Source organism: Garra rufa, chromosome 22 (assembly GCF_049309525.1).
Source record: "Garra rufa chromosome 22, GarRuf1.0, whole genome shotgun sequence".
Classification (NCBI taxonomy): domain Eukaryota; kingdom Metazoa; phylum Chordata; class Actinopteri; order Cypriniformes; family Cyprinidae; genus Garra; species Garra rufa.
In genome coordinates, this window is record NC_133382.1 from 16706598 (window position 1) to 16848771 (window position 142174).

The following is a 142174-nucleotide window of genomic DNA, read 5'->3' on the forward strand; positions in this document are numbered from 1 at the left end:
ATCCTTCATCTCTTGAATTAAAATTACAATAATTTCAATTTAAAGCACAACCACCACAAAAATAGACTTTAGCACCTCTTTTTTACTTTGAGATCTTTTGAGGTTAATTGCAGATTTAAAATCATAACAAGATTTAGTTTAATAGCCTGATACTGTTTTTGAAATCAAATCCTTGCAGAACTATGACAAGAAACACTGGCATCTGGCAATGCCTTGGAAAAAATAGTTAATCTTAAAAAATAAAGCATTACACTAACAGTCAAAAGTTTTTGAACAGTATGATTTTTATGTTTTTTAAAGAAGTCTGCTCACCAAGCCTGCATTTATTTGATCCAAAGTACAGAAAAAACAGTACAATTCTGAAATATTTGTACTATTTAAAACAGTTTTCTATTTGAATATATTTTAAAATGTAATTTAAAAGTAGAATTTTTAGCATCATTACTCCAGTCTTCAATGTCATATGGTCCTTCAGAAATCATTCTAATATGCTTTTGGGAAATTATAGAAATTAACACTTTTATTAAGCAAGGGTGCTTTAAATGGACCAAAAGTGATGATAAAGACATTTATAATGTTACAAAAGATGTCTGTTTCAAATGCTGTTCTTCTGAACTTTCTAATTATCAAAGAAACCTGAAAAACTTTTTCAACATAATAATAAAAAATGTTTTTTGAGCAGCAAATCAGAATATTACAATATCTGAAGGATCATGTTACCAGAGAAATTATGCTAAAAATTCAGCTTCACAGGAATAAATTGCATTTTAAAATATATTCAAATAAAAAACTGTTATTTTAAATAGTAAAAATATTTCAAAATTTTACTGTTTTTGCTGAAAGAAGAAACTTCTTTAAAAAACATAAACAATCTTACTGTTCAAAAACTTTTGACTGGTAGTGTACATAAACCCAAACAGGAAATAAAATTCAATAAGAATGCAGTTATTAAATAAGCATGTGTCCTATTCTGACTCTCCTGAAACATTGTTGTCTCATATTTTAAAGCAGTCAGTGCAATTTGGGTTTGAAATTAATCAAATCTGTTTATGGTTATATGTATAAAATATTCAGATATAACCTGCTCTGTAATCGTTAACATTTTCATAAGTAACTGTAATTTAATTACAGATTACAGTTACATTTATTTTGTAATTAAATTACATTATTCCATTACATGTAACAAGTTACTCCCCAACACTGTATACTAATATTTTTGAATAACTGCAATAGCATACAATACAGTTCAAAGGTTTGTGTTTTGGGCCTTTTTTTAAAAGATGTTATATAGTCCACAAGAGAAAATAATAGTTGAATTTAAAAAAAATGACCCCATTCAAAAGTTTACATCCCTTTGATTCTTAATACTGTGTTGTTACCAGAATGACCCACAGCTGTGTTTTTGTTTAGTGATAGATGTTCATAAGTACCTTGTTTGTACTTAACAGTTAAATTGTCCGCTGTTCTTCCTTCAGGTCCAAAAATTCTTTGGTTTTCCAGCATTTTTTTTTGTAGTTGAACCCTTTCCAACAATGACTGTATGATTTTGAGATCTTTTCACACTGAGGACAACTGAGGGACTCATATGCAACTATTACAGAAGGTTCAAACACTCACTGATGCCCCAGAAGAAAAAACATACAATAAGAGCCAGGGGTTGAAAACTTTTTAATTTAAAGATCTGGGTAAATTTAACTTATTTTGTCTTCTGGAAAACATCTTCTGTAGCCTCTGAAGGGCAGTACTAAATGAAACAAATGTGATATTTAGGCAAAACTTTCACCCCACGGCTCTTAAAACCTGATTTCCCTTCTGGGGCATAAATGAGCATTTGAACCTTCTGTAATAGTTGCATATGAATGAATCCCTCAGTTGTCCTCAGTGTGAAAAGATGGATCTCAAAATCATACAGTCATTGTTGGAAAGGGTTAAAATACACAAAAATGCTGAAAAGCCAAAAAATGTGTGGAACCTGAAGGATTTTTTTTTTTTTTTTTGAAGAACAGCAGGCAGTTTAACTGTTCTGGACAAACAAGGGAGTCACAAACAACTATCACTAAACAAAAACACACAGCTGTGGATCATTCAGGTAAGAAAACAGTATTAAGAATAAAGGAGAAACTTTTGAACAGGGTGATTTTTATAAATTTAACTATTATTTTCTCTTGTGGACTATATGTAACATCTTTTATGTGAAATATTTTATTCAGGTCAGTACTAAATAAACAATAACATGCATTTTGTATGATTCCTCTTATTTTGGTCAAATAATTGACATTTTACAGATTCTGAAAGGGGGGTGTAAACTTTTGACCTCAACTGCATGTTATAGTCATGTGGAATCATCCAAAACTAAATCGCTTGTTAGACCATGTAAACTGTCCCATTTGCCAAACAGCTTGACAGTGCCCAAAGAGAAGCAGACAAATGGATTAACACTAGAATTCTGTCTAGTGCCGTCTTAAGTTATTGACCCAGTTGGCATTAAGGCATAGGCTGGACTGGAAAAGGAATTTCACTATTAACTGTGCCAGGATACATCAGAGGGATAGAAGATTATCAGTTTACATGGCAGTACCAGATGGAGACACATCTATCAGTGTTCTTATTAGGTCATGCCAGTTTATACTGAAAGCCACACTGGGTAATTCTATACCAAACACAGAGAAATGAAAGCATGTTTGTGTCTACTGCAAATATGTGCATCACAGTGTGACATAAATATTAAGAACAGCAAAAATGTACTAAATTCTATTCATATATTCAGCAAAGCCTACATTAAACTGATGCCCTCTGGTGGCCTTCAATCTGTTCTGCATGGCTAAATACAGTAGCTGAAACATCTGGGTCAGAGTGGCCCTGAGATGGAGGTTAAAAATTAATGAGCGCTGTACTGTAGGTGGCAGATGGAGTTGTCATGGATACCTGATGTTTGAGATGAGCTGTTGCTGCTCTTCAGTTGCCAAGATGTCAGGAAGAACGGAAGCAAGCCAGTCCACCTTCCTCTCGGCAGCAAACTGTTTGAGGACAGCAAACAGTTTCTCTTTCACCTCTGGTTCATTCCTCAAAATCTCCTCAACCTGAAACAGGCACAATTTTGATTTTGCATTTATTTCATTTACAAAATCAATTCAAAATCTGTCAGATGAACTCACCCTCCTATTAAATTCCAGAGCCTTGTGTTTGCGGTCCTGACGCATGCCATCTGTATCTTTCTGAAAGCCCTCTAGACTCCCGCTGCTGCGTTTCTGACGACTGCCCATGCACAGCACCCCAAGACGCAGCGTGCGGCCCTGTGAGGCCTTTATTAAAGCGGCTGCCATCTCATGGTGCTTTACTGGGATCCCATTCACTTCCATGACATAATCTCCAGCTCTGAGACCACTACGTCCTGCTGGAGAGCAGGGGGAGCAATCCTCTACCAGAAGGGGGCAGTCTCCCACGATAGTGAAACCGAAGCGACCATCAGGGCCTGGAGTGATATCCATCTGCAGACAAGCCATAAAATGCAACAGATTGTAAGTATTGTTATAGAGAGAACTGAATTAATAGTTGCATATGTACTTGTGTTCATGTTGGTTTCTGATGGTTTTGAAAAGCTTTTACAAATATATTGAATATATCTTTCAAGGGAAGTGTTGGTACATTTTCAAAAAAGTATATTAATATAATATAATCACAAAACATGACATTTTACAACCTGAACTAACCCTGCCTTTTCAAATAAATAAATAAATAATAAATAAATACATATAAAAATACTATACATGTATATATTTTAAAGATTATGCCTTTCTACTTACATATACTGTATATATTGCTTTTTTTTCAAGATTTGTATTAATTTAATGAGGTATTTTTCTTCATTGATATCATTATATCAATAAAGAAGCCCTCAAAAAGTATTTTTTCATAGAATAGGTACACACATATAATCATACATATTTTTTTACATATAAGTAATTATTAAAGATTATGCCAGTCTACCTAGTATCGTTTTTTTTTTCAAGAATTGTATTATTTTATAATAAAATTTTTATCATATCACCTAATGCCCTCAAAAAGTATTTTTTTAAATACAATATGTGTATTTAAATCAATGTATGAATTGTTATATTATAGTTTTTACTGATATTTAGATTATTTTAATTCGCTTTTATTTTAATTGTACATTTGTAGTAATTTTGTTTTGTGATTTGGTCAGTTTTTTATTTTTTTCATTTTTATTAGTTGTTTTAATATTAATATTTAGGCTTAATTAATTTTTTTTTTTTTTTAGTTCAGTTTTTCTTTTTATTTGTGACACTGGACTACAAAACCAGTCATGAGGGTACATTTCTTAAATTGAAACTTATACATCATCTAAAAGCTGAATAAATAAGCTTTCCATTTATGTTTGGTCCGTTAGAATAGGACAATATTTGGACAAGATACAACTATTTGAAAATCTGGAATCTGAGGGTGCCAAAAAAATCGAAATATTGAGAAAATTGCCTTTAAAGTTCTTAGAAATGCATATTACTCAAAAATTAAGTTTTGATATATTTACTAAATGTAATGAAAAATTTATCATTTTGACCAATATCATGTATTTTACTACATTGGCTATTGCTACAAATATACCAATGCTACTTCAGACTGGTTTTGTGGTCCAGGGTCACATTTATTTCCAGTTCATGATCTTAGTACTTCAACTTAGACTTATTTCAGTTGGTTTCCAAAGCAGTTTTCTCATTTCTGATTAGTTTTTTATCTAATATTCAAATTTAATTTTGTTTTCATTTAGTTTAATATTAATGAACCGAAACATTTTAGATAACGATTATAACCCTGATGTTACTATGAAAAAAATAATGCAATAAGTGTCAGTGACCCACCTGCTGGATGCGTGAAACTACTCCAATACTGGGTGGGATGTTTCGTTGTGATTGGGCAAGGGCAATGACCTCTTGAGCACTAAGACTGGAAACGTTCTGCCCCTCAATCTCCAACACCTGGTCTCCAGGCTGCAGTCCAGACAAATGAGCACTGCTTCCCTCCTCCACAGTCAGGATGTAGCTGGGCCCGTTCCCACCTATCTGAAAGCCAAACTCCTCTGGCCAGCACTGGTTGGACGCTGGCATGGTGAGCACTATGAAAAAGATGTTAAATATGAAAATATGTGGTCTGAAACGGTCAACTAGGCTCCAAATGTTTGATCAGCCACTTGTAAACAAACCTTACTTACACAGAGCAAAATGATCAAGTCTCCAGAGAAAAAAAAAGGAAAATTTGCTGGGCATCAGACACTAAAATATGTCAATCGCCTAAAATATTTACACCTACATGCTAAATTTGTCAATTTCTGCTCATCCTGACAAGACAAAGTAATGCAGTCTCACATAAAGAGAGCCATACAACCTTTACTAAATACAGAGTCTCAGCTGACACGTTAGACCTCCCAGTATCATTGACCTCATTGAAAAGGAACAGAGGCTCTCAAACCATCTGATTTTAGAGTACAGATGTGCCTGAACATCAGCGACACGAGACTCACGTTTGTAGCATAGAAATTACTTACTAGTGAAACCAGAACACAAAAAACATTCACACAGCAACATTCCCAACTAAATAGCCACGGAAAGCCTACGCCTGTAGACTGACATACAGTAAGGTCATTCATCAAAACATTAAAAACACAAATACACCGAAACTGACTTCTGATAGTCATGATAATATTAATACATCATCATCATTATCATCATCCTACAAAAACTAAATTATTATAAAACACTTACAAATATCTTTGGGTGGATAGCGAGGAGTCGGCTTGTTCTGCTTTAAGGAGTATCTCCCCTTCTTATTCTGGAGGAATTTCTTCATTTTGTCGTAATTCAACAGGTATCAAAAATTCAGAGAGCAAAATACCCGGTCCACGTCTTCCACGCTGTACGAGATCCTCTTACTGCACCGCACCACGCTTCAGGGGAAACGCCTTTCGAATGCCCCCCATCGTCATGTGGCACGCAGAGCACTGCCACTTAAAAAAAGGGTGACACTGCATCGAGTGCCAGAGTGATGTTGTCGATGAGTTGACTCTGCATCTCTGGCGAGCCTTGCTAGTCCTGCCTGCAGAGCTCAAATCAAGAAACTGGGACACCTAGCACAGATCCTTAATGATTCTCTCTCCAAAAAGGGTAAAGTGAGGCCCCATTTCTCTATAAATACCTCCTTCCCATACTCTCTCTTCAAGCTGTCTCTCCAAGGGACAAAAAGTAGCCCAGTATCAGCTTGGGGATCCGTCAGGACGATGGTGGATAATTAGAACGTCTGAATGCACTGAAGAGCGCAGTCACACATCTTTGAACAGGAGCAGTGCTATTAAAGCTCTTGCTCTGGATTAGACAGATTAAACGCTGCATCTCGAGATCTCTCGTGCCACATGGCAGGACACATGCTGTCATGCATCCGAGGGGAATTCAGAAGGAAGGATTGATTTACTGAGTGAGCTGACATGCAGCTCAGGTGCGAGCAGGGGCTTCCAGACCATACTGGCCCTGGCAGATGATAAAAATGAACACCGCACAGTATAAACACATGACAAAGTGTAGTGCGGTTTCACTTTCAAGGTTACAAACTGAATGGGGAAACAGTATAACTACCAGTAAAACGTAATAGACGTATTATGTAAAGGACTGAAGCAAAGACAAGCTATACAGGGCTAACTGAATTATTTAGTGCAAATGCTTGTATCTCCAAACACACTGTTCCTCAATCAACATCTCAACTTACCAATACAACAGTAAAGTGGTTGTGTATGCAGAACAATAATATTGTATTGCAATAAAACAGCATTTTTGACAGTAATTTTGACTCCTTTTTTATAATTCCAGAAATAAATAAGACAGAATTTAACATATCACAAACCAGAATTAAATTAGTTGTTACAGTAGAATCCATAGACGTACTTAAAAAAAGAAATTTGGTGACTGAAATTGCAGCATCCAGCTTTCAATCATTTATATTAGCTCCATTTATGTTAAATGATGTTGGTCTGGCAACCAAAGGTGCAATAACAAACAAACTCTAAAAACACATGGACAACTTTCTTCATATTTATAAAACTCGTTAACACATGATTTACAAATGCACACTTAATTTAAAAGAGAATACCTGTGTCTTTTGCTCGTTTGAGTATTCTCGAAGGGCTTTTGTGGTATCCCTTTCCTTTGAGGCATCACCACTGTAGTGAATGTGCAGGTCTGTAACATGATAACTGTAAGAGGCAACAGTTAGAAGGCTATGGCAACCCTGAACTGAAAACAAGTGCACTTAACATTATCAACCATCTGCTTCTGAAAGGAATGACGAAAAATGTAAATAAGCCTTTTGTTTAAATACGTTTTTGATGGTCAAATAAACTTGTGGAAAAAGAAGAAGATATGCGACCCTGGACCACAAAACCAGTCATAAGGGTTCATTTTGAGATTTATAAATCTGAAAGATGAATAAATAAGCTTTCTATTGATGTATGCTTTGTTTGGGTAGGACGATATTTGGCAGAGATACTATTTGAAAATGTCGAATCTGAGGGTGCAAAAAAATAAAAAATATTGAGAAAATGGCCTTTAAAGTTATCTAAATGAAGTTCTTAGCAATGCATATTAGTAATAAAAAATAAGTTTTGATATATTTACGGTAGGAAATTTACAAAATACAATACAAATACAAAATTGATCCATACAATGTATTGTTGACTATTGCTACAAATATACCCGTGCTACTTATGACTGGTTTTGTGGTCCAGGGTCACATATAAAGGCTGTTTTGTAATAACAATAAAGAATTCGTATGTTAGCGGACCAATATTGCATGCACTGCATTTTAACAAACGATATTGTTCGATTGTTATCCAAATATTAATATACAATACACTTTCCCCCTCAAAAATATCCTAAATTTATAAAAGACGATTTTATTTCGAAATAGAAATAGATCATTGGCAGACTGTGTAAAAAGATGAACCCATTGACTTCAAAATAGCGAGCCAGAAAAAAAGAAAAAGTGAACAATTAAAAAGAAGTCTGGGACGACTTTTACTTTGACAGCACAGTCGTAGTGAGTAAGTTCCGTATTAGTGTTGCCATGTCCTCTTTGAGATTGAGGGTGTTTTTACCCAAAAAGTCGCAGGTAGTTTATTTCCAGAATGAAGTACAATGTAAAACGTTTCAATAAATGTATGTAAATTATAAAAACAAATACCTCCTTATACTTTATTGCTAAGGCAAATCTGTATGTTTTGACAGAACAGGTTTCTTGTTTTGTGCGGAGATCTGGCAACAGTGTTCCGTATTCACGTCTACTTCACCACTACGGTCTGCACGGGAAAAAAAGGTGTGAGAATGGTACTCAGGTGAATAAAGGTAAAACTTTCCTTCGCTTGCTTCTTTCTGTGTACGTTTGTACACCTGTATGTCCAGTGTTGTTAAAAATAAACTATTAAACACAGTTTAATGTGGTTTATTAAATTGTTATCTTACATGCTCGGCCATTCTACATTTGGCTTTGTTTTAAGCGCTCTTTCTTCTCGTCATATACACATTTCTGTAATATATAAGTGAAGAAATTACTTACTCACAGTATTGTGCTACTCAGGTTGTGGCAAATGGACTTCCTCGCTCTGTTTGGTATATATGTGGCAGTGGTGCTCACCTGCATTGCTCTGGTTTGTAAATATTCAGGACATCAGCAGACTCCTCTCGGTCTAATTTTGGACAAGTTCACAGGGGTAAGTAAAGTCCTGCAAAGCTGATGATTTCTGTAGTTGTTTAAAATATAATTTATATCACGTTTTTTTCTTTAGTTTGTCTCGCCATGGATCCCACGAAGTCTCCAAAGCATTTGCTACAGATCTATGCACAGGCTGTTCCATCAAAGGTAAGAATTTCAACAGGTCACATCACCACAACATGTTTTTCTCCTTGTTTATTCGTTATAGACTGACAGAGGATTTTATCTGTAATGTAGTCAAAATCATCTGCTTTTGTTTCTAAGTACACTATCATTCAAATGTTTGAAGTTGGCAAGATTTGTAAATTTAAAGAAGTTCCTTACGCTCATTAAGGCTGCATTTATTTGATCAAAAATATAGTAAAACAGTAATATTGTGAAATATTGTTATTATTGTTTAAAAATAACTTATCTATTTGAATATATTTTAAAATGTAATTAATTCCTGTGATGGCAAAGTAATCTAGTTTTTAGTGTCATGTAATTCTTCAGGTATCAATCTGATTTATATACTTATTTATGTACTGTTTTAGTGTTCAAGAAATATTTCTTGTTGTTGAAACAGCTGTTGTGCTTGATATTTTTGTGGAAACTGTGATGCTTTTTCTTCAGGTTACTTTTATAAATAGGAAGTTCATAAAAATAGCATTTATTTAATTTTGTAGCAGTGTAAAAGTCTTAAATATCACTTTTAATCAATTTAATGCATCTTTCTTGAATAAAAAAATAATATATATATTTATTTAAAAGAAAAAATATAAATATACAGTGGTGTGAAAAGTGTCGGCCCCCTTAATGATTTTTTTTTTTTTTTGCATGTTTGTCACACTTTAATGTTTCAGATCATCAAACAAATTTAAATATTAATCAAAGATAACACAAGTAAACATGACATTCAGTTTTTAAATGAAGGGTTTTTTTATGAAGGGAAAAAAAAATCCAAACCCACATGGCCCTGTGTGAAAAAATTACCCCAAGAGCACAGCGATGACTCATCCAAGAGGTCACAAAAGACCCCACAACAACATCTAACGAACTGCAGGCCTCTCTTGCCTCAATTAAAGTCAGTGTTCATGACTCCACCATAGAAAAGAGACTGGGCAAAAATGGCTTGCATGGAAGAGTTCCAAGAGATCCAAAGAAATTCAGGAATAAATGAGAAAGAAAGTAATTGAGATAAGGTTATAAAAGCCATTTCTAAAGCTTTGGGACTACAGTGAACCACAGTGAGAGCCATTATCCACAAATGGCGAAAACATGGAACAGTGGTGAACCTTCCCAGGAGTGACCGGACGACCAAAATTACCCCAAGAGCACAGTGTCACAAAAGACACCACAACAAGATCTAAAGAACTGCAGGCCTCTCTTGCCTCAGTTAGGGTCAGTGTTCATGACTCCACTATAAGAAAGAGACTGGGCAAAAATGGCCTGCATGGCAGAGTTCCAAGACGAAAACCGCTACTGAGCAAAAAGAACATAAAGGCTCGTCTCAGTTTTGCCAGAACACATCTTGATGATCCCCAAGACTTTTGGGAAAATACTCTGTGGACTGACGAGACAAAAGTTGAACTTTTTAGAAGGTGTGTGTCATTACGCCATTACATCTGGCGTGTGTCATTACGCCATTACATCTGGCGTAAAAGTAACACAGCATTTCAGAAAAAGAAGATCATACCAACAGTAAAATATGGTGGTGGTAGTGTGATGGTCTGGGGCTGTTTTGCTGCTTCTGGACCTGAAAGACTTGATGTGATAAATGGAAGCTGGAATTCTGCTGTCGACCAAAAAATCCGGCCATCTGTTAGTGACCTCAAGCTTGATGCGAACTCGGTTTCTGCCGCCCAAACTACTTCTTAAGTTTACGGGGCAAACACTTTTTCACACAGGGCCATGTGGGTTTGGATTTTGTTTTCCCTTCATAATTAAAAAAAAACTTCATTTAAAAACTGCATGTTGTGTTTACTTGTGTTATCTTTGATTAATTTTTAAATTTGTTTGATGATCTGAAACATTACAGTGTGACAAACATGCAAAAAAATAAAAAATCAGGAAGGGGGCCAACACTTTTTCACACCACTTTGTATAAACATATAATAATAATAATTTAAAAATAACTGATAGATATTAACTTTTAAGGACTTTTTTTTTACATGCATGCATTTGGGAGAAACTTTGATCCGAAGTTACTTACAATGTATTCAGACTATGCAGTGTATTCCAGATATACGAGAACATCAAACTGTCAAGTATTCTACTTTTATCTACTTGTTTTCTGTTTATTTATAGAAAGAAGCTTGACCCTCTAACACTAGAATTCTTTATTCTTGTTTTCTTTTCATTTAATATAACAATAATAATAATAATAATAATCACAGCACGTGTTGTTGCTCTTTTGTTAGTTTGATTGCTTCTATTGTCCTCATTTGTAAGTCACTTTGGATAAAAGCATCTGCTAAATGATTAAATGTAAATGTAAATGTCCATTTATTTTTCACATTAGGAACAACTTCTTTCTTTACTTGCACCTGTTACTTGAAGTGGTTGTGTATGGAGAATTTTCCTACGAGGTCTTTGGCTTCTGTTTGGACATGGGCACAAGTTCAGTCAGTTTGTGCATTCCTTACGTCCTCCTTGCAGTGAAGTCTTATCTGTTCTACCTGTGTTGTAGCAGAGACCCAGGTAAGCAAATGAACAGTTGTCTCATTTCTATTCAAATTAAATCAAACATCGATGCATTTAATTTGATTTTCTTTTTTAAGGCACATTGACAAAGGCGAACCATACTGCACAGCTGAAGGTCTACCAGTATGATGAAAAACTGTTTCAGCAGGGAGTCAAGTGTTCAACTTGTCAGCTGGTCAAACCTGCCCGCTCCAAACACTGTAGTAAGTATATGTAAAAAAAAAAAAAAAAAAAAAAAAGAACAAGTCATTGTATAATTTACAGTGAAAATCCATACATTGACTTATTATACACTACCAGCCAAAAGTTTTTGAACAGTAAGACTTCTAATGGTTTTTTTTTTTTTTTAAGAAGTCTCTTCTGCTCACCAAGCTTGCATTTATTTGATCCAGAGTACAGCAAAAACAATAAAAAATGTGAAATATGTATTTTCTTTTTGAATATATTTTAAAATGTAATTTTATTCCTGCGATTGCTACCATATTTTACCATCCTTCAGAAATCATTCTTATATTCTGATTTGCTGCTCAAAAAAAACATTTATTATTATAATTATGTTGAAAACAGCTGAGTAGATTTTTTTTTTTTTTTTTTTTAGTTTCTTTGATGAATAGAAAGGTCAGAAGAACAGCGTTTATCTGCAGTAGAAATCTTTTGTAACATTAAATGTCTTTACTTTTGAACAATGTAAAGCATCCTTTTTAAATAAAAGTATTAATTTCTGTAATTTATTTCCAAAAAAAAAATTAATCAAATAAGCTTGAATGAATTACTCAACTGTTTATAGTATAATAATAAAAATGTTTCTTGAACAGCAAATCAGCATATTAAAATAATTTCTGATAGATCATGTGACACTGAAGACTGGAATAATGATGCTGAAAATGTAGCTTTAATCACAAGAATAAATTACATTTTAAAATATATTCATATAGACAACAGTTATTTTAAATAGTAAACATATTTCACAATATTACTGCTTTTGCAGTATTTTGGATCAAATAAATACAGGCTTGGTGAGCAGAAGAGAATTCTTTAAAAAACATTAAAAAACTGTTACAAACCCCATTTTATATCACAAACTCTATAATTTTCCACATTCAATTCAAGTTATGTGGCATTAGGAATATTATCACAATATTATATCAAATAATTTCCCTTGTCCCTTAGTTTAAAAACAAACAAGAAACTATATTATAATATATATTTCTTTTTTCAACATTATGCATCAAATTCTGTATCTCATTTGTACAGGGGTTTGCAATCGATGTGTCCAGAGATTCGACCATCATTGTGTGTGGGTGAATAACTGCATTGGTGCCCAGAACACCAGATACTTCATGCTGTACCTCCTGAGTGTGTGTGCCATGGCTGGTGATATTGCAGTTCTTACAGCAGACATGTTGCTCCAAACTGTTTTACGAACTGGACTCCTGCACGCTCACTACATTGATGAGCAGGGTGTGCAACAGCCTGCTGGACCGCTCTTTATCATCCAGGTAATAATCAAATACCACTGAAATGCTCTGTAGTAATTGTGCTGTGGTACATGAATTGTCTCTCTAATAAATCTTTTTGCATTGCATTCCTTTACAGCATCTATTTCTGACATTTCCAAGGATAGTCTTCATGCTGGGCTTCTTGGTATTTGTCTTTTTCCTCTTGGCGGGTTATTCCATGTTTCACATGTATTTGGCTTTGATAAATCAAACCTCCAATGAGTGGTTTAAAGGAAAAGGTCACAACTGCCAGCATTGCCATCCATACTCTGGACAAAACTGCCGGACCTCGTACAATCCATTTAGAGGTTTCTATCACAGGGGAATCCTCAAAAACCTTGGGGAAATCTTTTGGCCCTTATGTCCTGTTAAGAAAAAAGAAAATTAGAGAAAGTTCATTACTGTTCTTGTTTTTAACTATTTGTATTTTACTCTGTATTTTATTTTGTTTTTTTAATAAATATTTTCTCAGCCTTATGTATTATTGATACCATTTTTCTTTTTTTTCTTTTTTTTTCTTTTTGTATATAAGAATGTCCAAATGTACTTTTAAATTGTTTTACAGTTAAGGTCAAAAGTTTACATACACCATGCAGAATCTACAAAATGTTAATTATTTTACCAAAATAAGAGGGATCATACAAAATACATACATTTACATGTTTCCACAAGAAAATAATAGTTGATTTTATAAAAATGACCCTGTTTGAAAGTTTACATGCACTTGATTCTTAATGCTGTGTTGTTACCTGAATGATTTACAGCTGTTTTTTGTTTAGTCCCTTGTTTGTCCTAAAAAGAACAATCCTTCAGGTCCCACAACTTTTGTTTTTCCTTCTGAAGCATCAGTGAAGCAATTAAACCTTCTGTAATAGTTGCATGTGTCTCTCAGTTGTCCTCAGCTTGAAAAGATGGATCTCATTGTTTAAAGGGTTCAAATACACAGAAATGCTGAAAAAGTAAAGAATTTGTGGGATCTGAAGACATTGAAGGTTATAGAGAATGAGTAGACATGGAAATGAAAAAAGCTTCTTTTTTATTGACAAAAACGTCATCTCAGTGTGGACGGAAGGCCGCAACGGAGAGAAAAAGATGCGTTTTCAAACGAAAATGTTTTAGTGTGGACATGGCAGACCCTGAGGGGTTAAATTGAGGACGACTTTGTAAACAAACAGAATTTGGGGAAAAATAAATAATTTGTCAGTCAAAAGAATAACACTGAAAAAGCTTTACTGAAGCTGTAAATAATAAGAGCTTTTGCGTGCATACAGTGTCAAACCTAACTAAATTTCTCTCGTTGGAGTGAACTTTGAGATTTGTAACTTTATAGATGTTTTATGCCCAAACATACACACCACACACTGGCTAAAATTCAAAAAGTGAAAAAGCATAAAAGGACCCCTTTAAAAAAGAACAATTTTTTTTTCTTAGTTTGAACTTTGTACGTTATAAACAATCTTTTGTCCAATGGAAATGTTCCATGGATGTTAAAGGTTCTTCATAGAACCTAAGATTTCAAGACTGGACAAAAATCCTCGGAAAAAGCACCTCCATCTATCAATGATCTTTTAAATGTTTTTTTTTTTTTTTTTCTAGCCTGGTCATCTCAAACCTCTTTTAATAAAGGTCACCCTATTACTCCTCGGCCCTGAAGTTCCACAGATCATTCAGCTGCTGGACTGGCAGGGCCAGCCTGAATGCTACATCATGATCTTGGAATGCCCCTCACCCTGCAAAGACCTATGTGATTTTTTAGAGGTCTATGAAGGCACCCTCGAAGAGGACATAGCAGCGGCCGCTGACATCTGCTGTTGCCATGGAGTGTCCCACCGTGACATTAAGCTGGAGAACCTGCTTATCAACAGAGAAACCCTCAAAGGCAAACTGATTGACTTCGGGTGTGGGGATCTCCTACAAGAATCTGGCTCTAATAGATTCTGTGATAAGCATTATACATTAAACCTGTAGTTAAAACCGTTTTCGATAAACCATATCTCAGATAATACCAAAATATGTTTTTTTGCATGTTGTAGTGACAACATGCTGTTGTATTTTCCGTCAGAAAATCTTTCTGTCTTTTTTTTTTCAGGAACACTAGACTACTGCCCCCCTACTGTAAGTACTACAGTCGTGGCCAAAAGTTTTGAGAATTACATAAATATTGGAAATTGGAAAAGTTGCTGCTTAAGTTTTTATAATAGCAATTTGCATATACTCCAGAATGTTATAAAGAGTGATCTGATGAGTTGCATAGTCCTTCTTTGCCATGAAAATTAACTTAATCCTGAAAAAAACTTTCCACTGCATTGTTAAGAAGGCTTCAGGGTGTCCAAGAAAGTCCAGCAAGCGCCAGGATCGTCTCCTAAAGAGGATTCAGCTGCGGGATCGGAGTGCCACCAGTGCAGAGCTTGCTCAGGAATGGCAGCAGGCAGGTGTGAGCGCATCTGAATGCACAATGAGGCGAAGTCTTTTGGAAGATGGCCTGGTGTCAAGAAGGGCAGCAAAGAAGCCACTTCTCTCCAAAAAAAAAACATCAGGGACAGATTGATCTTCTGCAAAAAGTATGGTGAATGGACTGCTGAGGACTGGGGCAAAGTCATATTCTCCGATGAAGCCTCTTTCCGATTGTTTGGGGCATCTGGAAAAAGGCTTGTCCGGAGAAGAAAAGGTGAGCGCTACCATCAGTCCTGTGTCATGCCAACAGTAAAGCATCCTGAGACCATTCATGTGTGGGGTTGCTTCTCATCCAAGGGAGTGGGCTCACTCACAATTTTGCCCAAAAACACAGCCATGAAAAAAGAATGGTACCAAAACACCCTCCAACAGCAACTTCTTCCAACAATCCAACAACAGTTTGGTGAAGAACAATGCATTTTCCAGCACGATGGAGCACCGTGCCATAAGGCAAAAGTGATAACTAAGTGGCTCGGGGACCAAAACGTTGAAATTTTGGGTCCATGGCCTGGAAACTCCCCAGATCTTAATCCCATTGAGAACTTGTGGTCAATCCTCAAGAGGTGGGTGGAAAAACAAAAACCCACTAATTCTGACAAACTTCAAGAAGTGATTATGAAAGAATGGGTTGCTATCAGTCAGGATTTGGCCCAGAAGTTGATTGAGAGCATGCCCAGTCGAATTGCAGAGGTCCTGAAAAAGAAGGGCCAACACTGCAAATACTGACTCTTTGCATAAATGTCATTTAATTGTCGATAAAAGCCTTTGAAACGTATGAAGTGCTCGTAATTATATTTCAGTACATCACAGAAACAACTGAAACAAAGATCTAAAAGCAGTTGAGCAGCAAACTTTGTGAATACTAACATTTGTGCCATTCTCAAAACTTTTGGCTACGACTGTAGATAGAGGGCAAGTACCACGGAAGACCAGCTAAGGTATGGTCACTGGGAGTGCTCTTATTCAGACTAGTGTGTGACAACTTTGGGACTCAAATGCAACTATTATAGAAGGTTCAAACCTATCACTGATGCTCCGGAAGAAAAACAATGATTCGAGCCAGGGGGTGAAAACTTATGAATTGGAAGATTAGGGTAAATCTTTTGGGAAACATGTAACTATCTTCTGTAGCCTCTAAAGGGCAGTATTTCTACATTGTATCATTGTATTACATTCACTTTGTTTGGTACAGCATCCTCCCGAGGTGCATTTTTTTTTTTATTTGAAGATCAGGGTAAATTTAACTTATTTTGTCTTCTGGGAAACAAGTATCTTCTGTAGCTTCTGAAGGGGAGTACTAAATGAAAAAAAGTTATCTTCATTCTGTTCAAAAATTTACGCCCCTGGTCCAGGACAAACAAGGACAACTAAAAAAAAAGAACAGCTGTGGATCATTCAGGTAACAACACAGTATTAAGAATCAAATATGTAAACTTTTCAACAGGGTTATTTTCTCTTGTGCACTATATGTAAACATCTTTTATCTGAAATATATTATTCAGGTCAGTACTGAATAAAAATAACATGCATTTTGCATTTTCTAGCAGGATTTTTCCATTGGCATTTGGATTATTGTAGGAAAATTAAAAAGCTCTGTGTTTTGTTTATCATGATAATGTTCACAAATGAAGCTTTTTAAGCCTAAATACAATCACCAGAAGTAAAAAGATGAACATACAATATAAACTATGCCTCATTGACTTTACCGTCACCATCACTAAATGTATGGCAACTCTTTAAGTCTTTAATAAAAAAAAAAAAAAAACATTTTCCCTCAAAGTCTGAGTTAGAATAGTTTGCAAGACTGTAAATGAAGTAAGGCAGTCCCATTTAGCCACTTGTTAGCAACTATCTTTTTCAAGACATATAAAAGCTTTAAAAATTACAAATAATACTGTATTTTATGTTAAAACCTGAAAATATCTTAGATTTGTGTAAACCAAAGACCTTATTTCAGGCATTTATCAAAAAACCCATTGAATGGAACCAAAATGCTATATAAATTTTAGTTGCAAAGAAATTAGGTTTTTTGAGAAAAAAAACATTCAAGGATTTTTCTCCATATTTGCCACATACACACTGGAAGTTTCAGGAGTGACAACCGCATTTAAATGCAGGAGTGAGTCCCGTAAATCATCTCATGTGTGTACGGAACAGCAGTCACTCCCATTTTGCCTAAAGACTATTTTTGTCCGGCGATTTTAACTAAACTACCACTGATAGACGTGCTGTGTTTTGTTTATGTCCAGGAAGCTGCTTTAGAGAGCGCTGTCTTGCAGTGTTACCATGTCCTCGTATTTACAATCACTTTTAGGCATGTTGTTTGGTCTTAGCTCATAAAGCTAGCAACTTTAAAGAGTTAAAGTGATAGTTCACCCAAAAATGAAAATTTGTGTATACTACGCCAGAGCGCGTACACATGTAACGAGCCGGATGCTAAACTCGTGCTCATGACAGATGGACGTGGCTGTGTATCAAAGGTAAAAAATGATATAAATACTGTTCAGTTTCTCGCAAAAAACGATCGTTTCGTGTCTTAGGACATCAATCTATCGTCACGAGCCGCAGGGTGTAATTTGGATTTGTCTGTGCATGTTTTTGTTTACTTTTTGTAAAGGTCTGGTGCCCATCCACTGGCAATATTTGGCTGACAGACTGCACCGGTTTTCGTTAAAAATCTTTGTTTGTGTTCTGCTGAAGAAACAAAGTCACCTACATCTTGGATGCCCTGGGGGTAAGCAGATAAACATCAAATTTTCATTTTTGGGTGAACTATCCCTTTAATAAAGTGGTCTATGGCAGACATGAGATATATGATTTCTGTTTTTTTGGGGGAGTTAATGCGGTTGTCACTGCCGTACTTTAGTGAATTATGTGTGTACAGAACATGATTAAGGAATTTAGCTGCAGTGTGTCCGTGGCAATAGTGGACTTCTATGGTTTCCAACAGTTTAAACGTCTAACTTACAGTTTCAATGCAGCTTCAAAGAGCTCTACACAATCTCAGCCAAGGAATTAGGGTCTTAAACACTAGGTCTGTATTTCCGCCCCTGCTGAAAAAACCAGCATATGCTGGTTAGGTATGTTTTGGTGCTGGGATGCTAAAACAACTAAAACCAGCATCCCAGCACCAAAACATACCTAACCAGCATATGCTGTTTTTTTCAGCAGGGGCCTACATTAAATAACACGTTGGGCTGGTGCAAGATGAGCGTTTGTGGTTAAAAAGTATATTAATTTGTAATTTAGATACGACCCTTATTCCCCAACTGGGATCATGTAGAGCCCTTTGAAGCTGTATTAAAATTGCAGTTTAAAAGTTCAAACCGTTGGGAACCATAGAAGTCCTCTATCCCTGCTGAAACCTAGGCTGGTTGGCTGGTCTTAGCTGGTTTAAGCTGGAAGTAGCTGGTTTTAGCTGGTCTCCCAGCCAGGCCAGGCTGGTCAGTCTGGCTTTAGCTGGTGGTTTCCCAGCCTGACCAGCTAAGACCAGCCTGACCAGCCTGGCCAGGCTGGAAAAGTGGCCAAAACCCCTCTAAAACCAGCCTGCCTTCCAGCTATGACCAGCTAAAACCAGCCAACCAGCCTAGGCTGGTTTTAGCTGTTTTTTTCACCAGGGATATGGAGAAAAATCCTTGAATGTTTTCCTAAAAAAGCAAGAAAGAAAGACATGAACATGATGGATGACATGGGGGTGAGTAAATTAGCAGGATTTTTTTATTCTATAAGTTAACTAATTCTTAAAAATGTTAAAATGGCGCCTACCCACAGTCTATGTCGCACAATTTTATTACGGACACTGGCCCTTTAAACCGGTGCGGAAGTGCCTTACTAGTATAAAACGTCATGTACAATGTCAAACGAATGAATCACTTGCACAAGGTAGTGTGCTGTTCGGTTGCTGCAACTAGTAATTTCCAGTTCGCTGTCATTCTCTATCATCTGACATAAGCTGATCTCCGTTTTGTCAGCGGACTAAGATAGGTGAAGATCAAATGTTATTTTAAGACGGACCGAGGACAAGAAAGAAGATCGCTGTGAGGACGAGAGTAACTTGAGGAATGGCTGCATCTAAATGTACGCGACTGACTGGTACTCTGAGCAGACAGTTACTGGACTCAGTGGACAGTGTACTGTTTGACTGCGATGGCGTAATATGGAGAGGGGATCAGGCCATCCCTGGAGCTCCAGAGGTGATCAACTCATTAAAGAAAAACGGAAAACGGGTGTTTTTTGTCACAAACAACAGCACGAAAACCCGACAAATGTACGCGGATAAATTAGGCAAGCTCGGGTTCGATGCCACCGCGGACGAGGTGTTCGGGACAGCGTACTGCTCAGCGGTGTACATAAAAAATGTGTGTAAACTCGACGGAAAAGTCTATTTAATTGGCAGCAATGCGATGAGGCAGGAGCTTGAGGACGTGGGAATCCATCCGCTCGGTGTGGGGCCTGACCCCATCTCAGGAGTTCAGAAAGACTGGGCAAATGTTCCGCTCGATAAGGAAGTCCAAGCTGTACTAGTCGGATTTGATGAGCATTTCAGTTACATGAAGCTCAACAGAGCTCTGCAGTACCTGTGTAACCCCGACTGTCAGTTCGTGGGAACTAACACGGACACGAGGCTGCCTCTGGAGGGAGGCAAAGCGGTCCCGGGTAAGCAAATATGAATGACATCGCAAATATGCATTACCTCAATGTCGTTATCATAACGCCATTCTCTTCCGCTTGTCTACAGGGACAGGGTGCCTCCTAAGGGCGGTAGAAACCGCTGCACAACGCCAAGCTCAAGTGGTTGGAAAGCCCGGCAACTTCATGTTCGAGTGTGTGGCTGGCCAGTTCGGTCTGGATCCTGAGAGGTGTCTGATGGTCGGAGATAGACTGGACACTGACATCATGCTAGGCTCAAATTGTGGCCTGAAGACCCTGCTGACCCTTACAGGAGTTTCTACTGTAGCAGAAGCCGAGGCAAACCAGAAAAGCGAATGTCCAGACCGGCAAAAAATGGTGCCTGACTACTATATAGACAGCATTGCTGATATTTTACCCGCACTACAAGCATAGTCAGTGTTTACTTGGAATTACCCACTTTAATAGAGAATATTTATCAATATATGGATATCAATATTTTAATATTACAGATTACCTTAAGTAGATTTAATAGAAATGGTTTGTCTCTACAAAAATATGCAGTATGATGTACTATGTCATTCAAGGCTTCATTTCAAACTGGCCTACCTCTCTCTCTTTTTTTTTTTTTTTTTTTTAAATATCCCACTGTTTTTCATTTTAACGTAATATAAGGGCAATACGTTTTTATTTTAGTGTTATTGTTTCATAGTGGTTTTTTTTGTCTTAACCTAATATGTAATGTGTGTTTTCTGGTCAGTAACATTTGGGTGCTACAAAGCAAGTGGTCCTCCAAATTGTGCCGTTTGTTTTTATTTTATCAGAAGTACTCGCTCAGTTCTATACTGTTAATTCACTGTACTTGTAACATAATTAGGTAAGAGAATATTATGAATATTTTCAATTATTATATTTTGCACTTGACAGCTTTGTCACTCACTAAACCCATAAACCTGGTAGTGAGATTTTACTTCTCACCACGGTTTGAACAAAGTGTTCATTTTGCTTGACTGATCAAATAAATAAGAGTTGTTAATGAAAAGTATACTACTTTTGCTGTTTCTTAATATTGTACTTAAATGGATGAAAATTCACCATTCGTGACTCACCCTTACATCAATCCAAACTTTCTTCTTCTGTAGTACATAAAAGATGATATTTTAAGAAATTATATGTGACCCTGGACCACCAAACCAGGGTCACATATAATTTAGGGTCAACTTTTTAAAATTGAGATTTATACATTATTATGAAAGCTGAATAAATAAGCTTTCCATTGATGTATGGTTAGGATAGGACAATATTTTGGACAACTATTTGAAAATCTGGAATCTGAGGGTGCAAAAAGTAAAATATTGATAAAATCGCCTTTAAACTTGTCCAAATGAAGTTCTTAGCAATGCATATTACTAATCAAAAATTAAGTTTTGATATATTTATGGTAGGAAATTTATAAAACATCTTCATCGAAAATGATCTTATTATCCTAATGATTTTTGGCATAAAAGAAAAATCAGTAATTTTGACCCATACAATATATTAACTATTGTTACAAATACACAAAACTGGTTTTGTGGTCCATGGTCACATATTTTGCTATTTTGTTATCAACATGTTCCTCAGAAGGAAGAAGGTCATACAGTTTTGGAACGACATGAGAGTAAACAATGACACAATTTTAATTTTTGTGTCTCTGTAATGATACTGCACTTCAGTTTTCTCACTCTAAGCACCTCTGAAGTTATTAAAGTCACCTTGGTCAGTCAGCAGCCTAAGGGCATGGCCAGTCGATGCCTTAAAAACTGGCTCTGCGACGAAAAGCCCTGTCCACAGTGCCGATCTACCTGTCCCCTTTGTCTATTGTCTGGTATAGGGGTAGCAGCCAGTGGGTTGGACTACCTGGTGTGAGGCAAGAGGTGGGGGGCAGAGGATGGCAGAAAGGAGTTAGACACCTATACTGCAGGCACCGCTGGTCAGTCTCAGTCATGAACATTGCCTTACACAGAAAGAAGTAAGACAGGAACTGTGAGGAGAAGCAAAACAGGGCAGAATGGTGAGGTGCTGGAAGCATTCAGAAGCCAGTCTGGAGGACCCACAAAACATGGTGAGAATTCATTGCTGTTTTCCATTAGCAGTAGACATACTTTAGATTATAGCACAAATTAGTCAGACTGTGTTTAGGCTAGCTGTGTTTTATGTGTACAAACCATAAATATTCTTTAATGTGAATTGTGTTTGGATTTCTTAGCACTGTGGTCGCATGAGCTCCTCCAGGGTTCCTCACAAAGTTCTGTGGGGGAGTATTGCTGCCATGCTGCTCATTGTTACCATCGCTCTCGGTGTGACCGCACATCTAGGGCTACAGCACAAGACACAAGTAAGAGTCCAGGCGTTTCATGTTTTCAAGCATTTTTAAGGCAAGACACCAATTTTTTGTTTGGCTTTTCCATGCAATAGCCAATTTTGTCCTTTCATACCAATGGAAAGAAAATATCCAAAATTTTCCTCATGGACTGAGCCAGAAATCTCCATTTCAGTAGCATTTATATACACCAGACTTTCCAGTTACATTCCTGTCTATGTTCCTAAGGTTTTCACAGAGGGATTTGTTCATATATAATTTGCCTGGTTTATATTTTATTTCTAAAAATTTATTTTGACAGTATCTGATTAATGGAGTCGTAAAAAGAAATATCCAAAATCCCCCTTCAATATATCTGGCTTTATCCAGTGTTCACTTTTCTTATTTGCATATTTAAATGCAACATTTTTGAACTTTTGAATAAAATGTACTGTGATATAATTAACTATGGTGATATGATATCACATGTGGTGTCTTGCTTTAAACGTTAGCACTAAAAAATATAACTTTTCTACACAGTCCTCATTGCAGGTTGTCAGAATTCCCGATTACACGGGTGTCTTGATCAATCAGTCGGCTCTGATTGACAAGCACAACAGCGTAGTGACCTACTCTGTGATTTCCAACGTCAACCACACCTCCACAGTGATTTTTGACATGAGACACGTAAGGCATTTTTCTTTCTCTACGGATTAGGCTTTTCCTCAGCTCAGTTACATTGCCCTATCGCTGTTCCTCAGGGGTTGGTATGCTATAAACCGGACAACCAGGACAGCTGCTTTCTTCGCCGGATGGAAAGTTTGGATTACGAGAACGTGCAATCTCAAATGAACAAGTCAGAGCAACAGGTAAAGGATTTCTGCTTGTTGACTCTCCTGTTTTTGTATTGGACCAGAAGATTAGAAATGTAATATTACGTTATTACACTACACTCTTAAAACTTAAGGGTTTTTCACAGGCAGCCAAACCATGGAAGATCTTGGGTTCCTCAAAGAACCTTTCAGTGAACATTTCATAAAATTTTTTTTTAAGTATCTACACTCTTAAAAATGAAAGATTCTTTATTGATAATCCATGATTATTGGTGTCATGAACATCCGTGGAACCTTTCAAATGCAGAAAGGGTTCTTCAGATTTTAAAAATGTTCTTCAAAATGGTTCTTTTAAGAAATGTTCACTGAAAGGTTCTTTGGGGAGCCAAAAATGGTTCTTCTATGGCATCACTGCAAAAGCAACTCTTTGGATCCTTTATTTTTAAGAGTGTAAAGCACCTTTTTCCATTATAAAGAACCTTTTGTCCAGTTAAAAGGTTACATGGATGTTAAAGGTTCTTCATGGAACCAGATGCCAAGAAAGGACCTTTATTTTTGAGTGTACTATTCAAAAGTTTGGGTTAGTAAGATTTTGTATTTTTTGAAGAAATGAATATTTTGAAACAAAAATGACAGTAAAGTTTTCAGTTTCAAATAAATGCTGGTTTTAGATGTTCTATTTATCAAAGAATAGGAAAAAACAGTATAATGGATTCCACAAAATATTAGGCAATGCTGTTTTTTAATATTGATTATGATAAGAAATGTTAACAAATAAGCATATTACAATGACTCCTATAGGATCGCGTGACACTGAAAAAAATGAAAATCCACCTGCCATCACTGAAATAAATTGACACATCTCCTATTTTTACTATATGTGACCTTGGACCACAAAACCAGTCATAAGGGAATAAATAAGCTTTCCATTGATGTATGGTTTGTTAGGATAGGACAATATTGGGACGAGATATGACTGTTTGAATATCTGGAATCTCAGGGTGCAAATAAATCAAAATATAGAGAAAATCGCCATTAAAATTGACCAAATTAAGTTCTTAGCAATGCATATTGCTAATTAGAAATTACGTTTTGATATATTTGTGGTAGGAAATTTACTAAATATATTCATGGAACATGATCTTTACTTAATATCCTATTTTTGGCAGAGGTAAAATCAATAATTTTGGCCCATACCATGTATTTTTGGCTATTGCTACAAATATATCTGTGGTCCAGGGTCACATTTGAACGAGAATGTCAGTGTAAATTGTTTTGGTCTATTTAACTCTATCTTGTTTTTTCTGAATCAGTTTTTTAAGACCTTATGCACCGTATGTACCTAAAGGTAAAGGTGGCTGGCAAATTGACTGACACTTGAACGCAGCACCACCCCAGTGCTCTAGGGTAGAGAGCTCTTTTGGCTGCTTTCTCCTCCGTGACTCTAGAAAGGGAGTAATGGACCGCACCAGCTCAGGAGGGCTTTAGTGTAGCCGAGTCCGAATTCCAGAGACCATCTGATCCACCTGGGCTGGATCGCCTTACAGGATGGGACCACAGGGTGCACAATGGCCACTCTGTTGGCTTTTTCCTCTTATAAGTCACTACTGGAAAGACAGAGCTCCCTTCCGCAAACAGAGCAGAGACCTGTGTTGGACACACTTCTCTCAGCACTTAACAAGGTGATTCATGTGCTGGGTTATGATCTGTGCAGAACGGGATGGGTTGATGAACCGATAAGTATCGCTGACCACTTAAAATCTTGGTCTCGGTTAAGATTTTTGCATCATTGCGTTTGATTAAAGCCATTAGAAAACTTTTCGGAAACTTAATCCGTGGTCAATAGCCTTTTGAACAAGATTTCCAATTTTTAGTGCACAATGAGCTATTGAGAAGCATAAACTGCCTGTCGCAGGCTCGCTCAAGCATTACTCCGCTTTAACAAGTGTCTATCTGATCTCTCAGAGGAGTAAGTGGTGTAATTACAAATGCCTTTTGTACTAGAGGAAACACTTAAACCCCTCCAGACACAATTATACGATCAGAGTTATACAGTGTATGCGTTCACACAGGAGCAGTATAGTAAGTCTGTATCACACCGTTGGAGGATAATTTACTTGGCAATGATATACACTGAGATATGTGATGATTCTCACAGGTTCGTCAGGACTGGGTGGTGGGAAATCAGACTGAAAAACACACTGAGTTTTTGGGAGTGCTGTCCGGCAGTCGTGTCGAAGCTTCCACCCTTCAAGAACCTCTTCAGTCTCTCTGCCAGCAGGCCTCTGTGTACTGGACTAGAAGATCTGATGGTAAGAGTATGTTAGTATTACAATATTACATTCTGTTACACTATCTGTTACACTAATTGATCAAAAGTACTATACTTGTGTTTTCACAAAAGTATTTGGCAGCGCAACTGTTTCAAATTTGTGACCCTGGACTACAAAAGCAGTCTTAAGGGGATAGTTCACCCAGAAATGTAAATTTGATGTTTATCTGCTTACCCCCAGGGCATCCAAGATGTAGGTGACTTTGTTTCTTCAGTAGAACACAAACAAAGATTTTTAACTTAAACCGTTGTAGCCTGTTAGTCATATAATAGCAGTGAATGGGCACCAAACCTTTGAAAGTAAGAAAAAACATGCACAGACAAATCCAAATAAAACCCTGCGGCTCACGACGATACATTGATGTCCTAAGACATGAAACGATCTTTTTTTTTGCGAGAAACTGAACAGTATTTATATAATTTTTTACCTTTGATACACAGCAATATCCAACTGTCCTGAGCGCAAGCTCAGCATCCGGCAGTCCCGGATGAGTTTGCGCAAGCAAACATAATCTTTTAGCATTAAATCGGTTTGAACAATCATTTTGAATAGCTGCTATACCCACAATCTCTGTGCACTGTGCAAACAATGAGTGTCGTATACACGCGACAGATCGCTTCCGGCGTTTGTGTTATACTAGAGTCCAGAGCGCATACACGGGTAACGCGCCGGATGCTGAGCTCGCACTCAGGACAGCTGGATAATGCTGTGTATCAAAAGTAAAAAAAATATATAAATACTGTTCAGTTTCTCACAAACAACGATCGCTTTGTGTCTTAGGACATCAGTGTATTATCACGAGCTGCAGGGTGCAATTTGCATTTGTCTGTGCATGTTATTTTTTACTTTCAAAGGTTTGGTGCCCATTCACTGCTATTATATGACTAACAGGCTGCAACGGTTTGAGTTAAAAATCTTCATTTGTGTTCTACTGATGAAACAAAGTCACCTACACCTTGGATGCCCTGGGGGTAAGCAGATAAACATCAAATTTTCATTTTTTGGATGAACTTTTGGGGAACTATCCCTATAAGTAGCACAGGTATATTTGTGGCAATAGCCCAAAATCCATTGTATAGGTCAAAATGATCGATTTTGCTTTTATGCCAAAAATCATTAGGTTATCATGTAAAGATCATGTTCCATTAAGATATTTTGTAAAATTCATACCTTACATATATCAAACCTTAATTTTTGATTAGTAATTTAAGATTAGAACTTAATTTGAACAACTTTAAAAGCTATTTTCTCAATATTTAGAGAACCATTTTCAAATAGTTGTATCTCGGCCAAATATTATCCTATCCTAACAAATCATACATCAATATTGATTGAGCTTTCAGATTATGTATAAATCAGATTTAAAAAAAATGTACCCTTACGACTGGTTTTGTGGTCGAGGGTTACATATTAGAATGTTTATTGAAGATCATGTGACACTGATGACTGGTATAAAATAAATCATTAAACATTAAAAAAATCTAAAAATCCCCAAACTTTTGAAGGCGTTAAGATTGATCAACAGCATTTGTGGCATAATGTCACAATAATCACAAAAGACACTTTGACCTCTTCCTTTTTTTAGGTTAAACTGACATTCACATATACGTGAATATGGCCAATTTTTGGAGGATTTAAAAGCAGAAACATCTGCCATATAATTTTATGCATATAAACACATTCCACTTACTTTCTTCTGTTATAACTTCTATATAATTTCATGGGTAAAGTACATCATTTGTAAAGTAATTTTGCATTACAATTAAGATGTAAGATTAAAGGATATTAAGGTATTAAGACTTGTATGGCTTAATATAACGTAAATGATGTCTCTTACTGAAATAAGTAGGTAGAAAATCCATGAAAGATTTACGTTATTTAAAAAAAAAAATCATTTTATATTTTGGACTATGGGGGCGCCATTTTGACATGAAATGGTTGCACTTGGTGAGCTACTGCTGCTACCTGTTACTTAGTCTCAGCCTCAGACGTCACGCCCACGGAACGTTGGCTAAACGTCTGATGCATATGGTACGCTTAACTGGAAACACTTCAGGAATGTCGAAATCGTTGTCTGATTAGTTGAATTTGACCGGATTTCCGGAAGATGCGAGTGTTGCGTTTATTTTCGGTCCGCCGGGAAACAAAGCGCAGACTGATTTACTCTGCGTTTTGCTAAAAGGTACTTATGCAGACGCCATTGTTGTTATACACATATGCGACGTTCGCGAACAAATTACTGACTTACTGCTTGTTCTCCCTCTTCTTCGTTATCTTTCAATGCTGGTTATTTCAATGACTGACTTGTTGCACGCCAGTCTGTTGTTGTGGGGGCATTTCCACGCACAGAAACGTGACGCTGAACGAAACGAACTGTGATTGGTTGTTTGACATGTCGATCAAACGGTCTTATGGGCGGGCCTTGGCCAATGAAAGCTGCCATGAGTTCCAGACCTTCAGCCGTCAGTCTGAAGGTCTGGCTACGCGAGACTACCTGTTACTTCACAAATTGAAATACTCAACTCAGAAAATTAAATACTGATACGTAGACCATAGATAGTGAAAAGGCTAGCAGGTGGCGATTGATATAGGCGTAGATTTAAAACAAATGCCGTACCATTGATTTTCCCCAGAAAGTAAAATGCCCCTGGATATCAAGTAAAATCTGCACTGAGAAACTCTTTCAGTGGCGACGGCGTCATGACAAGCGTTGACATCTAGCGTTTCTTGTCTCTGCCGTTTATAAGCTCTTTCAGTAGCTGTGGTCTACTAAAAGCCTCAAAGGCATCAGGGCTAAAGTGGAGAGAACAAAGACGCAGGTCTTTAGGAAGTTTAATTCGTCCACAGGCATCTTCCCATTCTTTTCTCCTCTTCTTGAGTAGAGACTTGCATCACTTCTCTTGTTGCCCATTACAACCAAAAGCCACGAAATGTGGCATTGTATAAGTTTTTTTATTTTTCGAGTTGGTGTTGCGGTAAGAATAGCAACGAGTAACGCCAGTAGCCCATCGAGTGCAACCATTTCACATCATCCAAATAATGCTGCCCCCATAGTCCAAAATATGTATAAAACGATGTGGATTTTTTAAATAACACAAGTCTTTCATGGGTTTTCTGCTACATATTTCTATAAGAGACATCATTTACATTAGATGGGCACCGAACAACAGCTCAGGTGGGGTAGATAGTAGTACATAGCATTGTTTTCTTGATGCAATCGACCCAATTTAGAATTAAACTTGTTCTACTCCCTTTTTACATTTTATATCGATCGGAAAGGCATTTATTTTCACTAAAAAAGGAAAGAAATAATCATGAAGTTAAAAATAAAGTGCCTCGTGGGTTTTTATCGGGTAGGGGTAGGTGCAAATAGCTGTTTCCATATTTATTAGTTTTACACTGTAATTATAGTAAATTTTAGGTATAGGTATATATATATATTTTAGTATAAATGGATATTTTAGCAATAGCCAAAAATACATTGTATGGGTCAAAATAGCACAGGTTTATTTGTAGAAATAGGCAAAAATACAATGTATGGGTCAAAATTGTCTATTTTTCTTTTATGCCAAAAGATCATGTTCCATTAAAATATTTTGTAAATTTTATACCGTTATACATATATCAAAACTTAATTTTTGATTAGTAATATGGATTGCTAAGAACTTTAAAGGCAATTTTCTCAATATTTAGATTTTTTTTGCACCCTCAGATTCCAAATTTTCAAATAGTTGTATCTTAGCCAAATATTGTCCTATCCTAACAAAACCATACATTTTCAGGAAGGAAAATAAGTTTTGTGCTTATTATAAAAAAGCTGTATTGACCTAAAAATTGTACTGAACCCAAAATATTCCTTTAAATAAATGTTAAAACATTTTATTGATTTTTGTGACAAGGGCATGTACAGGAGACATTGCGTAACAAGCCAAGAACATGCTGAGTTGCTCTTTAAAGAGCACGGTGTGACAGAAACCTAATCCAGTAGTGCAGTGAGATGGAGTTGTGACCTTTTTTAGAGTTACAACCAGCAGAGCATGAACGAGGAACAGGACATTGATTAGGATTGTCATCGGCACATCTATAGAAATAAGAACCTTGAGATTTCTTTCCTTTTTTTTTTCTTGAAGGTCCCGGGAAACAAAGACTTATTTACTTCTGCATTGACATCTGCTTTCCCAGCAACATTTGTGTTTCTGTGTGCTTCTACTACTTGCCAGAGTGACATTCCACTGACTGTGTACCAGCACACGCCAGGGAAACAAACAAATGCGTTCACATCAATGAGAGCAACTGGAGAGGCTACGCAAATGCCATATTTAATGCCAATCTGGCAACGAAGGCGGAACCATCTTGTCATGTTATCTGCTAAATCCTTATCTTCATCCTCTCTTGTATTTAGCCCCATTTTTCCAGTGGTGTTTGAACATGACTTGGCTCTAAGACTCACTCCAGCTTGTATCTCTTGTAACCTGATGCAGATGAGTAATGGAAAACACTGTTGGTCTACAATAAAGCACTATTGTGTTCAAACAATCATATATTTGAATGAGTATTTAATTCAAGGGTATAAATTCAGTGACATCTGGATAATAATCGAAATCTAAATATATTAAGTTACCAAAATGTTTATTGACATAACTTGTGGGTGCATACAAAAACTGGGTATATGTATCCTAACATACATTTAATTAGCTAGGATAAGTATACAATATTTATAGACAGTTTTTTGATCAGTCACTATCATAACCATTAGGGGTTTTCATTAATGCAACAAAAACTTAGATTTTTACACATATATGTAGTCCATTGAATACCATGAGGATGGTTATGAGATGCAGATGTCAGGTGTTGGCTGTCACTGCAGAATGAGCTTCTTCTCCATACTATCCAAGTACACTATCATTGAAGGCCAAACACACCACGGCCTTCTGATGGCCGCTGTACTCCCGTTTGATCTCTCCGGTTTCCACACACCACAGACGTGCAAGATTATCTGAGGAGGCTGAAAATCAGTTGAAAAATACAGAATTAAACACTTAAGCAGGAATTCTTCACAAGAATGAGAAGAGAAATTAGAGCAACATACCATTGTGAAAGAAGAATAAACAACCTGCAAGATACTGTAAATATACAGTGTGTGTGTGTGTGTGTATATATATATATATATATACACACACAGTTGAGGTCAAAAGTTTACATACACCTTACAGAATCTGCTAAATGTTATTTATTTTACCAAAATAAGAGGGATCAAACTAAATGCATGGTATTTTTTAGTACTGACCTAAATAAGATATATATAATCAACAAGAGAAAATAATAGTTGAATTTATAAAAATGACCACAAAGTTTACATACACTTGATTCTTAATACTGTGTTGGTACCAGAATGATCCACAACTGTTTTTTTCTGTGTGATAGTTTGTCCTGAACCGTAAACTGCCCGCTTTTCTTCAGAAAAGTCCTTCAGGTCCCACAAATTCTTTGGATTTTCAGCATTTTTGTGCATTTGAACCATTTCCAGCAATGACTGTATGATTTTGAGATCCATCTTTTCACACTGAGGAGTCAGGACAACTGAGGGACTCATATGCAGCTATTACAGAAGGTTCAAACACTCACTGATGCTCCAGAAGAAAACACAATGCATTAAGAGCCGGGGGTGAAAACTTTTGAACAAAGTACATTTTTCTTATTTTGCTTAAATATCAGATTTTTTTTCATTTAGTACTGCCCTTCAGAAGCTACAGAAAATACTTACATGTTTCCCAGAAGACAAAATTAGTTAGACTTACCCTAATCTTCAAATTCAAAAAGTTGTCACCCCCAGGCTCTTTCTGAAGCATCAGTGAGCATTTGAACCTTCTGTAATAGTTGCATATGAGTCCCTCAGTTGTCCACAGTGTGAAAAGATAGATCTCAAAATCATACAGTCATTGTTGCAAAGGGTTCAAATACACAAAATTGCTGAAAAATCAAAGAATTTGTGGGACATGAAGAATTTTTCTGAAGAAAAGCTGGCAGTTTAACTGTTCAGGACAAACAAGGGACTCATAAACAACTATCACTAAACAAAAAAAAAAAAAAAACACAGCTGTGGATCATTCTGGTAACAACCCAGTATTAAGAATGAAGTGTATGTAAACTTTTGAACAGAGTCATTTTTATAAATTCAACTATTATTTCCTCCTGTGGACTATATGGAAGCTACTTATATTTTAAAAACCTGTAATTAATATCTTTGGAAACATCTGTAATTAGACTGTTGACCCAACCCCTTTACCAGCCCTTAAACCTAACCATAGCACAAAACTGGCTGCACTTTATGGTACAGTGCACTTATCCAAGCAAGTACTGAGTAATATAAGTAACTACATGGGTAAAGATTAGGTCTAAAAGTAGGTTCAGGATTACTACATAGTTATTAAACATGCATCAGTTTCTTTCTTCTGCTGAACACAAAAGAAGATATTTTGAAGAATGTTGGCAAATAAACAGTTGACAGTAGCCACTGATTTTCATAGTATTTTTTTTAATGGCTACTGTCAGATGATTGGTTACCAACATTCTTGATTTTTTTGTTGTTGTTGTTGTTGTCAACAGAAGCAAGAAACAAACATGTTTAGAACAACTTGAGAGAGAGTAAATGATGTATTTTTGGGGTGAACTATCCTATTAAAGACTCCCTATATAAAGTGGGAACAAAGTTTAGGAAATGGTCACGTAAACTTATGATCCTCTCATATTAGTAAAACATTCGAGCTGTGTAAGTTGTGTTTGTTCACCTGTAACTATGTACTGTGAATCTCCAGAGAAGGCACAATCCCACATCCAGCCTCGTGACGTCTCTCCTGGGTTGTTACTCTTTATACTCAACTCAGTCATCAAAGAGAAGTTGGAGGTCCTCCAGATTTTACAGGTCTGGTCAGCAGAGCATGTGGCCAACAATCTAGCAAAGAGATGAAAAACTGATTGACTATTTTAATGTTTCACTAATCTCTCACTGTTCCTCAGTTTAGTATTTCTCAGGACACTTACGTGGAATCTGGGCTGAATTTGCAGCGTAATGAGTAGCGTTTGTGAGCAGGGATCTTGGTCTTGGGTATCAGTTGTGTCACCTCATCGCCGATTCCTCCAGCCAAATTCCATACATAACAGTTGCCCTACAGTCAAAAACAAATAAAGCAAACCTGGTTCTGATACATTATGAATATATGCAGTACACATTAGCACAACCTCATTAGCAGTGTAAGGTTTAAAGGTAGTTATTGATCACTGACCGAGCTGTTGACTGCAGCCATATAACTGGCATCAGGATCGATATGGACTGAATTGACGGACACATCTGGCTCTGGGATGAGCTGTTCATTGTGGTCTGTTTTCAAATCCCAGATATGGATAACACCACTTTGGTCCCCAACAATTAATTCAGCCTAAAGCAAATACATTCAGAATTTTTTTTTTTACTTTTTTGGTTGGCTTGTGAGCGGTAGTAGCAGATAATAAAATATTATCCAACTGACCTGATTGGGATGAAGACACACACAATTAATAGGTGCGTTGACTTGAAATATTCTTTGACACTGTAGATTTCTTGACCTGAATGAAAACAGTATTTAAGAAACATCTCTAAACAGTCTTTATACATATAGCAGACGGTATTTGTTACCTCAGATCCCAGATGCGAGCCATGCAGTCTTCTCCACCCGTGTACATCCACCGGCCATCTTCATGAAAGCCAACAGATGTGATGTTCTTGCTGACACCGTCGTAATTGATCACAGGGTTTGGATTATTTGAGTTTAAGTCATACATGCGTATGTGTTGATAACCTGAAACACAAGTACAATGTGGAAACTATACAGGAAAATACTGTTTGCATAATTTATAGCTTTATACATAATGAGGCACATGTTGAACTTACCAGCAGCAGCAATCATGCTCCTATCAGGTGTTACTTCAAGGGAATTTACCTGCTGGTGTTGGAGTTAAGCATCTTTAAGGTATTTTTGCACCTAAATAAACTCACTAATCCTACTGTACAGGATGTACCAGCAGTACTTGTGAAAAAAAAGTATTTTATTAAACGTACACTGCTGTTTAAAAGTTTGGGAACAGTAAGATTTTTTAATGTTGTTTAAAGAAGTCTTTTATGCTCATCAAAGTTCTATTTATTTAATAAAAAATAGAGAAATAAGTAATATTATTGCAATATCATTATATAAATCTAACTTATTTCTGTGATGCAAAGTTGAATTTTCTTCAGCCATTAGTCCAGTCTTCAGTGTCACATGATCCTTCAGAAATCATTCTAGTATGCTAATTTATTATCAATGTTGGAATCAGTTGTGCTGCTTAATATTTTTTCGGAACCTTTGATACAAAGAAAGAAAAAAATGTACTGACCCCAAACTTTGAACGGTAGTGTATATTGTTACAAAACATTTCTATTTTAAATAAATGCTGTTCTTTTTAATGTTTCTTTCATCAAAGAATCCTGAAAAAAGTATCATAGATTCCAGAAAAAATATTAAGCAGCACAACTGTTTCCAACACTGATAATAAATTAGCATTTTAGAATTATTTCTGAAGGATCATTTGACATTGAAGACAGGTGTAATGATGCTGAAGATTCAGCACTGCACTACAGGAATAAATTATATTTTAAAGTATATTAAAATAGAAAACCACTATTTTAAACTGCAATCCTATTTCACAATATTACTGTTTTTTTCCCTGTATTTTCAATCAAATAAACACAGCCTTGATGAGCAAAAAAAAGACTTCTTTAAAAAAAACAAAAATCCTACTGATCCCAAACTTGAACGTCAAATAAATGCAATTAGTTATTACATGTAATTTCATAATTATTTTCTATTATATGTGCTTTAGTATCTTAGTCATACCATCAAAATAAGTGTACTTCAAAGTACATTAAAGATAAGTTTGAGCAAAGCTTCTAATCTGGCATTATTACTAAGTGCACTTTTTGAAACTGTGTTAAGAAACATGTAAATCATTAAAGTATCATTATATTGCTTTTAATATTATCTGCAAGTACATTTTTAAAAAGATTTAAAATTCATTACAAGTGTAGATTCAGTACAATTACACTTCTTTTTTAAAAGGGGTAAAGGCTGTATGGCAAAGCTCTTGCTTGTGAAGGATACCGAGTCCTGGTGCTGGACGGTTCTTGTGCAGATGCCACTGTGAGCCTGCCAGAATCTCACGGTATGATCATATCCAGCGGTGGCGAGTATCACCGGATCACTGCCGACGGTGCCTTGATTCACATTCATGATGAACTCAGTGCAGACCTAATGACAGCTTCACAGGAGGATTTCCAGATTTGTTTTAGCTGTGGCTGTTGATAACTTCATCAATGTACCTTGATGCGGTTTTATGTACGCGTTGGACAAGCATAAGAAAATAGTTTTGCTGTAAATCAGTGTTCTTACCTGATAGCGAAGAGTGCACTAGAAATACGATAAGAAAAATGTAAAACTATGATCCCAATAGCGAAATGACCATTATTTACAGAAATGTCAAACCTAAGCGGTGCTCCGTCTAAAACCGTCCGCACGGAAACAATTCTTGAATAAAAGGTTCCGAGGCAGCACAGTGTTCAATATTTGTTTTTATTTGTTTTAAAGAACCGTAAGGAACAGTTTGAAACAGACATTCGTTGTGAAATCAAATGGGACATTCGAACAAAATGTAAAAAATATATAATCAGTCACAACATATGCTTTTGAACCAAAGTGAATTTAATACACAAGTAGGCCTACATTTTATGTTATGAACTGAGGAAACATGCTGTTTGGTTGCGGTTTTGCAAAACAGCATCAAACCACAAGGGAGGCGAGGCTTTGCTTCACTTCAACGGGGTCAGCGAGTGCACAGGACAAAATGCTTCCCCTCATTCCACTTCTGCTTCTAGCAGATGGAGAAACCTACAATTGCAAGGTGAATTCAGTCCTTAAATATTCAATTTTCAAAATAAGTTGTAAATGGCAACTGACCTATATATGGCAAATGTATGTATTTGTCGAATAACCTTCAGATAGATTTTGCATCTCTCCAGAAGAAACTTCCACTGCAGAGTTGTCCTTTGAGGCTCAGAGAAACACAAAAACTCTTCTGTCTGTCAGCATAAACATTTTAATTTTACTCTTTACAGGATGTACAGACATCCTAATTCCATGATGTATAATTAGAGATAGTCAGGTCATTTAATTATTTAAATTGTTTAATGATATAATTTAATGATGAATACCCCAAGGGTTGTGGTATTAATGTAAATGTTTTTAAATAATACTTCACCCAAAAATTAAATTCTGTTATTAATTACTCACCCTCATGTTGTTCGAAACCTGTAAGACCTTTGTTTATCTTCGGAACACAAAGAAAGATATTTTTGATGAAATCCGAGAGCTTTCCGACCCTGCATAGACAGCATGGGTCCTACCACATTCAAAGCCCAGAAAAGTACCAAGATCATTGGCAAAATAGTCCATGTGACATCAGTGGTTCAAACGTAATTTGCGTTCTTGGTACTTTTCTGGACCTTGAATGTGATTGGACCCTTGCTGTCTATGCAGGGTCAGAAAGCTCTCGGATTTCATTGAAAATATCTTCATTTGTGTTCAGAAGATGAACGAAGGTCTTACAAGTTTGGAACGACATGAGGGTGAGTAATTAATGACAGAATATTAATTTTTGGGTGAACTGTCCCTAATATAAGTGTTAGATGTGCTCACTTTACAGCCCAGGGTTTTCTCAGCCACTGTGCCTGTCAGGTTGCACGACTGCAAAGTCCCAGTGTGATCACTGATGTCCACCAGCAAATCAAAGCCTTCGGTTGCCTGGAGCTGTTGTGCTTGATTTGGACAGCCATCAGTGGAACATGTCTGACTCTCCTCATTGATTCGAAATTTGCATTTGGCACTAGTGGAGAAATTATTTATTAAAACAGGCTTGTGAACAGTAGGCCATTGCACAAAACTGTCAAAGCACTGCACACCTACCATCTCTTGCGTATGACTTTGGCGATGGAGGAAGTTAGGTCAAGATTTGTGATGAATCCATATGTTATGCAATGAATAACATCAGCATGTTCTTGACTTCTGGCTTTCAGCTGCTTCACAGTCAGAACATCACTTATGGAATCCACTGAGAAATAAATGAAAGGATACAGTTTTACTGGTAACACTTTACAATAAGGTTGCATTTGTTAAAAAATTACATCATATGCTCATTTTCCACAAGTTGGTATAATTCTTTAGGGTCTTCATGAAATGTCTGCAACATACTTGGGTTAAAATTCCTTAAAGGGACCCAAAAATGAAAATTAGCCCATTATTTACTCATCCTCCAGCCATCCTAAGTGTATATGACTTCATTCTTTCAGATGACTCCAGTTGGAGTTATATTAAAAATTGTCCTGGCACCTCCAAGTTTTAGAATGGCCACCCACCCATGGGTGTTTTTCTTCATTAGTCTTATAATTTCAGGCTTGCGCCAACTGGTCGTACACAGAAGCAGCTTCAGGCAGATGACGTAGGATGTAGGACGTTGGTGTTGCGTATGCGCCGGTGAGTCTCACACAAACCAATGTTTGTTTACAGGAGCAAAGGAAGCAAAGTTTCCTCACTTTAGCAAAGGAAAACCAATCTCTTCTTGGCTTATATTGAAATCCTCTGATGTTTTTCTTTACAAATCCTCATTTTATACATCTAATTTATAACTGGTGCTGTGTCTACCTTTCTCAATGGCACTTCTGCGTCATACGTCATGCTCCTGGAGCAACTTCCATGTACGACCAGTTGGCGCAAGCTAGATTAAAGTGATTATTACGTTTTAAATATGGATATTTTTCTTATAAAAATGAAACGATTCAGTACATGAGGCCTTTATTCACCCCCTGGATCTGTGCAAGGCACTTTTTATTATGGATGCACTTTATTGGACTTGTTTTGGAATGATGAAGAGAAACACCTCCCCATGCCATTATAAAGCTTGGAAGTGCCAGGACAAATTTTTGTTTAACTCTGATTGGATTTGTCTGAAAGAAGGAAGTCATATACACCTAGGATGCCTGGAGGGTAAGTAAATAATATGCTAATTTTCATTTTTGGGTAAACTAACCCTTTAAATAATTAGAAAAACACTTCTAAAGCATTTGTTAATCTTGGTTAATGTTAATTTCACCATTTATAAATACATTATTAAAATCAAAAGTTATTATAATTATATAACAAACCTGAACTAATATGAAATAAGCAAAGATAGCAACTTGCTCATTGCTAGTCAACATTATTTAAGAAACAGTTTAAATTAAAATCAGCTAAAAATTAACACCCTCAGGGCATCAAAAATGCATTTTTTTTTTCATCGGAACACATTGGGAAAAAATTAATTGTCACCTCTAGCCAAATCCACAATCCATAATGATTCCCACAATGAAAATTCCACCCTTGTTGTCTTCCCACATCAAAATCCATGAACACATTTGTTTAGAACTGTTTTCACATGTAAACAGTATTTGATTTTTGCATATTTCTCTTCTAATATAGATTAGAAGACTTTTTCAGTAGCGAAAGCAATGTTATGGTTGTACAGGATTCGTATCTAAGCTATAATCAATGGTTTGAAGTTAAAATTATAGATTTGTTTCTTAAAACATGAAGCTATTTGCTTCACAAGATTACTTGTGGATTACTATTACTTTTTTAGCTGTTTGAACTCTCATTCTGATGGCACATATTCACTGCAGAGGATCCACTGGCGAGCAAGTGATGTAATGCTAAATTTCTCTAAATCTCTTCTGACGAAGAAACAAATTCTAAATTTTGGACGGCCTGAGAGTGAGTAATTTTTTATAACTTTAATGCTTTAACTAATGTTAATAATGACACCTTATTGTAAAATGTTCCTGTTTAACTGTGTGTTATTGTATGGGCTACACTATACATACTGTATTGTTAATGTAGCGCTCCAGATATATGACATGACTTACATTGCACATCGTCACCTAAGAGGATCTCTTGGTCATCCAGTCCTCCAGCTTCTAGCAGCTCCCTTGTACGTGTGTACAGCTGGTTGGCTTCTGCTGTCTCTAAAATATAATTCAAAAGAATGTAAGAATTTAATGATAATTATATAAACATTATAATTATAAGTAGTCAAATATAGATTCTTTAAGGGAGAAGAATACTTCCAGAACAAATATTTACAGATAATTTACTCACCCCCTTGTCATCCAAGATGTTCATGTCTTTCTTTCTTCAGTCATAAAGAAATTATGTTTTTTGAGAAAAGCATTTCAGGATTTCTCTCCATATAATGGACTTCTATGGTTCCCCAGAGTTTGAACTTCCAAAATGCAGCTTTAAAAAAAATTGACAATTTATATACTTTTTAACCTCGAATTGTCATCTTGTCTAGCTCTGTCTGAACTCTATGTATTCGGGTTCAATACAGTTGAATACAGGTAAGTTGAAAAACTCCCATCCTATTTTCTCATCCAACTTCAAAATCATCATACATCACTGCAGAAGTACAGACCCAGTGTTTACAAAGTTTACGTGCAAAGAAGATCAAACGCCCTATACAAAAAAGGGTAAAAGTGATGTTGGACGATTTTGAAGTTGGAGAAGAGTTTTTTAACATACCATAACTGTCATGAACCGGAACGCAAGATGAGCATTTGAGGTTAAAATGTATAGAAATTGTAATTTATTTATTTTTTTCTTGAAAATAACCGATTGTTTTGCTAGATAAGACCCTTCTTCCTCGGATCATTTAGAGCCCTTTGAAGCTGCATTTAAAAGGGATTTTGAAGTTCAAACTCAGGGGCACCATAGAAGATCCACTATATAGAGAGAAATCCTGCAAGGTTTTCCTCAAAAAATAAAGAAAATTTTTGAACAACAAATAATTTCTTTACGACTGAAGAAAGAAATTAATGAACATCTTGGATGACAAGGTGGTAAGTAAATTATCAGTAAATATTTGTCTTGGAAGTGAAATAATCTAGCATATCACATCTTTACCAGGGTCCAGGGTAATGATTGTCTTTGAGGTCGCTGTTGCTATCATACAACTGCGAAAGCAGTCAAAGGTGATGCGAGCATCTGCAATGAACAGCACTGAGAGAAAATAAATACAATGAATTTCAATCATAGCATATTAGAAATTGCCACTGAAAAAAATAAACAGACAAACAACCATTATTATACCTGTTTCTCTTGGTGTCAGTGTTTGTACCAGCCTAATAGTCTCTTTATCCCAGCTGGATGAAAAAAGTAATGAAATCACATCATTTATGGGTTGATGTTTGTTTTTGTTTTGAAATCATAAAAATATTAATATATAAATTTAAATTCTCACCACACAAAAGGAAATGAGGTCCCAGTGTCATCAAAGAGCTTTACTTCTAGCCTCTGTCCGTTGCGTCCATCAGATTTTGTGAAGAATTTCTCCTCTCCAATCTAAATGATAAAATCTCAGTTATTGAAAAAGATCCAGTAACAGCAGCAGGGTGAGAGATTTTTGCCAACCCAGCCACTAATGTTAGGTTGTGTTAATTTCCCTGACATCAGTGAGGAGGGCTAGCAGGATATTGTTGGAATCTAACCGATTGCACCGCTGCTAGAATGTTAATAATGTGCCCATCCAGACTCTGTCCATTTGCAGTAATGTCTCCCAATGAATAGAAGTCCCTAGAGTCCTTAATTGGCATGTGGAACAGCGGCAGAATCCTGGCCTCTGTTTCTAAATCTGAGCAGATCCTAATGCTTGAGTGAGTCTCTGTTACCAACAGCCTGTAAGTACTGAAATAAAATATGCATATGTATCACTTACAAGCATGATGACAGAGGCATTTTTCATTTGATTCTTTTATTTATTTTTACCTGGGTGTTGAAGGGCTAAATCTTTCTTCTTTCTCATAGTCTTTGGTCACAACGAGGGGATTTTCAATTACAACTAAAACAGAAGATGATATTAGTGTTTTGTTATAAATAAGCTTTCCACTGATGTATGGTTTGTTAGGATAGGACAATAGATACAACTATTTGAAAATCTGGAATCTGAGGGTGCAAAAAAAAAAAAAAAAAAATCGAAATACTGCGAAAATCACCTTTAAAGTTGTCCAGATAAAGTTCTTAGCAATGCATATTATTAATCAAAAATTAAGTTTTGATATATTTACGGTAGGAAATTTACAAAATATCTTCATGGAACATGAATATCTCAATGATTTTTGGCATAAAAGAAAAATATTATAATTTTGACCCACACAATGTGCTAAATAAGACTGGTTTTGTGGTCCAGAGACACATATTAGAAGTATTTTAAAAAAAGAGTAATTGGAATCTAAATGAGTGATTACTAAAATTCTCACCACAATCCCCAATCTGAAAGCGACTGCTCAGACCCTGGATGTAATCCTCATTTCCCCATGCAGACACATTGATAAAATGTTCTGGTGAATCTTTGATGGTAAAGCTGAAAGTGAACCTTTCAGCACCAGCATCTAAAATAAAAAGAAAAGTTTGCATATTATCCACCTTTTTCTTAAAGGTGGAAGTAAGCCTATGGGTGAGACTTCCGGTTCATTAGCTAGCTGCTATAGGGAAATAAGGAGAAGAATAACAACATGCAGTAAATGGTAAACCTGTTTTCACTGCAAACCAGTGTTAATAATTGAGATAAAACATTAGAATAAAATGGTAAGACACACCAATTTGCAATACCAAACAGCAAAACAAGCTATTTTGTACCAGCAGCCCACACCCATAATATGTATAAATGGATGCGTCCACTCTTATGTGAAGAAAAAGGTGGATATATAAAAAAAGAAATCTAGGTAATTGTAACCAACTTTTCCGGTCTGGAAATCCTCTTGAATCTGTTTTTCCAATTATCACTCCAACCACCTTCTGGAAAATTAAAATCAATATTTTTTAATTGAAAGTAATTTATCATTACAAAACTATGCTGAATAAACAAATATTAATCACCAATATTGAACAATTCACTAATTATTCATTAAAATTAAGACCAGTATTTAAAATATTTGCCTCTAAATATTGTTCTCACCGAGTGTGTGATGTTCACGTTTAGGTCACTTATTGGCACGTAGTTTCGAGTACTGTACATCATTTTTATCCCTGAAATGACAGTGACACGACGGAAAAAAACGCTGAGGTAACGTTAAAACTTTTTTGTTGCTAACTGTTACTTTATCTGTAACCTACTATATATATATAACAACTATAAAACAACTCGTCATTATTCGTTAAGTGTAATTACCGTTAGTAATCACCTTGGGAAATCTCGTTTGCTCCCTACAAAGTCGAAGGCAGCAGGTGAAGCAGTTAGCGGGTTTCCAGATTTAAAATGTGACCGTTACTCACTAGCGGCGTCATTTTGGCGGTTCAAGCAGAGATTGCCTTAGTATTAACAGATAAGAGGGTCAGTGAAGCCTCTCCTCCATTGACATCCCGCTGATTATTGAGGATTAAAAATGTTGTTATGAGGGATTAACAATAGAATGTTTTTAACACAATTATCCCCTTCAATTAAATTGTATCATTATTATATAAAATCTATCAAAAATAGTGTCCACAGAGGTTTAAAAAGCAATAAAATGAATTAAAAAAATGAATGATGAAAAAGAGCTTGTTTTATCAAAATAATATCTCACATCAAAGCAAGGTTGTTTTTCAAGGACACAAGTGTGTTTCATAAAATTTAATTTTTTTTTGTCAACATTGTCATACATTCATTAAAATGTGTTTTTTTTTTTTTTTAAATCAGGGAATCTCAGGGGCAGCTGTCACTCTAAAAGACCTCCTTGCCACATTCCACCTTTGCAGAGTACATCAATGTCAGGCAATATAAAATATTATAAAATAATGGTAATATTTCCTATTATAACCATGATATCAAGATGGTCAAGACCATTTTTCAATTTTTGAGAAAATTATTTGAAATGTTCAGATCATTTTATTCCAAAGACTATAGAGCAGTTTCTATTAGCATCTAGCATCAACTGAGAAAACTAAATGGCTACTACATGACCTCCATTTGTTTTATGAAAGAAATGCCAAATTTGTCAACACCGTCGGATGTCACCACCATAAGATTTTCTGTCTGACGGACCAATGACGGAGTTGACATTCATCATATTTTAGTGGTTTAAGTCATTTTAATTACATGAAATATAAAATATTGTTTATGTATTATAATTATGTTTAATGACTAAATATACAGCATATATTACTTTTGTGGATTGATAGTCATCACTTCTAGCAGAGTTAGGGTTGAGGGAACGTAAGATTCAGAGAACAAAAGGGAGGGAACACATAACGTTGGATAAAATATATAGAAAGATGCAGATTAGACATACTGTTCTAAGATGAGAAAAATATATTATATATTATATAAAAATATATTATATATATATAGAATATTTTTGTTTCAATGATATATCGAAAACTTAAATGAGAATCTTGAAAAAAAACTTTACAAACAATAACATACTGTTTGTTGTGTTTGTTTTAATACTGTAATTGATTCAGTTGAAATAATTGAAATGAGTCGACTCTGTCAGGTCTGTATCATCTCTGTCAGTTAAGTATTTTGATATTTGATCATGATATTTTATATTTGTTGAGAAATTGTTGTGAAAGTGTAATCTGAATGCTAACATGAGAATGTGTTTTGAAATATTAAAAACATCTTGATTGCTTGTTGTAAAATAAGTGATGGCAAGATAAAAAGCACATTTTGATAAAAAGTTGGGAGGTTGAATCAAAGCATTGCTCAGTAGCTTAGTACATGTAAGATACAAAAATTTAGTTTCATTTGTCTGAGAACAAGGTTTTATTTTTTCAATATTTCACCACTTATACCACAGTATGTCCCACTTCTGAAGAATCAGTGATCCATTAAAAAAAAAACGTGTCTTCTATCCTGTGCCGCAGCATTAGCTGTAGTCTTTTTTCGGGGGAAAAAATAAAGGAAACAGAATTGCTTTCTTACTTTAATAGTGGAAAACAAAATAAAACTTTCCATGTAATAGAAACATGAATTTCAAAATACTATGTCCTTTTGGAAGATACACATGAAAGAAACAGGATTCATACGGGGTTCTATGACAAAAAATTGGTTTAACAAAAATATTATCAATTAATAACATGCTATTTTATTGTTACAATTATTGTACTGTTCATAATAATAATAATAATAATAATAATAATAATCATCATCATGATAGTGACACATGCTGTACATTGCTTTGGGAAATTACTTCAGGTTTACAATTAACATTTGAAATCAGCAGTATTCTATTCTTATTTTAACAGTAAATAATTTAATTCATTCATTTTGCACTTGTTCATGTCAGCTTATGAAGGCTAGTATAAAAATAGATCAGCTACGTTCTCTGTGGCGTCCAGGACGGTCATAATATATCTGTGAACAGGATCTCCAATAGGGGCTTTTCCTTGTCCACTTCATGAGCTGAACATCCTGTTACCAGTGTGCGTGCAACAGCAGCCTCATCCACATGGATAATCGTCTCGCTTATTGTTTGTCAACCTTATCTGATTGGAAACAAGTTGGAGTAGGTTATGAGTTAAAGTGGCTACTTATTAATGTAAATCAGTATAAATCCATTTTATACTGCTGGGTTATACAAAAAACAACATTGTGGTGGTGACTTACCTTTTGGGACAAATTTAAGCGAGTGACTGAATATTCAAAAACGTGATAAGCCTTCCTCTGGCCCATCATTTAGAAACTCATGGCCTAGTCCATTCCCACACTTGCCACAAAGAACCTGCATACAGTATGCATGTACACATATATTAACACATATTAACATATGTGTGTGTAAATATTAACTACTACTTTTTTAATCTAATTCTGACCTTGTAGGCTGTTAATGTCTCCATCATTTTTGTTACACTGTCCTCTCGGATGGTCTCTGTGAACGCAGGCCAGGGGGAGGAATGCTCGTATTTGGATCTGCTTGAAAAGAGTGGATGTCCACATTGGGAACAAGCATATATACCTGCAGAGAAACAATAAATCAGGTAACTGTCCTTTTCGACCAGTTTGTAAAACAAACACTTTATTTTCTTAGCTATAGAAATATTAAAGCAAAGTTAGTTAGATTATTTTGCTAAATCAGTTCGGCCAACTCATAAACAGTTACATCATAATCTTCCTTAGAGGTAAAGGGAAGGTTGAAGGTTGTGCAGAGTAAATCATAAAAAACATTACTTACCGGGTTTGAAATGATCTTTATAAAGCTCCTTCTCGAAAAATGAACAAAATGACATTGTTTGCCAGATAGCGATAGACAAAACAAACAGTGTATCAATTGAGGACAAGCTGAGAAACTAAAGGACGATAGTGTTCCGGTCACGTGATCCTTACAAAACCGCACCGTTGAACTTTTCCTGAACGACCATTAGGTGTCAGTGCAGATTAACGGCACAGTAATGTTTATGTGGAAAATGCTTGATATATTTTAATTATGCAGATGCACATTATGCTTTAATAAACTGATTCATTTAAAATATTAATTAAATCCATTCAAATAAGTTGTTTTCATAGTAGGCTAAATATTAATATGGCATGATGTGTCATATGCATGGCATGTTTATGAGCAACCTTAATGATTTAAAAACGTAGTGGGGTTCAAAAGTCGAAGACAGCAAGTGAAAATGAAAGTAATTTGCATTTACTAATTTACAAACTGCAAAGACTTTTTAAACTGGTAATTACAAACATGAAATGTCAAGACATTTAACCCTATAACGCTTACTGTATCATATTTGATACATAAAAGCCTCTAAATTATCAACATGGTGAAAATATGATGAAAAAACCCCAAAAGAATCTAATAACAAACACATCAAGCTTTGAAGAGTTTATTTTGTACATCTCTCAATCATCATTGTATCGCATTGCATTATATGCTTTCCCCTCACAAGAAAAATTGCATATTTTGTTGAGTTTGGGCCTCTGAATATAATTAAGTCGTGTTTTTTTTACCCCCCAATATAAGCCATAAAAATCCAACGTATCAAATACAAATACAATTGAAGTCAAAAGTTTACAAACACCTTGCAGAATCTGCAAAATGTTAATTATTTTATTAAAATAACAGGGATTATACAAAATGCATGTCATTTTTTTATTTAGTACTGGCCTGAATAAGATATTTCACATAAAAGATGTTTACATATACAGTGCCTTGCGAAATTATTCATACCCCTTCATTTTTTTCACATTTTGTTATGTTGCTGCCTTATGTTAAACTACTTGAAATTATTTTTTCCCCACATCAATCTACACTCCCTACTCCATAATGGCAAAGCAAAAAATAGGTTTTTAACATTTGTGCAAATTTATTAAAAATAAAAAACTGAAAAGATCCCGTTGCATAAGTATTCATACCCTTTTCTGGGACACTCGAAATTTAGCTCAGGAGCATTCATATTGCTTCTACATGTTACTACACTTCGAGTTGCAAATTCATTTGAATGAGTATGACTTAGAAAGGCACACACCTCTCAGAAAAGGTCTAACAGCTGAAAATGCATATCAGAGCAAAAACCAAGTCCTGAGGTCAAGATAACTGCCTGTAGAGCTCAGTGACTTGCGTTAAGGCAATGATCTAGGGAAGAGTTCAGAAAAAAATCTGCTGCATTGAAGGTTCACAGAAGCATTATCCATAATGGAAGACGACTGGAACAACTAGGACTCTAGAAAATGTCTGCCAGCCCCCATCCAAGAACAGTTAACAGTTAAACTGCCCACTGTTCTTCAGAAAAATCCTTCAGGTCCCACAAACTTTTCATTTTTTTCAGCATTTTTGTGTATTTGAACCCTTTCCAACAAAGACTGTTTGATCTTTTCACACTGAGGACAACTGAAGGATATGCAACTATTACAGAAAGATACAAACTGTCACTGATGCTTCAGAAGGAAAAAAAACATGCATTAAGAATTTGAAGATCAGGGTAAATGTAACTTATTTTGTCTTCTTGGGAAAATTTAAAGTGGTTGAACCTTCTGTAATAGTTGTATATGAGTCATGAGTTGTCCTCAGTGTTAAAAGATCATACAGTCATTGTTGGAAAGGGTTCAAATACACAAAAATGCTGAAAAACCAATAAATTGGTGGCCATGAAGGGCTTTTCTGAAGAACAGCAGGCAGTTCAACTGTTCAGGACAAACAAGCGACTCATGAACAAATCACTAAACAAAACAAAAAAAAAATCACAGCTGTGGATTACCAGTTAACAACACAGTATTAAGAATCAAGTGTATGTAAACTTTTGAATAGGGTAATCTTTATAAATTAAACTATTATTTTCTCTTGTGTACTATGCAAACGTCTTTTGTGTGAAGTATCTTATTCAGGTCAGTACTAAATAAAAAATAACATGCATTTTGTATGATTCCTCTTGGTAAAATGATCAACATTTTGCAGATTCTGCAAACTTTTGACTTCACCTTTTAAGAATTTGTCGAAAGGTTTAATACACTTTTCTAAGCTATAATGAACTTTTTTTCTTTACTATTAATTCATATGTCAGCCTTTACAGGGTTAGTATGCATTTATGGCTTACTGAAGGATCACAGTATCAATATAAGATTCACTGAGCAAGTATAAATGAGTTTTAGCAACATTGTAGGTGCTCATGGTGTTCTTTATATAATTTGCTTCCACAAACCTTGAAGAACATTGCTCAGATGATGCATTTTTTGGTTGAAAATGGGGGGTGATGAGAAGAATATGACCCCTTTTTGTCTTAAAAAGTCTGTAAATCAGTTTAAAGTCTTAATAGGTTTTGCTCACTCGTATTTGCAATAGTGTTTAAGTAACTCCGGAAGCTCCAACCAGTCCAAAGCCATTCTGTGAATGATGTGTTTCTGAATTGTCTTTCGACAGAGTGTCTGCAATGAGGCAACTGAAACACAGAAGCAAAAGAGAGGGATCATTACAGTCTGTTACATAATCATATCAAATCATATTAGCAAATAATGAACTGAAACTTACAGCCATATTCCACTTGGACAATCCGAACACTTTTAGTAGCTGCAAATACATCCACAACAGCATACAGCGGCTTATCAGTGGGGATCCTTTTAGCAGAGGCTCCCATGTCTTCACCATTGATGATAATGTGCATGTCGGCATACCCTTGTCCTTTAGGTACATAGACAACCCCTATCCGACTGCGACGGGCAGTAGGGGGTAAAGCGTTGGTTTTGTACAGATCATCCAGGATGTGACTGAACCTCCCGGGTCGACTGCGTCCCACCAACTTGTCTCTGGGTATGCCTATGTTTTCTATATACAGGTGAGTGTCTGTGAAAAATATTTTAGGCTTGTTTTCTACCTCACCACCAACAATTGGCTGTTCACCACCTTCTGCTTCTGCATCCTCAATGACTTTATTATGGTTTCTTGTTATTGCAAATACCCAGCTGTCTCCCTTATCCACAAGATCAGGCAGAGAGTATTCTGGCACGGTTTCCAGTGTTCGCGGGTCATGGGCGGTAAGTCCAATCCTTAAATGACCACACCAACCCAGTTCTTTCTCTTCAATCTCCACTAGGAAGATCTCTCCAGGGCTTAAAGGGTCTTTACTGAAGCAGACGCCATTTGCAAAACTTTCTACTCGGGTGGCCAGAGTCCTCGAGAGGTCCAGTCTCACATTTGTCCCATGGATTGAATGGAATTCCATAAATTGACCCAAAACAGCTGCCATTTGGGCAGATTTGTATAAGTTAAGTAAAATAAGAGCTGTGATTTTGTAATAACCCAAGCTTAAATGTTTGGTAGCCTATAAAACAAATGCACTAAGGATAAAAACCAAATACTCACTCAAGCAGAATATTTATATTATCCTCAGTGTTTACAGACCTCTTCTCTGGGGATTTTTCTTGTTAAAAGCATGATCTTTTTTAACAGATTACTCTACCATGGAACCCTTGTGGCTTGTTGAAGTTTCTAGTCCTGAAGGGCTGACTATTTTTGACCTCCTGCATGTGCCATTGGTGGTTTTAAATAGCTGACAAGATATGGGGAGTGAAGATTTATGACTGGGTGGAGTTTTAGCCTTCAGATCAGAACTGCTCATTGACAATTATCTACCCACTGTTTCTTATAGATCAGGGTGTTCATTAAAAATAAATAAATAAATACTCAATGGTCCTCAGTCATAAGGAAGTACAGAGTGAGCTATGTATATTTTTTCATAAGTAAAATTTATCTTCTCAGTACAGAGAGATCTGTGCTAAGAGAGCTTCACAAAGCTTTATCTAGGCCAAAGTAATTGTCCTCTTTTACCCCACCTCCCTACAGTCGGAGACAGTGAAATATTAGTGAGACATGCTACATTGTGGAAACACATTTTTTAAATATAATTTTGCAGTTTTATTTATAAATATTTCTTTTATTTATCCAAGAATATTCTGACATTAATCTGAAAATGGTCATATTGTGATTATGTCATGTAAATGCATTAACCTGATTCTTTATAACAAGATACCTGGAAGCACATACCCTGCTTTCTAGAAATTCAAATAAGACAGTTGTCTTATGGCTGTAATCAGAATTTAGCATATTCAGATTATGCACCATAACTTTTTTTTTGAGACCTTTTGTGACTTTATAACATTCTGTCAAGGGTCTAGATGAAAGCTTTCAGCTAATTAGTATATGTACAGTCAATTTCATTAAAGTGCATTGCCCCTGTAAAATCTGAATATTAATTTACACTACCTGTCAAAAGTTTTTGAACAGCAAGATTTTAATGAAGTCTCTTTTGCTTACCAAGCCTAAATGTATTTTCTCCAAAGTACAGCAAAAACAGTAAAAATTTTAAGTATTTTTACTATTTAAAATAACTGTTTTCTATTTGAATATATTTTAAAATGTAATTTATTCCTGTAATTTATTCAGATTTCAAAGCTGAATTTATAGCATCATTACTCCAATCACATTATCCTTGAGAAATTATTCTAAAATTCTAATTTACTGCTCAAAAAACATTATTATTATTATTATTATGTTGAAAACCGCTGAGTAGAATTTATTCAGGTTTCTTTGATGAATAGAAAGTTCAGAAGAACAGCATTTATCTGTAATAGAAATCTTTTGTAACATTATGAATGTCTTTATCATCACTTTTGACCAATTTAAAGCATCCTTGCTAAATAAAAGTATTAATTTCTATAATAGAAAAATAAATAATAATAAAAAATACTTACTCCAAGCTTTTTAATTGTATAGTGGTACATGTATATGGTATACAGTTGTCACGATGTAGGCAGGATCACACGAACAACGACGTAGTAAAAGACGAATATTTAATAAATCCAACGGAATACAAGCAGACACAGGAATAGCAGGGTAAGACATCCATATAACATCAAAGACCGACAAGAGTACAGGGGAAAACACACACCTTAAATACACAGACTGATTACACATCCAGGTGGAGACAATGAAGGAGGAACCAAACACACACTGAACTGCGGGGGAGAATGGGAGAAACCAACATGAAAGTCCGGGGATGTGACATTACCTCCCCCTCCCGGAAGGCGTGTCCTCACGCCGACAAACAGGAAACAACAAACAGTCTTAGGAGGGGGTTTCGGCGGAGGACGGACTCCCGGGAGGAGGGCACAAGATGGAGTCCAGGGTGGTGACGGAGGGAGGAGCCAAGGATGTGACAGGAATGGGCTGGAGCAGGAGGAGCCAGGTGGGACCCAGAACGCAGCCAAGATGTATTCCCACGGTGGAGCCGATGGAGGGAGGAGCCATGGTGGAGGAAGGGCTGACGACTCCAAGGGGCCGACCGACGGAGGCGGAGCAGGTGGTGGGAGAGCCCGAGGCGGAGATGGAAAGCCGATGATCTTGGGTGACACCGCGGATCCGGAGGGCCAAGGTGGAACCCAAGGCTCTGGCGACCAAGTCGGAGATGGAGATCCGGAGATCCGCGGCGGAGCCGGAGCGACAGAGGACCGAGGCTGTGCCCGCGGGAGGGAGGAGGTCCACAGAGCCGGTGGGACGGCGCGACGAGGCACAGCCGGAGGAGTAGAGTCCAGAGGCGAAGGTGGGGCGACGACTGACCAGGGCGGAGCCGGAGGGACGATGGTGCCCGGTGGAGCTGGTGGATCGACGGGCGACGGCGGAGACGAGGGAGCAGAGAGCCGGGGTGGAGCCGCAGGGTCGGAGGGCTGAGGCGGAGTCCAGGACTCTGAGGCTGGAGGCGATGGTGAGGGATCCTCCAGCCATGACACCGATGGAGACTGGCAGACCCACGGCGAACCCACCGCACAGATGGTGGACTGAGGGTGAGCAAGGGGACAGACAGTCGACAACGGGGATTCAGGAAGGCTGGGCGGAACCAGCGGAGATTCAGGACTAGGCAGAAGAGGGAGGGTGGGTGGGAAGTCCAGGCAGATAGGTATTTCCATGACACAGTCAATTACATCCCCAAAATCTTATTCCAGCTCACCCTCAGTGATGGTGCAGTGGGCGGGGCTCTCTACCGCCCCTTCTTGCTCGACGCAGCACTCCACCGTCGCAGATGTAGTGGCCGGCTCTCGCACCTGGTCGGATGATATGACCCCATCGGCGCTCCACACTGCTGTCGCTCCGGGCTCAGGCTTTCCGTCTACGATGGGCTCATAATCCGTCGGTCGGGGTGGCTGGCTGGGCTCTGGGTCTGGAGTGACACTGGCGAGATTCTCCTTGGAACAGGCGGGAAACGAGGATCGGTTTCTCGCCAGTGTCCACTCCACAAACGAGGCAAAATCGGCTCGAGGGCCGTCCTCGGACGACGGCGCTCTGCATGACACGTTTAGACTCGCGTCATAGAACGCGCAGAGCGCGTCGTCCGAGTAGCTGGTGGTGTTAGCTACTAGCTGGAACATTAACGTGTAGCCCTCGAGCGGCAATTCCCCCTGCTTCAGCCGAAGGAGGATGAATTCTGGACGTAGTAGGGGATCCATAAAAGACACACAACGGAAACAAAAAGACTGGGAAAAACGAACGGCAAACAAAACGGAGGTGAACACGTCAACAAAATATCTGTTTTGGTCGGTCTTTCTGTCACGATGTAGGCAGGAACACACGAACAACGACGTAGTAAAAGACGAATATTTAATAAATCCAACGGAATACAAGCAGACACAGGAACAGCAGGGTAAGACATCCATATAACATCAAAGACCGACAAGAGTACAGGGGAAAACACACACCTTAAATACACAGACTGATTACACATCCAGGTGGAGACAATGAAGGAGGAACCAAACACACACTGAACTGCGGGGGAGAATGGGAGAAACCAACATGAAAGTCCGGGGATGTGACAACAGTAAAAGCTTTTTTATTTCAGATAAATGCTGACCTTTGGATTCACACTGAAAAAAAATTACTTAACTGTTTTTTTAAGTGTGATAATAATAATAAAAATAATAAATGTTTCTTGAACAGCAAATCAGCATATTGTCGCAGTCTGGCTGGTTGAGGAGTGAAGATGGATGAGGAGAAGAACCGGAGTAACTGAATAAATAAAGTTTATTAAACAAAACACTTCAAAAGATAACAAATAAACAAAACTGGGAGCAAGAAATGAGCATAAGACTAAACAAACGGAAGTAACATTAACGACAGACAGCTGGGAGTGATCAGACACAGACTTAAATACACAGAACACAAGGCGTGGTCACAAACAAGATAACAGGATAACGAGGGGGAAATACAAATATGGGCATGACTGAACCAACTAAACACAAACCAAAAGGGGGAGACAAGGACTAAACCATCAGAACTGGAAACATAGGGGGAAAAAACACTAGGAGAACAGAACAGAACAAGACATAATCCTGACACATATTAGAATGATTTCTGAACGACCATGTGACACTGAAAACTGAAGTAATGATGCTGAAATTGTTGCTTTGCCCACATGAATAAATTACATTTTAAAATATATTCAAATAGAAAGCATTTATTTTAAATAGTAAAAATATTTCACAGTATGAAATATACAGATATACAATTTAGATCAAATAAATGCAGGCTTAGTGAGCAGAAGACAATTCTTTGGTATATTGATAATTGATAATGGTAATGTATATTGATATTTAAGAAATAGTTGTCACGACGTGCGGAGAATGAGGTGCCAGAGGGAGACACGTGGAGCCAGGAGTGCAAAATAACATGCATTTAATAAACACCAAAACAGAAATCCAAGGAACAAAACAAACATGTCGAAACTTCAAGACTGGACAAAGAAACTGGGGAACAAACAACTATTTAAGCAGTAGCAGAGGGGTGTGACAACTTAACAAGGACAGGTGTACACAATCAAGGAAACAAGAGGGAAGTCCAAATATGGGCATACAGGGAAAGCCAATACAGACTGAACACAAGGGGGAGACAATGAAAGAAACCAAAACATCTATGGGGGGAACATATTAGGAAACACAACAAAACAGTCAATGATCCTGACAGCAGTGAAGAGAAGACTCAATTTTAAAACATTTTAACACTGACCCAATTTTATGACTTGTGTATTAAAAACAAGAAATAAGGGCATGAATTAGAACATTTTTAAGTTACCTTTTTTTAATGAAATTGTTGTCCAAAATGACTAAAATGCGGCATAATAAACTGTAAAAGTTTTTGCAGTATTTCCAGACAATAGTAGTTTATTTGTGTTATGCATATTATATTACGTATTCCAGTAAGCATAACCAGAATATTTTAAGCTAATTCTGAAAGTGCTGTGCATGTAAACGTGGTCACTGTTACAAATTCAGGACAAATGTAAAGTGTTTAGGGTCATCGGCATGTTTTGTTGTGTCTTTATAAGCGTGTGGATGTTGAGGCAGAGTTTTTTTTTTTTTTTAAATCGGGATTAAAGTGGACTCCAGCCATGCTTCCTATAATCAGATTGAGGAGCTGCTGTTTGCAAAATCACATCTGGATGGAGCCTGTGAAGGGGAGGAGTTAGTTTCTATGGGGATACACAGCTTCACAGTAATATAACAGCGATGAACTGCATAAGTGTAGTAATATTTCAAAACTCCGGAGGATCTGCGCGCTGTACAGTCCAGATTTACCGAGCTACACATACATACCTGCACAGATATGTATGTGTTCAAGCTTCTATCATAAAGTCTGGTGTCAAGCTGTGTGCAGACTCGTGATTCATGCAAGACGGTTTAAGAAAGTGTCATCCGTCTCTCCTCTGGGGAATGATTCTCGGAACTGCGACTCACTGTTACTGACAGGACGCAAAAGCTATTTTTTTGGTGATCAGGCGATGGTGCAGAAACTGGGTGAGTTCATTATTTTCAATTTCTCTCCATACCCACAAAAATGTCGTTGTGCTTCTAAAATGTCACAAAGTTTTAATCTAGTCTATACGAGTATCCTATGTATTGTACTGTATATATACAGCATGAATTCTACAAAGCAATACACCATCTGCTATGACAAATCACCTGCTGTGTTGCCTGTTCATTGCAACAAATTAAAGTTTATCATACTGCTCAGTATTTGTATCTATCATTGGCACTTGCCTCTGAGAATTATTAATGAATATAATCCATCTGAAACATTTGCTTGAGTTTAAATCCAGTTCATCTGACATTAAGCAGCGCTGTTAATCTGTTGAGCAATTTTTATGTGTGTCAGACAGATCTGAAAGAATTTGAAGGATTTCACAGTATTTAATGTATAATATGAGGAATTATAAACATTTGCATGCGACTCACCCATGTACCCATAAACAAATTCTACATAAGTTGCATATTGTCTATCATAGGCCAGATGGTTGCCTTCCAGTAGGTTGTCCATCAACATGTTTTTTCACTACCATTCATCCAAACACAGTAACTCAGAGGAGACAGTTAAAGGCCTTGTGTATTCAAGTCTGAGTTTAAATTATTAATCAATAATTTGCGTTTTTACCCATGTTGTAAATCATAAATGAAGTATAATATAAGCAAAATTTGAGAGAAGCCTACTTATATTTCATTCTGGTTTATGCACACAGTTTTACACTTACAGTTTATACAGCATTGTTGACTGTTCAGCAGGACTAGATAACACACGAGGGAAGTCTGACATGTCCCATAGTGTAGATGTGTCCTTGAACAGTCTGTTGGTTTATTAATTCATCAGTCCATTTTGAATGAAGAAGGGATTAAAGAGAGTTTGTCAGTTGCTGGAGAATTGGTGTCACAGGGTTACATAACCACAGAAGGCAGTCTTTAACTTACTTTTAAATGCCTTACTTGACCTAGAAAGATAGTGGGAGATCTTTGCTTTTAATTCAGTCAGTTGGCTAAACTAGAAAGTCCCATTTTCTCCTGACTAAGAGATAAATAGCTTAGTCCCTCATTGTGGTTCTCTTAAAAAATGAAAATTCTGTCATTAAAGGGTTAGTTCACCCAAAAATGAAAATTAACCCATTATTTACTCACCTTCCAGGCATCCTAAGTCTATATGACTTCCTTCTTTCAGACAAATCCAATCTGAAGTTATATAAATAATTGTTCTGGCTCTCCCAAGCTTTTACATGGCAGTGGGTGGGTGTTTCTCTTTATCAGTCCAAAAGAAGTCCAATAAAGTGCATCCATTCATAATAAATAGTGTCTCACAAGGCCCCAGTGCGTGAATAAAGGTTTCCTGTAGTGAATTGATGCATTTTTGTAAGAAAAATATCCATATTTAAAACGTAATAATCACAACAGTCATACCCGGAAGCAGCTCCGGGCAGATGACTTGGACGTCAGCGTTGCGCACGCGCCTGTGAGTCTTGTTAAAAACAATGTTTGTTTACAGGAGCAAAGAAAGCAAAGTTTCCTTACTTTAGTAAAGGAAAACCAGTCTCCTCTTGGCTTATATCAAAATCCTCCAACATTTTTCTTTACAAATCCTTGTTTTGTCCACGTTCATCAGTTCTGAGCGGCGTATGCGTAGTGCTGACGTCATTTGTCATCCGCCCGGAGCTGTTTCCGTGTGCAACTGTTAGTGCAAGCTAGATTGAAGAGAATATTATGTTTTAAATATGGATATTGTTCTTACAAAAATGCATTGATTCGCTACAGGAGGCCTTTATTCACCCCCTGGAGCTGTGTGAGACTTTTTATTATTGATGTATGCACTTTATGGATTTCTTTTGGACTGATGAAGAAAAACACCCACCCACTGCCGTGATAATGCTTGACAGAGCCAGAACAATTTTTAATATAACTCAGATTGGATTTGTCTGAAAAAAGAAAGTCATATACACCTAGGATGCCTGGAGGAGTAAATAATAGGCTAATTTTCATTTTTGGGTGAACTAACCCAGCCACATGTCATTCCAAACCTGTAAGACCTTTGTGTATCTTCAGAACACAAATTAAGTTATTTTTGATGGCAGAGTTTTCATTTTTGGGTGAACTATCCCTTTAAGTATTATTTTAGAGTGCTGCAGTCTACAGGGAAACTAATTACAATTAATGAGCAAAGCAAAATAAATATTGGTTCTGTTATGGTCTATAAATGTGTTTGTGTTTGTGTATTTAAGTGTTACATAACCTCTTTTAAGTAGACCAAGAAATAATCAATGAGTAGGAAAATTATCATTATCCTAGTGCCCATTGGCTTGTTTCTTCTTTTGTATTGAGCATAGACAGAAAACAATAAATCTTATGGGCAAAGTGTATTTTAAGCACTTTAGAGACCCAAATATGTGCTGAAATGTAACATTAACAGAGAAAATCCATATGTTCAGCATAATCAGTTTTGCTCCATTACCTTTTGCACAGGCACAAAGTGCTTGAACTTTCTTAAATCTTTCTTTAATATGACCCTAAGACCAAACCAGTCTTAAGTAACATGGGTATATTTGTAGCAATAGCCAAATATACATTGTATGGGGCAAAATGATTGATTTTTCTTTTATGCCAAAAATCATTAGGATATTAAGTGAAGATCATGTTCTGTGAAGATATTTTGTAAATTTCCTATTGTAAATATATTAAAACTTAATTTTTAATACTAATATGCATTGCTAAGAACTTAATTTGGACAACTTTAAAGGCGATTTTCTCAATATTTAGATTTTTTTGCACCCTCCAGATTTTCAAATAGTTGTATCTCAGCCAAATAAGATCATATCCTCCAGGTCCAGGATCACATTTACAATCATTATATAACAACAGTTTCAGAGTAGGTAGATCTCTCAAACTCTACTTATGCATTATGTAATATTTATAGACCCTACACATTATTTAAGGGGGTCACCTTTAGAAATTTTGACTTAAAGGCCGCCTCATTGTTCAACCGGATATTTGAAGGCCCCTTTTTATAGGCTGAGCTATTTTGTGGTGTTTTCGAACTTTTTTATTAACAGATTCTGTGACTGTTTGAATAAATGAATTAAACATGATTCATTTTGTCATTCCAGAAGTTTCAAGAGCTGTACATTCTTGAATAAAAACAAAATAATTAGTTATCAAAGGGGAAAAGTAAATAAAATTTACTTTAGATCTCGATTTTGTGTGTTTTTTAAAGCATTTTAATCTTATTGCAATTAATTAAATAATTTTAAGCTATCATGGGGCCTTCTTTCAGAAAAGCTCAGGTCCTTGTTGAGAACTACTGCTGTAGAGGGAGAAGAGTTACTGATCCAGTCAATGTTTTGTCCAAAATCAGCATAGCCAATAAAAGGAACTTCCTTATAGGCATAATACTCTGTATGCTCTAAAAACTGCTGATGGAAGTTAAAGCAAAATGACTGTGTTGTCCATATATTTAGTGGCAAAATAGTTTCATTGTCTTTTTTTGTTGACTCAAAGATTTTTACTTGTGCTCTGTAGATTTAAATCATGGCAGGGAAGACAGGAAATGAAGGAACTCACAAATTGGCCAGCGGGACCCAGAGGCCAGGTTTACAGCTCCAACAAGACACTGACCAGAGAGGGATAGTGATCCAACTGACTGACACCGAGGGTGAATGGGATAATCTTGATGACAATGACCTCATATTCACCTTGGATTGTGATGGCAAAAAGTCACTCAGCTCCCTCCGAAACCAAAGACCATGTTCGGTGGACATTCAGACAGAGGGGGAATGGGGTCTCAGCTCACCTGCATTTAACGTTCCTCTCTCTCCATCTTCTCCGGGCTCCTTGGGAAACTCTTTCCCCCCGGGGTCTGGCTTCCTCTCGCCCTCTCACCGGCCACTGGCCAGCTTAGTGAAGTCATTATCCACAGAACTGGAACTGAAAGAGTCTTCTCTAAAGCCCAAACCCCTCCTCAGCCTTGTGAAGTCGATTTCCACAGAGCTTTCTCGTAGTGAGCCGGAGGTGTCTCAATCTAGGTCTGATTCCAAGCTTAATTTGCACTTGTTGTCGCAATTCACCCAGCCCAAAAGCCGCAACTGTGACTCCCGCACCGCCCCTCCGTCTCCAGTCAACTTGTCCCCCACCGAGCACAAAGCGAGCTTCTTCAAAATGGAACTGGAAGACACCCGACGCAAGTTCTCGGAGGCCATGCAAGAACCTTTGAGCATGTTCAGTAAGATCATGCGTGAAGATAGTGTTGGCAGCCCCAAGCACCAAAGGAGTACAGGATCAGTGGACTCTCCAAGCTACAAAGGCTTTGGAATTTGTAAAACGACCACTGACTTGCCTGCATCCGATTCTCCTAAAAGTGCTAGGAAAGCAGAAACTGAGTTTCTACCAGAGTGCAACTGGCCTGTGAGACATCGCAAACGGTTTGTGCAGAAATCCTCACTTTCCCATGAGCACCATAGCATGCAGGTAGACACTGGGCCTGTGATTGAGTCCAGCACTCATGGCACAGATATGAATAGAACTGCTCAAGATGGTTTGGCAGAAGATGTGACAGAACAATGCTCCTCTCCAGTGCCAGGAGTTGGTCTTGCCTGTGTAGCATTTCTGTCATACTGCTACTTTATCTTTCCTTTGTCAGCGTATTGGTCTGGCCTGTTCCTTGGTTTAGTTTTTGGTTTGATGTTGGGGCTTGTGCTGATTCGCTGGGGCACCGTGAAACACCTGTCCACCAGTCAACAACATAGACTACATGGGAACTCCTATAATAACATTGAAACCCTACAGAGCAATGTTTCTTCTCTCAAGGTGAGTTTGATACATTTTATAATATATTTTTGAAAAAAGAATGGGTGTGATACTCTGTATTTGCAAGGTACTTGTAATATACAGTTAAAGTCAAAAGTTTACATACACCCTGCAGAATCTGCAAAAATGTTAATTATTTTACCAAAATAAGAAGGATCATACAAAATGCATGTTATTTTTTATTTATTACTGACCTGAATAAGATATTTCACATAAAAGACATTAACATATAGAAACACAATGCATTCAGAGCAGGGGGTGGCCAGGGGGTGAAAACTTCTGTTCAAAAGGATCAATGCATTGTTTTTCCTTCTGAAGCATCTGTGAGCATTTGAACCTTTTGTAATAGTTGCATATGAGTCCCTCAGTTGTCCTCAGTGTGAAAAGATGGATCTCAAAACCATACAGTCAATGTTGGAAAGGGTTTAAATACACAAAAATGCTGAAAAACCAAAGAATTTGTGGGCCTGAATGATTTTTCTGAAAAAACAGGAGGCAGTTTAACTGTTCAGGACAAACAAGGGACCCATGAACAATGATCACTAAACAAAAAACAGCTGTGGATCATTCATGTAACAACACAGTATTAAGAATCGAGCGTATGTAAACTTTTGAACATGGTCATTTTTATAAATTCAACTATTCAGCTAAATTTAATTATTATTTAAATATCTTTTTCAGGTCAGTACTAAATAAAAAATAACATGCATTTTGTATGATCCCTCTTATTTTGGTAAAATAATTAACATTTTGCATATTCTGCAAGGTCTATGTGAACTTTTGACTTCAGCTGTAATTACAACTATAACTATTAAAATATTCTTGTGTATACACTACCGTTCAAAAGTTTATGGTCAGTAATATTTTTTTATAAAATAAATTAATAGTTTTAAAAAGTGACAGTACAATGTAAGATAATAATAAGGATATCATTTCACACTGGAAACAGAAGTAATGGCTGCAGAAAATTTGCCACAAAAGGAACAACTTATATTTTACAATGTATACAAAATAAATTGTAAATCATATTTCACTGCATTTTCTGATTAAAAACGTCTGGGTTACGTATGTAACCTCTGTTCCCTGAGGACAGGGAACGAGACGCTGCGTCCTGGTTCAGGACACTATGGGAACTGCCTTCAGCGTGACCGGTTCTGAAGCTCTTATAGAACAACAACAATGAACTTTGACCTTGGCCGGCGCCAGCCTATGACATCATCACCAGGCGCCTACCAGTATAAAAGGGCGCTTGTGAATACATCAACCATCTTTTTGTCTGACGGAGACGTAAGTGGGGCCCGAAGCATGGCTACGAGACGCAGCGTCTCGTTCCCTGTCCTCAGGGAACAGAGGTTACATACGTAACCCAGACGTTCCCTTCCGGAGGGAACTCTACGCTGCGTCCTGGTTCAGGACACTATGGGAACGATATCCCAACGCCGCCATGCTGAGAAGTGAAAAACTGACTGATTGAGGAGTCAAGAAGGAACATCACTCCCCACTACCAGCGAGAATCGCTTGGGCCGACGTCACAGCTAGCTCGGCTACCCAAGCACGGAACTCCTAGGAGTGGAGGCCTGATTCTTCTAAGCGAGAGTAGGCCTAACTACACTCACCGCTAGAGAAAGTACTGAAGCTTACCCTTAAGTCTTCGTACTCTGCGGGTGTTCTGAAGAGCGGAGGCTCCAGAAAGATTCTCTAAACGAGAGGAAGCCTGGCAACACTCTGTGCTTGCAGGGAACTCTGGGAGTGGAGGTCAGAGACCAAACTACACTCAACACTGGAGGTGATTCATGAGGCTCCAAGAACCTAAGCAATAAAACCACCTAAGTGGAGTTTCTCAGGAGAGTGGAGGCTTCTACAAGAAGACTCTCTAGATGAGAGGAAGCCTAGCGACACTCGATCCTATAAATAGTGCTGTTTCTGGTTTGGAAGTACTGGAAGCGGAGCTTCTGGAGAACGGAGGCTTCATAGAATACTCTCTACAGTGAGAGGAAGCCTGATAACGCTCAATCCTACGAGAAGCTCTTAAGAGTGGAGGTCTCAAACATAAACCCTTTTGTGAGGGGAGACCTGACTACACTCACGCTTGTAAGTACAGAGGCGGAGCTTCTGGAGAACGGAGGCTTTATAGAAGACTCTCTAAAGTGAGAGGAAACCTCAATGCTCAATCCACCAGCTCTTAAGAGTGGAGGTCTCAAATAACCCTTATTGAGGGAGGCCTGGCTACACTCACACTTGGAAGTACTGGAAGCGGAGCTTCTGGAGAACGGAGGCTTCATAGAAGACTCTCTACAGTGAGAGGAAGCCTGATAACGCTCAATCCTGCGAGAAGCTCTTAAGAGTGGAGGTCTCAAACATAAACCCTCTTGTGAGGGGAGACCTGACTACACTCACGCTTGTAAGTACAGAGGCGGAGCTTCTGGAGAACGGAGGCTTCATAGAAGACTCTCTAAAGTGAGAGGAAACCTCAATGCTCAATCCACCAGCTCTTAAGAGTGGAGGTCTCAAATAACCCTTAGTGAGGGGAGACCTGACTACACTCACGCTTGTAAGTACAGAAGCGGAGCTTCTGGAGAACGGAGGCTTCACAGAAGACCCTCTAAGATGAGAGGAAACCTGACAACGTTCAATCCACTAGCTCTAGGAGTGGAGGTCTCACACCAAACCTTTCGGTGAGGGGAGACCTGGCTACACTCACGCCTGGAAGTACTGGAAGCGGAGCTTCTGGAGATCGGAGGCTTCATAGAAGACTCTCTAAAGTGAGAGGAAACCTCAATGCTCAATCCACCAGCTCTTAAGAGTGGAGGTCTCAAATAACCCTTCAGTGAGGGGAGACCTGGCTACACTCACGCTTGGAAGTACTAGAAGCGGAGCTTCTGGAGAACGGAGGCTTCATAGAGGACTCTCTTAAATGAGAGGAAACCTGACAATGCTCAATCCACCAGCTCTTAGGAGTGGAGGTCTCAAATAACCCTTCAGTGAGGGGAGACCTGGCTACACTCACGCTTGAAAGTACTGGAAGCGGAGCTTCTGGAGAACGGAGGCTTCATAGAAGACTCTCTATAATGAGAGGAAGCCTGACAACGCTCAATCCTACGAGAAGCTCTTAAGAGTGGAGGTCTCAGTATATTGACCCTCGGTGAGGGGAGACCTGGCTACACTCAACGCCTTTTTGGGAATAACAAGACTCACAGCAGGGCTCGCATGCTGAAAGCAGGGCTCTGTAGAGTGGAGGCTTCAAAAATGAATCTCTAAAGAGAGAGAAAAGCCTGACGACACTCAGTCTTGGTGAGTGGTAGTATCAGCACTCCACCAAGAATAGTTAGCGAGGCCAGGAAGGGGCCTATCAGCTGTCATGACTGTGAGAATGGGCCTAGTGAGCTCTTTCAGAGTGACGGTCAAACAACTCTCGCAGAGAGGAGACCCGAAACACCATGCTACCAAAAAGGAGTGGGAAAAACCAGAGGTTTTAGAACCAACTCTAGAATGGGAACGGAGCAGTACTGCGTAACCCATACCATACAGGATTTTAAAAAAGAACCCAACCCTTAGGGGGGGATCTTTACCACTCATGTGGATTTTAGAAAGTGCCCAAAGACTTGCATGTGCACTTACCACTTTATGTGGGTTTTAGGGAGTGCTCAAAGCTTTACATGAGTACTCACCACTACTGTGGGTTTAAGGAGGTACCCAGGCTTACTAGCGGAGGAAACCTTATCATAGTGGTAGCAGTTTGCTCACAAGAGGCCTAATATACCCTAGAGAGAGAAGCTGGAGAGTGGAGGTCTCAAATAACAACCCTCACTGAGGGGAGACCTGGCTACACTCAACGCTACAAGTACATAAACTCACCCGAGAGTCTACACATAGGACTCTATAGAGTGGAGGCTTCAATGAATCTCTAGGGAGAGAAAAGCCTATACCAAAAATAGTTAGCGAGACCTAACAGGGCCTACTAGCTATATACTGTGAGAATGTACTAGAAGCGGAGCTCTAAGGAGAGCGACGGCTGCAGCTAGATGGTTCTCACAGAGAGAACACATCTAAGAGCTCTCAGTCTAAGCCATAGGGAAGACTATTAGAGCCAGATCATCATCATAACGCCACAGGCGAGAGGAGACCTAATCAGCAGCACTCAAGAGTGGAGGCCTCTGCAGAAAGACTCTCATATTGAGAGGAAGCCTACAACACCCTGACAACGCTCACCGTGGCAGGAAAATCTAGGAGTGGAGGTCTTAAACAACACAACTCACTAACAATGAGGGGAGACCTACTACACTCAACCCCAATATAGTAATGAGGCTCAGTAAGCCTTCATACTAAACTACCATCTGGACAGAGCTTTAAGCGCCTATACAGGGTTCAAAGGTGAACCCTGGAGGTCCAATACAGGGCTTTCGCCAAGGGAAGACACGCCACAATACGCTTAGTGTAAAAGCGAGGCTCAAAGGAGCCTACAAGCTACTATAACTGCCCAGTACTGATAGAACTGTGATAAATTGGCCTAAACATGAACCTCAAAAGAGGGAAAATCTCCTCAGGGCAACTCTCAGAGAGAGGAGGCCTGAATAAAAATACTCACAGGGGGGGTTTACTAAACTTTCCTCTTCCTAAGAATTTAGAAGCAGAGCCCTGGGGAGCGTGGGCTTCAATGCACTGACTCACAAAGAGAGGCAGCCTACAACACTCAACCCAAGGTTGCTTACACTATAGGATGGGTGGAGATCTCACCCAAATCTCCCGGTCTTTACACTCAAATAAAGAGCGGAGTCTCTGCCAGACTCTTACCACGGGACGGGGAGTCTGCCACACCCACTAGGTGTGTAAACATGCATATGCAGGTATAAATAATGCCTAAGCCAAGCTCAAAAACAGCGGAGGCTTCAAAGGATAACTCTCAGAATGAGAGGAAGCCTGACAACGCTTAACCCCTACCGGAGTTATTTACGAGTGGAGGTCTCGGTACACTACCTCACAAACGAGGGAAGACCTGGCTACACTCGACACTTAGGGACCTTAAAAGCTCAGATACTAAAGTCTCACCCAAGCGGAGCTGGTAGACAAAGAATACGTACATATACATATATACACAACCACATATATGTCAGTTCATGTACCGGGCCAACGGATTGAGTTTATCAATCTATCATCAGCCCAGCCCCAGAGTCTTATGGGGGGAAAAAAGGGCAGGCGGCCGCACGACGTGAGGGAGAAGGGAGAGGATCGTTTCCCTACGATCCTGTCCCCCATAACGCACATCACATCTCCTCTGAGACCTACCCCTCCCAGGAGGAGGGTCTCGAGTGGCCACACAAACCGCCTGGTCCTGCCTCCAGCCCGCAGGCCAGGAGGGGCCAGGCTCCCCCTGCGTTAGGGTGGGGATGAAGACCGGTGAGGAATAACAGACCCAAAGGAATCTATTAGCCGCTGAGCACGCCTCCGCCTCCCTGAATTAGTCGATCATCGTATCAACGGATGTACAGAATAATTCGGAAGGCGAGACTGGCGCATCGAGGAGAAAGCACTCATCTTTCTCCCCGATGTCTGCCAAATTCACCTACAAAACTGTGGTGTGAAACAGCTCAGCCATCTCCACGGGTCTTCATCCTCCAGCAGATCAGCCTGGTACGCCTGCAACACTGCCACTGCGTGCAGGCAGCACCAGCCTGACCCGCTGCCGCGTATGCCCTCAGCGTCGACGCCACCCCTGCCGAGAGGCAGCAAGCATATCCTCAGGCGATGGCATCGACGCCCCGCCATACTCACGCACTCACTCTGCATCAGCATAACCAACATGCTGATATAGATGAGTGCGGCTGAATATGGTTTATCCCATGCCCTCCCGATCCTATTATATAGATCAGGAAGGAATGGGATGTACATGGGGACTGGTCTGTTATGGCCAGGGTGAAATTGCTCATATAAACTGCTATGAGCAACCTCCCCCTGCACGTGCTTTCACCGCAGATCAAGCAGACCGCGGCACGGCACATAACAGACAACAGCTCATCATACGCGGGGCAGGCAGGCTGTGAGAGCTCAGAAAATCACTTTTCGCCCATAACAGCCACATCCTGCTCACCTGGCTAAAACCAGTAGAGCACTTGCTGCTGTATCAAAGGATGTCAAAGAATAATACATCCTTCGCCCGCAGCTCGCCCTCGTCAGCGGCTGACGAGCGTGAGAGATTACACATCTCTCAACTCGTGTACGCGCTTCATCTGTAACCACCTCGGGCTCGTTCTCCGTGCAGCCTCGGCTGCAACGGGACCCGAGCCGCGTAGGGCAGATAAATGTCCCAATTCCCTCGGGAAAGGGGACAAACGAGAGCGGAGTTTCCTTAGAGAGAAACTCTCACGATGAACGCGCTCTGCACTCTCAAGAACGGAGCGCGCGTGCTCTCACCCAAACACATAACAAACAGGCTGTGCACGTCATCTGGTGTCAGATTTCTTCTGACACGGATCCGCACGCTTTCTGAACTGTTTACTCTAGGAATCATCATTCTACTCACGCTTAGAACAAGGTAAGTCTGAAGGACAAAAAGATGGTTGATGTATTCACAAGCGTCCTTTTATACTGGTAGGCGCCTGGTGATGATGTCATAGGCTGGCGCCGGCCAAGGTCAAAGTTCATTGTTGTTGTTCTATAAGAGCTTCAGAACCGGTCACGCTGAAGGCAGTTCCCATAGTGTCCTGAACCAGGACGCAGCGTAGAGTTCCCTCCGGAAGGGAACTGCAGTGTTGGTGAACACATAGGACTTCTATAAAAAATATTAAAACTGATCCCAAACTTTTGAAGGGCAGTATATGAGTGTAAAAATAATATGTTAATTATAGATGTATAGGCTCCAGCATCCCAGCAACCTGGCATTAGACAAGCGGTTTGGAGAACAGCTAGATTGATAATCTAAATATTTTTTTAAAACGATACATAAAGCTAAATATTATTTGGTATTGTAAAGTTCTTTATATACCTCAAATACCTATATTTAATACACTTCTTTATATACATAATTATACATTTTTAACATGAGTGTCTATTTATGAAATTTGAAAATACCAATATAAAACTTATTTTTACACTACACCACTCACTTATAATTATATGACTGTGGCTGCATTCGTAATCGCATACTTCCCTACTATATACTGGGTGAAAAATAATATGTGACAAAAGAAGTAAGTCAATCTTTACTACACAATCCAGAAGGGGTTCAGGGAAAAAAATGGCAGCTGGCAGCAGGAAGTACCTGCCATTGACAGCCGGAAGCCAGTTACTGGCATTCGGAGGGTAGGAGGGACCTGCCACTTGGTGACAGCCAATCAGCATTGACCAACTTGGCAGCAACCAATCATATGCAACTACGACAGACACGAATGGCAGTGTTTGTTGGAGCGGTACATTTTGAAATGAATGATCGGAGTATTGAATAATTGTTGCCTGTATGTTTGATTTTAACTTTTATGTTTGCGAACGACAATGTAACTGTCTACTATAGTTAATCGTTAATCTTAGTATGTTAGTGGGCTACCATTAACTTAAAAAATTTCGTTTACTATTAAAAATTAACATGATCAAATAATCTGACATCATACAAAGCCCGTTACGAATTTAAAGGCTTTATTAAACAACCGCAACAATGTTGTTTCTTGAAATACTACAAATGTAAAACTGAACCTTCATAACACAGCTTAAATTATTACAAAATAAAGGTAATAAGCCCGTGTACTTTTGTAATTCTGTCTTTAATCAGGTTACTGAATTTTTGAATATATATATATATATATATATATATATATATTGTGGCGGGAGTCCCGAGGCACAATCAGCGTCGCCCTGGCAACTCACGCCAAACACCTGGACCTCATCACCACGGACCAATCGTTCACGGACGCCGCCCCTACAAAAGCCGGTTGCTCACCACAGATCACTGAGAAACTATCTCCGATGAGGTTGAAGCTTACCTGCTCTCTGCTCTCATTTCCCCCTACAGATTCGCCGTGAACGATTGGCCACCGTCACTTCTGGACACCGCCACCACCGCGAACTCACCTTCAAGCACCTACCCGTTTGCTTGCACCTTCCTGGGGAATTCTGCACGACAAGGACTTCACCTCTCACGGAGCACCGACGCACATTCACCTGCCACTTCACCGTTTCACTTAAGTCTGTTCAATAAACTCACCCTCCGGGGCTCAACTAAAAGTCTTGTCTTGTCGTGCTGTTCCCCGCCCGGCCACAAGGTGGTGGAGAATGCTGGCAAGTTTCCGGGCCTGAGAACACCGACGAGCAAGACTCACTGTTTGTTTACACCGCCATCTTGCCCCCATTCACTTCCGGTTCTGTTTTTTTCAGGGCGCGCCGCTCCCCGAGATCATGGAAGAACTGGTCAAACAACTCACCGAGGTTAGCGTCCGCCAGCAGCAATGCTTTGAACTGTTGACGGAGCAACATGGACAGATTCAAGGATATTTGGCAGAACTACGTGCCCCGGCTGCTCACACCGTCCCGCTGCCGGACCCCCGCGCCGCCGCCGCTCGACTACTACCTAAACTGACCGCAGATGATGATATTGAGGCTTACCTCAAAATGTTTGAGTCTGTCGCTCGCACAGAGGGTTGGGCGAGAGGAATTTGGGCGGAGATATTGGCACCGCTGCTTTCTGGTGAGGCCCAACGGGCGTATTTTTCATTGCCAGCAGCAGCACAAAATAACTATAGTGAATTAAAGAGAGAAATTTTAGGGCGTTTGGGGCTTTCAGCCGTTGCGGCTGCACAGCGTTTTCATGACTGGGAGTTTAAAGCACGGTTGCCAATTCGCGCTCAAATAGCCGATCTGATGCGGTTAGCAGAGCATTGGTTACTAGAGAACTCGCCATCTCCGGCCCAGGTAGTCGAGAAAGTAGTAGTCGACCGGGTGCTGAGAGCGCTACCGCGTTCAATGAAGCAGGCGGCCGGGATGAAGGGTCCAAGAACTCTAGCCGAGCTGGTTGACGCCGTGGAGCTGGCGGACGCAGCCTTCCACCGGGAGGCCGGGGAGCGAGCGCCGCCTTTCCCCCGGAGGGTGAACCAGGAGCGACGCACGCCAGAGGCGCACCCCCGCGCAGTATACAGACCGCCCAGTCCCCGCGACGAGCCAATGCCCACCGATCCACCATCACCGACCCCCAAAGCCTGGATGACCGGCTGCGTGGTGCACCGGGAAACGCCACCAGGAGCCCCCACGACCTTCGTCATGATTCGAGGACGACGGTATCGGGCCCTCCTCGACTCCGGAAGTTCAGTCTCCCTCGCCAGGCCCGGACCCCTAGAACCCCGGCCAGCCCCCAAGTCAACGATGCCTATCACGTGTGTCCACGGTGACACCCGTCAGGTACCTACAAGTCTACTTACCTTTCGTAGGGATGGAAAAGCCTGGACCCTGGAAGTCGGAGTCGTAAGCGACCTGCCGGTCCCATTGCTGTTGGGGCGCGACTGGCCGGGGTTGGAGGCTGCCCTCGCCGAAGCTGCCCGGTCCCCTCGTCCTCGGCACCACCAGCATCGGCCGCCGTCGCGGGGATCTCGAGGCCATACCAACCTGTTGACAACCGACAGTGGGAGAGATGGTGAGTCCCCCTCCCGTAATACTAACCTCTTCCATGATGTCTTCCGGCAGGTTACGGGCGGGGGAGACTTTGGCCGCGCCCAGAAGGAGGACGACCGGCTGAAGCACTGTTGGCGACAGGTCCGCATCCTGGAGGGAAAGGAAGTCCTCCCGGCACCTCACCCTCTCCCATATTTCGTCGTCCAGAACGGTCTGCTATACTGCGTCGCGGAGCGACGGGGGGAGGTCAAACACCTGCTGGTCGTCCCAAAGACCAAGACGGAGCTGGTCCTAGAGTTGGCACATTCGCACCCCATGGCTGGTCACCTGGGAGCCCAAAACACGACGCAACGGATTCGGGATCGATTCCACTGGCCCGGCCTGGAGGCCGAGGTCAGGAGGTTTTGCCAGGCCTGCCCTACGTGCCAGCGCACGTCACCCAGAAAACCTCCCCCCAGCCCGCTGATTCCATTACCCATCATCGGGGTGCCCTTTGAGCGAATCGGGATGGACATCGTGGGGCCGTTGCCGAGGTCTGGCCGGGGACACGAGCACATCCTCGTTATCGTGGACTACGCCACCCGGTACCCAGAAGCAGTCCCCCTCCGCCAAGCCACCGCCAAAGCCATCGCTCGCGAGCTGTTCCTGCTCTCCAGCCGGGTGGGTCTACCGTCGGAGATACTGACCGACCAGGGAACCCCCTTTATGTCCCGGCTAATGGCTGACCTCTGCCGGCTGCTGAAGGTAAAGCAAGTGAGGACCTCGGTCTACCACCCCCAGACCGACGGGCTCGTCGAGAGGTTCAACCAGACCTTAAAACAGATGTTGCGACGGGTGGCCGCCGAAGACAAAAAGGACTGGGATCTGCTCTTGCCTTATGTGCTGTTCGGCATCCGGGAGGTACCACAGGCCTCCACAGGGTTCACTCCCTTCGAACTCCTCTTCGGCCGGCAACCCCGTGGCCTCCTCGACGTAGCCCGAGAAGCCTGGGAGCAGCAGCCGGCAGTCTACCGGACCGTCGTCGAGCACGTCCGAGACATGCGGGAGAAGATCGACCGGGTCATGCCGTTAGTCCGGGAACACCTGGTGAAATCCCAACAGGCCCAGCAACGTCTCTACAACCGGGCGGCCCAACCGCGGGAGTTCCAACCTGGAGATAGGGTGATGGTCCTGGTCCCCAACGCAGCCTGCAAGTTCTTGGCCCAGTGGCAGGGGCCCTACACGGTTGAGGAGCGAGTGGGCCCAGTTAACTACCGGGTAAGACAACCCGGCCGAAGAAGAGTAAACCAATTATATCACGTTAACCTGTTGAAGAAGTGGATCGGGGACCGGGACCAGCTCGCCGCCCTCGCCTCCCAAGATCCCGCGGTTGTAGATGTCAATCCCAACCTGTCAGCCACACAGAAGACGGAGCTGCGGCACCTGGTCGGTCAGTTCCTGGACGTCTTCTCCGACAGCCCCGGCCAGACTAATGTCCTAAGCCACGACATCTGCACCCCTCCGGGCGTCCTCGTCCGGCAACGGCCCTACCGAGTCCCAGAGGCCCGCCGGCAGGCTATAGAGGCGGAAGTTCAAAAGATGCTCAAGCTGGGGGTAATAGAACCATCACGGAGCCCGTGGTCCAGCCCGATTGTCCTGGTCCCGAAGCCCGACGGCACCCTGAGGTTCTGTAATGACTACCGACGCCTAAACGACATCTCCGACTTTGACAGCTACCCCATGCCCCGAGTGGATGAGCTCCTGGAACGGTTGGGGAGGGCTCGGTACATCACAACACTCGACCTCACCAAAGGCTACTGGCAAGTCCCCCTCTCGGCCGACGCCAAGCCCAAAACGGCCTTCTCGACGCCCTCGGGGCACTGGCAGTACCGGGTTCTCCCCTTTGGCCTGCATGGGGCCCCCGCCACCTTTCAACGACTAATGGATGTAATCCTCCGTCCCCATCAGGCCTATGCCGCAGCGTACCTCGACGACGTGGTCATCCACTCGGAGGCGTGGGAAGACCACCTGGAGCGGCTGCGCAGGGTGCTGTTGGAGCTTCGCCGGGCTGGACTAACCGCCAACCCCCGCAAATGCCACCTAGCCATGAACGAAGGCAGGTACCTCGGCTTCAAAGTGGGAAGAGGACTCATCCGGCCTCAGGAGGACAAGGTCAAAGCCATTATGGATGCCCCTAAGCCATCCACCAAGTCGCAGGTACGTGCCTTCTTGGGGTTGGCGGGTTATTATCGGTGCTTTATCCCCGGCTTTTCCTCTATAGCCGCCCCTCTGACAGACCTGACCAGGAAGGGACAGCCAGAGCGGATCCGTTGGTCTGGGGAAACCGAGGAGGCCTTCCGGCGCATCAAGGAGGCCCTGACCACCGAGCCCGTCCTGCGTGCCCCAGACTTCAACTGTCCCTTCCTGCTCCAAACGGATGCCTCCGACACGGGATTGGGGGCCGTGCTCTCCCAGGTCCAGGAGGGAGAGGAGCATCCGATTGTGTACATCAGCCGGAAGCTGTCCAAGGCCGAGCGCAACTACGCCGCGGTAGAGAAAGAAGCTCTCGCCATCAAGTGGGCAGTCCTGGAGCTGAGGTACTATTTATTAGGTCGACATTTTACACTGTTTACAGATCATGCACCGCTACAGTGGATGGCCCGGGCCAAAGACACTAACGCCCGGGTCACGAGGTGGTTCCTCTCGCTCCAGGACTTCCACTTCGATGTGCGCCACCGGGCCGGATCCAGCAACTCCAACGCTGACGGACTCTCTCGGTCTTGGGCAGCGTATGCAGGTCTGTCAGGGGTCATTCCCCTCCCACCCCCTGTCTCCCCTTTTGTTTCTGCCACCAGGACCAGGACGTCGCTTGGGGGGGGGAGTGTGGCGGGAGTCCCGAGGCACAATCAGCGTCGCCCTGGCAACTCACGCCAAACACCTGGACCTCATCACCACGGACCAATCGTTCACGGACGCCGCCCCTACAAAAGCCGGTTGCTCACCACAGATCACTGAGAAACTATCTCCGATGAGGTTGAAGCTTACCTGCTCTCTGCTCTCATTTCCCCCTACAGATTCGCCGTGAACGATTGGCCACCGTCACTTCTGGACACCGCCACCACCGCGAACTCACCTTCAAGCACCTACCCGTTTGCTTGCACCTTCCTGGGGAATTCTGCACGACAAGGACTTCACCTCTCACGGAGCACCGACGCACATTCACCTGCCACTTCACCGTTTCACTTAAGTCTGTTCAATAAACTCACCCTCCGGGGCTCAACTAAAAGTCTTGTCTTGTCGTGCTGTTCCCCGCCCGGCCACAATATATATATTGGTCTCTCTATAAATGTTTTTACACACATATTATATATATATATATATCCATTTAATGATACTTTTATTTGATAGATTTATTCATATAGTACACAGTAATGACTTATTATATAAAAATTGGTATATATATTTTGGTATATATATATATATTTGTTGTTGTTGTTTTCTTCCCCTCCGAGCAACAGCTGACGTCTGGTTTTAGTGGCAGGTACTGTCGGCTGCCAGTGGCAGCCACTTCCTGCTGACAACTGCCAATTTTTCGCTGAACCCCCTCTCACACAATCCTCATAAAAGAGTAGGCAAAAGTACCCTGATTGACCTACTACTTCCAGCGTGATTTTGAAGTGTGCATACAATAGACACTACTATCCCATGAGGCCACAGGAGAGGATTTGTCAATAGCAGTTGCTCAGCTATTCTTTTTAATACTTAACTTTTAAGTATTTTAGAATTTTTCAGATCAGTTATCAAAGTTCTGAAAATATTTTACATGTTTACTATAAATTTCACCAAGCTGATTACTCACTAAAAATTCCCAGAGATCATGTTCACTTAAAATGTTTTTATTATTTAAAATTTATTTTGACGTAAAAAAATGGTTAAATCTACCCAATAATAATAATAATAATAATAATAATAATAATAATAATAATAATAATAATAATAATAATAATAATATATAATATATCTACCTGAAAATAACACTAAAGGCATTAAACCAGTGAGCACTTCATTTTCGTACACAGTTATGATTACAGCTCCATATATTTTGCTTTCCAAACGTGACAAGCTTGCTCGGTAACTCAAGTTGCACGGAATTTGGACTTACGAATCCCATGAAAAACATGACTCAAGATGAAAGACCAGAAAGATGAGAACTACTGAACTACTGGGTAGGTTTAGGTGTAGTGTAGGTGGTACATTATTGTAAAATGTCACAGAGCATTAAAGCGCCACTCAACAGTCAGAACTGTGGTGACATACAAAACCAACGTCACATAAAATGTACCATATGTACGTTCATCTGTTCTGGGACAAAAAAACGAACACTCTTTTATCTTCACCCAGTGGGCATTTCACATCGAATATATCACAAAACGTACATGGCGCTTCTTATTTCGCACCTAGCGAAAAAGTTTCCACAGGTACGTTTTGGTAATGAGATCAGGTTGGGTTATATCTAAGGGTGTGAGTTGTTTACTTTTTAAATTAGTCTTTCCAAAAACGCCATTATACTGTTCATTCAGACTGATTCGCAAACATGGCAGGATTTAACGCATGAACCAATCAAAGCCAATCATAACCAGTCATATCCAATCATGTCACATGACTTTCCCAATTCTTTCTCAATTACCCCCCACCAAACTCATGCCGCACGCTTTAGTGGGTCTGTTAAAACTCAATGGGCTCAGAGGAGGCGAGAGAGAAGCGGACTCCTGCTGTAACTTTACCTGCTGGTGTTGCTGTTGGAGAGTGTTTTTTTTTCAGAAGACAAGTGATCTATTCACTTTTTAATGTTATGTTTTTTAATATTGCTATTGTTTTATTTTTGTACTAACAACTGTTTTCTCATCCAGTATTTTGAGGAGGCACTGCCTCCCTTGCCTCCCCTGATTCAAACACACACATACTATAGAACATACATTCAAAACAAGAACTTACTTACGAATATGCGATTTCGGATGTAGCCAATTTCTTCTACTTCCTTAAGAGCATGAATTATCCACCAGGGAGCAGAAGACATGTCGTTGGATTTTTATTATAGGGTTAAATGCTAAGAAAAGCAATAGAACAGCACCGCAGGTAACAACAGCCTTGCAGACTGCTATTATGCCAAAAACTGCACTTCAATGTGTCAAAGCAAATGTCCTTCTGGATTTTTTTTTAACACACTGCAGTGCATGTCACAGTGTCTAAAATAAGAATTAAACTTGCTTTTCTCCAAAGACTGAGGAAAACCCTCATTACCTCTTGCTTCTGTGATTAATTCTGCTCTGTGTCTGATGCAGAATAACACACCCACTGCCTGTCACATCCAGCTACAGAGCTTATCCCAATGCCCCACTTCTTAAATTAGTCTGTCTCAGTGCTAAAACTGAAATGTTTCTGCATTCTAGGGTTGGATGAATGAGATGTATACATACGATCCGGAGACTTACCATCCATCCCTTATGCACACTGTGTATGCCACACTGGACGGACCCTGTTTGCGACTTGACTACCCACTTAACAACATTCCCCGCTGGGCTACCTTTGACGAGCCCTGTTACGAAAAGCAGTTCACCCACTCGCGGATATTTCCACTCACTGGCAGCAAGGTTCGTGTACCACTGATTTTGGCACCTTAGTAGAAAGAGGTGCGTTGCCCTTCAGTGTTAGTGCGACACAGTTCTACTTAAGGTCTCTGAACCCAAATGTCTTGAATTTTAATGTGGCAGAATGTTGCATAGATGTTACGTAATTATAATGAAGTTGTTGCCTTGGTAACAGGTATTTCTTCTGCCACTGGCTTTGGCGCACAAGAGAGTGTGGAACAGGAAGTATCCGATCTGCATAAGTTTGACTGAAGAAGGAGAAGGAGCTGTAGAGGAAGACGAGATGGCAGAGGGTCAGGGGGAGGCTCAGAAAGTAGAGAAAAACCCTGGCTCTACGGCGAATGTTTCCCAACCTGTCACACTCTACCTCTTTGGGCGAACAGGACGGGAGAAAGAGGAATGGTTCCATCGATTGTTTTCCGCATCCATTCACAATGACGAGGACCATTCTGAATCTATATCTGGTGGTAAATTTTCAATTAGTTAAACTCAATTAAAATAACACTCCAAAACCAAAAGACCTTCATTTATCTTCGGAACACAAATTAAGATAATTAATTAAAATGAATAAATTAAGTACGGCCGACCATGGAATAATTAGTATCTGTGTTGTCGGCATGACCCAAGGAATATTTTGTGACTAGTTTCATTACAATAAGGCTAATGCTATCAGAAGTTATTAACAGTGTTGTAAATGTCATTATTGAGGGTTAATGAATGGTTTATCACTCTTGATCAATTGGTGGCACTGTTACCAAAATTGATGTGGCATGGGTGAGGTGACAATGACACATACAAAATTTGGTCTCAATATTTCAAAGCTTTGCAGAGATACAGCCTCAGATGCAGTTTGGCATCTTTCCAGGAAATTCATTTATGCACTAAATCAGTGTTTCTCAACCCTGGTCCTGGGCGCCCCCCAACACTGCACATTTTGTATGTCTTCCTTATCTGACACACTCATTTCAGGTCCAGGAGATGTTTTCTAATGAGCTGATGAGTGCAATCAGGTGTGTTGATTAGGGAGACACACAAAACGTGCAGCGTTGGGGGGCGCCCAGGACCAGGGTTGAGAAACTCTGCACTAAACGAAAAGCATTTCGTACATCAATATGAAATCCAAAACTTTTTGCCAGCATGGTCGGAAGATGATCCGAGTCAAATTCGGTGAAAATCGGACTAACGGTCTAGGAGGAGTAAGGAAAATTATATTTCAACATTAATCAAAAGTTCGGCCAATTTTGGCATAACTGGTATCGATATTCTCAGCATGACCCAAGGAATACATTGATACATTGTGTAATTTTATTACAATAGGCCAATTTAATGAAATGTTATTAGCATTTTTAAAAATGTCTTTATAACTTTTGGCCACAAGGTGGCACTGCCCCCAAACTTTTTCGAGTACTGTCAGGGCAATGTGTCGAAGACACATACCAAGTTTCGTAATGATACGCCAATGTGTTCGTAGAATATAGCATTTTACGACAAATTTCAAGATGGCTGACACCCAAAATAGCTGACATGGGAAAATTGGGTATAGTTCAATGCAAATTTTTGGCCAAACCATTCACAAGGTATAAGCAAAAATATGCATTTTTTTGTATCTCCTGACCACTAGGTGGCACAGCGCCAAAACACTGCAGGTAGCCTCAGGTTATGCTTGTTACAACACACACCAAGTTTGGTCTCAATAAGCCAAACCGTTGCAGAGATATAGCCTCACATCCATTTTTGCATGCTTTTCATAGAATTTGTTCACGTATTTGTATTGCGTATTTGATAACGGTTTAACTAATCAACTGGAATTCCATAATTTTTGGCCAGCAGGGTCTGAAGATGATCTGAGCCAATCTTGGTGAAAATCAGACAAACCGTCTAGGACGAGTTTGAAAAAGTAGGTTACCCCTTCAGTCGAATCACTTCGACGTTGCATTGGGAATTCAGAGAATTCAGAGGAATTCAGAGGAAGATTTTCTTCTTTGTGCCTTACAGTTCAAAAGTTAATAGCATAAACATGACTGAAACTTTGGACAAGTGGTTGCACTAATTTGAGATAGAGAGTCCAAATTTGCTGTGGTTAATGTTAAGTCCTCTAACAGTGTGCCAAACTTTCCCGCAAGAGGTTCAATGGGCTGACATAGACTAGAGCGGAAGAAGATGAAGAAGGAGAAGAAGAAGAAGAAGAAGAACACCAACAAATACAATAGCCATTGATTTTATATTTTAATGATGTCCTTACTACCTTTCTGGGCTTTGAATGTGTCAATTCTGTTGCTGTCTATGGAGGGTCAGAAAGCTCTTGAATTTCAACAAAAATATCTTGATTTGTGTTCAAAAGATGAACGAAGGTCTTACAGGTTTGGAATGTCATGTGGGTGAGTAATTAATGACAGAATTTTCATTTTTGTGTAAACTGTCTCTTTAATTATTCAGTATGTCAATAATAACAATGACAGTATCAATACACAAGCCACGTTGTACAATATTGTAAGGAAAAGAAAGAAAAATAAAAAACTAATTTTCTTTTTCTCTCTAGACAAATCTGCATTGCATGAGGAGAACCTTTTGGGTGGTGAAAGCTCAGTCAAGGACAGCAGTGAAGATGTTTTCCATAGTGATCTGGTTGGCAGAGTAAAGGAGAACATTTTACCAGACTATACTTCGTACATGACTAGTCTCATCTTCTCAGCGCATGCCAGTCCCCTGCAAAGCCCTTGCCACAGCAGCACCCAGGGCAGTCCTACTGAAAAAGAGCAGGTGAGCGTCAAACATTGTGTCATTTTTGTCACATGACCATATAAAAAAGCCAGGGATATACAGATGAAAGTGTTTTTGCCACCAAATGCCACCAAAGCATGTCAAAATAAATCTTCTACATGGCAGGTATGTCAAAGCACATTTATCAAGGGTGGCTTTACAGTACATGTTGATGAATTGCTAGTGTGTAAAACTAGGTAAAATATTTGGCTAAAGATCAGCCATGAATTATTAAATGCTGCTTTTTCCTGTGGGGTGTGAGAAGTATGTCAGATGCTTAGAAACAGCGGCTAAAAATAGTAGTGAGAGTTTTGCCTCTAAATGTGGGAAATACTATTACAAAATTCTGACGCTTTATTGCTTTTAAATATTCTCAAACATTAAGCTTTTTGTGGCCCATTTTCATGAAAGTGTCATATAACATCAGAGTTAGGATTTTTATCAATGTTCGTATTTTCTTTTTTAAAATGCAAAGATTTAACATATTGCCCGATTGTTCATCCCAGACTACTATTCAAAAGTTTTAGCTCATTAATGTTCATATTTAATTCTAATATGCAAATATGTCATACACTACTAGTCAAAAGTTTTTGAACAGTAAGTTTTTTAATGTTTTTTTAAAGAAGTCTCTTCTGCTCACCAAGCCTTTATTTATTTGATCCAAAGTACAGAAGAAACAGTAAAATTGTAAAATATTATTAATATATTTTAAATAACTGTTTTCTATTTGAATTTATTTTAAAATGTAATTTATTCTTGTGAGTTCAAAGCTGACTTTTTAGCATCATTACTTCAGTCACATGATTCTTCAGAAATCATTCTAATATTCTGATTTGCTGCTCAAAAAAAGTTTATTATTATTATTATTATTATGCATTATATATTATTATAAGCTGAGTAGAATTTTTCAGGTTTCTTTGATGAATAGAAAGTTTATAGAAAGACAGAAATCTTTTGTAACATTATAAATTTCTTTATCATAACTTTTGATCAATTTAAAGCATCCTTGCTAAATAAAAGTATTAATTTCTATAATTTCTTTCCACCCAAAAAACTGACTCCAAGCTTTTGAACAGTATAAGTGTATAATGTTACAAAAGCTTTTTATTTCAGATAAATGTGAATCTTTGTATCTTTCTATTTATCAAAGAATCCTGAAAAAAATGTACTCAACTGTTTTAAACATTGATAATAGTAAAAATAAAAAATGTTTCTTGAACAGCAAATCAGCATAGGATGATTTCTGAAGACTGGAGTAATGATGCTGAAAATTTAGGAATAAATCACATTTTAAAACATTCAAATAGAAAGCAGTTATTTTAAATAGTAAAAAAAAATCACAATATCACAGCTTTTGCTGTATTTTGAATCAAATAAATGCAGACTTGGTAAGCAGAATTCTTTAAAAACATTAAAAATCTTTTGACTGGTAGTGTATATTCACCAGTAATACACTTCTTGACATGACCCAGTTTACCTCTAACAAGTTTAACAACTTTACCTCTCACTGAACCATCTTTTTTATTTTTTGGTCCAGTGCTCTGTTTTCAGTGAAATATATGAAGTAACTTTTTTGCCATTTCTCCTTGTTTAGAGGGCAATTTAAATGAAAAGTAGAAAGTGACAATGTATCTGCATTCCTCTGAAGTAGTTACTTTTTGATCTATCACTGTTTTTGGAACAGGCCTTTTGTTGCCATGAGGATGAAACAAAACCTGACTGGCTGAATGCAATAATTGGTCGGATCTTTTGGGACTTCCTCCATGAGAAATACTGGGCTGATAAAGTCCAACAGAAGATTCAGCGAAAGCTGAGCAAAATTCGGGTAAGAGAACAGACAGGAATTAAGTGTGAGGAAGTAATGTTCTTTTCTTTTTAGATCTTCCTCAAGCATGGTTTCGAAAAGTGGAATAAATATCTTGTGACATTAATGTTTCCACCCTGTGTACATGTGTTTCTCGATGAGTTTGCCCTTTTTTCCCACAGTTGCCTTACTTCATGGATGAATTGACCCTCACCGAACTGGCCATGGGCTCCAGCATGCCCCAGATAACAGGCACATCTCTACCACAGGTCAACAGCAGAGGTGAGGGGGGGCTCCTAAGAGCCTTTTATAAAAGAGCAGATTAGGTAATTCATCCATCAGGACCGTTTGAGTGTATGTGTTATTATGTTTCTGCCCTGAGCAGTAGATGAGATGTTATTATCCTTCGGTAATATCAGGGATCAAAGAAGCACATAACATCACATCATTCTCCTCAGCGAATAGCCGCAAGCATGTGCACGTGTCTTGTTTATGCACTCAGTTGTATGGTAAAATGCTCACTGTGAAGCATATGCGGGATGTATTATCCCCATGAGGAGAGAAGTTATTATTGTGTGGGGCACAGCATGCGTCTTTTCCTCTACGCCTCATGATTTCGGGGTGTTATGTAACACGTAATGGCTTTCAACAGAGTCTGACTCCATTGCTCAGGTCTCATCCCAGTTATGGATTTGTAAAGTGTAGACATGTGGGCGCTTTATTGTACTGTAATCATTTTAAATTGAATTCATAAACAGATAATTTTGCTTTAACTTTGACCGCTGACATATAGTGGTGCTATAGGCTTAGAGTTTTAGATTTTTCATTATTATTCATTATTACTAATTAGAAAATGTTAAAATAGCAAATGAATGTATGTGAGAATAACTGTATCTCTCTCTCTCTCTCTCTCTCTCTCTCTCTCTCTCTCTTTCTCTCTCTCTCTCTCTCTCTCTCTCTCTCTCTCTCTCTCTATATATATATATATATATATACTAGGGCTGTCCCCGACTATGAATTTTCATAGTCGAATCAGAATTTTCGAATCTTTCTATAGTCGACCGATAGTCGAATCATCTAGGCTTATGTGTGTGTGTGAATGGGTTGGGAGGGGCACGACACTATAGTCAGCAGGAGGGTAAAACAGTTTTTATTTTATTTTACACACTGCACACAGCAACAACTTTTAATAAAGCGACCAAAACTGCCTGCCAACTGACAGACGAACTTATTTAGGTTTAAATAAAAACACAGAACGCGTCTTTTAGTTCTAAAAATGCGAGGCGCACAGCACTGCCTTTTTTGCTAAGCAACGACCGAAACAGCTGTCCTGTCAGTCAAATCAAAGGATTATAGCGCGAACGCTCTAAAATCTTAGTTTTTTGCTGTTAAGTAAACTGTCATATTAGCAGAAACCCTAAATAATACAGCTCCTGGTTACCCACGATAGACACCAAAGGTTTCTCCTCCATTTCTTGCAGTCTCCGGACTTTTTAAGCAACGGTAAACTTTCGCCATCACAACAGAAGGCCCGCCTCTCCATTCATTCGATTGGACAATGGAAAAGAACGCGAATGACGTCGAGTTGATTTTTTTTTTTTTCAACTTCAGGCGCTCAGAGCGCTCCTGCAAAAACGCGAGGCGCGGGGGGCGCATAAACAGAGCGCAGAACGCTCACTGCCAACAGAAAACCATTCAAAAGAGGCGCCTCCAATTGCAAAAACGCGTTCGGTGTGATCGCCATCCCTGCCGTCAAGATGGTCCGCATCTCATCATGGATCAGGGCAAGTGAAAATTAAATCTGTCACAGGGGTGGTTAGATTTATTCACAAACACGTTAAAAATATTTATTGAACGCTTCTTTCTTTTCACTTTTGTTTTTACTGCATTATCATAATCAAAGGCTGTATATAACGTAATATAACCGTACAAAACCAGTAGTTCTGTGTGCAATTAGACATTGAGCACCCCCATATTGCCAAAATGGTATGATGCTCGTTTCACCCGCGAAGATTCGACTGTGAGATCGGTGGTCGAATCAGGCTCCGCATATCGATGCATCGAATCTTCGACTATTCGGGGACAGCCCTAATATATACACACACACACACACACACACACACACACACACACACACATATATATGTGACCCTGGACCACAAAAATCATTACAATATTAAGTAAAGATCATGTTTCTTGAAGATATTTTGTAAATTTCCAACCGTAAATAAATCAAAATGTAATTTTTGGTTACTAATATGCATTGCTAAGAACTTCATTTGGACAACTTTAAAGGCGATTTTATCAATATTTAGATTTTTTTTTGCGCCCTCAGATTCAGATTTTCAAATAGTTGTCAAATATGAAAAAATTTACCTTTATGACTGGTTTTTTGGTGCAGGGTCACATATATTAGAGATGCACCAATGTATCGGCCAGTAATTGATATCGGCTGATTGTTTAAAAACAGACGATGATCTGAGCCGATTATGTCAGACATTTTTAAGGCTGTCCAGGTTAAAGCAGTTATAATGTATTAAAGGGATGGTTCGGAGTAGAATTGACTTCATTGCTATGCACTCCGAAGCCCATCTAAATACCCCATCCGAAGTTATTTTTACCTTAGTCGAACATTTATGGAGATATTAGAGTTTTTCGAATTGCTTGTTACAGGAGTGAATGGTACATGTGATGTATCTCGTAAATTGCACCACTAAACGTGCAAGTAATCTTACCAAATTTGTACAGTAGTGTAAATAGGTTATGTACTCACAAAACGCTGCAACAGAACATTTGTAAGTCCACCACGAGTGTTTTAAAAACACGTTTTACCCAAGAACTACTAGTCTCAGAAACTACAAGTCGACGTCACTTCCCTGGTTTGAAAAAAGCACGTAAAAGTCCTCCTACTACATCTGTGTGCATGTCAACTTGTAGGAGGACTTTTACGTGCTTTTTTCAAACCAGGGAAGTGATGTCGACGTGTCGCCATTTGTAGTTTTTGAGACTAGTAGGGAACGGCTAAAACGTGTTTTTAAAACACTCATGGTGGACTTACAAATGTTCCGATGCAGCGTTTTGTGAGTACATAACCTATTTACACTACTGTACAAGTTTGGTAAGATTACTTGCACGTTTAGTGGTGCAATTTACGAGATACATCACATGTACCATTCACTCCTGTAACAAGCAATTCGAAAAACTCTAATATCTCCATAAATGTTTGACTAAGGTAAAAAAAAACTTCGGATGGGGTATTTACATGGGCTTTGGAGTGCATAGCAATGAAGTCAATTCTACTCCGAACCATCCCTTTAACGTTGCACCATTAACGCGGGTTCTATTTAACCCGATGAACCACCCGTAGTTCAAGCCAGGCTTGCCAGGACCATGTTTTTCACTTCATAAAACATTATTTGTAATGCGCCTCACATCTAATAATCGCAAAGAGCTTTGTACTTTGTTATTTCTGATAAGAAAATCCTGTCCATTTAACTACAAAATTCAAACAGTAAATGTGTTTTGATGCTCTTAATTATGGCCTGACAAATGGCTCTAGCAGCTTCAGTTCAAGTGTCAGTGTGGAGTGTAGGTGTCTTTCACTTTAATGCAAGTTATAGCATGAAATGAACATGAATGAACATCCGAAGGTATGTTGAAGATACAGAAAAACGTATCAAAATGTATCATGTCTCATATAATCACTTAATCAGTGCCTTAACCGGAAAAAAGACGTCAGATAAAACCATGTCAATAATGTAATTTAACGACAAAGAGCTCAGGAAATATATCCACAGTTCTCAGTGTGTTAGCCATTAAAAACACTATAGGGAGCCTAATTACTGTTAATTATACATGTATGTTTGAATAAACCTGTCATGAAGACAAAATGAAAACTACCTTTGTGCAACTGAGTTATTGTTATGAGTTAGCGTGCTGGAGAAGACGAGACGAGGTATACAATAAACACTATTACATTTAATAAAGACTTTAGAATCACAAGCAGGAACAGGCAGGAACAAAAATACATCCACACACGATCGACATCAAACATTTGCAAAGACCGACAGTGAACTCAAGACAGAGACAGACTTTTAAAGGGGAACTAATGATTAAACACAGGTGACGCAGATGACTAATGATACAAGGACAGGTGCTAGAAATAATGACGAGGGCTAAACCAAATGACACAGATCAATGGGGGGGGGAAGACAAATGGGATAAACCAAAGACATAAACAGACAGAACTGTGACATTACGCCCCCCTCCGAATAGGCGCGTCCTCGCGCCGTAGAAAAGAAAAACAAAAAAGAGGGGCGAAAAAACAGAAAATGAGAGTCCATAATGGGGGCGGCTTCGGTGGAGGACGCAACCCACGAAGGGGGGCCAAAACAAAAGTCCAAGGGGCAGACAAGACAGTCCAAGGGGGCGACGACGGAGGGAGGAGCCAGGGAAGAAACAGGAGGAATCCGGGGCAGGAGGAACCGACCCAGACCGCAGCCATGATGACGGCCCACTGTGGAGCCGACGGAGGGAGGAACCATGGTGGATGAAGGCGTGCCGACTCCATGGGGCCGACCGACAGAGGCGGAGCAGATGGAGAAGGAGCCCGAGGCGAAGACGGAGAGCCGATGATCCAGGGTGACGCCGAGGATCCGGAGGGCCAAGGTGGAACAGGCTCTGGCGCCCGAGGCGGAGGCGGAGTCCCGGAGATCCGTGGCGGAGCCGGAGCGACAGAGGATGGAGGCTGTGCCCGCAGGAAGGAGGAGTCCCAAGGAGCCGGTGGGACGGCGCGACGAGGCACAGCCGGAGGAGCAGAGTCCTGAGGAGCCGATGGGGTGACGACTGACCAGGGCGGAGCTGGAAAGACGATGGAGCCCGGTGGAGCTGGTGGATCGACGGGCGACGTTGAAGAGGAGGGCGTCGAGAGCCGTGGTGGAACCGCGGGGTCGAAGGGCCGAGGCGGAGTCCTGGACTCGGAGGCTGGAGGCGGAGCTGAGGGATCCTCCAGCCGAGACGCCGATGGAAGCTGGCAGCCCCGCGGCGAGCCCACTGCACAGGTGGTGGGCTGAGGGTGAGCAGAGGGGCTGTCAGGGGACAGCGGTGGCCAAACAGACGGAGACATTGGCAGCAGAGGGAGGGTGGGTGGGAATTTCTCCCAGACAGGTTGGACATGACAGGTAGGTAAATCGGTATCAAAGTCTATTAGATCCTCAGAATTATTGTCCAGAACAGAAAAAAAGTCAATTAAATCCCCAGATTGAGGTCCAATCTCACCCTCAGCGGTGGTGCAGTGGGCAGGGCTCTCTATCGCCCTCTCTTGCTCCACGTGGCAATCCACCGTCACGGATGTTGATGCCGGCTCTCGCACCTGGTCAGATGGGTCAGGCTCTGGCTCTGTCGCTCTCGGCTCTGGCTCTCCATCAGCGGTGGGCTCGGGCTGTAACTCCGCGTGTCGGGGTGTTGGTTGGCTGGGTTCTGGGTCTGGAGTGGGGCTGACGTCCTCCTTGACGATGTCGACAGTCCAGGATGATTGGCAGGACGCCAGCACCCACTCGATGAAATCCGGCAGGCTCTCTTGAGGACCCTCCCCGAATAGCAGTGCCTTGGTGGTGGAATTCAGTCCTAACTTGTAGTGGACGCACAGGCTACTATCCGGGAAGTGTGACTGGTTAGCCAGGAAGAGAAACTCACGTGTGTGGTCCTCAAGAGAGCGTTCCCCCTGCCTCAGGAGGATGGTAGGGTCCATTACTAAACTAAAAAACAAACACTGAGAAAAAACGGAAAAAATAAACGCAGGGAAAAAGTGCCGGGTAAACTGTATTGGTCGGTCTTTCTGTTATGAGTTAGCGTGCTGGAGAAGACGAGACGAGGTATACAATAAACACTATTACATTTAATAAAGACTTTAGAATCACAAGCAGGAACAAAAATACATCCACACACGATCGACATCAAACATTTGCAAAGACCGACAGTGAACTCAAGACAGAGACAGACTTTTAAAGGGGAACTAATGATTAAACACAGGTGACGCAGATGACTAATGATACAAGGACAGGTGCTAGAAATAATGACGAGGGCTAAACCAAATGACACAGATCAATGGGGGGGGAAGACAAATGGGATAAACCAAAGACATAAACAGACAGAACTGTGACAGTTATACAGCGTGATTATTACATCTGAAAATAAATAGCATTGAATATAACAGTGTTGTTGTTCATTTTAACCTCTAATGTATCAAATGAGAGGGTTAGATTACAGAATTATTTGTGAGACCTGATGGTATCGGCATCAGCAGAAATATTATATTGGAGAGAGAGAGAATTTTTTTTATCTCTTATTTAATTTATCACTAGAAATCATGCATTTTTCTGAAAAGGATTTCTTTAAATAAACAGCTGCTACTCAGTATAAAAGTTTTTGTTACAACAGTTGGAACAACAACTGGTAACTTTTGCTATTATTACATTTCAGAAAAGAAAATAGAGAAATAACTTGTCTTTGTGTGTCAGGCCTTTGGTTGCATTTGGAGGTGGAATACACAGGAGCGCTACAGATGACTCTAGAGACTAAAATCAACCTCTCCAAACTTGGGAAGGAGGGAGTCCCTGAGGCAGAGACAGAGTTGGAGACTATTAATGTGTTGTAAGTTTTTGGAGAATAAAAATTATCTTCTACAAAGTGTATTATGTAACCTATATTGTAAGTTTGCCTATACCTAAAAGTTTGGGGTCAGTTTTTTGAGAGGCATTGTTAAACATTAATAATAATACAAAATACACTGCCATTCAAAAATGTGGGATCAGTAATATTTAAAAAGTTTTTTAAAAAGTTTTTATGCTCATCAAGGCTGTTTATTTATCCAAAAATACTGAAAAAATGTAATATTGTGAAATATTATTATGATGTAAAATAAAATTCTTCTAATTTATTAAAATTATTCCTGAATTTTCAGAATCATTATTCCAGTATTCCAGTATTCAGTGTCACATGATCCTTTAGAAACCCTTGTAATATGCTGATTTATTATTAATGTTGGAAACAGTTGTGTTGCATAATTTTTATGTTTTATTTTTTTGAATAATTGTAAAGAATCCTTTTTTTTTAGGATTTTTTAATGATTAAAAAGTTAAAAAGAACAGCATTTATTTAAAAATAGAAATCTTTTCTAACAATATACACTACCGTTCAATGGTTTGGGGTCAGTAAATGTTTATTCTTTCTTTTTTTGAAAGAAGTTAATACTTTTACTCAGCAAGGATGTGTTAAATTGATAAAAAAAAGTGATAGCAAAGACTTGTATTGTTAAAAAAGATTTATATTTTGAATAAATTGTTCTTTTTAACTTTTTAATTCATCAAGGAATCCTGAAAAAAAGTATCACAGTTTCCAAAAAAATATTTGACAGCACAACTGTTTCCAACATAGATAATTCTTATAACAAATCAGCATATTAGAATGATTTCTGAAGGATTGTGTGATACTTAAGACTGGAATACTTAAGGCTGATGAAAATTCAGCTTTGCATCACAGGAATAAATTATATTTTAAAGCATATTAAAATAGAAACCATTATTTGATTTGTACTAACATTTTACAGTATTACAGTTTTTTCTGTATTTTTGATCAATCAAATAAATGCAGCCTTGATGAGCATTAAAGACTAAAAAACATAAGTCTTACTGATCCCAAACTTTTGAACAGCAGTGTATGTCTTGAGCAATGTGACACTGAAAAGATATGGCTGCTGAAAATTCAGATATGCCATCACAGGAATAAATAATGGTTTTAAAATATATTTAAGTAGGAAGGTTATTTCAAAAATGTTTTTACTGCATTTTTGGTCAAATAAATACAGCCTTGGTGAGCATAAGAGACTGCTTTCTAAAACATAAAAAAAATCATACTGACCCCAAACTTTTGAATGGTAGTGTATTAATTTTATACAGTAGAAATGTATGTTTTTAAAAAAAAAAAACAATCAAAACATTGTCATCGACTCATTTTTGGAGCCCACTGTATGCTGCATTGTTGTCCTTAGACTCAATGCAATCCTAGTATCGTTTGTGGGTGTATGGTTATGATATCTAGTTATGATGAGGTCCTGTCTGGATGTGTTCTGCAGTAGCAGGTCCAGGCTCTCTGTGCTGGCTGACAGTGATGAGGAATCCTCAAGTGCAGGTTCATCTGATGAGGAGGAAGTTTCATCTGCTGACACTCAAGGAACTCTGACTGAAAAGGCTCCACCTGGTGTTGAGGGGTAATTATTATTTACTAAATCATTCATATAGTTCATTAAACACTTATTCTGTCAGATCTCAAAGTTTGGGAGTTGCAACTGTTTATTATGCGGATGTGATGTATGTCAGAAAACTGTGTTCTTGTAATTGAAACATCAATATGTTAATTAATAAGTTATGTAGTTAATAAAAAAAAAATTCACCCTCATGTCGTTCCACTAGGGCTGTCCCCGAATAGTCGAAGATTCGATGCATCGATATGCGGAGCCTGATTCGACCACCGATCTCACAGTCGAATCTTCGCGGGTGAAACGAGCATCATACCATTTTGGCAATATGGGGGTGCTCAATGTCTAATTGCACACAGAACTACTGGTTTTGTACGGTTATATTACGTTATATACAGCCTTTGATTATGATAATGCAGTAAAAACAAAAGTGAAAAGAAAGAAGCGTTCAATAAATATTTTTAACGTGTTTGTGAATAAATCTAACCACCCCTGTGACAGATTTAATTTTCACTTGCCCTGATCCATGATGAGATGCGGACCATCTTGACGGCAGGGATGGCGATCACACCGAACGCGTTTTTGCAATTGGAGGCGCCTCTTTTGAATGGTTTTCTGTTGGCAGTGAGCGTTCTGCGCTCTGTTTATGCGCCCCCCGCGCCTCGCGTTTTTGCAGGAGCGCTCTGAGCGCCTGAAGTTGAAAAAAAAAAAAATCAACTCGACGTCATTCGCGTTCTTTTCCATTGTCCAATCGAATGAATGGAGAGGCGGGCCTTCTGTTGTGATGGCGAAAGTTTACCGTTGCTTAAAAAGTCCGGAGACTGCAAGAAATGGAGGAGAAACCTTTGGTGTCTATCGTGGGTAACCAGGAGCTGTATTATTTAGGGTTTCTGCTAATATGACAGTTTACTTAACAGCAAAAAACTAAGATTTTAGAGCGTTCGCGCTATAATCCTTTGATTTGACTGACAGGACAGCTGTTTCGGTCGTTGCTTAGCAAAAAAGGCAGTGCTGTGCGCCTCGCATTTTTAGAACTAAAAGACGCGTTCTGTGTTTTTATTTAAACCTAAATAAGTTCGTCTGTCAGTTGGCAGGCAGTTTTGGTCGCTTTATTAAAAGTTGTTGCTGTGTGCAGTGTGTAAAATAAAATAAAAACTGTTTTACCCTCCTGCTGACTATAGTGTCGTGCCCCTCCCAACCCATTCACACACACACATAAGCCTAGATGATTCGACTATCGGTCGACTATAGAAAGATTCGAAAATTCTGATTCGACTATGAAAATTCATAGTCGGGGACAGCCCTACGTTCCACATGACTTTCTTTCTTCAATGGAACACAAAATATATCGAGATTTTTTTGTCCATACAGTAAAAATGCATGAGGACCAGGAACAACCATGTTCACCATTCAGTTTTAATGCATGTCTTTTGTGTTCCAGCCAAGAAAGTACAACAGGTTTGGAACGACATGATTTCTGAGTGAATTCTGCCTATAAAACATCATCTCTTTGAGTTATTTACAATAAATGCAGCTTAGAATAAATCAAGGCCACCTGATGAAAAATTTACTTCTGTTGCTTCCCACAGGGCTGCAGCTGGAGGCAGTACTAGTAGGCGGATTTTGAGATTTGTCGACAAGATTGCCAAGTCAAAGTATTTCCAGAAGGCCACAGAAAATGAGTACATTAAAAAAAAGATTGAAGAAATGTCAAACACTCCTCTGCTGCTTGCGGTGGAAGTTCAAGAGCTCTCCGGAACACTCGCTGTCAACATTCCTCCTCCCCCCACCGACAGAATATGGTACGAGCCATTCTCACTCAGCTGAACACACGCTGTTAATGTTGCATTAGGGACTGAAGCTTTGCTTAAGCTTACACAGTGTCTGCTGAGGAGATTATCTAGAGCAATCATGCTCCTTAATGTCTGGTGTCATTCAACTCTTGAATGTTTAACTTTGTTGTAATTAAATTTCAATTTGAGGTTTATGGATTAGAGACAAGTGGAACAGTGTCTACTAACCAGGCATGATGTGATGAGTTCAGTAATGCAATCACAGCCAGACAGAAGAAATTTGATGTTTCAGGTGTAGTTATGAGTAATAGAATTTCACCACATGATTTACTCACCTTCAAGCCATCCTAGGTGTATATGACTTTCTTCTTTCAGACGAATACAATCAAAGTTACAGTGCACAGCATAAACGAGTACCTCTTATTAAATATAAAATATGTATTTTCTTAATGATGACTAATATAATTAATAGAAAGATGGCTAAATTGAAATGTATTTAACATATTCTTAGTGAAAACAGAGAAATATATGCCAGTGATATCTGTAAAATAAGTAACTCAGCCAATTTTGTTTAAATAAGGGTTTGCAGAAATGAATACACCCTAGTACTTAATATGTTCTCCATAACTCTTTAGTGTACTGATCATTGATAAAGCACAACTCCCTCACACCTTCAGCACTCATACATCGCTATATAAGAGCTTTACTACCACTGAACGTCACTGTGGGAACCAGGCACTTCTCACGGTACTCCTCCTCTAGCAACACTATAACATTTTGGATGCTGTTAGATCCAAAATGATTGACTTGGTCTAATAAGACCAGAAAATAGATTCAAGTATATATTTTGTAAAATGGTGGTTTCATTGTCTGAGTATGATTCAGTGGGCTATATAACACTTTTAATTGCCAAGAACAGTTATGGTTCAACATATCTGCCTGTTGATCAAAGCTTACCTTAAAGTGACACCAAAATTTTAATTTACTTTTATTTAGTAACTTTCAGGAGGGTGTACTCATTTTTGCAACACAAAATTGTATCACTTTGATAAGAAAATTGGATATTCCTGAATAATTTGAACATTCTTCTTTGGTAACTGATCAAGCAGACTTGCTGGAATATTATATCGTTAAAAAACCCTAATATGTCTTCTAAATAAAGAGTAATTGCTTAATTTGTTAAAGGAACACTCCACTTTTTTTGGAAATAGGCTCATTCTCCAACTCCCCCCAAGTTAATAAGTTGAGTTTTACCGTTTTGAAATGCATTCAGCGTTCTCCTGTTCTGGCGGTATCACTTTTAGCATAGCTTAGCATAGATCATTGAATCCTATTAGACCAATAGCATCACGTTCAAGAATGACCAACGAGTTTTCGATATTTGTCCTATTTAAAACTTGACTCTTCTGTAGTTATATTGTGTACTAATACCGGTGGAAAATGTAAAGCTGCGATTTTCTAGGCCGATAAGATTAGGAACTACACTTCCATTCCGGCGTAATAGTCAAGGAAGTTTGCTGCCGTAACATGGCCGAAGCAGGCGCAATAATATCCCGCAGCACATGTGCAAATGCTAACCTAGCTGGGAACTAATTTCAGGTGCTGCGTTATATTACTTCGCCTGCTGCGTCCATATTACGGCAGCAAACTTCCTTGACTATTACGCCGGAATGGGAGTGTAGTTTTTTGAACGCGATGCTACTGGTCTAATAGGATTCAATGATCTATGCTAAGCTATGCTAAAAGTGATACCGCCAGAACAGGAAAACGTCTGAATGGATTTCAAAACGGTAAAACTCAACTTATTAACTCGGGGGGAGTTGGAGAATGAGCCTATTTCCAAAAAAAGTGGAGTGTTCCTTTAAGTTTCAGAGGGGGTGTACTCATTTATGCTGTGCACTGTATATTTAAAATGTCCTGACTCTTCCAAGCTTTATAATGGCAGTGAATGGGTGGTATTATTCAATAGAAATCCAATAAACTGCATCCATCCATCATAAAAAGTGCCCCACATGGCTACGTGGGGTTAATAAAGGCCTCCTGAAGCGTATCGATGCATTTTTTTGTCATAAAGCGTTCATGAGAAAGTTGCGTTCTATCGGGTTAACGTAGAACATAGGATGTAGGCATAGCGTAAGATAAAATATTATTTTATCTACAAGTACATATACTTTTAAGATTTGAAGTACACTGCAATTGCACATTCAGTACAATTAAGCACACATTTATTCACAAGAGTGGGGCTACTCTGTGTGTGAGACTGTGGAAATAGAAAAAAAACTGACAAGCAGTCTTGCATACAATGCTATGTCTACAATGCCCTACTACCTGACAGATATTAGTCAAATAGCTTTCCTAAAATAGCTTTCCTGTCTCTTTGACTTCTCTAATCTTTGCAAACAATAAAGTCAAGAATAGCTGCACGTGATTTACCTATAAATCATTGTGCATTCAGGTTTGATTGTCTTTGGATACAGTTGAGGTCAGAAGTTTATATACACCTTGCAGAATCTGCAAAATGTTAATTATTTTAGCAAAATAAGAGGGATCATACAAAATGCATGTTATATTTTTATTTAGTACTGAGCTGAATAAGATATTTCACATAAAAGACATTTACATAGTCAACAAGAGAAAATAATAGTTGATTTTATAAAAATTGCCACATTCAAAAGTGTACATACATACGCTTGAATTTTGATACTGTGTTGTTACCTGAATGATCCACAGCTGTGTTTTTTGTTTAGCGATAGTTGTTCATGAGTCCCTTGTTTGTCCTGAACAGTTAAACTGCCTGCTGTTCTTCAGGTCCCACACATTCTTTTGTTTTTTTTTTCAACATTTTTGTGTATTTGAACCCTTTCCAGCAATGACTGTATGATTTTGAGATCCATCTTTTCACACTGAGGGACTCGTGTTCAACTTTTACAAAAGGTTGAAATGCTCACTGATGCTCCAAAATGAACAATTATGCATTAAGCTGGAGCTGGGGTGTGAAAACTTTTTGAATTTGAAGATCAGGCTAAATTTGACTTATTTTGTCCTTAGGGAAACATATCAGTTATCTTCTGTAGCTTCCGAAGGGCAGTATTAAATAAAAAAATATATGATACTTAGGCAAAATAAGAAAAATGTACACATCTTCGTTCTGTTCAAAAGTTTACACCCCCAGCTCTTAATGCATTGGGTTTCCTTCTGAAGCATCAGTGAGTGTTTCAACCTTCTATAATAGTTGCATACAAGTGCTTCAGTTGTCCTCAGGGTGAAAAGATGGATACAAAAATCATACAGTCATTGTTGGAAAAGGTTCAAATACACAAAAACGCTGAAAAACCAAAGAATTTGTGAGACTCTTGAGATTTTTCTAAAGAACCGAGTGCAGTTCGACTGTTCAGGACAAAAAGGGACTCATGAACAACTATTACTAAACAACAAAAACAGCTGTGGATCATTTAGGTAACATCACAGTATTAAGAATCAAGTGTATGTAAACTTTTGAACAGGGTAAGTTTTATAAATTCAAGTACTATTTTTTCTTTTGGACAATATGTAAACGACGTTTATGTGAAATATCTTATTCAGATCAGTACTAATTAGATCAGTGCCCCCTTATTTTGGTAAAGTAATTAACATTTTGCAGATTCTGCAAGGCCTATGCAAACGTTTGACCTTAATTGTAAGTCTTTTTGTTGGTTCTCTCTCAGGTACAGTTTCTGCGGACCCCCGAAACTTGATCTAAGAGTCAGACCCAAACTGGGAGAGAGAGAAGTGACTTTCTGTCATGTGACTGAATGGATTGAAAAGAAGCTACAGGATGAGTTTCAGGTCCGTTTTGATTATTTTGTGATGACAAGAGCCTAAATAAATTGGTGTGCATGTTAAACATATGGCAGCTAATTTAATGTTAGTAGCTCCTAGTTAAATGATTTAATGTAAAATGTTTACATTAACCCCTGACAACAAATCCTGTCCAATTATTTTTCCAGAAAGTTTTTGTTTTGCCCAACATGGATGACATTTACCTGCCGTTAATGCACTCTGGGATGGACAACCCGCCAGCTTTCCCACAATACCCTGCAAAGCTCTCCCAGCATTCCTCTATGGCCTCCACTGACAGGTGTGATCTGGAACATTCTGCAGAAATACAGTAGTGCCTCCTTGTGGACAGACATGACAATACACCAGAAACAGAACTCACTCATTTAACTTCAACAAACTTCTAGCAGTGTAATTGCGCTCAGATTCATTTAAACATTGCAGTACAAGCAAATTGTCAGTAGCTCAAACACATATTCTCTCTAAATGTAACAGACATCTCCTAATACAGTTATTACAAGGCAGAATGTGTACGATTCCCATCATCACAGAAACCCAAGTCTGTTATTCTTATCGTACCAGTGGCTTAATGTGTGAATACAGTAAATAATTTTATTACTTTATTTTTATTTTCTAAGGACAACCGATTATTTGTTGAACTTCCTCAATGGCTTAAATTAGGCAAAAAAGCATTAGTAATAATCAGTAAATAGTACATAATAATGAATTTATTTCAGAATTGAAATACAACTTTTTTGAAAGTCTTACACATATGTTCCAGAAGTGTTTTCATTTTACATCATAAATGATTACATAGTATCAAAGACACTTTTTGTACGATTTCACATTTTCTTGTCAAGTGTCACTTCAAGATTGTAATATCTGAATTTAAGCAGGCATTTGAATGTTATAGTAATAGTTTTTTTTTTCTTTTTAATGTTATTCATTAGCAGCAGTGTCTCACTTTATTAACCTCTCAAAGCTGTAGAAGGAATGTGCAAAAAAATTCACTATTTTGTTTATCATCATGCTTTTCTCTATAAATCTGTAATATTGTGTGTTATGCTACCCTTAAAGGGATAGTTGACCCAAAGACAATTTTTTTTGCCATCATTTACTAATCCTCTATGACTGCATTTTAGTGCCACATAAAAAAAAAATCTTAGATTATGAGATTAAAGCTGTAATATTTTGAAAATAAAGTAGAAATTACAAGAATAGGGTCGAAATATTGTGAAATAAAGTCAAAATATGTTACAGAATTTAAAAGCTGAGCTGTGTTATATTAAAAGCAACAAAGCACAACATTTCCAATCATTTACTGTATTATACCGTAAATAAAACGGCTTGTGAATAGTCACTTATATACCTCAGAAAAGACAACAATATAACATGTTAACAAGATGGAGTGCACTTCAGCCTTTAGAACGTTTTATTGTTGTTTTAAATTGTATGTGAGGAATGAAAGATATGACGCCACAACATTTTTATGGAGTAGATTTAATTCTCGTAACTTCGACTTTATTGTCAGAACTTTTCGACATCATTCTTGTAATTTCGACTATCAAACATTTCGACTTTATTCTCGAAACATTTCGACTTTATTCTCGAAACATTTTGACTTTATTCTCGAAACATTTTGAATTCTCTAAACATTTCTACTTTATTATTAAAACATTTCAATATTATTCTTGAAACATTTTGACTCTATGTTCTAAACATTTCGACCTTATTTTAGAAACATTTTGTCTTTAATCTCAAAACATTTCAACTTTATTCTCGAAAAATCACAACTTTAGTCTTGAAGCATTTAGACTTTATTCTCGAAACATATTGACTTTAATCTCAAAACATTTCGACTTTATTCTTGAAACATTTAGACTTTATTCTCAAAACATTTAGACGTTATTTTTGTAATTTTCTACTTTATTCTTAAAGCATTTCGACTTTAAACTCGAAGCATTTTGACTTTATTCTCGACATATTTTGACTTTGATCTCGACATTTTAACTTTATTCTCGTAGTTTTGACTTTATTCTCGACATATTTCGACTTTATTCTTAAAACATTTAGACTTTATTCTCAAAACATTTTGACTTTATTCTTGAAACATTTAGACTTTATTCTCAAAACATTTAGATGTTATTTTTGTAATTTTCTACTTTATTCTTAAAGCATTTCGACTTTAATCTCGAAGCATTTTGACTTTATTCTCGACATATTTTGACTTTGATCTCGACATATTTTAACTTTATTCTCGTAGTTTTGACTTTATTCTCGACATATTTCGACTTTATTCTTAAAACATTTAGACTTTATTCTCAAAACATTTTGACTTTAATCTTGAAACATTTAGACTTTATTCTCAAAACATTTAGATGTTATTTTTGTAATTTTCGACTTTATTCTCAAAACATTTAGACTTTATTCTTGAAACATTTAGACTTTATTCTCAAAATATTTAGACGTTATTCTTGTAATTTCGACTTTATTCTCGACATATTTCTGTTACGTTCATGTCTGTTTTGTACTTGGTTTTTCCCATTGTCTCCCCCCGTCGATCTGTGATTATCTTGGTTTAGTCCTCGTTAACGTCATCCCCTTCACCTGTGTTCAATGATTAGTCACCATTTATAAGTCTGTCTGTTTCTTGAGTTTATTGTCGGTCCTTAATGTTGTATACATGTGAGAAGATCTCTGTGTTCCTGCCTGTTCCTGCCTTGTTCCTCTTGAAGATTAATATTAAATATAGTTGTTTGTTCGAATATTGTCTATCGTCTCGTCTCGTCCTGCACGCACCATAACAATTTCGACTTTATTCTCAAAACAGTTCGACTTTATTCTTAAAACATTTCGACTTTGTTGTCAAAATATTTAGACTTTATACTCATTATTTAGACTTTATTCTCGTAATATTTCAACTTTAATCTCGAAGCATTTTGACTTTCTTCTTGAAATATTTAGACTTTATTCTCAACATATTTCGACTTTGTTTTCTTAAAATTTTTGGACTTTCTTCGTGAAACATTTCAACTTTATTCCTGTAATTTTGACTTTATTCTCGACATATTCTGACTGTATTCTTGTCATTTCAACTTTATTCTCAAAACATTTTGACTTTATTCTCAGCATTTCGACTTTATTCTCGAAACATTTCGACTTAATTCTTAAAACATTTAAACTTTATTCTCGAAACATTTTGACTTTAATTTCAAAACATTTCGACTTTATTCTCGTAATTTCGACTTTATTCTCAAAACATTTCGACTTTATTCTTGACATATTTTGACTTTATTCTAGAAACATTTAGACTTTATTCTTAAACATTTCGATTTTATTACCGAAACATTTTGACTTTAATCTCAAAACATTTCAACTTTATTCTCATAATTTAAACTTTATTCTTGACATATTTGACTTTATTCTCATTATTTCGACTTTATTCTTGTAATATTTCAACTTTATTCTCGTAATTTTTACTTTATTCTCAAAATATTATGACTTTACTCTCGCAATCGTAGTTTTTTTTTGTTAACGTGGCACTAAAATACTGTCATAATTCTCTTTTGTTCCAAACCTGTATGGTTTTTTTTTTTTTTGGTCCATACAATGTTGTTTGGACTCCATTTGAGTTTCATGGTATGGACGGTTGAAGCATTCTTCAGAATATTTTTTTTTTTTATGTGTCACAGAAGAAAAAAAAATCATAACGCATTGGAACAGCATTAAGGTGAGTACACAAAGATGTAAGTAATATTCATTTTTGGGTGAACTGTCCCTTTAAGATGACTATAAAAGTGCAAAGACATTTAATAAAACGCGCATACATAAAGAACTAACTTGAATGCTCTCTTTGAATTCTGAAGGGTATTTACGCTATATATGTCTGACTCTTGAACTGCTGTTGGTGTGTCGGTGTCTGCTGCTGCTCAGACTGGTGGTATTAGCATCTGTCCAAGCACTGGTTCCCTCCCCTTCTTCAGCTTCCAGATCGCCAACCTCCAGGCTCTCACACATCAGGTTTATCTGCCTTCTTATTTGGGCCATCCGGCTCTGCATGCGCTGCATCTTCCTGCGCAGGTTGGCTGCGATGGCCCTCTGCCTCCGTCGCTCGGCCACATAGTGCTGGTGCAGTTCCCGGTAGCAGTTATGTTGGGCCTGATTTTCACGGACAAGGAGCGTCCCACAGCCCATGGGACACAGCTGTCGCCAGTGGCTGCAGCTTTGATCGTGTGCCTGCGCGTCTTTCCTCAGCACCTGCTGCCCACAGCCCTCATGGGGGCAGAGCTGCCACTCATACGGACAGTTAGAGATGTGGAGGTACTCATTAGAAAGCGGGAAAGTGGCTCTGCAGCCCTGCTGCGCATTTCGACACTAAGAGCACAGACACATGGAGTTGTTTCAAATTCACAGTTTAAGTACATTTAAGGTCAAAAGTTTACATCCTTCTTTCAGAGTCTGCAAAATGTTAATTATTTTACCAAAATAAGAGGGATCATACTAAATGCATGTTATTGTTTATTTAGTACTGACCTGATTAAGATATTTTACATAAAATATGTTTACATATAATCCACAAGAGAAAAGAATAGTTGAATTCAATATGACCCTGTTCAAAAGTTTACACCCCCTTGATTCTTAATACTGTGTTCTTAACTGAATGATCAACAGCTGTGTTTTTTTGTTTAGTGAGTCCTAAAAATCATTAAGTTCCCACACATTCTTTGGTTTTTCCAGCATTTTTGTGTATTTGAACCCTTTCCAACAATGACTGTATGATTTTGAGATCCATTTTTTCACACTGAGGACAACTGAGGGACTCTTTGAGGGACTATTTGAGAGAGTTAAAATGCTCACTGATGCTTTTTTATTGATTTATTTTTACTTTTTTTGCCTAGATATAATATTTTTTCATTTAGTACGGCCCTTTCGAGGGCACAGAAGATACTAACATGTTTCCCAGACGACACAGTAAGTTACATTTACCCTGATCTTCGAATTCAAAAAGGCTCTGGATGGATTGTGTTTCTCTCTGGAGCGTGAGTGAGCGTTTGAACCTTCTGTAATAGTTGCATATGAGTCCCTCCGTTTTCCTCAGTGTGAAAAGATGGATCTCAAAATCATACAGTCATTGTTGGAAAGGGTTTAAATACACAAAAATGCTGGAAAAGAATTTGTGCGACCTGAAGGCAGATTAGTTGTTAATGACAAACAAGGGACTCATTAACAACTATCACTAAATAAAAAAACAGACGTTTGTTCTTCGGAACACATATTAAGATATCTTTGAGAAAATCCAAGAGCTTCCTGCCCATGCATAGACAGCTAAGGTCATGTTCAAGGCCCAGAAAGGTAGTAAGGACTCGTTACAATAGTTAAAATAGTCTCGTGAACGCGCGTCGAAGACTAACACAGAAGAGAAGAAATTGTTGAATAAAACTATTTTTTTCTTGAACCACTGATGTCACATGGACTATTTTATAGATGTCCTTACTACCTTTCTGGGTCTTGAACGTGGTAGTTGCGTTGCTGCCTATGGAAGGTCAGAAAGCTCTCGGATTTCGTCAAAAATATCTTAATTTGTGTTCCGAAGATGAACAAAGGTCTTATGGGTTTGGAACGTCATGAGGGTGAGTAATTAATGACAGAATTAACATTTTTGGGTGAACTAACCCTTTTAAAAGTTTAAGTTTTAAAAAAGTTGCCTACCTTGATTGATAAACGGCCAATTGATTTACTCAGCTTAAACAAAACCAGCATTTGGTTCTGGTCGATAGACTGCCTACAGCATGGACATTTCACCTGTCTGAAACAACATTCAATGAGTTACTTAAGTAAGTAAGATTTTAAAAAAATGATAAAAAAAATGCCAGTAAAAACATTTACAGTGCAATAAAAAAAAGATTTCAAATCAAAGCTGTTCATTTACCAAAGAATCACGAATGGTTTCTTCAAAAATATGTACCACACTCTTAAAAATAAAGGTTCTTTATTAGCATCAGTGGTTCTAAGAAGAACCTTGAACATCTACGGAACAGTACAAATGCAGAAAAGGTTCTTTAGAGTCGAAAAAGGTTCTTTAAATTTTTAAAATGTTCTTCAAAATGGTTCTTTTAGGAACTGTTCACTGAAAGGTTCTTTGGGGAACCAAAAATGGTTCCTCTATGGCATCACTGCAAAAAATAAAAAGTATATAAATTGTCAATTTGTTTCGGAAATGACCCATAGTTTCGCTAGATAAGACCCTTTTTCCTCGGCTGGGATCGTTTAGAGCCATTTGATGCTGAATTTAAACTGCATTTTGGAAGTTCAAACTTGGGGGCACCACTGAAATGTTTTCCTCAAGAAACAATTTCTTTACGACTAAAGAAATAAAGAGATAAACATCTTCGATGACAAGAGGGTGAGTAAATTATCTGTAAATTTTTGTTCGGTAAGTGAACTACTCCTTTAATACTGAATATAATGTACAAAAATACATAATACTAATAAAGGTTTTTGTTCCTGGAATTTGAGAATATTTGTATTCCTCATGATCACGGTTCTTCACAAGCAGTCGAAATGGAAATGAAACTTTCTAGCCCATTATCATCATCATATTAAGGAAGGAAAAACAAGTGCACTCTTACCTGAAAGGTGGCATTGAGGCATTAGGAGGTTTGTGTACCGGAAAAATAAGAAACTAATATTTAAATTCTGCAAATGCACAGAGGGAAAAAGAAAGGAAGGAAATTATAGAAATGAATACCTTTATTTGGCAAGGATTTAAAATTGACATTTATAATGTTACAAAAGATTTCTATTTCAGATCAATGCTGTTCTTCTAAACTTTCTATTCAACAAACCTAAAAAGAAAATTCAGATTTGAAATCACAGAAATAAATGAAATTTTAAAATATATCCATTAAATAGTACAAATCTTACAAAATTGAAATAAAAAAATCATATAAATGCAGGCTTGGTGAGCAGAAGAGACTTCTTTAAAAACTTAAAAAGCTTACTGTTCTACGTTTGACTGGTAGTGTACATAAACATATTTTTGAGTTGGAGTATTTTTAGGGCTCTCAAATATTGACTTGGACAAAGGTTGGCCTTAAAATTATAAAGTTGAGAACCATTCATCTAATAATTGCTCAGACTAATCAATCTATTTGATATTAAACGAAATTAAATTGAGAATGCTTTTAAAATTACAATTCAGTTCCTGGATTTGAACTAAATTTGAATTGAGGCTGCAAATTAGAACTATCATTTGAATTTGATTTAAAAGAAGTGAAATTCATATTACAAATAGAGCAGAATTTATAACATTTTTGTTTAAAAAGTTTAATAGGTCTAGATGTTTCAAAGCTTTGTAAGCTTTTATGAACCAGGGAAGAATATGCCGGAAAGACATATTACCTGTTCTTGAAATTGCTGTTCACCAAATCCTCTTACTTTAGTGCTTGGCTTATTCCATGTAAGTTCTGAGTTTTTTCCAAACCATACTCCAAAATGATTCTGAACCATTTCCTCAGAAATAAAAACAGCAAACACCTCTGTCTGGTAAAAACCATTAGGTGTAAATACACAGTGTACAGTGTATTGTACATTATGTAGAATACGATCAGAATTCATATGAACCAACGTAAAAATAATTGTAACACTACAACAAGGTGTCATTTGTTAACAATTAATCCATGTGTTAACTAACATCAGCAAACAATGAACAACACATTTATTTCAATGTTTATTAATCTTTGTTAATGTTAATTAATACAAATACAGGTCATTGTTTGTTCTTGTTAGTTTACGGTGCATTAACTAATGTTAACAAACACAACTTTTGACTTAGTAAATGCTGAAATTAACATTAACCAAGATTAATACATGCTGAGGAAGTATTGTTCATTCTTTGCTTTCAGTGTTTGGGAATGGAGATGCAGTGTGCATCCTTTTATTCATCCAGAACCATTGTAACAAGTAAATATTGCATGAAAACAAGGCAACAACACAGAGATCATATAGTTCTATAAGTTTATCATTTATTGAGGTTTATAGCAGGTGTTAACAGTGATTTAACAAATATTAAACAGAGGACGGGATGGGGTGGGGTTGCTATAAACCAGAAAGGTTCATTTGATAAGAAACTAATGTAAACACCCCAGTCCTCGTTTTGTCAATCACTGTGTCACACCCCCACCACACACAACACACTACACCACACCCGCCATTTACCACGCTATAGGCTCCCCCCTGCACCACCGACCACAAACCTGCAGGGGGGCCTCAGAACTTACAGAATTGAAAAATCTTACAGTAAACCAAGGTATCTTACTAGATTATATAGGAGGATTTCTGCAGCTGGTCTAGCGAGGAGTTAGTTAGAATGTGAAGAGACCAAAGATTCCGAACATTCTTTTATTCAAACAGTGCAGTCACTGTCATTATGACATCATTTAGACTGGTAAGCATGACTCCTGGACTTAAAGGGACAGTACAACTAAAAATGAAAATTCTGTCATTTCTTTCTCACCCTCATTTTGTTCCAAACCTGTATGTATATTACTTCTGTTAAGAACAAAAGATATTTTGAAGAATGTAGGTAACCAAACAGTTGACGGTAGAAATTGATTTCTATGGTACTGTGGGGAAAAAAAACTATGGAAGTCAACGGCTACTGACTGTCATATGTTTGGTTACCCATATTTTTCAAAATATCTTCTTTTTAGTTCAGGAGAGGAAAGAAATTCATATAGGTTTGGAACAAAATGAGGGAGAGAAAATAATGACCGAATTTTCTTTTTTGGGTGAACCATGCCTTTAAGGGTGTTACCTTCACCATTCTATGCCCAATTTTCTCTGGCAGAATCCAGTCATTTTAATAGAAATTCAAAATGGTCTGTGAAGGTGAAAGTTTTCCCCCCGACAGATTTAGCAACAGTTATTCTCACAAATTCGTCATGTTGATCAACAGAAAGCTGCTTGGTTTAAAAGTGACTTCTGTGTGAACTGACATTTTGCGAATGTCACTGAACAGTTAAACTGGCTGCTGTTCTTCAGAAAAAATCCTTCTGGTTTTTAGCATTTTTGTGTATTTGAACCATTTCCAACAATGATTGTATGGTTTTGTGATTCATCTTTTCACACTGAGGACAACTGAGGGACTCATATGCAACTACTACAGAAGGTTCAAATGCTCACTGATGCTTCAGAAGGAAAAACAATGCATTAAGAGTCAGGGGTGTAAACTTTTGAACTTTTGCACACATTTTCTTTTTTTTTATATATATATATCTTTGTTTTTCTTTTAGTACTGCCCTTTATACAGAAGATGTTTACGTGTTTCCTATAAGACAGGAGTTAAATTTACCCTGATCTTCAAATTCCAAAAGTTTTCACCCCCCAGCTCTTACTGCATTGTGTTTCCTTCTGGAGCATCAGTGAGCAGTTGAAATTTCTGTAATAGTTGCATATTACTCCCTCAGTTGGCCTCAGTGTGAAAAGATGGATCTCAAAATCAGTCAATTTTGGAAAGGGTTCAAATACACAAAAATGCTAAAAAAAACAAAAAAAACACAAAAAATACAAAGAATTTGTGCTGAAATTACATGTTCCTTGTCTTGACTTAAAAACACCATGGGGACAAACTGGTTTTCCCCATGCAAAAATAAAATTTGTACTATGAAGCTGATCAAAGAAGAATCAATCACTAGTCGTGTGGATTTTGGCACCTTTACTGAATTTTCTAGATTTGTGAAACTTACTCTTGATGAAGAGTTTAATTTTACTTTTCCTATTTGATGCAGGGTGGAGTTTCAGAACAAATTCTACAGTGGATCTGGATACAAGTTCATCCCTTTTTCCTTTGCATCAATTCAGCATTTAGAGTAAATGTAAATATTAACATTACCTGTAAAAATGGTTTTATACTTCATTTTAAAAACTGAATGTGTTAACCTCTGGTAGTAAAGGGTTATTTATCAAAAGGTTTGTTCACCTTGAAATAAAATTCTGTCATCAACTCACCCTCGTGTTATTCCAAACCTGTATGACTTGGTTCTATGGAAAACAAAGTGAGATGTTTTGAAGAGAAAGTCCTCGCTGCAAAGCCAATGGATGGAGTTTGACGTTCAACTCCCCTTCTCTGGATGTAATGGGTGGAGATTAAGTTCCCCACCAAGGTTCTTAAAAAAAAGTTGCCAGCCACTGCCAGAATTTTTGATAATTTTCACTTAATAGAATACTAGAATATTTTGTTGGATGAATATCTGAACATGAAATACATCAAAATAAAGAGCCAGGAGTCGGGTAATAGCGCCCCGAAACGTATAACAGTGAAAACGCAGAAACACGTAAAACACAGTGATGTAGGCATGAAAGCGTCGTCTCATAAATAACGGAAAATTCCGTGTTTGGCGGGAAAATAGTTAAAGGGCCAAACACATAACCAGTCAAGCTCCACCCATTTGGTTCTGTAGGGAGCACCACTTGGTTATGCAGAATGTCCACTAGCCTCTTTCTCATACAATCACAGTATATTAGGTGCAAGTCAAACTCTAAATGAAAAATACAATTAAATATGATTCTTAGGTGAACGATCCATTTTAAATAAATGTTTTCTTTCAGAATTTTGTCTCAGGGTTTGTTTCATAAGCTTGCAGAGATCTTAAACGAGTAGTTAACTTCCAGAACAAAAAAAATTACGGAAAATTTACTCACCCCTTGTCATCCAAGTTCTTGAGGAAAACATTTCAGGAATTATCTCCATATAGTGGACTTCAATGGTGCCCCCGAGTTTGAACTTTCAAAATGCAGTTTAAATGCAGCCTCAAAGGGCTCTAAATGACCCCAGCAGAGGTAGAAGGGTCTTGTCTAGCAAAACGATCTGTCGTTTTCGAAACAATCTGATAAGTTATATACTTTTATAACCCCAAATGCTTCTCTTGTCCATGTTTGCGTGAACTTCAGTTCAAAACACTTAGCGTATGTCGAAAAACTCCCATTTCGTTTTCTTCCCCAACTTCAAAATCGGCATCCATCACTGCAGAAGTACCGACACAATGTTTACAAAGTGAACATGTAAAGATGACCAAATGCCGTTTGCAAAAAAGGTGAAACAGATATAGGACGATTTTGAAATTGAAGAAACCAGATGGGACATTTTCAACATACCCTAACTGTTTGACCCGGATTACACAGACTATGCATGCTCATCGCAGAGACAAGAAGAGCATTTGAGGTTAAAAACACCCTTTTGGAACCTTTATTTTTAAGAGTGTTTTCAAACAGTTTCTGGAATACCAGAGAATACCAGTAGAATTAGAATGATTTCTGAGAGATCATGTGACATTGAATACTGAAATAATGGCTGCTGAAATTTCAGCTTTTCCATCACAGGAAAAAAATGTTTTAAAATATATTCAAAAAGAAGCCTCTTGTAATTCGTAATAATATTTGACAATATTACTGTTTTTACTGTATATTTGTTCAAATAAATGCAGCCCTGGGGAGCATAAGAAACAAACAAAAAAAAAAAACATGCAGATAAAAGGTTTGTATGTATGATATACGTCAAATTAAGATAAGAAATTAAACTAGATAAACAAGAGAACCTAATTCAGATGATACTGATTATGCCAATTGAGTCACAGATCATAATTTATACTGGAAAGTTACTTTCCTTCCTTTGTTTTTTTCCCTTATTTCCATTTCCAAGTCTTCCTTATCTGGTTTATGTTGTTATAAAATATTGTTAGATTGTTACCTTTTCATCCACTGTAAAATACATTCCTTGCAGAAGACATGGTTGCATTTAAGTCGTACAGGACAGCGTAGAACTGCTCTACAGATGACACAAATCAGATCATCATCTGGGGTTTCCACAAACTGCTCCACTTCATAACCTCCAGTCTAATATTAAAATAAAATTGTAAAAAAGTAAACATTATAATTTAATTTATATTGTAATGTCATATGGATGCTAGTATTTTTACTAATTTAAAAACTAACACTATTACAATTAAATCAAACTATTTAAAACCATCTTCTTTATGTAAAAAAGTCACATGTTATCTGAATTTTAAAATATACTGTAAGTTTAAGCTTGTAAAGTATACATATATACATATTTTTTCACTAATATAGTAATGTTATTAAAAAAAGGAAAAACTCACCATTTTGACTTGTGATACCAGGGCACAGCTAATACAGATACTGTATATGTTGAATAATTTGTAGAGGCAAAAACACAGGCATCTGTCATAACAACATGCAGCAAAACATCCCAAAGGAGATCACTTGACCCTGGATCGTTCAGAAAGGCATTACAGATGTCCAATTTTCTCTTCTTTTCCATTCTAGCACAAGTAACAAATGTGGTTAGCACCTGACAACTTTTTTAGACAAACCACTGGGACCCTGTTTGGTAGCATCTAGGTTTTACTTATTAGACAAAGGCATTGCTATGGAAACCAGTGAACTTCAATGGCTGCCTGCTCTAGAGGCTACAAGCCCTATTCTCTAAACACACTGGTCTGAATGGCCAATGAACACACAGTAGCATTCTCTGGTCAATAGTATACAGTAGTCAACATTCGAAGTGGATCAAAAAAGTTAATCAAAAGTTGTCCTAAGATAGGAACGGGTATTCTTTTTGGTTTTAGGACAAATTTGATAAAAGGTTTTGATCCACTTCGAATGTTGACTACTGTATATCATAAATCACTAAATGTGAAAAAAAAAAATGTTAATAAACGGTGTCATACTTTAACTAAATGTATGTCCCACACTTCAACAGTTAAAGTGAATCAATAACTATGCTATTGGAAAAACCTTAGCAAAAGCTAAGAAGTTTTTTACAATAAAGAAAACACCAGTTTGTACCGGTCAGCATTCATATGTAGAGGGGAGAATGGGGTAAGATGTGTCAGCTGGTAAGCCATGCTTCTTATGGATAAAACATAGTACACTATTGTCTTAATGTTTTTCATTGTGTTTTTTGCACTCACTTTAGCATATATGTGACCCTGGACCACAAAACCAGTCATAAGGTAAAATTTTACAAAACTGAGATATATACATCATATGAAAGCTCAATAAATAAGCTTTCTATTGATGTATAGTTTGTTATGATAGGACAATATTTGGCCGAGATACATCTATTTGAAAATCTGGAATCTAAGGGTGCAAAAAAATCTAAATACTGAGAAAATCACCTTTAAAGTTGTCCAAATTAAGTTCTTAACAATGCATATTACTAATCAAAAATTACATTTTGATAGGTTTACAGTAGGGATTTTACAAAAAATCTTAATGTAACATGATCTTTACTTAATTTCCTAATGATTTTTGACATAAAAGAAAAATCAATAATTTTGACCCATACAATGTATTTTTGGCTATTGCTACAAATATACCCCAGCGACTTAAGACTGGTTTTGTGGTCCAGGGTCACATATATGATCATAAAGGAATTATGATAAGGATAATGTCACGATGTAGGCAGGAACACACGAACAACGACGTAGTAAAAGAAGAATATTTAATAAATCCAACAGAATACAAGCAGACACAGGAACAGCAGGGTAAGACATCCATATAACATTAAAGACCGACAAGAGTACAGGGGAAAGCACACACCTTAAATACACAGACTGATTAAACATCCAGGTGGAGACAATGAAGGAGGAACCAAACACACACTGAACTGCGGGGGAGAATGGGAGAAACCAACATGAAAGTCCGGGGATGTGACAGATAACAATTCAGAAAAAAACAAATATTTAATTCAAAAAGGAATCTAGATGAAACTTGCAATCAAAACCACAGTATTTTACAGGAAGTGGAATGATCAACATAGTGAGTGAATGTTGATATTAGGTTGTAAAATTACAGCTGAAGTCAAACGTTTACATACACCTTGAGGAATCTGCATAAAGTTAATTATTTTACCAAAATAAGAAGGATCATACTTACTGCATGTTATATTTAGTACTTATTTAGTACTGGCCTGAATAAGATATTTCGCATAAAAGACATTTACATATAGTCCATTAGAGAAAATAATAGTTAAATTTATAATAATGACTCGTTCAAAAGTTTACATACACTTGATTCTTAATACTGTGTTGTTACCTGAATTTATTTGTTGTTGTTTCCAACAATGACTGTATGATTTTGACATCCAATTTTCACACTGAGGACAACTGAGGCACTCATATGCAACTATTACAGAAGGTTCAAACGCTCACTGATGCTCCAGAACGAAGGTTATGCATCAAAATTTTTGAATATGAAGATCAGGGACATATCTTCTTAGAAACATGTAAGTATCTTCTGTAGCTTCTGAAGGGCAATACTAAATGAAAAAAATATGATATTTAGACCAAAAAAAAAAATTACACATCCTCATTCCAAAAGTTTTCACCTCTACTGTAGCTCTTAATGCATTGTTTTTTTCCTTCTGAAGCATCAGTGAGCATTTGAACCTTCTGTAATAGTTGCATACAAGTGCCTCAGTTGTCCTCAGTGTGAAAAGATGGATCTCAAAACCATACAGTCATTGTTGGAAAGGGTTCAAATACACAAAAATGCTGAAAAACCAAAGAATTTGTGGGACCTAAAGGCAGTTTAACTGTCAATGACAAACAAGGGACTTTGTTCATCTAAAGAACTGTTCATGACAAATAAGGGACTCATGACACACACACACACACACACAAACAGTTGTGAATCATTCAGGTAACAACACAGTATTAAGAATCAAGTGTATGTAAACTTTTGAACAGGTTAATTTTTTTAAATTCAACTATTATTTTTTGTGGACTATATGTAAACATCTTTTATGTGAAATATCATATTCAGGTCAGTACTAAATAACAAATATCATGCATTTTGTATGAACCCTCTTATTTTAGTGAAATAATGAACATTTTGCAGATTCTGCAAGGTGTATGTAACCTTTTGCCTTTAACTGTACGTATCTGTGCCATTCAATGTATTATCCTCTGCAATGTTGACATAAGGGGAATTTGTCAGGGCAATCTGACTTTGCCCAGTGTCCTCAAATACGTGCACACATGCATCTCTCGAATGACCACTTTAATCATCAAACAAGCAATAAAAGATGACAAACTGTTCCTGAGAATGTCTATTTTTCATTTAAGGAAATGCAGCTTCCTATAAATGAATCTCAGTCGCTCCTTATGTTAATAATTAAAGTTTATTAGCGGAAGTTGACTGTTTCATCTTACCGTCATAATTAAGCCTGGGAAGTTTCACAAAAACAAACTGAGCTCTTTGATGATAATAATTACTAGGCTTATATTCTTAAAAGCCTCTGGCGTTATCAGTGTTTCTTTATCTGGAAACGTTTAAATTAAGTGCTTGCTTCTGTATTATAGTTTACAGTTAGCCTACTCCAGATCTTTTGTGTATACGTATGTTATACATACAGTGGTGGCCAAAATGATTAGAACCCCAGTATTTTCACCATCTTGAAATGGGATTAAGTCAGTTATTTCTATCTTTTGCTGTAGTGTGTCAGTAGGAAATATCAGTAGCTGTATCTTTGCATCTTGGAAATGTTGCCACAGTTCTTCTGGATTTAGTCTGTCTCAGTTTGTTCCGTTTCTTCATATCATTCCAAACAGAGTGGATGATGATGAAATCATCTTTCAAAAAAATCTCACTGGATTATTACAATTAATGGCAAAATTAATGTTTGGAAATGTAAACTGATATTTCCTACTGATACTCTACAGCAAAAGATAAAAATAACTGGCTTAAAACCATTTTAGCTGGTGAAAATACTAGTGTTCTAATAATTTTGGCCAACACTGTATGTATAGATGTTTGGAATAATTCACTGTCAAATGGTACTTCAGAAAACCTTTAAATATGTTGATATACCAGTATGCTAATATGTTTTTTTATCAGTGCATTCAAATAATGTCTGTGTACAGTATATTAAATTACCAGTTCCCATGAAAAGAGTCATAGAATCACAGAATCATTCAGATGAAGTTAGCAACATTTATTAAAGCAGGTATATGTAAAAAGTCCAAACATTTTTTCTTTTCCAGTATGGAATACAATTAGCTCCAGAACAAAAGAGAACAGTCTGAATATAACGTGAATGAAAAAATAAAACTGTGAAAACAAAACCCTTTAAATATATATGCTGTAACTACCTTTAACAGGTTATGTATAACATATTTGATTAATTTAATATTTTTACTATTAATATGACCCCACCAAGGATTACAAAGAGATTACAAAAAAACCAGATTGATTTTGTTGTATCACACTCTAAGATAATCAAAAAGAAGCTATCGAAGTCTCTGCTCTCTTCAACCCTTAATTTACCATGACTTCTCTTTCAGGGGCCAGGCGTGCAGAGGTTGCCAGTGCAACTTTACGGGTGTAGGTCGTGCAGCGCTGTAGGATCTCTTGAGTTTGTGGTCTGGGTGGCACCCTTGGAGCACCGACACACTTCATAGGGTGCTCAGTGTCTGAGTTGGTTGGGCTGGACTGGCCACTGGACATACCACTGTCAATGCTGTCTGACTCTTTATCCTGCTGTCCCAGGCCTTCTTCCCCCTCTGAGCTAGACATGCTTGGGCTCATTGAGGTGGTGTCTGAGGAACTGAAGCTGAAGTCATTTCCATCGTCGCTGAAACTGCCAGCTTCCTCGTGCTGTGCTGGCTGTGACAGAATTTCCATTGAGTTTGATTTGAGGAATCTATTCTTTCTGTTTCGTGAGTGGACCTGAGACTCGCTGGAGGACAGGTTGATAGTGGAACTGTGAAGTTTCTTCTGAAGGGACTGAAGGCCAAAGCTGGGGCTGTTATAGAGCTTCAGGCACATAGAGGGCACGTAGCCTGCCTTTTTGTTATATCTGTAGAGGGAATACAAGATTGAGGTTAAGTTTTGTATGGGGAAGACACCATGTACATGTAGAAGTAATCTTTATTTTCTCTCTCTCTCTCTCTCTCTCTCTCTCTCTCTCTCTCCCTCATATATATGTAAAAAAAGACAATACATTTAATAAAAATTCTAACATTTGAGGTCAAAAGTTTATACCCCCCTTTCAGAATCTGGTAAATTTTATCTATTTAACCAAAATAAGAGGGATCATACATACATTTATTTAGTACTGACCTAAATAAGATATTTCACGTAAAAGATGTTTACATATGGTCCACAAGAGAAATTAATGGTTGAATTAAAAAAAAAAATGACCGTTCATAAGTTTACATACACTTGATTCTTAAAACTGTGTTGTTACCTGAATGATCCACAGCTGTGTTTTTTTGTTTAGTGATAGTTGATCATGAGTCCCTTGTTTGGCCTGAACAGTAAACTGCCTGCTGTTTTTCAGAAAAGTCGTTCAGGTCCCACAAATTCTTTGGTTTTCCAGCATTTTTGTGTATTTGAACCCTTTCCAACAATGACTGTATGTTTTTGAGATCCATCTTTTCACACTGAGGACAACTGAGGGACTCATATGCAATTATTACAGAAGGTTCAAATGCTCACTGATGCTCCAGAAGAAAAAATACATTAAGAGCCGGGGGGTGAAAACTTTTGAATAGAATGGACGTGTACATTTTTTGCCTAAATATCATACTTTTTTCATTTAGTACTGCCTTCAAAAGGCTACAGAAAATAGTTATATGTTCCTCAGATGACAAAATAAGTTAAATTCACCCCCTGGCTCCTAATGCATGGTTTTTTCTTCTGGAGCATCAGTAAGCATTTGACCCTTCTGTAATAATTGCATATTAGTCCCTCATTATTTTCTCTTGTGGATTATATGTAAACATCTGTTATGTGAAATATCTTATTCAGGTCAGAACTAAATAAAAACATGCATTTTATATGATCCCTCTTATTTTGGTAAAATAATTAACATTTTGCAGATTCTGAAAGAGGGATGTAAACTTTTGACCTCAACTGTATATGCTGACAATGCAGCATTTAATTGATTAAAAATACAATAATAATTTTATATTTCAGATTTATTAAACAAATACACATAAAATATATTTTATATTTAAAGAATATTATTATTTAAATTACTTAAAATATAATTATACAATTGCAAAGATTAGTTTTTTAATAATTTTTTAAAAGCTGAATTTTCAGCGATTACTTCAGTCTTCAGTGTCCTGAATAATCATTCAGAAATCTGAATCATTTTAATATGCCAACTAGTCAAGTTTGTTTTCTTTAGAAAATAACATTTCATTGCCAACTGTGCTGCATGCTTTATTGTTGTGCAGTTACATTGAATAACTGTAAGAATGTGGCCTGTCCATCACGTTGCTCTTGTCTATTCATACATCCGTTTTACAACAGTTCCTATCATTCTTTGAAAGTCAGTGGAATCTGAGTAAAGGAATTCAATTACCTAACAAGCCACCAGCCATTATCAGACCCCTGCAGCACCTCCACAACAGCGCCAAAGCTCAGAGAGAGCTCGTCCTCTTTTTTTGAGGTGTAACCTCTTGTAGCACAGTACAGAGAACCTGGATGAGGTAGAAAATGCTTGGTTAGCAAGATCTTTGGAAATTCATTATGACAGAAAAGTTTATGTAACAACCGGATCTTACTTTCAAAGGCAGCTGAATCCAACTCATCCTCATCGTCTTCCTCTTCTTCATTACATAACTCCAAGTAAGGAGCAGGAAACCAAGCTAGACGTTTGTCCTCATTCTCAACAAGCCACCAGCCTGTTGAGAACCAACACCCACACAAAAATATGAATAGACTGTAAAGAACTTTACTATTATTTTCGGTTCACTTCCTTAAGGTAAATGATACATACCTGCTTTGTCTTTAATCAGCACATCCAGTCTTTCATCCACAGCTACTTTAAATGCCTTGTTCTTTGTGTCTTTGGTCTCATATGGAGCTATGCATCGATATGTCTTGGATACAAAAGGCTGGGTTACGTTGCCGTTGCCCAGTTGCTTTTTTGACAAGTCAGGTTCTCCGCTGACAGTGTTAATGTTGTCTGATTGCAAAATCATCACACTGCAAGGAGAGGAGAACAGCTTTAACAGACATTCACTGCACAAATACTTTTTCATTAGTATTAAACTCTGGGAACCAGAAACAGATCAAGTCAGAAGTATGAACTGAGTTACTGTACATTCTATACGTTTTTGGCAAGCTGCCTACTTGCATTTGCTGCAGGGATATAATCTGCATACCTGTTTTTGGTATATTCTGGAAGAAGCTCTTGCTCAGATGGCAAGAAGAATTGAATGACTTCTGCGGAATGTGACACAGCTTTGTCGCATTGCATCAGGTTGGAACAGTAATTCTCCAAATACCTTAGACGAGACACTGACTTAGCCTGACCTTTCAACTGAAATGAAGTCACCGTGAACTGGGCTGCAAACAACAGAAATCATATTTGAACAATGGTGTAGATAAAACACAGTTAACAAGTCCCACTAGAGGGTTAATGACTGGCTAAATGTCAGCCATGTGTTTCCTCCCAACATTAAAATATATTATATTATTGCATCATTAATGACTGAAAGCTTTTGCAATGTATGCATCACCACAAAGTATTTAAAACATCAATGTTACTTTATGCATGATATAGGCTTGAAAACAATACAAAGTATGTTAATATTTTTGATTTGAGTGTATTTCGTTTAAATGTTACAACATTATGCACATTTTAATCACTTAAAAACTGCCAATCATATACCTCCAAATCTGGGAAGCACTCTATCTTCTTTACGAGAATGGTTCTGCACAGGAAACTTCTTTTTTAGTTGCTTCTGTTAAAGCAAGAAAATCATGTTAGCTTGTGATTTTTACACTTCCAGTAATCTTTCGTTTTAAATACATGACTGTAAAACCTACATGGAGCGTTTTGAAGTCCCGAAAGGATCTGTACACTATCAGCTCACTGTGGTCTGACCATAGCACGGATGCCATGTACTTCTGTAACAAACAAACAAACAAGCAAGCACACAAATTAACAAATTATCTAAACAATACTTAAAGTTATCCTATTAATACACAACATAGATTCCCAGACTTACTTTGTTCTTGTCTTTCTTCATTACTCCGATAAGTCGGATTTCGACAGGAAAGCGCGGTTCACTCATAGCTGACGCGGTTTCTGATGAACAAGATGACGGACGGTATGAACTCTGTTCTTCCTCGTTCCCTTTCAGCATCAGCAACATCCTCAATTTATAGCCACCAGACGTGGGCGTGTTGTTTATCTCACGTGAGCATTTACAGAAAGTTGAGCGGAGGCTGTGCCCGCGTGGATTACATTATTACGCAATAACAATACTGTACTATGAATCAAAAACGTCAGTGCTGTCTTCAACTCAAGGTAAGATAAGTTATGAAACAATATTTATCAGGGATAAAAATCAGTGTTATCTTCAAACCATATTGACTATGCAGTCAATTTATCTATCTATCTGTGACTATACAGTCAGTGGCTACAACTATACTTTGCAAAGTAGACATTAAATTTGACAATCTATCTATCTATCTATCTATCTATCTATCTATCTATCTATCTATCTATCTATCTATCTATCTATCTATCTATCTATCTATCTATCTCTGGATGGATTTTTGACATTTTGCTGTGTCAGGGCCAGTATTACTCCTAACAGCTCCAGGAGTTTAAACCAGGACCTTTCCCGTACGGGATAATGACTTTTCATCAAAATAACAAACGTGAGCAGTCCATTCATGGCTGTCATCCTTTAGTAATCTTCCCATGATGACTTGGTCGTTTTGTGGGGGCTAAGTGAGGCTCACAGGTGTGTCTTCAAACTGAGGGTGATGAGAGGGCAGACAGCTAGAACATTGATCTGAAGCTGCTGACATCACAGCGGCCTGTGATGAACCGCCAAAACTCCTTTGCAGAATCATCTCAAGGTCATCAACAGTGCTGGTTTGTCATGCCTCCTGCATGCCAACATCATCACATGGGAAAGGAACCCAGACGCACGTTTTGGCTATCCGGGTGAGGGCACAAAACACGTGCTTTTCGCACACCACCCACTCAATTGGGGGAGTTCAGGAGAAAATATGTGCCCATGGTCTTGATCTGGAGCCAGCTGCAGTAATGAACAAAATGATGACCTCTTGGAAAATACCCCAAAGAAAGTCCCTTATAAAAAAGGCCAAAATTGTTTTGCCATTCTTCTGTACTAGAAAGCTCTAATCTCTAAAATTACCATAGTTTTAACATCAAACAAACTCATCAAACCAAGGCACTCAAAAATCTTCTTAGTAAGAATAAAAAGCCTTTATTCACATGGCTTTACAATTAAAAACATCTAACATGCACCGACGCGTTGCGGCTAACTTGCCTTCATCAGGGTGTCAGTTTGCAAACACTGTTTTAACATTTTTGTTGCTTAGTCTCTATTTTTTTACTTTTGTGATGTTAAAAACTGTTAAGCTTATTGTGGTACATTATAGTACAAATTTTTTTTTATCATACAACATACCTGAAAGAAGGTTGCCATGTCAATAGGATAAACAAACAAAGTCATCTTTGTCATGCCATATTGAAAATTGTTTTTATATTGAGCTTTTCTTTCAAAAGGCAATGTTTTTCTGTGGAATTAAATGCTGTAGGCAAGAAAAAAAATGTGTACGCAACAATGACGAGTTATACAGTTGATGAATTAATTAAAACAGATGTAAACCAATTGACCTCTAAAAATATTTGTCTGGGAAATGTTTTGGAGGAGCAGGTAACATTCTCTGTATGTAGTATCAGTGTTATACAACACATTCATTTAAACTAGTTTCTCTTTGCGTTTCCTGTAACAGTTATGTGTCAAGACAGTAACCATCCAAAGAAAATAAAACAAACTGACAACTACACGTACACCTTTTATAGTTAGTGATAGGAGGATCAAAATTGTTGTGCAACTAAGGCATTAAGAATGCCCTGAAAGAATTAAACATGTCTTACTTTCGTCATTACTTTTGATAAATTGACATTTCTCCTCATTCGGTCAAACCCTAGCAGCACGACATCGGATCAGTATTATGGTAAGGCATGAGATGACCTTACAGTGTTTCTGCTCATTTGCTCACACAAGAATTTGCTGATTAGATAACATGAAAATAAAATCTATTTAACAGCTATCTATTTAAGTAAAAAAGCTCTTTAGAAAAGTTGCTGAAAATGTACTGACCCTCAGGTCATCAAGATGTATGAGTTTGTTTCATAATTTGGAACCAATTTGGAGAAATTGAGCATTACTTTACTTGCTCACCAATGGATCCTCTGCAGTGAATGGGTGCCGTCAGAGTGAGAGTCCAAACAGAAACATCACAATAATCCACAAGTAATCTAAATGACTCCAGTCCTTTAATATCTTAAATGTTTACTTCACTACCAGAATAAAAATGTACTTTACTTTCTAATTTAGCCCCATGTCATCCAAGATGTCTTTCTTTCTTCAGTCGCAAAGAAATTAGGTTTTCTGAGAAAAACATTCCAGGATTTTCTCTTTTTAAAAAGTTCTACACAATCCCAGCCAAGGAAAACGAGTCTTATCTAGTGAAACAATCTGCCATTTTCTAAGAAAAATAAAAATGATCCTCATCTTGCGCATGCGCATCTTCATGCATTGCATAATCACGTTGGAAAAGTTAGATTAGTTAGTTCTTCTTCTATGTAAAAAAAAAAGGTTAAAAAAAGTTAGAGGACCGAATCTTCTACCAAAATCCCATCTAGATCAAATTCTTGAAGTGTCCATAGATAAAAGGGTGTATTGTCTACTATACAGGCTGATCTCTTCTATCTCTACCACCTGTCTCTCTCTTTTTAAGCAACAGTGGAAGTCTGACCTCACATTTGAAGATAAGCTCTGGAGCCAGATTTTGTCCCGTGTCCATACCTCTTGTATTTGTGCAGGACATAGTCTTATCCAATTAAAATTTATTCATCTAACTTATTGGACAACAGTGAGGTTTGCAAAAATTTGGCAAGATGTGGATCCGTTGTCATTAGGCTTCTGGGGACTTAATACATATATGTTTTTTGGTTATGTCCATCCATAACTTCTATTTGGCTATCAATATTTAAATGCTTTTCCTCTGCGACAAAGAAAGAGATCGAGCCTTGCCCTTTAGTTGCACTTTTTGCACTTTTGCTTTTTTAACAATACTAGATAGATGACGTATTCTTCTGTTATGAAAACAAATTCTTCCTCCATTGTTTAATGACTGACTGCGTGATGTTATGTGTTTTATTCATTTGGTATAAAAATAGGTACACAATAAAGGGTAACACTGGAATATTTTCTGAAACCTGGGACCCTTTTATTATTTTTCTTCTTCTGTAGTCTTCCAAGCTAATCAATAAGTTGTCCTTATGATTGTGACTTGATTTTGATCAAAAATGTATTGAGTATCAGTATATGTGCTGTATGTACTTAATTTATATAATGTTTTGTTTGAGGATGTAACTGTGATATTCTTCAGTCGGTACTTCCACCTATGTTACACATGAATAATTACTTGTGCAAGAGGAGCCTTTGTGGTTAAAAAGTATATAAATGTTTATTTTTCTAAGAAAATGGCTGATTGTTGCGCTAGATATGACCCTTCCTCCAGTGAAAACGTCCATCCATTGTTAGTGCTCTCACCGAAAAATCCAGAACATCCAGTGGTAAGCAAATGACGTAATGCTAAATCCAAATCTGTTCCTATGAGGAAACAAACTCATCCACATCTTGAATGGCCTGAGGATATATGAACTTTAAAGGGTTGCTTACTAATGAACGATAACTATAGCCATTAAGTTTTAATAATCATTCTAATTGTATGAGAACAGCACGGCCCACACCACACTCTACTGATAATGACAGATGAACAACATCGAAGGAATCAATTTCAGAGCATTTTTCCAGCTGATAAATGATAAAAACATTGACGATCAATTGCATGGATGCTATATATAGTTGAAGTCAAAATTTTACATACACCTTGCAGAATCTGCAAAATGCTAATTATTTAACCAAAATAAGGGAAAATACAAAATGCATGTGATTTTTTATTTAATACTGATCTGAATAAGATATTTTACATAAAAGATGTTTACATATAGTCCACAAGAGAAAAAATAGTTGAGTTTTTTCGTTGTTGTTTAGTGATAGTTGTTTATGAGACCCTTGTTTGTTCTCAAAAGTTAAACTGCCTGCTGTTCTTCAGAAAAATCCTTCAGGTCTCACAAATTCTTTGATTTTCCAGCATTTTTGCATATTTGAACCCTTTCCAACAATGACTGTATAATTTTGAGATTCATCCTTTCACACTGAGGACAACTGAGGGACTCATCTATTACAGAAGGTTCAAAAGCTCACTGATGCGTTAAAAGGAAACATAGATGCATACTTTTTTTTTATTTGCATTTATTTTTATATGCCTAAATATAATACTTTTTCAGTTTAACTGTTCAGGACAAACAAGGGACTCATGAACAACTATCACAAAAAAAATAAAAAATAGCTGGATCATTCAGGACAAAACAGTATTAAGAATCAAGTGTATGTAAACTTTTGAATGTGGTCATTTTTATAAATTTTCTCTTGTGGACTATATGTAAAGGTCTTTTATGTGAAATATCTTATTCAGGTCAGTGCTGATCTCTCTTATTTTGGTAAAATAATTAACATTTTGGAGATTCTGCAAGGTGTATGTAAACAAAAGTAGCTCATTATTTTACTGCATTTTTAGCAGAAGGGTGCCAATTAGGGAATTATGTTATTAAAAGTACATAATATTAAAAAAAAAAAAAAAAAAGCAATAAGGTGATCAAGTCCATGTTGTATTATGAATATAGTCACAGCCAAAAGTGTTGCAGGTTGTGCGGCATGAAATTAATTTGTAGAATTTGTAGAATTTAAATTTTAAAAAAAATATGCTGCAATACTTGACAGTAACAGAGTAAACAATTCTGGGGAATATGATTTAAGATCATAATTAAGATGACCTTGATCAACTAAAGATCACACGTCAATAAATAAGGCTCATATAAAACACTGAGAACTGCCTTTAACAAAGAAATTGGAAAATCTCCCCACCTGTGAATAAAACAATATTAGAACAGTAAAACATTTGTTGTGACTAAATTAATCACTGCAGCAATAATCCCATGTGACATGCAAGACTGTCAAAACATAAGCAAACAAATCAATTCAAATCAAAAAGCATAGATGTATGACTGTTGTACAATAAACTTGTAAATCCTTTGGAGATAAGATGAAGTGCTTCTGAAAGTGGTGAGTAACCAGAGAAGTAATGTTTATTGCACTTAAACAAGGAAAAAGTGTAAATTGTAATTCTTGTTACAGGAAGATCTTTTGTTATGTCCAAGAAATGACTGTGTTTATAGCCTGTTTTTCAAAGACCCACCCTAATGGTAAACATGAGACAGCTTTGTTTTTTTAATATGGATGATTGCACATGGACGAATACACAGTGATCGCTCAGACGTTTTACAGCTAGATAATAAAATCTTCTTTTAAATCGTGACGTATTTTCAAGAAACTTTCTCTAAATGCTGTCATTTTGCCAAATGAATGCATTAATTTGTTAATTATTGAAAATGAGCATCCTGATATGCCTCAAATATGCATTTCAATGCACAGTTACTGTAATCACACAAAGAAATAACTGAGAAGCAAACTTTCCAGGCTTTCGATTTCCTTATATTTACACGCTGTAAAGGACAAAAGAATTTCCTGAATAATCAATCAAGCTGACAAGTCAACATTTGTTTAGTATTCACATCCTCTAAAGGGCCATAAACTAATGAGTAAGTTAGAATCACAATTTTGAATTAAAATGAAACATATTTAATAAATGGATTCTAAACTAGAACGCATACATTTTGTTAATAGAATGAAAAGTAGGATTGGCAACAAGCATCACAGTGTTTTGGCATTTCCTTCCAAGGAAGTTGTATAATCAAATACTTTTATATTAAATAAAAATGTATTGCATAAGCTAGATGCACAAAAGGCCATTGTCTAAAATCATCCAAGTTTGCTGTTTCACAAAGATACACCCCAAGAGGCAATGTTGCTGGTGAAATGTTAGAACACAAGTGTCTGGCAGCTGGCGCAGACAGAGCCATTTCCCGTAAAGCTGTTTGTGAATAATGAATTTTAATTTATTTGTATTTTTTGTACACTGCAGTGGTATCATGTTTTGTGTTTATTATACACTCCATACATTCAGTTTCTTGTTAACAGATTTTCGAGAGACTGTATAATTGAATCTGAATGCTTGCCCAGAAGCATTAAAGTTTGCACGTAGTACTTCTGATAAGACAAACAATTGTGGTAAGCTTCTTCCTGGTTTATTCTCAGCACAGCAGTAAATAATCCAAACCCTTAATTTAGATGCTTGAGTGTTGTTTTGACTCATAAACTCTTGTAAATGTGAGACAGGAGGCATTTGAGGGCTTCTGCGTTCTGACATCCTCTGTATGTGGCTAAGACAAATGCTTATATCAGTTACATCTTAAATCAGTGACTGGATATTGCATTTGTTTTATTACCTACACTATTACAAAGAAAGGTGCTTAATGATGCAATAGAAGAACCTTTTTTGTCTAAATGGTTCCATAAAGAACCTGTTTTTGTTTTACAAAAGGTTCTTTGTGGCGAAAGAAGGTTCTTCAGATTATAAAAAGATAAGAAAAAGATGTTTTTTAAAGAACCTTTGACTGAATGGTTCTTTGTGGAAGAAAAAATGGTTCTTCTATGGCATCGCTGTAAAGATTGTTTTTAAGATTGTACTTGTTAGAACTTTTAACTTTTTACATTTTAGATAAGGTTTTTTTTTTAGATATTTTTGGTAGTGTGGATTTTTAAAATGTTGCAGATAGAATTGTGCAGAAGCTTGTTAAACAAACAGCACATAAAGATAAAAAAGATGTTAAAGCAGTAACTATCAAAACCATCCCAAGTTTCCTGGATTCTAACTCTAAGATAGTGATTATATGTATATCCAAGCTGGAATTTTTACTTCATTTTTGACTTTTTCTTTTTTATCCAGACTCCAAATTTATTTTTATATGATTTTTTATATAATAGCAAATATAATCTTCATTAAATATTATTATATCTTGATGACTGTATGGTTCAGTATCGGGCACAATAAATGTATTTTGTAGACAAAATAACCTAGTTCTTTTTCAGCACAGTCGATGATCCTGGTGAACTTCATATTGTTTATTATTTTTTTAAACGTCTGGTTAACACCCTTCATTGATCGTGGTGCACATGTTCAGAAGCATGTTCACATGTTCCGGTTAATCCACAAATGAAACCATCTTTTGTTGCTGTTTTGCCTTGTGTTTTATAAGCCATTAGACAACATGTTACCTTAGATAACTTTGGTGAGCTTAGAATTAACTATGGTATAATTAATTATAATTAAATGAAACATTAATATACAGGCCCCACTTTATATTAGGTGGCCTTAACTATGTACTTACATCAAAAAATTGGTAAAATGTATAGGACGTATGGGTAAGGTAAGGTTAGGACAGGTTTGGTGGCATGGGTCAGTTAAGCAAGGGTGGGTTTATTATAAATAATTATAATTGTAATTGCAAAACGTGAATTACAGATATAATAAGGTTAGGTGGCATGGGTCAGTTTTAAGGGGTTGGTTAATTATAATTACAAAAAGTTAATTACTAATGTAATTGTATGCAGTTTTTTTAAGTGCATTGTATCAAATGATAAATTTAATTGTAAGGAGTAGTTAAGGCTACCTAATATAAAGTGTGACCATATTAGGTAATATTTATGTAGTTAGCACCTGAAGCTATTCTAAAATTGTAGTGTTCAATAGCACAAAGAAGTGATCTGGTAGCATAGTGACAGCTTTTGTCAATTCAGTGCACTTCAATAGTTTATTGAATTGATGGCAGAGGAGAACTGCCCTTAGGACTGAGCCAAGGTTTTTTTAATCCACTACTGTCATCTGATGGAGTTTTGCTGAATAATGGCTTAAAAACTACCTTAAATCTGAAATTGGTTTTCATAATTTTTTTAAATTTACAAAATTAAAACTGGTATTAAAGTTTCTGTTTAAAGGATTACAGTATTTCACTTCTAAAATAAAAATTTCCTGATAATTTACACATTGTTGCACTTGTAAGAGGCAAAGGCGAGGTAAGCTTCAATCACAAAGTTTTTATTTACAGAACTCAGAAACTTCCAACTTAAATATGCAGGTAAGGCGGTGTAATCAACGGGAAGCATGTAAGATATAGGTCACAGTCTTATCTGGTAGAAGATCCTCTTTCCATTCCAGAACATTGACAAGAGGGATCCAAACAGACGGGCAGAGACAGGTAAGTTCAAGTGTTGAGACCAGCCACTGAGTAAGAGGGGAGTGTGCTTTTTATGTGGTGCAGGTAGTGGCTGGACAACAAAAACAGAGATTCTTGGTCGAAGGAGGTTTCACCAGAGGCCGGACTCCCAGGAGGAGGACACTAAACAGAGTCCAGGGTGGTGATGATGGAAGAAGGTGCCAAGGAGGAAACAACAGTACATGGTGGTGACGACAGAGAAGGGAGCCAAAGAGGAGACCAGAGGGATCCGGAACAGGAAAAGCCAGCCATGATGGTAGCCCCAATGGAGCCGACAGAGGGAGGAGCCATGGTGGAGGAAGGGCTGATGACTCCTGGGGACCGACCGGCAGAGACGGAGCAGATGGAGGCGGATGTGAACCAAGGTGGCGCAGGCCATTCAGGAGGTTGCACAGGAAGGGCTAGTTCTCTGGAGCAGCGGACACTGGAAGACTGCTCAGGAGGAGCGGGCTCTGGAGGGCGCTCAGGAGGAGCAGCACGCCTGGCCGTGACAAAGGAGCTGGATTCTTTAGAACATGGAAAGGCTCTCCTGGCCATGGTGAAGGAACTGGATTCTTTAGCACATGGAACGGCACTCCTGGCTGTGACAACCTTGTTGGTCGTGAAATCTGATGTGGCGACTGTCTAGACCGGGGGCACCAGTTTGACGGCCACCTCTACTGGGAACTCTTGTTTGCCAACCATCTTGGTCTGGAACTCATGCTTGGTGGCCATTTCGGCCTGGGACTCGTGCTTGGCGCTCATTACGGCCTGGGACTCGTGCTTGGCGGCCATCTTGGCCAAGAACTCTGGCCCAAAGGCTCTCTTGGCTGAAGACTTGAGCTTGGTGACCCCTTTGGCCGGAGAATCTGATTCTAGCTTGGTAGCCATCTCGGCTGCAGAATCAGACAGGTTAGTGCTCTGGGCTGGAGAATCTGGCATAGTGGCTCTCTCTGTGAGGAAATCAGACGTTAAAGGGATAGTTCACCCAAAAATGAAAATTTGATGTTTATCTGCTTACCCCCAGGGCATCCAAGATGTAGGTGACTTTGTTTCTTCAGAAGAACACAAACGAAGATTTTAACCCAAACCGGTGCAGTCTGTTAGTGATTTAATGGCAGTGGATGGGCACCAAACCTTTAAACGTAAAAAAAAAAAAAATATGCACAGACAAATCCAAATTACACCCTGCGGCTTGTGACGATACATTTATGTCCTAAAACACGAAATTATCGTTTTTTTTTGCAAGAAACTGAACAGTATTTATATAATTTTTTACCTTTGATGCACAGCCACATCCAACTGTCCTGAGCACGAGCTCATCATCCGGCTCGTTACATGTGTACGCGATCTGGCGTAGTATACGCAAACGCCGGAAGGGGAAGTCGGTGAAGTCAACAGTCCCGGATGAGTTCGCGCAAGCAAATGTAATCTTTTAGCTTTAAATCGGTTGGAACAATCAGGATAAGTGCAAGTAATTACCATTTTGAATAGCCGCTAGAGCAGGGGTCCCCCAGGACAAGGATTGAGAACCACTGGCTTATACTACGCCAGAGTGCGTACACATGTAACGAGCCGGATGCTGAGCTCGTGCTCAGGACAGATGGACCTGTGTATCAAAGGTAAAAAAATGATATAAATACTGTTCAGTTTCTCATAAAAACAGATCGTTTCTTGTCTTAGGACATCAATGTATCGTCACGAGCCGCAGGGTGTAATTTGGATTTGTCTGTGCATGTTTTTGTTACTTTTAAAGGTTTGGTGCCCATCCACTGCCATTATATGACTAACAGACTGCACCGGGTTGAGTTAAAAATCTTTGTTTGTGTTCTACTGAGGAAACAAAGTCAACTACATCTTGGATGCCCTTGGGGTAAGCAGATAAACATAAAATTTTCATTTTTGGGTGAACTATCCCTTTAAGGCCCTTACGACCAGGTAATCAGACGTGACAGGCTGTTTGGAGGCTGGCGTGCATGGGTGCTGAGAAGCCGGCGTGCATGGGTGCTCAGAGGCCTGCTGACCTGACATCGAGGGTGTAGTCTCTGGGCTGATGACTGGAGTGTTTCCTGGAGTAGTACAGGGAAACACGGGAGGACTGGGATGGTTGCGGTCAAGGACAAGTATCTCAGGCTGGGCGGCCATCCTGGAGTGGTTTTATGGACAAAAACAGGCTCTGGCTTGACTGGCATGACATGAGCAAATCCTTACATGAAGGTTTGGTCGTGGAAAAATTTGTCCTCCACCTCCCCCACAGTGAAGAAGGATCTACAAAACTGCAAAACAAAGTCTATGTACTGTGTTAGGGTCCAGCTTGGGTCTCCCCCAGGCAATATTTGGCTGAGGTCCTCATCCAGACCACTCCAGAAACAGTCCATAAGCATAACTTCTTCACCAGACATGAGGCGGGAAATGGAGATAAACTCCTTGACATAATCCTCTATGCTGTGGCCATTCTGAAAAATGCAGCACAGAGCATTTACATGGTCCCATACTGCTGTTAGATCCATTTGTTTAGGGCTGGTCTTCTGTCACACTTATAAGATGGGCAGAGACAGGTAAGTTCAAGTGTTGAGACCTTGAGACCAGCCACTGAGTGAGAGGTGAGTGTGCTTTTTCTGTGGTGCAGGTAAGCGGATGCAGTTGCGGGTGATCATGGATGAAGTGTGTACCAGGAGGGATTCTAGGAATTGTAGTATCCAATGGTAGACGGGTGACTGGGAAAAAATGACTGTGGCTGGTGAGACAGGTGACTGTGTGACACTTATCCCATATCATCCAAGATTTTTATGTTTATGTCTTTTTTTATCAGTTGCAAAGTTTTAAGGCTTTTTCTCCATATAGTGGACTTCAATAGTAGCCAACAGGTTGAAGGCCCAAATAACAGTTTCAGTGCAGCTTCAAAGGACTCTACACGATCTTAGCCGAGCAGAGGTGTAAAAAGTTTACTCAAGTGAAAGATATTTACTTATTTAAAACTCCGTCCTTTCCACCTTCATGCCATCCCATATGACTTTCCTTAATCAGATCAACACAAACTAGGAGTTTTAGGGGGAAAAAATCATCTCTCTTCATATTTACATGTAGACAGTTAGCAGATGCTTTTATCCAAAGCGACTTACGAAAGAGGACAATGAAAGCAATCAAACTCAACCAAAAACAATAACATGCAAGTGCTATGACAAGTCTCATTTAGCCTAACTCAGTACATGTATGAAGGTTTTTTGAAATTATATAATAAATAAAAAGAAAATAGATTGAATAAAAAAAGAAAAAGCAAGCTAGTGTTAGAGGCCTAAAAATAGATAGAATACAAAATGAAAAGAGAAGCTAGAGGTGCAGAGCTTTGTAGGCAAACATTAATGCCTTGAATTTTATGTGAGCAGCTATTGGTAGCCAGTGCAAATTGTTGAAGAAAGGTGTGACGTTCATTCTTTTCGGTTCTTTAAATTTTAATCTTGCAGCCGCATTCTGGAATAATTGTAAAGGTTTGATCAAACTGGCTGGAGGACCAGCCAAAAAAGTCCAGCCTGGACAGGACAAAAGCTTGAACAAAGAGTTGTGAAGCATGTTCCAAAAGAAAGGGCCTGATCTTCCTGATCTTCCTGAAATCTGCAGGACCGGGTAGTTTTAGCAATGTGGTCTGAGAAAGTCAGGTGATCATCAATTACAACTCCAAGGTTTCTGGCTGTTTTTTAAGGAGTTATGGTTGACGTGCCTAACTGGATGGTGAAATTGTGATGAAAAAAATAAAACTTTTTTTTTTTATTACAAGTGTGCATGTAATGAATGACAATGTGCCATTGTTTCAACCTTATGCAACATAACTTTCATTCCAATCAAGTGTTGCATTCATTTTTGGTTGAGAACTTGTACTGACACTGGAAGAGTCAAACCACTCTTTATGTCTATAGAATATCACAAAGACTTTCAGCCAGGATAAAATCAAATTATGTGTAAAAATGATTCTTAATGCTTTCTGAACTATTCTTAAAGGGGTCCTATTATGCTCTTTATTTTGTTTTAGGTGTACTCTAGAACATGCTCTTATGCTTGGTGGTTCGAAAACTGCATTATTTTTCACATTATTTACTTTTTTACAATAGATTTTTTCCCCCAGCCTGGCACAAATGGCTCGATTAGTTCTGGGTTTGACGAAGGTCTACCAGAGCAGTTTGCGGCCCTGCGGCTCGCTGAAGCATCCCAAGTGGCTGTCCATGCTACATCGCTAAAGTGTAGCTAAAGCGAATCCCCCACCTCCTCCCTCCCCACCCGCAATTTGAATTTCCATTTGATTTACATTGTGACCTCATAGCATGTGAAAACAAATGCTGTAGTCCAAAGAAGCCGTTCATTGTGGTTCTTGAAAGGGGATTTTTTTAAACTAAATATCTCCCTTTGGAGTAGACTTTGAGATTTGTAACTTTGTAGATGTATTTTAAGCCTAGACATACAAACCACACACTAGCTAAAATTCAATAAGTGAAAAAGCATAATAGCACCCCTTTAAACAATTTGAGCCTGATTAATCTTGTAATTGTCATTCTGGAATATAGCCATGGCATATGGTTATTTAGGAAATAAAATGATACACAGTTCATTTTGCAGTTAGGGTTAAAAGAATTGTTGACAAACATGTTAATCATTACACTAATAATCCAATCATAGAATTTTATTTTAAAGGTGCCATAGAATGGAAAACTGTATTTACCTTGGCATAGTTGAATAATAACAGTTCAGTACATGGACATGACATACCGTGAGTCCTAAACACCGTTTCCTCCTTCTTATATAAATCTGGTGTTTGCAAAAGACCACTGAAAAATAGGCTAATCCTAACATAACAGCAACTATTACGTAAACCGCGATCATTAATAGTTACGCCCCCAACATTTGCATTGCCCAATCATCAAATTTTCTGCAGCTATTTAAAAAAACAAAAAAACAAAGCGAGGACAATAGCAAATGGCGAAAATGGCAGATCACGGGAATAAATGTTATGTTCCAGGTTGTGCAGGAAATGTTAATTGCAGGGATGGTTGGTGTCTGTAACTCACTCAGAAAGGTAAGGAAAACAAATAAGGTGATCTAATAAAATAAGGCGAGCCACTGAAGGGACATGATTAGCTTACTGCTAGCGGTAGCCTGCTATATTGCAGTACATACGATTTCACTTACCACATAAATGGAGAGCTGGAGAGATGACTGCGCAGACGATGGAGAATGATTTACAGATCCTGAGCATCACTAACAAGCATCTAAACTTATGTGGTAAGTACTGCAGCTGCAGTATAATGTTACACAGAGCACATGCGATCACAAAAGTGAAAGTAAAATGATCGTGCATTCAAAGCGGCAGTTTCAATAAACCGCATATTAATAGCGGCTCGAGCTCCGTGATTAAATATATATTTTCCTCCATGTGCCAGCTACTGAAATGAGCCGCTCTGTGAAACAGCCAATCAGAGCAGAGCTCATCATTATTATTCAGGAACCTTCCAAATAAGGTAATAACAGACTATTTAATTCTAGGGGACAAATCCTGGAGTTGTAAATGTACTTTCAAGACCGTTTCTAGAGAATTTTTGCCCTTTCCTATGCCATATACCTTGTATGTAGATATCAGAGAACAATTTAAAATATTGTATCAATGCATTCTTTGGCACCTTTAAACTTTCTGTGTACTCAGACTGAGAGAAAACTCATCATCCACAATGCAAACCTGAGTGCAAAATTCAAAATACAGGTAAAACACCCAGGGGCGCCGCTAAGGGGGGGAAAGTTAGGACAATTCTAAGGGCCCACGCCCTTTAGGAGCCCCCAGAGATCTGCTTTGGTGTGGTGGGGGGGCCCAACCTCATATTTTGACATAGGGCCCAAAATTGTGAGCGGCGCCCCTGAAAACACCTATAAAAAATAAAATACGTAAAATTCTTTCACATTAATACAGTACATATACAGTTGCATCTCAATAAATTAAAATGTCGTGAAAAAATTCATTTATTTCAGTAATTCAACGGAAATTGTGAAACTTGTGTATTAAATGAATTTAATGCACATAGACGTAGTTTAAGTCTTTCATTCTTTTAATTGTGATGATTTGGCTCACATTTAACAAAAAAAACACCAATTCATCAATTCAATCTTAACAAATAAGAATACTTCATAAAACCAATAAAAAACAGTTTTAGTGAATTGTTGGCCTTCTGGAAAGTATGTTCATTTACTGTATATGTACTCAATACTTGGTAGGGGCTTCTTTTGCTTTAATTACTGCCTCAATTCGGCGCGGCATGGAGGTGATCAGTCTGTGGCACTACTGAGGTTGTATGGAAGCCCAGGTTTCTTTGACAGTGGCCTTTAGCTTATCTGCATTTTTTGGTATCTTGTTTCTCATTTTCCTCTTGACAATACCCCATAGATTCTCAATGGTCTGGTGAGTTTGCTGGCCAGTCAAGCCCACCAACACTATGGTCATTTAACCAATGTTTGGTGCTTTTGGCAGTGTGGGCAGGTGCCAAATCCTGCTGGAAAATGAAATCAGAATCTTTAAAAGCTGGTAAGTAAAAGGAAGCATGAAGTGCTCTAAAATTTCTTGATAAACAGGTGCAGTCACTTTGGTCTTCAAAAAACACAGTGGACCAACACCAGCAGATGACATTGCATCCCAAATCATCACAAACTGTGGAAACTTAACACTGGACTTCAAGCAACTTGGGTTATGAGCTTCTCCACCCTTCCTCTAGCACTCTTTTTGTAGTGCTCTTTTTTTCTTACAAGTGTATGTCATTTACCAGCCATCTCTGTTTGAATTGCTGTCTGCTCAGAATTTATGGTTATTAAGGTCACCTGATTTCATACCACTGCACATATTAAAAGAATCCAGGCACCGCCAATGTCTTTGAATGGTATGACACCGAGGCCTCCACCTATGTGGAAAAAATTTAAATATAAATGTCACACAATGTAGGCTATTTATTAAGCATTGATGTATAGGACAACAGAGCTTGACAAGAACGTAACAGGAACTTCTAATAAAAAAATAGCTCATGTGATGGATTTATTTCCTTGTGCACCTCTTTGTCTCACTCCTACACAGCGCAGCTTCAAAGTGAGAAACCTGCTTGTATAAAAACTGAAAAGTGGGTTAATTTTGACATGCTTCAGAAATGTTATATGATGCTTTATACTTTTGTATCTATAGCAAACAAAGAAAACATTCCTGAAATGCTTATGTGTGTTTTCTGCAAATGAAAACGTGCCCTGATTTTTTTCTTTTAACAGATGAAGTATTGTATTTTAAGAATAAAGCCCTACCCAGTGCCATCAGTATCTTCATCAGTATCCCATTTTTCTCTCAGAAAAGGGCATTTCGCAATCCTTACTGAAGAATGTGGTTAGTGTTAGATATTCCTGTAAAGGGAGGAGTGTGTTGGCTAAAAATCTGTCTAACATGACAGGCTTTTAGTTTCTATGACAGTGTGATACAGACGTTTGTTTCCTATCTCTGTCAAACATTTGATCCTTAGGTATTCGCAAGGAGTCATCAATGGTCACTGATGAAATAGGACTGGAGAACAATAATTCAAAACTATAAACTTCAAAACTATAAAAAAGCTTTTTTTTAATATTATTTTTCTTTTTTTGTTACATATATACACTACTGTTCATAAAGTTTTGGGTGAAGAAAACATTTAGTGCTGGCCAAGGCTGCACTTGATCAAAAATGCTGTAAAAATAGTAGTGTTGTGAAATATTATTGCAACTTCAACTGTTTTCTAAAAATGTTTTATGTTTAAATATATTTATATATAATATAAATATATTAATCAAATATATACATGTAAATGCATGTAAATATTTTCTAAATATATACTATATGTGTGTGTATTTATATACAGGTCCTTTTCAAAAAATTTGCATATTGTGATAAAGTTCATTATTTTCTGTAATGTACTGATAAACATTAGAATTTCATATATTTTAGATTCATTACACACAACTGAAGTAGTTCAAGCCTTTTATTGTTTTAATATTGATGATTTTGGCATACAGCTCATGAAAACCCAAAATTCCTATCTCAAAAAATTAGCATATCATGAAAAGGTTCTCTAAACGAGCTATTAACCTAATCATCTGAATCAACTAATTAACTCTAAACACCTGCAAAAGATTCCTGAAGCTTTTAAAAACTCCCAGCCTGGTTCATTACTCAAAACCGCAATCATGGGTAAGACTGCCGACCTGACTGCTGTCCAGAAGGCCATCATTGACACCCTCAAGCAAGAGGGTAAGACACAGAAAGAAATTTCTGAACGAATAGGCTGTTCCCAGAGTGCTGTATCAAGGCACCTCAGTGGGAAGTCTGTGGGAAGGAAAAAGTGTGGCAGAAAACGCTGCACAACGAGAAGAGGTGACCGGACCCTGAGGAAGATTGTGGAGAAGGACCGATTCCAGACCTTGGGGGACCTGCGGAAGCAGTGGACTGAGTCTGGAGTAGAAACATCCAGAGCCACCGTGTACAGGCGCCAGGTCAAGCCACTTTTGAACCAGAAACAGCGGCAGAAGAAACAGAACCTGACCTGGGCTACAGAGAAGCAGCACTGGACTGTTGCTCAGTGGTCCAAAGTACTTTTTTCGGATAAAAGCAAATTTTGAATGTCATTCGGAAATCAAGGTGCCAGAGTCTGGAGGAAGACTGGGGAGAGGGAAATGCCAAAATGCCTGAAGTCCAGTGTCAAGTACCCACAGTCAGTGATGGTCTGGGGTGCCATGTCAGCTGCTGGTGTTGGTCCACTGTGTTTTATCAAGGGCAGGGTCAATGCAGCTAGCTATCAGGAGATTTTGGAGCACTTCATGCTTCCATCTGCTGAAAAGCTTTATGGAGATGAAGATTTCATTTTTCAGCACGACCTGGCACCTGCTCACAGTGCCAAAACCACTGGTAAATGGTTTACTGACCATGGTATTACTGTGCTCAATTGGCCTGCCAACTCTCCTGACCTGAACCCCATAGAGAATCTGTGGGATATTGTGAAGAGAAAGTTGAGAGACGCAAGACCCAACACTCTGGATGAGCTTAAGGCCGCTATCGAAGCATCCTGGGCCTCCATAACACCTCAGCAGTGCCACAGGCTGATTGCCTCCATGCCACGCCGCATTGAAGCAGTCATTTCTGCAAAAGGATTCCCGACCAAGTATTGAGTGCATAACTGAACATAATTATTTGAAGGTTGACTTTTTTGTATTAAAAACACTTTTCTTTTATTGGTCGGATGAAATATGCTAATTTTTTGAGATAGGAATTTTGGGTTTTCATGAGCTGTATGCCAAAATCATCAATATTAAAACAATAAAAGGCTTGAACTACTTCAGTTGGTGTAATGAATCTAAAATATATGAAAGTCTAATGTTTATCAGTACATTACAGAAAATAATGAACTTTATCACAATATGCTAATTTTTTGAAAAGGACCTGTATACAATGGTGTGAAAAAGTGTTGGCCCCCTTAATGATTTTTTTTTTTTTGCATGTTTGTCACACTTTAATGTTTCTGATCATCAAACAAATTTAAATATTAATCAAATATAACACAAGTAAACACAACATGCAGTTTTTAAATTTTTTTACAAAGGGAAAATAATCCAAACCCACATGGTCCTGTATAAAATGTTAAAACATAACAGTGGTTTATGACACCTGAGTTCAGTTTCTCCACACCCAGGCCTGATTACTGCCACACCTGTTTGCAATCAAGAAATCACTTAAATAGGTCCTGCCTGACAAAGTGAAGTAGACCAAAAGATCCTCAAAAGCTACACATCATGTTGAGATCCAAAGAAATTCAGGAACAAATGAAAAAGACAGTAATTGACATCTATCAGTCTGGAAAAGGTAATAAAGCCATTTCACTTTGGGACTCCAGCGAACCACAGTGAGAGCCATTATCCACAAGTGGTGAAAACATGGAACAGTGGTGAACCCTCCCAGGAGTGACCGGACGACCAAAATTACCCCAAGAGCGCAGCGACGACTCATCCAAGAGGTCACAAAAGACCACACAACAACATCTAACGAACTGCAGGCTTCTCTTGCCTCAGTTAAGGTCAGTGTTCATGACTCCACCATAAGAAAGAGACTGGGCAAAAATGGCCAAGATGAGAGTTCCAAGATGAAAACCGCTGCTGAGCAAAAAGAACATAAAGGCTCATCTCAGTTTTGCCAGAAAACATCTTGATGATCCCCAAGACTTTTGGTAAAATACTCTGTGGACTGACGAGACAAAAGTTGAACTTTTTGGAAGGTGTGTGTCCCATAACATCAGGTTTAAAGTAACACAGCATTTCAGACAAAGAAGATCATACCAACAGTAAAATATGGTGGTGGTAGAGTGATGGTCTGGGGCTGTTTTGCTGCTTCTGGACCTGGAAGACTTGCTGTGATAAGTGGAACCATGAATTCTGCTGTCGACCAAAAAATCCTGAAGGACAATGTCCGGCCATCTGTTAGTGACCTGAAAAACACCAGCAAATCCACCTCTGAATGGCTGAAGAAAAACAAAATGAAGACTTTGGAGTGGCCTAGTCAAAGTCCTGACCTGAATCCTATTGAGATGCTGTGGCATGACCTTAAAAAGGCGGTTCATGCTCAAACCCTCCAATGTGGCTGAATTACAACAATTCTGCCAAGATGAGTGGGCCAAAATTCCTGCACAGCTCTGTAACAGACTCATTGCAAGTTATCGCAAACGCTTGATTGCAGTTGTTGCTGCTAAGGGTGGCCCAACCAGTTAAGTTTAGGGGGCAAACTCTTTTTCACACAGGGCCATGTGGGTTTGGATTTTGTTTTCCCTTCATAATAAAAAAACTTCATTCAAAAACTGCATGTTGTGTTTACTTGTGTTATCTTTGATTAATATTTAAATTTGTTTGATGATCTGAAACATTAAAGTGTGACAAACATGCCAAAAAAAAAAGAAAATCAGGAAGGGGGCCAACACTTTTTCACACCACTGTACATAATAAATATACACAGTGCACACACATTATGTAAACAAAAACATATTTTGGATGTGATTACTCACAATTATACTAGTATGAATTGGTTGTAAGATAGCATACTTTTTTTCCAGAACTCTTTGATGAACAAAAAGTTAAAACAAAAAACGGCAATTGTTTGAAATACACAACCTGTTGAAACAACAGAAGACTTTACTTTCACTTTTGATCAGTTTAATGTGTCCTTGCGGAATAAAAATATTACTTTTTTCCTTCAGAAATAAAAATTTTATTGATCACAAACATTTGAATGGTGCATGTTTTCCGTTTTCTCTTTGGTTTTGTTGTTCTAGTAATAACTGTAGCAAATGTTTTTTTTTAATGGAATATACTACCATAGTATATTTTTGTAAGGGAAGCTTCAAAATTTTAATACATAGAATTTTTGTGCTTTTAGGGTTAGACGAATAATATGTGTAAATATATGCAACAACAATAAAAACGGCTTTGGCTTTGACCTGATTTCATCCATGTAATTATATAAAAATTAGGCAATAAAACAGAAAGCAAAATACAAAGCAGAACTGGTTTTTAATATGGGTTACGCATAATTTTGCTTGATTGTTTGTCTTGGAGCACAGCTTCACTGTTGCAGGAATTTCCCTTACAATTTTGATTGCCTGAGATTTACAGCTCATGTACAGGAAAGATACGTATTTGAAACTCCAGTAGATATCTGATCAATGGTAAACTGATACAGAAGAGGTGGAATTCACCTACCCCTTTAAATGAACATAATCTGGTTTATGTGTGAGAGTTAGTGATGGGTGCTTCGTGAAGCTTCGAAACCTTTTCGAATGATTTGTTTCCAACTAGACCACTGCCAAGGTCACGTGATTTCAGTAAACAAGGCTTCGTTACCTCACAACTGTTTCGAAATATTTGGAAATTTTAATGGTTCAACGTGAGGCGATCTCTGTGATTCCATGAATCACAATTGTCTATGCCATAGGTCTATGCCGGTTTACCCGATTTTGGATCAGTTTCATAAATTTGGAGACAGTTTAATAATTTGGAGACAGTTAGCCTAATAGTTAGTAATTAATAGTCTCCTTTTGGACTGTTTAGGTAAACCCTCATAAAACAAACGAAACAAGCCCTAAATGAATAAAATAACACGTTATACTGACATGTCATATTTAATTGATGACTTGTTAATTTAATTTAATACACTTTAACTAAAACATTTGCCCCTGATTTCACAGACAGCTTAAGCCTTGTCCAAGACTAAAAAGCTGTTTCAAATAATTAGTGTCACTACCTCAAGATGTACACTGGTAATGTTTTTTTTTTCCTAAGGAATGTTTATAAAAATTACTTCAATTTAATTGAACTATGGCCTAATCCTGGTTTAGTCTTCTCTCTCTTTTTTTTTTTTTTTTTTTTGCATTTACACAGTTTTGACCTGCAGGAGTCAGCAGCGTGTGCTAGCATTTTTAAGGTATTCATTAAAAAATAATAAATTAAGATAAATAAATAGACCCATAAATTCTAAGGTAATCTAAAAAAACAATAGGGCCTATTACAAGTCAATATTTTTGTAAATAATAAAAAAAACAACTAATAAGACAAGATAAATAAATAAAAAGAATTACATAAGAAGTTCGTTTATATGGAAAGGGACAATATTAATACGTATGTGTATTTGTACCAAAGTGGGCGACTTCGTTGTAAAACAACAACGTTTGAAATTCCATTAGTTTGCAGGTGTAGCTTTAAGGACTTTTATTATGAATTGTCCTTTGGGCTCGTTGTGTAGGTCACAGTCATGAGCTTCACGCTTTGGTTTCACGTTGGTGCGTGCTGTGACATCTCTTGCCTGAGTATTTATTTGCTCTTAAATAATTGAGTTAACCGTGATTATATTTAATATCTATTTTTCATAGTCTTACTGAAACATGAACGATAATTTGTCGAGTTAGCTATAACGCCTGATACAGTTTTCTAACCTTGACTAAATGCTTCACTACTCTTAGGTTAATAGAAATACATAACGTTTTAAACATAAGATGTTACGGAATATTTGTAGGCATCACAGGCAGTTTGGCCAGGTCATCTGGCCATTTGCATTTCCTCATGCGCAGCATGTTCCTAGTTTATCAACACACCTACAAAAGGCAAAATATGCCAGTGCCACAACAGGTAAGATCATTAGAGAAAGATATATATAGAAGGAAAAACCCTATGTATTGATGCTTGATTTGTTGTTCATTAAATATTGTTTTGCAGAAAGAAAGAAATTCTACGAGAATGTCTCAATATCTCAAGGTGAAGGTGAGCATCATTCAGTGTTGATACCCAATTACACAAATAGCAACACACATCTGCAACTTCAAAAAATAAACTTGTATTCAACATAGAAAAAGTAATGTCTGCTTTTTGTGTTTTCTACAGGGGGTTTGTTTGAAGTAAACCTTGACAAGCGAAAACTGAAGACTCCCGGTGGAAAGCTGTTCACAGTGCCAAATGAAGCTCTGGCCATAGCTGTTGCAACCGAGTGGGATGTTCAGAAGGAAACACTAAAGTTTTACACCATGCACTTGGTAGGCCATTAAGATTAAATAAAATTAGACTACTTATATTGTATATATTAACTGTATTATCACCCATCTTAATTTTTAAAGTTGGATATAGATGCATCCAACCTTATCTGCATACATACAGCAAACTCACATAAAGCAATGCATACTATAACAAATCTCAACTGCTTAATTGCTTATACAGTCAAAAAATGTGAACTATATTATCGTCCAGCTCTAATCTGATTAAAGTAGAAGATAATTTACTCACCCCATGTCATCCAAGATGTTCATGTCTTTCTTTGTTCAGTCACAAAGAAATTAGTTTTTTTTTGTGGTAAACATTCTAGGATTTTTCTCCATATAGTGGACCTAAATGGTGGCCAATGATTTGAAGGTCCAAATTGCAGTTTCAATGCAGCTTCAAAAGGCTCTACATGATCCCAGCCAAGGAATAAGGGTCTTATTTATCGAAACAATCTGTCATTTTGATGTTGGAAAGGTCAACATTTCTTCTGTTCAAAAAGGTAGGGTAGGTCAAAAAACTTTTGTCTCATTTTCTCCTCCAATTTTAAAATTGGCCGGCATTGGTGTTTTATCTTTTTTGTGGAGGGCGTTTTAACTTATTTTGCATGTACTCATTGCAAACACTGGGTCAGTAATTCTGCCTTCATCATGTGTGCGTGATTAAGTAATGCATGAGGTCGAGCCAGTGCAATATGAGCATTTGTGGTTAAAAAGTATATATATTTAAAAATGTTATTAGAAAATGACTGATTGTTTCACCAGACAAGAACCTTATTCCTCAGCTGGAATTGTGTAGAGCCCTTTGAAGCTGCATTGAAACTGCAGTTTGGACCTTCAAACCGTTGGCCACCATAGAAGTCGATTATATAGAGAAAAATCCTGAAATGTTATCCTCAAAAAACTAAATTTCTTTGCGACTGAAGAATGAAAGACTTGAATATATTGGTTGACATGGGGTGAATAAATTATCAGGAAATTTTTATTCTGGAAGCGAACCTCTCCTTTAATATGACTATGGCATGAAGATGTTATAAACATTTACAGCATGGCTTAATGTATTAAAATGAGTTGATTTGAATCAAATTGTACATATGCTAACATGACTTATTTCTGTCCATACAGACCACCCTTTGCAACACAGCGCTTGATAACCCAACGCAAAGGACGAAGGAACAAATTATCTCAGCAGCTCTGAAGTTTTTGGAGACCGACACAATCTGGTATTTTGAGACTTACTTGATGGCATTTAATTAACTAAACCAAGATTTCTGTAACATGGTTGTGTTTTTGCAGTACAGGTCAACAGTATTCTGTTTATAGTTTTATAATTTCATTAAATCATATACCTTTTTTGTAGTTACAGAGTAGAAGATCCTCCAGGTCTTGTGGAACTTCAGAAAAATGAATGGGACCCTGTAATGAACTGGATAGAAGAAAGGTAATTTTGGCTCGATTATGTATTAGTCACAATATATGACTAATTATAACTTCATTCTACAGAATTGGTGCAAACTGCTGTCCCACAACCAAGAAGCACATGTATTATCTATTGAAACCAACAATAATATTTAAAATATCAGTGAGCTTAATATATAAAAATTGAGCTACCTACTATAATTAGTAGGTAATTGCAATTGGGAGGTGGCTGTCCTAAACCCTAAATTTCAACTTGTGAAAATGATATTGGCATAATTTTTGCATTTTATTCCATTTTTGTTTTTAATAATATCTTTTTGATTAAAAAAAAAAAAAGTGAAGTTCAAAAAAAAATTTATTTCAAATTTTCTTTGTTAATTATGAAACTTTATGTAAAAAAAAATGTCTCCTGCATTTCTATGTCACCGAAAGTCCATTAGCTGATTTTAATTGCACCCCTACATTTATTATCAGGAAATGTGTCACTCTCTCTCAAAGCTACATGGTGAGTAGATAGGCCTCATCATTTTGAGGTAAATGTGTGCAAAATTCTAAAAAATCTGTCTGTAACTTTAAAGATTTTTTTTATAATTAAACACACGTTTTTAGGAGTTTATAAAATTCCATAACATTTAGTTTTTATATGGGTACCACTGTTCAGAACTATGCTAGCTAACCATGTGCAAAAGCATCTAAAATTGTTACGACCAAAACATTTGGTGAAGTTTTGGTAATGTTGTTGTCATCTTTTTTGGGGGGTGTAAAAATTGTCGCTACTGTAACTTTCACAACTGAATCTTATCATCATTGTTTCGGTAGTGACAAAAGGAAACACACAATCCTTTATTTAGGGAAAAAGTAAACAACATTTTAGCAAAATTTTTAGTTTTAGTATGTGGGTTAAAATTCTGTAATTTGATGTGATCACTTCCAAAACAAAAATGAAGTATACTGAATTATCAGCTAAGACGATATGATAGATGTTATATGATTGGATCAGTGTATATTAGGGTTGCGCGGTATATCGGTACTACCGTAGTATCGCGATACGTAAAGCTTAAAAATGCGGTGCCATTCCATTTTTGAAACAGTAGTACCGTCCATAGGGTAGCACCGTAAAATGTGTTGTATGCACGGCAGGAACACTGTTTAAAACGTTCACTTGAACATGCACGCCAGCAGAAACATTACAAGTTGATTACCAAAATGTCTTTTGCTGTGCCTTGTGTAATACAGGCTGTGTATACCCTTTATGTGATATTCAGTGTTTCACGACGCTTCAGTTCAGTTTGAAATGAGAAGTTGCACGCTCACGTCTTTGTTCACGCTGTAGTTTATCAGAATAGAGAGTCTGATTCCGACCGTCTGGTGTTAAAATAGCAGCTAAAGAATCAATTATTTACATCAAAATATTTTACAAGAAAGTGTTTTTGTATTTCTATTAATTTGCCCACTTTTAGTTTTTGTAAGCATCTTTGCGATCACGAATGCCATTCCATTCATGAACATAGCGGCTTTGCACTTTGTTCTTATCGATCATTATTTATATATTCACATTATAAATGAATATGTTTTAATATACCGGCTGCTAACTTGGAAATTTCCAGATATGCGTGCAAAAATGCTCCTGATAGTTCAGCAATTTGACACGAGCAAGAGTTAAGCGATGTTTTTGTGTTCGAATCCGAATCCGCGTTGGTTTGGGCGAATCACTGATTCACTAAGCCATTCATTAAGATGAGTCATTTGATTCACTCCTGAAAGATTCAGCTGTTTTGAAAGAATCGTTTGAATGACTCAGTGATTCAATCATGAACATTGCTGCCACCTGCTGGCGGTTTTGTTTCCCATCGTATTACGTTCAATCAGTTTTGTGTTTAAAACATTAATCTCATAACAATATTTATGCAATTATAAATAGTCTATTTATAAATACCACATCTAAATACCACTTCATGCAGCTTCTGTGCAGTGCTCAGATGTTTTGTTTACATTAGTATTCAGAGAAAAATCTTGTCTGTTTTCATTTACATCTTTCTGTTTATGAAATTTTGATTGATTATGTAGAATTGAATGATAAATTAACAGAATACTGCATGGTATCGTGATACTTCAGCTGCATAGTATCGTAAGTAATTTTTATGGTATCGTGACAACCCTAGTGTATATTCAAACCAACAAATCCTTAACTTTGAAAATCAGTAAGAACTTCTTGCCTTTTACAAAGAAAATTGATTCAAAATTCAACAAATCTTATAAATCACACTTAAATTATTGTTAAAATTGTAATTGTTATTGATTTACCTATGAAGACTTTAATCAAATAGAAAAATATATATTTACATATTTAAGGAAAATATAATATTATAGGTCAATATAACCCTTCTTATTAAATGATATATTACTGTGTTACGGTAGTGACAAATTTGGGGTGAGGACAAATATTCCAAAACTTTCTGAAAATACAAAATGGGAATTAACTGCACAATTACTAGAAATGTGTACCTTGGATATTATATAATTTGCATACATACAAAATTTGTAGAATTTGTATAATGGTCCATATAGCTGAAACATAAATGACATATATGAACATCTTTTTCCTTTTAGGTACAATGTAATAATTGGCTCATCCACCGATATAATGGGCCCTCAAATCCCAGAGGAGACTAAGGAGACATTTCGTCAACACCTTAAATCCTACAATTTTTGGTCTTTGACAGGTAAAGATACTGTGGTGCTTTTGCATCTTATGTAAATTGACTTTTTTTTACATAAGATTTTCCATCTTATATGAATAGGCCTGCTTAAGCAGTGCAGTTTTTTATTTCTATTGGTTTCTGCAGGGCTTGAGTATGTGATCAGTCAGCTGAAATCCCTGGTCTTGTCCTTTGGGCTGATTGACAGACACCTAAGCGTGGAACAAGCTGTTCTCCTGTCAAGACTTGAGGAGGAATTCCAGGTTTGGTAGCTTTTATTTTGTTCCAGCTATTTAACACCTGTACCATTTTGCCCATGTAAATGATTACTGTACATTCTCCTCTGTTATGTCTTAGATCCAGCATTGGGGAAACGTGGAATGGGTCCATGATTATGACATGTACGAGTTGCGAGCACGAACGGCTGCTGGTGCAATGTTTGTGCATCTGTCTTCCGAAAGCACAGCTGTGAAGAGAAAAATTTTACAAGACTGATAAGTCCAAAAAGGCACTGAAAAAATTAGATTTTTGTTATCTATGCCCTTGGTTTTCTTTTTCTTTTTTACAGTAAGCTGTGGTGACGCCAGTTACCTAACCAGTAAAATACTGTTGCTGTCTAGTTATGTTTTGAGCAATAATATAGAAGTCTAAGGTCATGTATTTTTAGTTTCAACAGCTGGCACATGGAAAGACTGTAAATGCAAAATCCCAGTATTTTAATGTCAAAGCTGTGAAACGGTTTAGCTAAAATGTTGGACACACAAAATAAAACAAACAATTAAAACATTGCTAAATTATAATAATGTGCACATGTCTGATTGAGTCTTCTCTTAATTCTTACTACACTGTAGCCCACTCCTGTCTCATGTTTTTCAAGCAAGCACATAGCCTGATACAAAGCCATTAGCAATAAAGTAAAAACCTGCGGTATAAAGCAAAGTCATGTCGACGGAATCACTGCTGTCCCTTTAATTAGCTGGCGTGTCATTTCAATAGCAGACTGCAGGATCGGCCAATAGCGTTGTTGTCCTGAATTATGCGACCAATGAGAGGCGTCCATGGGCGGGGCTTGAGTGTTTACTGTCTCATTGACTGTTAGTCGTAGGGTATGTTGACAAGATGGAGTTCTTGCTGGGAAACCCGTACAGTACTCCGGTGGGACAGTGCATTGGTATGGTTTTCAGAAATTAAACGATGCTTAAAAATTATATCGTAACAATTTAACGCCTAAAGCGATGCGTTTAGCCAAACCGCTGTGTGCAAACTCAACCTATGGATAGCCTGTCAGTTAGCTGGCTAACAGCTAATGCTCAATAATGCTAGCTGGTCTAACTCACAGTTTGAGTTACCTCTCAATATGTGCGTCTTAAAATGATTATTTACGTATTTGTTTAAATTACCGATTAAAGGGAGGCGAAACGCTTAACTCTTGAGTTTAAGTAACGTTAAGCTGAAATGCTACTCTCACTTACCAGCTGGTATTAGCCTGCTAGCCAGCCAGTTGACACTGCGTTTATCTCTCACACCCAGTTTCATGGCAAAAGCTTGAGGTAATGTGTGTAAATGATTCACACTATTGATCAACTGTTATAAATGGACACTCTGTGCAAGGAAACTGACAGCTTGCGTTGGAAGATAAACAGCATGCAAGCACATACTGCGCAGCAGTTTGCAGTTCAGTGTAATGTCATCAGTGGCGATGTTAAACCAGATTGTCTTATTAGTGAAAGGTAGTAAACGACTGTCTGATCAGTTTGCTTTTTGATCTTTCCCAGAAAGGGCCACAGATGGCTCACTGCAAAGTGAAGACTGGACCTTGAATATGGAAATATGTGACATAATTAATGAAACAGAAGATGGGTGAGACATGAAAGATGCATGATTTATAGCATTTGACATTGAATTCAGTAACCTCTGTGTTGACACATTCCCTCCACCTTAGAAAATGGTAAACATTGTTACACAGATAGAGAATATGATGTTTTTTATGTTAACAATGTTTAATTATGACTGAATGATAATGCCTTCACTTATTCTGGAATGGCTATTCAAATCCACTCCATGTCCAGGATGTTACATAAATTGAATAGTCATCACAATGTGTTATTTATGGAAGCTAGCAATGCTTGCTAGGAGAAGATGATTCATTCACTTGACCTTGCCATTGTAATGTCATAATGGGTGCTTTTTAGCAGCACGTATGTGTTATTTAGTTATTTGTCTCATTTATAGGCCTAAGGATGCTATAAGAGCTGTGAAGAAGAGGCTTAATGGGAATAAAAACTACAGGGAGGTGATGCTCACGCTGACGGTGAGAGACATATAATTGAAACGATTCTCTTTGCGGTCTTACTAACATCTATTTAATTTTTTGATTAGAAATGGTCCTGTTCATTTTGATTTTCATGATGTGTTTAGGTTCTTGAGACGTGTGTGAAGAACTGTGGGTATCGGTTCCATGCGCTCGTCACCACCAGGGACTTCATTGATGGCGTTTTGGTGAAAATCATATCTCCTAAAAACAACCCACCTGCCATTGTGCAGGACAAAGTACTAGCTTTGATACAGGTATGAACTGGATGTTTTGATTGTTTAATGAGTTAAATAATGTTGTTTTCTGGTTTAAACACAACATGAGGAATGAAAACGGTTTCTAAAAGAAGGGCATGATAGAGAGGGAGAGGAGGTGCATCATGAGGCTGGTTACCTGATGCTGTGTAGTCAAGGAGATCGGGCTAATTCATTGGCACTGAAGTTGTGCTCATTACAACCTAGTGGATCAGGTTACTAGGTTTGGCTCAGATGACCAAGGGTGACTTCAATTTGCTTGGTCGTGCATTTAATGTGATGCTAGAAATTTCTCATGATCTGATGAAGTTATTAAAATGGCTAGAATGACTTTGTCCGAGAGAAGTAGGCAAGTGAAGTCTGTGCTTTGCATTTTTGTTTGACATTCAAACAACATTATTTAAAACAGTCACCTGATTGTAGTACCAACACTACCTTTTAAAAGTCTAAATGTGTCAGTATTTTAGAATAATACATTATGTGAAGGATCATGTGACGCTGAAGAGTAGAGTAATAGCTGGTAAAAATAGAGCTTTGCCATCACAGGAATAAATTACATTCAGAAGTTTGGGACTAGTAAGATTTTCAATGTTTTTTTTGTTTTTTAAGAATTCTCTTATGCTCATCAAGGCTGCATTTACTTGATGAAAACAGAGTAAAATACTATGTAAAATGCTATTTTAGTTTAAAATAAGGGATTTCTATTTTAATATATTTTAAAATGTAATTTATTCCTGTGATGTAAATCTGAATTTGCATCATCATTACTCCAGTCTTCAGTGTCACATGATCCTTCAGAAATCATTCTAATATGCTGGTTTATTACTTTTATTATCAGTGTTGGAAACAGTTGTGCTGCTTATATTTTTGGAACCTGTGATTCTTTTTTTTAGGACTCTATGTGTAAAAAGTTAAAAAGAACAGCATTTATTAATTAATTATCACTTTCTATCAATTTAACAGATCCTTGCTGAATAAAAGTATTAATTTCTTTCAAAAAAAGATTTTAATTTTAAATAAATTATGTACTTTTTACCTTTGTATGTATTAAAGAATCCTGAAAACAGGTTTTTAAGCAACGTTTTAAGCAACACAATTGTTTCCAACAGTGATAAATCAG

General features: G+C 37.9%; 13 protein-coding genes across 19 annotated transcripts in view; 6 read left to right on the forward strand and 7 right to left on the reverse strand.

Annotated features, from left to right (window-relative positions):
- grid2ipb (glutamate receptor, ionotropic, delta 2 (Grid2) interacting protein, b) overlaps positions 1 to 6250 on the reverse strand; it is a 35702-nt gene extending 29452 nt beyond the window's left edge. For 2 of the 3 annotated variants that reach the window (XM_073828688.1, XM_073828686.1), the window contains exons 1-4: positions 5778 to 6249; positions 4878 to 5131; positions 3156 to 3488; positions 2926 to 3080 (exon numbers count right to left, since the gene is read on the reverse strand). In XM_073828688.1, coding sequence (XP_073684789.1) covers positions 2926 to 3080; positions 3156 to 3488; positions 4878 to 5131; positions 5778 to 5862 — 827 coding nt within the window. In that variant the 5' untranslated portion in view covers positions 5863 to 6249. Of the gene's footprint in view, positions 1 to 2925; positions 3081 to 3155; positions 3489 to 4877; positions 5132 to 5777 lie in introns of all 3 variants that reach the window. The other variant, XM_073828687.1, reaches the window with a different exon arrangement.
- Positions 6251 to 8287: 2037 nt separating this feature from the next.
- zdhhc4 (zDHHC palmitoyltransferase 4) lies at positions 8288 to 13427 on the forward strand. The gene is made up of 7 exons (XM_073828702.1): positions 8288 to 8402; positions 8635 to 8767; positions 8843 to 8916; positions 11270 to 11448; positions 11529 to 11654; positions 12706 to 12950; positions 13048 to 13427. Exons 2-7 carry the CDS (start codon positions 8645 to 8647, stop codon positions 13336 to 13338), a joined length of 1038 nt encoding a protein of 345 aa, XP_073684803.1. The 5' UTR covers positions 8288 to 8402; positions 8635 to 8644; the 3' UTR covers positions 13339 to 13427.
- A 5846-nt stretch (positions 13428 to 19273) lies between these two features.
- pgp (phosphoglycolate phosphatase) lies at positions 19274 to 21081 on the forward strand. Its single transcript, XM_073828647.1, has 2 exons — positions 19274 to 20060; positions 20143 to 21081. The coding sequence occupies exons 1-2, from the start codon at positions 19466 to 19468 to the stop codon at positions 20466 to 20468; spliced, it is 921 nt and encodes a 306-aa protein (XP_073684748.1). The 5' UTR covers positions 19274 to 19465; the 3' UTR covers positions 20469 to 21081.
- Positions 21082 to 21396: 315 nt separating this feature from the next.
- Positions 21397 to 29807, forward strand: bricd5 (BRICHOS domain containing 5). The gene is made up of 6 exons (XM_073828465.1): positions 21397 to 22137; positions 22282 to 22410; positions 22915 to 23061; positions 23136 to 23243; positions 25366 to 25519; positions 29671 to 29807. Exons 1-6 carry the CDS (start codon positions 22084 to 22086, stop codon positions 29763 to 29765), a joined length of 687 nt encoding a protein of 228 aa, XP_073684566.1. The 5' UTR covers positions 21397 to 22083; the 3' UTR covers positions 29766 to 29807.
- A 38-nt stretch (positions 29808 to 29845) lies between these two features.
- Positions 29846 to 35119, reverse strand: mlst8 (MTOR associated protein, LST8 homolog (S. cerevisiae)). Its single transcript, XM_073828464.1, has 9 exons — positions 35002 to 35119; positions 34714 to 34870; positions 33468 to 33519; positions 33213 to 33375; positions 33067 to 33142; positions 32824 to 32976; positions 32582 to 32706; positions 32329 to 32492; positions 29846 to 30545 (listed from the first exon to the last, which is right to left on the reverse strand). The coding sequence occupies exons 2-9, from the start codon at positions 34840 to 34842 to the stop codon at positions 30427 to 30429; spliced, it is 981 nt and encodes a 326-aa protein (XP_073684565.1). The 5' UTR covers positions 34843 to 34870; positions 35002 to 35119; the 3' UTR covers positions 29846 to 30426.
- Positions 35120 to 35236: 117 nt separating this feature from the next.
- On the reverse strand, positions 35237 to 41710 carry meiob (meiosis specific with OB-fold). Its single transcript, XM_073828968.1, has 13 exons — positions 41648 to 41710; positions 41430 to 41487; positions 40950 to 41081; positions 40459 to 40531; positions 40182 to 40377; positions 39935 to 40035; positions 39784 to 39836; positions 39598 to 39693; positions 38562 to 38660; positions 36571 to 36715; positions 36304 to 36490; positions 35601 to 35687; positions 35237 to 35496 (listed from the first exon to the last, which is right to left on the reverse strand). The coding sequence occupies exons 1-13, from the start codon at positions 41708 to 41710 to the stop codon at positions 35389 to 35391; spliced, it is 1398 nt and encodes a 465-aa protein (XP_073685069.1). The 3' UTR covers positions 35237 to 35388.
- A 1869-nt stretch (positions 41711 to 43579) lies between these two features.
- msrb1b (methionine sulfoxide reductase B1b) lies at positions 43580 to 45000 on the reverse strand. The gene is made up of 4 exons (XM_073828906.1): positions 44844 to 45000; positions 44485 to 44627; positions 44279 to 44393; positions 43580 to 44157 (listed from the first exon to the last, which is right to left on the reverse strand). The coding sequence occupies exons 1-4, from the start codon at positions 44896 to 44898 to the stop codon at positions 44138 to 44140; spliced, it is 333 nt and encodes a 110-aa protein (XP_073685007.1). The 5' UTR covers positions 44899 to 45000; the 3' UTR covers positions 43580 to 44137.
- A 280-nt stretch (positions 45001 to 45280) lies between these two features.
- On the reverse strand, positions 45281 to 48878 carry neurl2 (neuralized E3 ubiquitin protein ligase 2). Of its 2 annotated transcripts, XM_073828905.1 has the most exons (3): positions 48462 to 48878; positions 47631 to 48338; positions 45281 to 47541 (listed from the first exon to the last, which is right to left on the reverse strand). In XM_073828905.1, exons 2-3 carry the CDS (start codon positions 48319 to 48321, stop codon positions 47426 to 47428), a joined length of 807 nt encoding a protein of 268 aa, XP_073685006.1. In that variant the 5' UTR covers positions 48322 to 48338; positions 48462 to 48878; the 3' UTR covers positions 45281 to 47425. The 2 variants fall into 2 exon arrangements, with proteins under 2 accessions (XP_073685006.1, XP_073685005.1); XM_073828904.1 differs by having other exon boundaries at positions 47631 to 48878.
- A 4790-nt stretch (positions 48879 to 53668) lies between these two features.
- tex2l (testis expressed 2, like) lies at positions 53669 to 92989 on the forward strand. Its single transcript, XM_073828001.1, has 12 exons — positions 53669 to 53938; positions 57473 to 58756; positions 73774 to 73974; positions 74147 to 74438; positions 76511 to 76731; positions 78416 to 78556; positions 78718 to 78817; positions 85054 to 85186; positions 86667 to 86801; positions 88379 to 88591; positions 92287 to 92407; positions 92569 to 92989. The coding sequence occupies exons 2-12, from the start codon at positions 57482 to 57484 to the stop codon at positions 92731 to 92733; spliced, it is 2997 nt and encodes a 998-aa protein (XP_073684102.1). The 5' UTR covers positions 53669 to 53938; positions 57473 to 57481; the 3' UTR covers positions 92734 to 92989.
- A 117-nt stretch (positions 92990 to 93106) lies between these two features.
- Positions 93107 to 104694, reverse strand: rnf151 (ring finger protein 151). Its single transcript, XM_073828002.1, has 4 exons — positions 104554 to 104694; positions 104145 to 104290; positions 98108 to 98204; positions 93107 to 96772 (listed from the first exon to the last, which is right to left on the reverse strand). Exons 1-4 carry the CDS (start codon positions 104554 to 104556, stop codon positions 96275 to 96277), a joined length of 744 nt encoding a protein of 247 aa, XP_073684103.1. The 5' UTR covers positions 104557 to 104694; the 3' UTR covers positions 93107 to 96274.
- A 3736-nt stretch (positions 104695 to 108430) lies between these two features.
- On the reverse strand, positions 108431 to 112560 carry noxo1b (NADPH oxidase organizer 1b). The gene is made up of 8 exons (XM_073828839.1): positions 112447 to 112560; positions 112265 to 112345; positions 112107 to 112179; positions 111598 to 111781; positions 111210 to 111418; positions 110995 to 111114; positions 110793 to 110910; positions 108431 to 109277 (listed from the first exon to the last, which is right to left on the reverse strand). Exons 1-8 carry the CDS (start codon positions 112510 to 112512, stop codon positions 108737 to 108739), a joined length of 1392 nt encoding a protein of 463 aa, XP_073684940.1. The 5' UTR covers positions 112513 to 112560; the 3' UTR covers positions 108431 to 108736.
- A 21033-nt stretch (positions 112561 to 133593) lies between these two features.
- On the forward strand, positions 133594 to 139289 carry atpaf2 (ATP synthase mitochondrial F1 complex assembly factor 2). The gene is made up of 8 exons (XM_073828645.1): positions 133594 to 133967; positions 134055 to 134099; positions 134220 to 134368; positions 135494 to 135591; positions 135729 to 135809; positions 138398 to 138510; positions 138634 to 138749; positions 138844 to 139289. Exons 1-8 carry the CDS (start codon positions 133835 to 133837, stop codon positions 138979 to 138981), a joined length of 873 nt encoding a protein of 290 aa, XP_073684746.1. The 5' UTR covers positions 133594 to 133834; the 3' UTR covers positions 138982 to 139289.
- A 272-nt stretch (positions 139290 to 139561) lies between these two features.
- Positions 139562 to 142174, forward strand: part of tom1l2b (target of myb1 like 2 membrane trafficking protein b) — an 18606-nt gene continuing 15993 nt past the window's right edge. For all 4 annotated transcript variants that reach the window (XM_073828043.1, XM_073828045.1, XM_073828044.1 and 1 more), the window contains exons 1-4: positions 139562 to 139657; positions 140262 to 140346; positions 140719 to 140797; positions 140905 to 141054. In XM_073828043.1, the coding sequence (XP_073684144.1) occupies positions 139606 to 139657; positions 140262 to 140346; positions 140719 to 140797; positions 140905 to 141054 (366 nt within the window). In that variant the 5' untranslated portion in view covers positions 139562 to 139605. The remainder of the gene's footprint in view (positions 139658 to 140261; positions 140347 to 140718; positions 140798 to 140904; positions 141055 to 142174) is intronic.

Excerpts from the sequence above, each read along its gene's own strand:
- zdhhc4 (XM_073828702.1), top strand. The coding sequence starts at position 8,645 with ATGGACTTCCTCGCTCTGTTTGGTATATATGTGGCAGTGGTGCTCACC. Across the intron at positions 11,449-11,528 it reads GTGTTGTAGCAGAGACCCAG|GCACATTGACAAAGGCGAAC; the intron begins GTAAGCAAATGA and ends TTCTTTTTTAAG. Across the intron at positions 11,655-12,705 it reads TGCCCGCTCCAAACACTGTA|GGGTTTGCAATCGATGTGTC; the intron begins GTAAGTATATGT and ends TCATTTGTACAG.
- pgp (XM_073828647.1), top strand. The coding sequence starts at position 19,466 with ATGGCTGCATCTAAATGTACGCGACTGACTGGTACTCTGAGCAGACAG. Across the intron at positions 20,061-20,142 it reads GGGAGGCAAAGCGGTCCCGG|GGACAGGGTGCCTCCTAAGG; the intron begins GTAAGCAAATAT and ends GCTTGTCTACAG.
- bricd5 (XM_073828465.1), top strand. The coding sequence starts at position 22,084 with ATGGTGAGGTGCTGGAAGCATTCAGAAGCCAGTCTGGAGGACCCACAA. Across the intron at positions 23,062-23,135 it reads TGATTTTTGACATGAGACAC|GGGTTGGTATGCTATAAACC; the intron begins GTAAGGCATTTT and ends GCTGTTCCTCAG. Across the intron at positions 25,520-29,670 it reads CTGGACTAGAAGATCTGATG|GTCCCGGGAAACAAAGACTT; the intron begins GTAAGAGTATGT and ends TTTTTCTTGAAG.
- mlst8 (XM_073828464.1), bottom strand. The coding sequence starts at position 34,842 with ATGAATGTGAATCAAGGCACCGTCGGCAGTGATCCGGTGATACTCGCC. Across the intron at positions 32,977-33,066 it reads TGTGTCTTCATCCCAATCAG|GCTGAATTAATTGTTGGGGA; the intron begins GTCAGTTGGATA and ends TATTTGCTTTAG. Across the intron at positions 32,493-32,581 it reads AAATTCAGCCCAGATTCCAC|ATTGTTGGCCACATGCTCTG; the intron begins GTAAGTGTCCTG and ends TCTCTTTGCTAG.
- meiob (XM_073828968.1), bottom strand. The coding sequence starts at position 41,710 with ATGATGTACAGTACTCGAAACTACGTGCCAATAAGTGACCTAAACGTG. Across the intron at positions 41,082-41,429 it reads AGGATTTCCAGACCGGAAAA|ATGCTGGTGCTGAAAGGTTC; the intron begins GTTGGTTACAAT and ends TTTTTATTTTAG. Across the intron at positions 39,837-39,934 it reads ACCTCATTTCCTTTTGTGTG|CTGGGATAAAGAGACTATTA; the intron begins GTGAGAATTTAA and ends TTTTTCATCCAG.
- neurl2 (XM_073828904.1), bottom strand. The coding sequence starts at position 48,345 with ATGGCAGCTGTTTTGGGTCAATTTATGGAATTCCATTCAATCCATGGG. Across the intron at positions 47,542-47,630 it reads TGTCCAAGTGGAATATGGCT|TTGCCTCATTGCAGACACTC; the intron begins GTAAGTTTCAGT and ends TCTGTGTTTCAG.
- tex2l (XM_073828001.1), top strand. The coding sequence starts at position 57,482 with ATGGCAGGGAAGACAGGAAATGAAGGAACTCACAAATTGGCCAGCGGG. Across the intron at positions 85,187-86,666 it reads TTGGAGACTATTAATGTGTT|TAGCAGGTCCAGGCTCTCTG; the intron begins GTAAGTTTTTGG and ends TGTGTTCTGCAG. Across the intron at positions 92,408-92,568 it reads AGCTACAGGATGAGTTTCAG|AAAGTTTTTGTTTTGCCCAA; the intron begins GTCCGTTTTGAT and ends TTATTTTTCCAG.
- rnf151 (XM_073828002.1), bottom strand. Across the intron at positions 98,205-104,144 it reads ATTTTACAGTGGATGAAAAG|ACAGGTGAAATGTCCATGCT; the intron begins GTAACAATCTAA and ends ATGTTGTTTCAG. Across the intron at positions 96,773-98,107 it reads TTGGCCGTTTATCAATCAAG|TGTCGAAATGCGCAGCAGGG; the intron begins GTAGGCAACTTT and ends CTGTGCTCTTAG.
- noxo1b (XM_073828839.1), bottom strand. The coding sequence starts at position 112,512 with ATGAGTGAACCGCGCTTTCCTGTCGAAATCCGACTTATCGGAGTAATG. Across the intron at positions 112,180-112,264 it reads GGGACTTCAAAACGCTCCAT|AAGCAACTAAAAAAGAAGTT; the intron begins GTAGGTTTTACA and ends TTGCTTTAACAG. Across the intron at positions 111,419-111,597 it reads CCAGAATATACCAAAAACAG|TGTGATGATTTTGCAATCAG; the intron begins GTATGCAGATTA and ends CTCTCCTTGCAG.
- atpaf2 (XM_073828645.1), top strand. The coding sequence starts at position 133,835 with ATGTTACGGAATATTTGTAGGCATCACAGGCAGTTTGGCCAGGTCATC. Across the intron at positions 134,100-134,219 it reads CTCAATATCTCAAGGTGAAG|GGGGTTTGTTTGAAGTAAAC; the intron begins GTGAGCATCATT and ends TGTTTTCTACAG. Across the intron at positions 135,592-135,728 it reads TTGGAGACCGACACAATCTG|TTACAGAGTAGAAGATCCTC; the intron begins GTATTTTGAGAC and ends CCTTTTTTGTAG.